This window comes from Opisthocomus hoazin, chromosome 2 (genome assembly GCF_030867145.1).
Source record: "Opisthocomus hoazin isolate bOpiHoa1 chromosome 2, bOpiHoa1.hap1, whole genome shotgun sequence".
NCBI lineage: Eukaryota > Metazoa > Chordata > Aves > Opisthocomiformes > Opisthocomidae > Opisthocomus > Opisthocomus hoazin.
The window spans coordinates 40,547,264-40,673,564 of record NC_134415.1 but is presented as its reverse complement, the minus strand read 5'-3'; the positions used below and the strand labels follow the sequence as shown (position 1 = coordinate 40,673,564).

The 126,301-nt window shown below is 45.8% G+C and overlaps 1 protein-coding gene and 1 long non-coding RNA gene across 6 annotated transcripts; one reads left to right on the top strand and one right to left on the bottom strand.

Annotated features, from left to right (window-relative positions):
* Positions 1–17,047: 17,047 nt before the first annotated feature.
* SPRED2 (sprouty related EVH1 domain containing 2) lies at positions 17,048–83,218 on the bottom strand. 2 transcript variants are annotated; one of them, XM_075413314.1, is made up of 6 exons: positions 83,070–83,218; positions 45,064–45,241; positions 43,560–43,728; positions 40,661–40,725; positions 20,915–21,064; positions 17,048–20,494 (listed from the first exon to the last, which is right to left on the bottom strand). In XM_075413314.1, the coding sequence occupies exons 1-6, from the start codon at positions 83,114–83,116 to the stop codon at positions 19,844–19,846; spliced, it is 1,260 nt and encodes a 419-aa protein (XP_075269429.1). In that variant the 5' UTR covers positions 83,117–83,218; the 3' UTR covers positions 17,048–19,843. The 2 variants fall into 2 exon arrangements, with proteins under 2 accessions (XP_075269429.1, XP_075269430.1); XM_075413315.1 differs by lacking the exon at positions 83,070–83,218 and adding an exon at positions 55,407–55,504.
* Positions 82,648–91,509, top strand: LOC142360499 (uncharacterized). Of its 4 annotated transcripts, XR_012763101.1 has the most exons (3): positions 82,930–83,077; positions 84,824–84,956; positions 85,466–91,509. It is a non-coding gene; the product is annotated as an uncharacterized LOC142360499 (long non-coding RNA). The 4 variants fall into 4 exon arrangements; XR_012763099.1 differs by lacking the exon at positions 82,930–83,077 and adding an exon at positions 82,648–82,828 and having other exon boundaries at positions 84,824–91,509; XR_012763098.1 differs by having other exon boundaries at positions 84,824–91,509.
* The last annotated feature ends 34,792 nt before the right edge of the window (positions 91,510–126,301 follow it).

The window sequence follows — 126,301 nt, the reverse complement described above, 5'->3', positions numbered from 1 at the left end:
GCCAGCTGGTGCGGCGAATTCCAGCCTTCATCCCCTCTAAACCTCTGCTCAGCTGCAGCTCCCTTACAACAGGAGGCCTTTGGCACATGAGCTTTTTTTCCAGTTAAAATACGAGTTCCTGGGGTACCTAAATGTCTGCAGTGAGTCAAATGCAGCTCTGCTGAGACCTTGACAGCACTGAGCAGCTATGCGCTGTGTCCATGTCTAAACCACAACAGGCCTCACCAGCAACGCGTTCTCCATCAAGCTCGCCTGCGGAGCCAGGCTGGAAGATGTGTGCGCAAGAAGTTTTTGGATCAGGTCTCACACAAGAAACAGCTGTGGGAGGAAGTGGGCCCAGTAGTCAGACCACATTCTCTATTAATATTCATTTATGCATAAATACTAACACAATCATAGATGACTAAAGGAATGGACCTAAATACCTCCAGGAAGAGACACTTCTGTGCTCTGGACAAATGATTTAGAGGCTGCTGAAAGGAAACCAAAACCCTCTTCCTCTATTTCATGAGAAGGGCCTCTCTTGCAAAGAGTTCCTGCCTGTGCATCCTGACAAGAGGAGACCTCTTATAACACAGGATTAAGCACCTAAATGGCTTCAAGGGGCCACAGCAGTGTCTTCAGCCTCTCCTGTTTGCCAGGTTTTGGCAGCTCCTTGCACACAACTGACCAGCTCCTGGGGATCCTCTGCACACCAGCATGAAACGGGGTACCTAACAGCCCCTAGCACTGGCAGCTCCCCCAGGATGCAGGAGAGCCACATCCTTGCATAGATTCAAGTCTCCAACTGCTCCGTAGCTCCTGCAGGAGAGCAATGATCCTCTCCTCCTGAAGCACAGGGGAACTAAGCAGGTCTCGGACATAAACGTACGTTGCAGAAGGCTCACATACAGGAGCAAAGCAGGCTGTATCTGTAGTTAGGTGGATATGTTTGAGGAGGCGTATTTGTAGTTCAGTTATAAAAGGAGAAAAGGGGTGCCAAACAGAATCAGAGTGGAGTTAAATACATATTTTTAATTTTTAATGTGGTTAATCGGAAGCCCTGAAATCACATCTCTTGAAGGTGGCAGAATTAAGCACGGTATCATCCCAAAGAATGACAGAGATCTAGAGGCCCAAACTGACAGCAGCAAGTCAAGTCATCAGGTCCTGGCAAGACAAAAATGGAACAAGGAAAATAAACTCAAAAAAAGAAGAACAAACGGAATGAGAGAGACATAGAGGGAGAAAGAGGGACAACAGAGAGGACCAGGGTAGGTGGGAGGAAGGAAGGCAGGCAATGAGATGGATACCACTGGCTTACTATCCATGGTTACAGAGTCAAGACTGCTGTCACAGACACATTGGGTGGCCCTTGCTGGTGACCAGGTAATCAAGCATAGCTTGAGGATGCCCTTTAGAGGACATGGTCTGTCCCCCCATGGCTTGTGCAACGTGACAACAGTCAGTGTGCAAACTTGTGATACTTTTTTGCTGTTCAGAGCAGAGCTGGTGCTCTGGCTCTGGCCAGACTCCTTCTGCAGTCAATGAAATAAGGCCGGGATAGGGTAAGAGAGATGTTGAATATTGCCCTAGGGGTCCAAGGAAAATTTTTACTTGTTCTAGCACTGCATTTTTATTTAAAGTACTTGATGCATCAAGGATTACACCCTACTGGAACCAGCTATTTCACAGGGAGCACAGCAAAGAAGGAGGTCTGGGTTTGCCTGAAAGAGATAGCTTCACTTTGAAGGGCATAGCCTAGAAAAGTGAGCAAGCAGGAGGAGACATAAAAACCTTTCTCCCCAAGGTTTGCTCAAGTTCCCTGCTCATGCCAGAGACGTTATTAAAAGGGTAAGGAGTGTAAATCCACTAACACCGGGAATCTATTTTCTTTCAAACCAAATCCCTCCGTGAATCACTGTGAAGAAGCAAACACACAAGACCAAATCCAAAAACCATGTCTCTGCCTCCTTAAGAGCCTCAGATAGGTGGTAAGCATCACCTTACACTGATAGTCCATCTGACTTCCAATATCTGCACGCACAAGACAATACTTGCCAACTTCAAGGGAGATATTCATGTGCACAACAGGCAGGATGAAGCCTTAAAACCACTAGTAGTTACACTTTTACTGCCAGAAGCAACATTTTAATCTAAGTATTGGCTCCTGACAGAGGCTGTATTCTGAGGCGCTCCAACATCTTTGCTCCATCTGAATAATTGCAAATGCCTGTCTTTAATCTATTTTCAAGAATTGTTTGGTTTGGTTTCTTTTTTTTTTAAGTACAAAAGAAAATGTTTCTGTGTATACATTCATGGCAACAGAGCTACACAGAGACATAAACTAATGGAAGGTCCATATGTCGAGAGAATATCATATGTAATGAGAACTGCTGCATTTTTGTAAAATGTAATGGGACAGATACGCAGCAGCTGTGGGTTACTCAAGAAGCAGCTAATTTAGCAAGCTGAATTCAAGGATATTTCCCAGATCTCCCAAACAATGAATAGCAGTGTTGTTTAAGATTACCATTATGCCTTACATCCTCCTTTGACTGGAAGCAGGGGGAGGAAGCCTCTATCTGTGCTTCTGGGGCAGAAGTACATGATTAGTGCTGAGCTATCATAGGAAGCCCCAGGGGAGCAAGGGGGTCTGGACTTGAAGGAAGGAAGGAAATTGTGTAGGATAAACAAAAAAGAGCCTCAGGAAAGCAGTCGAGATGGGCAAGACTTGGCGAAAAATAGAAAGAAAAAGGAAATGCTGAAGGGATCTATTTGAGTTCTAGCTAATATTAAACTTTAAAACAAAGACACCCTCTTCTAAAACAGCACTAGAAATTCAGCCGGTTCATATTTCTATACATTTAGGTTTGTTGTAAGGGGAGGTGTTAGTCATTTTAAATATACAAAGAGCACACTTTTTAAGGCTTGATTACTCTTGGATTTTACTTTTCCAGTGATTTTACTCTCCCTCCTCCCCCCCAAAAAAAGGAAGATACAGAGAACCTGGATGTAGCAGATGCAATCACAGCTCCATTTCACCATTCATTACTAGATTTGCTGAGAAGACAGGGCTAATGTGATCTGTTCTCCCAAGGCAGCCAGTTTGCCAGCAGCCCAGGAACCCCACAACCAGCCCAGAGCGCCACAAACTCATTGCAGCTGTGGCTGCCCTGGCCCACAGCACAGCCCACTAGCCCCAGCTGCCCTGAATTCCCACTGCAGCTCGAGCCAAGTGCCTTGTATTGGAAAGGTAGATACACCAGGGGGCCCATCCCAGGATCTGCTAATTCATATGTTAAAATAGATTAATACCTCCGGCTTCCAGAAAAAAAAAAAAAAAGAAGAGGAAAAATTAAAAATGGGTCTAGTTCTAAGTCTGGCTCCCTACAAAATCTCCAAACTCTTTATTTTTGTTGAGGAAGGTCTCTGTGGTGATAGTGCCAGTGCTGCCAAGAGCAAACTGCTGCAGTTTGCAGCCACCCTTCTGCAGCTGGGAGGCAGAGGGGGAGGATAGGGACTGGCTAATCTGGAATCCAAATTTGTTGCAGGTTTCGCACACGTAAACAAAAGCGGCGAGACCACGCAGACGGTCTGGGGCCTTTTTACACCAGCTCAAAGAAGATTTGTCAAGCATAACACAAAACAATACTCCCCCTGCAAAAAAAACACTCTCCCTCAGCAATTTAAGAGATTACCTGAATGAACAGAGTTTGCAAACGATTTTCAGATATAGTTACTTGGTAGTAGTAACCAAAAAGGAGATTGTTGCATTAAGACAGATTGCATTTATCTGATTCCTGGATCATGATGTTAGAATTTCCTCTTGCTGTACTGTTGAGATAACTGAAGCCTCTATCTCCCTATTAAAAAAAAAGAGCTTGATTTCCACATAAACCGAATGGGTTTACAAAAGAGAAGTACCAGGAAAATCCACCCCTCCTGGACAAGCTCTTCTCTCTGCTCTGCTGGTGGAAATCGGGAGTAAATGCCTGAAGTTCTGAGACCTGCTGTGCGCTCCTGGGGGTAGAGCAGTGCAGAGGCTCTTGCTTCGCTGACAGAGTCTTTGCCACAAGCCTGACTTAGAACTTCATTATAGCAACAGACAAGCCAAACCTTTTGCTTAGTTATACAGAGAAGGGATCGCTCCTTCTGTTGAAATCAATGTTAAAACCACTGAGTGGCTTACGTAATATAGCACCGGGCCTCCAAAGTGTTTTATGGCAGGGCACATCTGGACTCAGCAAAAGGCTATCTTGGGCCAAGGACTTTGCACTTTTCTGTATATGATCTACACGTGCAAGTCTGGGCTGTGATTCTGCTCCTTGAGTCACACCTGAAGTGATATAACAGCTAAAAGAAATAATAACTGAACTACCTCAAATAATTACATTTTAAAATGGAAATTTTTTTCTTCTTAAAACTTCTTGAACTGACCATTTCTGTATAATGATAAACAAATGCCACTCTGCTCTCATATCAGAACAAGGTTCCCAGAGCAGTTCATTCGTTTGCACAAGGACAAAAGCACAGCCCCTCGGCAAGAGGAGCCTGAATTTATTCTGGAGTCCACAGGAAACAGCTGTTGGTTTCAACCCAGCCTCTCCTTTATCTCTTTTATTGTTTATTCATGTCTCAGCTGATACTAGCCACTGTGAGCAGGTCAGAACCCTGCACTCCAAAAACCTCTTCAGAAGCTAATGGAACTCAGCCCAGTACCAGTAGGATGGAGGAGCTGGCTTTTACATTATTCATTTCCCAGGTGGTGACAGAGGTAAACTCCTGACTTCATTAGCTAATAGTGTAGACAAGAGACAGGCCTTCACCCCGGATTTTTGCAGAGGGGGCCAAACATTCAGTGAGTTTCATGAAGGGAACCAAATGCAACAAGCCAAAAGCAGAGCATGCCTTTGGACATTTCTCCACTTCTCTGAGTTTGTTGACAGTTGCTTTGTACTGCAAAGGACGTTTAGTCCCCCTCTCTTCTGTAATGATATAGTGAGCAGGATTATGATCAAAAACCTGCAAATGTTTATCTGTAAAGACTGTGCTGTGGTGTCACAGCATGCAGAAGTGATCCAGAGCCCAGATAGACTGGGGATATTTCTACAGAGAAGCTGGGAAAAGGGACAGAGCAGTGACCCCAACAGGTATTTCCTGGAGATTTGCTACCAGGCAGGGGGAAAGATGGCAGTAATGAGTCTGGTGTGAAGAACAGGAAGATGGAAGGCAGGGCTCCCATGTCCTCCTTCTAACTGCCTTCATTTGTCTCTGTTTCCCAGCCAAAATGTGGGTGTAATTGTTCAGGCATAGCATGAAGTTTTAAAGAGTCACAGTTGATACGGCATTGCGGGAAGACAGCATGATGTCAGCAAGAAGTGAGTTGTTTTCCTCAGCAGTGGAAGAATTAGTGAGCTAGATATCCAGGGATGTCAGGACTTTAGTCCAAATTGGAAAGAGCGTTTGAGCTCACCAGATTGGCAAGGGACAGAGGGACAACACTACGTCTCCCCTTGCAGAAAGGCTTGTTGATTTTCCTGAGCCAGGAACCATTGAGAGCTGTACATATTACTCACACTCCTTAAAGCGTTGCAAAACCCAAAGCAGCGTCCCCATGGAGGGAGAAGCAAGATGAGTTTGCCACGGCGAACGGGAGAGGAGAGGTGAATGCCTGCTCATAGAGCAGACCTCTTTTCATTTAACAGCAGATGACAGCGTCACTTATTTTCACAGACAGCTATTTAACAGTAAACATAAGGAAGCATCATGAACAGAGAACAGCAGACAAGGCATAAATTACACAGCTAACTAAAGAATATGGTTCCTACTCTACTTTAAAAGGCAGGCCAGATGTCTTCAGATACAGTTGACTGTCAGTCGGTGTGGCGAAACCCTTTCAAGGCCAGCTAACTGAAGTCACAATGTGCGCTTGATTCGCTTGGCTGAACGGGGATATTCCTGGGCTGTGAGCAGAACTACACGCAACTGAAAATACGGTGGGAATGAGTCAGTTCCTTGGAGCTTGCGTGGGAGGCAAAGACAGAACTGTGGGTGGCTTCAAAGTGTTAAACAGCCTTTTAAATTCAGGCCCAGTTTCTCAGAGGAATAAGGAAACAGAGATATTCACCCAGTCTGGATTTAGTTCCGTGCCTTGGCTCAGCCTTGAGAAAATTACTCTCTGATAGCAACAGCCACTTCCCAGGCATGCAGGTCCACTTGCTCCCAAGCCAGTTCAACTTCAGATGTAATTCTGTGGAGTTTAACAGCAACCCAGTGCACCCCTCACCCATAGCAAGGCAGCAGCATCTGGCCCTTCTCTCCTGACATCAGCAGGCTGCCTCCAAGGCAAGGCAGAGCCTCACCAGCTCCAGGTCAGCTGTCTGTCTGTCCATCTCTGCTCCTTGCATCTCACCCCATTTGTTTGAGCTGCCTGGGACAATAACTCTGCCAACACAGGCATCTCGGGTACCCACTCCCTGCCTTGACAGAGAGCTGCTTCAGCCTTTCAAGCTCTGCATTCGCAGGGAGTTTTCCTGCCCCGCAGTCTATCATTCCACCTCTGGCGCCAAGAGCTCTGGGATGCGGTCCTACCTGCAACCGGTCTGTGCCTGTGGGGGAAAGGGGATCCTGTGGGTTAAACTACGTGGCGCACTGGAAATTCAGGCCCCAGCCAGTTACCTCCTGCCAACTGTTTGCCATTCAGCCCCATTCTACTATAGTGCAACCAGAGTCCGGTCAGCTCTAAAGAGGATTTATTGCTTTTACTGGATCAGGCTCACCCCTCCATTCAAGTGGATTAATGTGGGTTAGTTCTAACGTAGCCCCACACAGCATTAGCCAAGTCAACATAAAGTTCCCTACTGCCGGCAATGTTGTTGTTTTTTTCCTGTCACAATGAATTTTTAATGGTCTTTATGTGCAAAAGCAGCTTTGCTTAGGCTCCTGCTTTCCAACTTAGATGATTTGGCATGTGAAGAATGCAATGAATATTTAAACCTGTAGTTTGGCATAGTCTGCACAGAGCAGCTAGAAACCTAGCCCTGGTCTTTTGGGGAATGGCCAGCAACTATGCAAAACCCCCAGCCTGGAGAAACAGCACAGGGAGTTTGTGAGGATACATCAATCTTCAGTGCTCAACCAAAATCACTCTAACCCTATCATTCCTTAGATTCTTTTAATTAACCTCAGGATTCATATGGAGGAGTTGTACGCGGGTGGAGCTGTGGGTTATTTGATAGATGACTCAGATCACTCTGCTGGTCGTATTTTATTCACATGAGAGTAACTGCTGAAGGCTGTTGTTTACTACTGGGACCAGAGTCCCCATCCCAGCAGACAATGTGCAACCATGTGGTAACAATCTCTGCCTGGAAGATCTTACAATCAAACCAGATTAGACAAAAGGGTCAAAAAAGAAGGGACCCCTCTTTTGCCCTCATCTTACAGATGGGTGAACTGAGGGCTTACACACACATTCAGGCAGCCACCAATTAAGAGTTTACTGTAACCCCTTTGTACGCAATTTAGCCCACAGCAAAATCAAGGCAAATCGACTTAGCTTTATCGGCTGTAAAAGGGCACCCAGTTCAGGAGCCATCACAAGAAAACCTCCATCATCTGCCTGAACACACAAGGATAGATGCTGGAATTCAGCCAAGACAACACGGCTTTCATCTTTTACATGAAAGGGGGCTCCCTTTGACATTTTGAGGCCCACTTTTTAAAGAGCTGTTAGGCAAACTTCAGCTCACATGAGCTTGAACAATATGGAGACATGTACAAGCAAAACCTCCAAAGTAAGAAACATTTCTGTATGCTGGACCCCATTCTGCAAAGCTGTATGCAGGAACGGTCCCATTGACTGTGGCTGAACAACTCCAACAGGTATCAGTTTGCAACTGCCAGCCATAAAGGACCACAGCTGAAAGACATTTATTTCTGGCATCAATGTCCCCTGAGCCATGGTTTCGGTTTAGATAGCAGCACGGAAAGATGCACATTTCTTCAGAAATCGCTGTTGCTCTCTATCTCAGTCTGGCTTCCTGGAAATCCCAGGATCTAAATATTGGCAATTCTGTGCTATTTAATTTGTGAAGACATCAGGTCTCCTGTAGCCAGTAGCTGTCTTCACCCGCGATCATATTTCGGAGGCTCCATAAGCTGGTATGTCATTATCTCAGTGTGCTAATTGATTAAGTCTGGCCTACATACAGTCAGCTGGACTATTCCATTTGGGTTCTTATTCTTAGCAAGACCCAGACATTTTAAGCCTTTTGAAGCCCAGGAATCTCTCTCATCATGCAAGCAGAAGTCCAAGGAAATCTCTTGGAATCCTTGACTTTCCAGCTACAATAATTTAATTTCATAGATGGAAAGGTACTCATATTGATGCACAAGCAAGTGAGAAAAAAAAAACAAAGAGGAAAGCAGACTTCAATCTGGCAACAACAAGAAAAAAAAGCAAATCATCCACCTACAGCCCTTCAAAGATACAGGCAACACTCAGCTGAATTAACAAATTGTGAAGCAGACCCTTTAGCAGCTAGAGCCAGACTGAAAAAAACCAGGGCATTACTTGACACATTTCTTTGCCCTGATTGGGAAAACATGTCACTTCCCTCCTAGATATCACTGGTATATGTTAAAACAAGTATTCCACAAGTGATGAAAACAGCAGTGCTTGGTTTCCAAAGGATGTGTCTGAGCTTCACTGGCTATTTAAGAGAGCGGTATGGTGTGAAAGTGAAGTTGCCCTTGTGGGGTAGATGTTTAGTGTCCAGTAGGGCATGATGGCCAGCTGAGTTTATCCATAGGTAGGGCATTCGTAACATGGCTTTTCCTACATTGTTTTCCCATTGTCTAATCAGGGATGAGCTCAGCAATGGTACTAACAGCTCTCTGTTTTACCCATCTGCCTATTTTTATGAAGCCCATAGGAAATTGATTTCTTCAAGACCTCAGTTTGGTTTTCACTGGGCTTGTAGCTCAAGAACCATTACAGGAGTAGGACAAGCAGAAGATTAATGGTGCAAATTCAAATCTGCTAGAAACCATGCCAAAGTTGAATTTGTGTGTGTGTTTTTATTGCAAGCTGTGATTAAATTCAGTGAGGCACAGAGCCTTAGGACCCACATCTTAAAAAACCCATACCTACCATTTTCGGTGAGCTGTGGCCTGATTTCCAGAGATGTTGATCATCTGTAGTTCATGTTGAAGCAATCAACAATTGCTAAATAATCAAATTAGAATTCTCTAATTAGGATCCAAACATCAACCAATGAGTTTCTGCATCAGAGCCACTAAGTTTCTACCATTTGGCTGAATTGCTCACCTGGCCAGGTCTTGTTTTAAGCAAAGCTGGTCTTTCACTTGTGTTGCTTGTGACTAAGACTGAATACATGACCCTTAAACAGATTGTGATGGCAACTCAGGCTGCAGAATTCTTCTGTATTTCTTTATAGGGGATGGGAAAAGGCATAGAAGAGCTTTGCACAAAGAAATTAACATGAAGAGGCATTTTGGTATTGTTGCATGTATTAGCCAGCTGTCAATAATTAGTCTTCTAACTCTGTATTTTGGAGGTGATTATCACCGAAGCCAGTGGGAAGTTTACCATTGGCCTCAGTGGGGCCAGTGTTTTACACCTATACAGCTAGGAAATCTTACGGTTTTCAGGAAGAAATTAAGACATTCAACACCTCTCAGAGCAAAGCCACTTGTACTTAAGAGCCTAATACAGAATTTACACCTTCATCTCAGACACCCAGTTCATCCTAGTTTATATTCGCAGCTACAGCACAGCCATCTTTCTTTGAAAGTATCTGAATCCCAGAAAATAAATACTGTAAATCCAGCTCAATATCAGCAATCTGACAAACAACAAAATAAATTCGCTGTCTTTTCACTACCTGCCTCATATTCTCAATCTGTATTGTGTCTTTTGACACACAGGAGGCTTCAGAGAAACTGTACAACAGTAAGAACAGAATATCATCCCAACAATAAGAAAATTAAAGTTAAAGGATCCACGAAAGGGGATTAAAAACACTTGCCAAGAGAAGGATTTGGAGGAGGAGACACTGTCTTTTGCAAAATGGTTGCTATAAGGCTGCGGCTTCTGATCATCATCACATTTGCAGGGCTATCTGTATAAAAAACTGGCTGGGAAAAAGCCTGAAACTATCTCTTCAGCACTAGAAAAATCTCCAGAGAAAATGGTAGAAAGGTTGTTATGGTATTCCAGAGAAATCAAATACATTTCAAATAAAAATTTGTTAGGCTTAATAATAAACTCATATCACTGTTCTACTCAATTGGATTTTTTTTTAAGAGGCACATAAACTTTCCTGTTTGAGGGGATAAATCAATGACAAATTGTCTGATGCTGGGAAGAAATTTCCTCTGCTAGCAGATGATTCCAATACAGAGTTTCTTGTATTCTTTCCCTTTGAAGTATCTGGTACAGGCTGCGGTTAGAGACAGGATATCAGCCTGACGAACCCAAAAGATATTTGCTTGTAGCTGAAAGTTCAGATGGTCACAAACAGCAGTTGTTCTGGTTAAAAAAAAGTATCACGCATTTGCTGTAAGTTCAAAAGCTCTCTGCTCAGCACCTGGATTTTCTGCTCTTCTGGCCACATCTTTACAACCACTTCCTTCAGGAACTGGCCATAAAATGTGCTCTGATGGTGACAGCTCTTAAAACATTATGTATGCGAGTGAGTTTGAAAACACAGTTCCTTCAGGAGTGCTTCTTCGTTACAGGGTCTTTTTCTCATGTATGTCAGTACATAGGCACCCTTTTAGCCTTTTAATCTTTGATTGGAAATTCCAGCTAATATCAGAAAGAATTGCTGCCAGCTCAAAACCCTGCAAGCTCTCAAAAAGGAGTGCAAGGTGGCTGAGGGAAAGTCCCTGTCAAATTGTCACTTTTTAAGTCAAAACTGCTTACTCCTCCTAGATACATTTTTTTCTTTTGCATGTTGGTTTGTGAAGGTCCAAGTGAATTGAAAGAACCTGGAAATTGGGAGCAGGAAAAAAGGTGATGAGCTAAGGTGCTAAGGTTAAAACCCGTGATCCTGGGGTCCCACAAAGCCCTTCCTCGGCTGTCAGCAGGATGCTCTCGCTCCTCACTCATCAATTTGTAACTTTGCAGGAGCAGAAAGCGGCTCCCATTTCAAATACAGTCTTTAAAGACAGAACTGGGGAGCTGATGCACTGTGTAGGACAAGAAATCCGTTTTTATTGACTTAGGCTGTCATTGCACCTAGTTTCCCTTAGGAGAATGGGGGCAGGAGAAGCCTATGGAAATTTCACCCAGGGAGTTGCCAGGTGAGGGGGTGCTTTGGGTGCCAAACCTTGGGATACTGGCATCCAAATCCTGCAGATTCCAGGAGACAAACCCTGGCTTCACTTAAGCATATGGGATTTTTGCTGCTGACTTCAGTAGAGTCAGGATTTTACCCCAGGGAACGCAGGAATGCAATCTCTTGTCATTGAACGGTGTGTTCTTCACCAGTTTTCTCCTACCTGATGATGGTAGGAGTCCATTTGTTAAAAGTCTAGGGAAGCACAAATGCAGCAAATAGCCTTGCATCTGTGATGGGTGCTAGAGTTTTGAAATTAAATGAATATAGTATTTTTTGCTGCCTCTCTGGCACATTACAGCCCTTTGAATCTCTCTGCAAAGACGGGGAAGTGTAAGGACTTTGCTCACCCAGCAGGCTGCTCCAGGCCTGTGGCACTTCTGGCAACACGTGGAAGGACAACTATGTCTCAGCCCTACAGCAGACGGCAGAAACCATATCTAAACTGTGCTAGTGGCATCATTGCAAAGGCTGCCTTGCTCCGGCCAAACGGTTTGCACCAAACCTCTCCATTTCAGGCAGATGAATGAATGCACAGGCTTTCCTGCTCACCAAAATGCCCATGATTTCCTCACAGCCCAGTCACCGGCCGCGGAGAAACAGAGCCACTGACCGTTCAGCACAGGCCCCTCAAGTCACAGCAAAGCAGATAACTCCTCTGAGCACAACACATCTCTCTGCTTCATCCTATTGCTATTTTGCTTTCTGGTTTGGGAGCCATCCCTTTTCTGTGGCTGTCTCAACCACTTAATGGGGTTCTGGGGTTTTCCCCAAGACGAAGACGTTCACTGAGGTCTATTCACTAAGCGAACAGAGAAATCCTGCAGCAATACCCAATACTTGGGGCCACTGCACAGAAAACCCCATTCATTGTTGCCAAGCCACCAGGGTCAGCCACACAGCTGGAGTTTTACTTGTGTATTTATTTATTTAAAGGGTAACTATTGCTTGGTTTTTCAGGTCATGTTGGTAATTTCAGATTTCTGCTCTGAAAGGATATGTGCACACACACAGATGTATATATATGTGTATATACATTTCCTGCTTGGCAGCCTGAGCCGCAGTGTTGGTCTGAACGCTCCTCTCAGAGGCACAGACCATCTGCCCTTCCTGGCAGAAATACATGGAAACTGCTCAGGGTACTTCAGCTTGAACATCAGGCCCTGTACCAATACATTACTGTGATACCGGAAGTTTCATTCTAGGTGACCCTCAAAAAAACCCCAAACTGTATTTCTACTCATGTGTCATATCTGGGACGAACTATGTATCTTGCATCTGCATTCAGTCCTAGCTTCCACTCTGTCTTTTTTAGCTGCTCTGAGTTTTCCGAAACAAATTTCTTGGGATTTGAATTTTGCAATGTTCAGACTCAAGAACAAAACCAGCAGAGCGCTGCTTCTTTTAGCTGTTCACATCAAAAAGCTCTCTGTTTTAAGTGTGTCCAGTACTTTTACAAAATGTGGTTGAAAGTTATACTTTCTAACCTGGCTTTTATCATTGTTCTCAGGAAGCTGTAAAGAGTAAGCACCTTTAAAGTGAAATCACTTGAGTTCAATAGTTCTGGAATTGAGCTTTTAAGGTTGGAAATGGCCCTCAAGGGCACAAGGACGTTAATGTTTCAAATTTTAGAAGTGTCTGAGCTTTAGTTTCTGAATCAGGTCAGAGCTAAACATAATCTGAGTACCGGAAATCTCAGATTAGAAGATAGGGTACATTTGGGAACATACCAGACTTTGTACTTCAAGACCAAGGATCTCACTGTTGGCACTACGTTCTCTATCTCTATTCTTTTTTTGGTAAGATTAAAATCTTACATCAAGAGCTTAAACAGTTAATAAGCTAACATTGGCACAACACTGAAAGAGAGAAATTGAGTGTGAAAATCAGAAAAATGCTTGCTCAAAGTGGTAAGCCTGATACTAGTCCTGTCAGTTCCCTTAAAACAGATGTTGGCCAATTCTGCAGCTCATCGTGTCACAACCTTAGAAAATGCAGAAACCAAAATGTCAGTTCATATTACACTGTCTATATAATTAAGAATAATTAAGAATTCTAGATAAGAATTAAGTTTAAGGCTGTGTATGACTTTATAACATCTTAGCCATCCCAAACTGTACGTTAATTCTAGCTCCCTCATGCAATGATACGTATTCTTAAGATCAGTGACTCCTTAGGTCATTACACAACTTGTATTAAGTCTGGAAATGACTTGTACTCTCCTTGCCACCTCAGCCTACGCATCAGTGCACAGAGCTGTGATTGCGCACACAAAGAGCTGGGGTGTGTTACAGTTCTCAGACACATTTCTCCTTACAACCACCCAGAGTGCTGCTGTGAGATCCTGTCTCACATGACGTTAGGCAGCAGGCTTGAAATCCAGCAGAAGCCAAACCGAAGTCTGTTAACTCTTCCTAAATGAATTTCCAACTGGGGAATGGGGGAATGAGATGAATGGCATCAGATGGTTGCACATGAGTGCAGGAAAGCAACTAAAAGTATTTGTAAAGATCTAAGTACACCACCCCAAAAATACACACATACTTTCCACCATTTAAATATCTTGTCTCTGGGTGGAAGCCAAACATTTTTCTATTTATTTCCATGTATGCCACCACGATACGAAGGAATTTCATTGCCTAATTCAAAATGTTAACAGAATACCAGAAGGCTGAACATCCTAGAATAGGACACAGTGTTAGGAGGATGTTAATTCATCTAGCATCGTGTGCTGAAGAAAGGAGAGCGTTTCTGGTTGCTAGTGCTGCAAGCTCGCTCTCAAAGGATTTGTGAAAAAGGCTGAATTTGCTCTGTATAGGAAGCTAAGTTCTGCCTTCGATAAGCATTGCAAACATGCAATGATACCTCTTGTTTCCAGGCATCCTGACGGCTACTTCCGATTTGCATTTCTAAGTGGAATTACCAGAGAAATGAGATTTACAAATTCCTTCCTGATTGGACCGACTGGTTTGGTTTGTGCTCCATGCAGCAAGGCTCCTGTAGCAGCCCAAACTTCCCAGATAATCTTCAGACAGAGTGACAGGACAGCAGACCTTTGATGAAGATGGTGGTGGACTTGTGCTTAGGATACTTGTGCCACAAATTCCCCACGTGACATCACCTAAGTCATTCAAACTCTCGGACTTGCTCATTTTCACAACAGGGATAGTTCAGATTTGCCTATTTAAACTACAGCTCTCTGAGCAGAGTGAGAAAAACTTTTTTTTACTGAGTGACTAAAGGAGGCCAGGTGAACCCTCCTCATGCAAAAATTCTGTCCCTTGAAGGCAATGCTGGGCAGCTGCAGTCACTCCTAAGAAATGGTTTAGCAGGCATGGTGGTGTTGGGCTGACGGTTGGACTTGATGATCTTTGAGGTCTTTTCCAACCTTAATGATTCTATGATTCTATGCTTGACACTGCTAATGTGGTGCCTTGCAAGAAAACAGAGCTGTTGTAGCTGGAGAGACCCACACTGCTTATATGTTGCAGTTGCCCTCCATTCCTCCTGCAATTCCTGACCTGATACTGCTTTTATGCAGAAAGTTTTTTGGAAGTACTTGCAGGTTTCCTGAGTAAGCACAGGCAAGAAATTCCTCTCCTTGCCCTCTGTCTTTTCAGTTTCACAGGCTACAAGGAGAAATGTTCGCATAGGTGGGACTGCTGTGATAACATATTTGCCTGAACCCAAGGATGCCTCCCTAGGAGCAAGGCCTGCGGGTGAACTGGGTCGGCACTTCTCCTGCTGCCAAAGTAGGGAAAGGAGAGGCCGGGAGAGCCATTCTGACCCAGGCGATGGCAGCAGCACATCTGATGTTAAGTCTCTTGCTATAAAATGGCAAGCTGCATTTATCAGCACCTAAAACTCAGCCTGGGTGAAAGCACATTATTCTAAAATGCTATTTGTATTATGTTTACAGTGAAACAGATTTTTTTTTAAAGCCATAAAATATTCAACCTTGTTTCATATGGTTGCAAGAGTACAAAATCTGTGTCCTCTCCAAACTTGGCCTCCTTAATTGCATCTTGCCAAGAGAACAGTACCTGTCCCAGATGATCAGCAGCAGTAGGCCTGGGACGTCCGCATCGACTAGGGTGCAGAAGGCTGATTGCCTTTCATGCTGCCTTGTATCTGCTGGTGTTTGCATTTCTCATGGATCCAGGGTCCAAACGTACCATTTACTGGTTCAGTTTAGAAATCTCCAGGCATAAACAACCCTTGTGATTCACAGATGAAAGGAAGAAGACATTGTAGGCTGCAAGAAGATATATGGCTTAGCCAGGCCTTCTGCGGGAGAAGCAGAATTGAAATGGCCAGGGAACAGCACGGAAGTCTTCCTGCCATAATTAGTCAAGAGAGTATGATGAACCAAAAGCAACAGGCCATTGGAGTCCCTTTGCCCTCGGCTTAGCTGCAGATGGAGCCAACACCAATGCAGACCAAAGTATTTTGTCTGCACCAAGAGTCCTCCTGAAGCCACCACCTCACTCACAGTGCATTTGCTTCTCATGAGGCCTGCAAAGTCTTTCAAAAAAAAAAAATCGTAACAAATACACACTCGTACCATAAACAGACATCTATGTTTATACGAGCACATAGTATTTCCAGAAATACATGAATACAAATATAAATCAATAGAAAGCCAACATGGACTCAGGATCTCAGCAAAGCTGTGACAAATTAAACCATGGAGGTTATTTATGCAACTGGCGCGTCACCTCGTGTGCCGGGTGGGTGGCAGCCGATGCAGAGCACTGCCTTTGCAGTGAGCAACGCTTTCATCCAAGAAGGACGTGTACAGTTTGGCTCTACGTGTGCTCTTCGCCTCCCCTCTTACACGCCCCTCAATGTTGTGTTATTACCTTGGTTGTGTTATCACTTACCTGCAGAAAAATAAAACTGGGCTTTTCAGGAGTGTATAGTGTTGGCCTGAGTAGCGCCCACTGGAAATAACTGTAAAAATTCAGATATACTCACTGTTTTTCCTCTGGTTTCCTCAGTCGATCGGCCACAGCCTGGTGTCCTTTTTAACTGGGTTATTCCTCTTCCATCTTCCATGTTAAACCTCTCCGAGTGGGGATGGCAGTGCCAGCTGCCGCAGGCATCTCTCCTCAGTGGTGGCAGCTGGCCAGCCCTGCAAACTCCCAGCGCGCGGCCTCAAAAAGCAAGTGGCCCTCGCTCGGCAGCCATGTCTGCCCGCCTCACTCTCTGCTCTCCCCTCTTCTTTGGGGCTGCTCTGCTTGGGTGAAACAAGGTAAAAGAAAAATGACCCCGTGGCTTATTTAGCCCAGCCCAAAGCAGCGCATGGGATTAAGGTCTAGGGAGAAGGGAGAGCAGGAGGGGCATCCTGGCCGCTGTCATGGCCACCAGGGCCTCCTGGGGCGCCGACCCACCAGGCCTGGCCGTCCCGGGGGCATCATCCCCCAAAACACATGAAACATCTGAAAACCACCTAAAAAACACTGGAAAAAACATCTGCCTTCATGCTCCCCACAGCATTTGGGTGAGGATGGCTGTGCCCAAGGCCAGCAGCATTCGTCACTGAAAAAAATCCATTGATTTTCCCTCATAAACCCTGACGTCTTGGGAAGGTGGCTCCAGCGATGGCCCGGTGTTTCCCAGCACATTTTCATTTTGAACTCATTTTCCAGTCAGCCAAATAACAATAAACGGTGTCATTTTGATATGATGTATTTGTATTTACATGGTACATTTTAAAGCAATAGCTACACTGATCATACATATTAGAAACAATAAAAAAAGAAGTTAAGAACTAAAATGTACATCATACACTTGTATATATATTTTTTTTTACACAGAGGTAAAAAGGCTTATAAAAATCAATACAACAGGGTTTTAACTTTTAGTATATAGATACAATAATGATGAGGCTTCAGGCACTTTAATTTGTTAACGTGAGCGATAGCTTGGAAAAAAACAAACAAAAAACCTTTCTACAACAGAAAAAAAAAATTGGTTAATGTTTTGTTACCACAGATACAAAAATAAAATCTGAGTAATTTCTCTCAAATGATTGATGTCAGTATTGCAAAGCTGACTGGGAGAACGCTACACACTGTTCAGCAGCAGTGTGGAAATTAAGGAGAAATATTTACAAAAAAACACCCATTTCTATCATTGTGCCCTTACACCACTGCCTTCACAAACCAAATAACACACGCAGCAAAATCTACAAGTATTACAAAAACTCAAGAGAAGAGGGAGGAAGGAAGAGGGGAAGAAAAAAAATAAAAAAAAAAAGAGGGATTTTTTTTAAAAAAACTTTTATTTCCAGACATACAGAAAGGCTTGGAGTATGTCTACTTTACTTAAATAAATAGGGACACTTCAAGACCAGACAAAAATCTGTAAGATCTTTTTGTAGTGTTGTGCTTTATAGAGAGAAGATCTTACAGATGTTTGTTTTCATGAAACAACTTTGAAAACAGAAATAAAAGGAAAAGGTTGTTCCAATAACTTTTTTTTTTTGAGGCTGGCTTGATGTTTACTAGACACCATTGAGAGATTTGTCAACTGCTATTAGGCACAAAATATTTATATTTCATTCAGCAAATCCAGACACATCACCCAGAGTGTAACACTCCATCCCTTTTCCACTATCATTCTTTTTTTTTCCCCAACTGAAAAAATCCCCAGCAACTGCTACGAATTAAGCCTATCAAACTCTATACTGTATAAGCACATTGCATACTTAATTCATGGTTGACTAAAAAGCTGTGATTAACTCTCAGAGGAACCGTTGGGACATTCCACCAAGAAAGAATGGCAAGCGTTCCTTTTACATTTGGCAAATTAATAATAAAAAAAAAAATTCCTCTCTTTTAAGACTGATGTCAATGTGCAATAGAGGGAGGGAAAGGACATGCGCCCACTGGCAATTTACTGCAGAAAGAAATTATGGCAGGAACAGCAGTGCCAGCTTTGACAAGCCAATCCCTAGCTGCCTCAAAGTATTCAGATTGTACTATGCTAGTTAGAGCTCACTGCACTAAATCATTTTTTTTTTATTTTTAATAAAAATTATTTGGCTATTCCTTGTAATATATTAGAAAAATACTCTTTTTCCAAGCTAATTACAAGCCTTGTACACAAGACAACATGACATTTAAAAAAAAATTAAAGTAATCTTATCTTGCTGTATGCACCTTACGTATCCACCTGATAAATCTGGGTGGTGAACTGGGGAGGGGAAAGCCAGGGAGACGCTTCGGTCTGGCTCCTGCAAAGACTCACACGCTTCATCCTACCCACAGACTCACGGAAACGCCGGTTGCACGCGCAATACGTCCGTCGAGACATGTGTAAGCATCTGGAGGATTGGGACCGCAGGTCAGGAAATGGAAGTGGTGGTTAACATCCTGGCTTCTGATTTGAAATACTTGTTTAGAATGCTAAATGTAGTTTCTACTGTGGACACGTTATGTTCTCACGCTCATGTATTATACAGAAAACAAACAAACAAATACGATTATCCATATGATCCACCACTTAATGCAGCATTTCCCCAGAATTGCCATAATAGTGCTTTTGGTGTTGCATTGTTAGTAATTCTTTGCATAACAACAATTTTCCTCATCTGGAACCTTAGTGTTTTATTCACAGATCATTACATGGCTAGCTAATGAAGAAGTTCCCTTCTTTTGGGCAAAACTCCGAAAACACAGTTTTATTTTTCCAATGTTATTTAGGGAAAAAAGAAAACCCTAAAATTTAAGTTTCCCTTTCAAGTAGTGGTCTGAAATGATTACAGGTAAGGAGAACTACCAGATTCTCAATGGTTATGTGACTATGGTAACTGAGCCTTGCTTTCTGTTCACAGAGCTTTACAAACAGAGAAATAATTTAAGATGTTTGCTGAAGGAAATGACGATGGACTCTAGAAGAGAAATTGCAGCTTAGAATGCTATTTTGGCTTTGGAAAACAGAACAAAAAACCCAAAGAAAACCAGTGACAGAAATACTGTGTTGTGGTACAAGTTTGTTACTAGCACACCTTCTATACACACACAAGAACTTGACGGCAAGTTAAAATATTTTCCAAGTGAGATTTCATTCACTCCACCACCCCGTTTCTAGAAATGCCAAAGCTTGCCAACACGCTGATGGTACCGCACAAGCGGAGGCAAGACGGACACAACCTGGAGATGTTCTACAATCCACCACCATTTAAAGCAGTTCTTTTCTCAAACTCATTTTAACTGAAAAAAAAAATATATAAACATGTACAAGACAGTCTGTTTTGATTACAGATTAATAATACAAAAGTCTATGCTGTAGGTTAGTTAGTTAGAACACTTGATGAGCAAATCAATGCAGTGTGAGCCCCAGACGACCAAATGTAAAGTGATCCGAACTGGTGGTTTCTGGATGCTGTCGGGCACAGTGGCTGCATCAAAATGAGTGATCTCAATGCTCCGAAACCAACGTGTTCCTTGAACTACAGGAAAAACGTAACACTTTGAATGCATCTGTAGTCATCCAGCAGCTTTGTGTTTTCCACCACAGCACCTGCACATGACCCCACAGTGGTAACAAGCCCGAAGCGGCAAGTAACAGCACATACATGGAGCAATGAACGACAAGGCGATAAGGGCCATCCACCGGAGGCAAAACATTTCATCACTGGTGTCGCATGAGCAAGGATCTGTATAGTCTCCTTCTGGATCGGACATACAGTGATAGAGCATAGTGTCTGCACACCACATACAGCTCACTCGATGGATGCAAGTCTTGACGCGGTCTGGAGCATCCTGGCATTGACCCCGTTTGTTCTCCTCGTGGTTGAACATGTCTCTGCAGTACACGCACCGCGACCTCTCACCATCTTCCTTCCGCCTGGGCTTGAACTTGACAGGTTGAGTCTTTATCACAGCACCCTTGAAATCTTCACCCAGGTCAAAGTCCGAGTTGTCTACGTAAGGATAAGTGTATTCATGTTTTGAGGCCTCGCTTTTGGCAAAACGTACGTAGGAGTCCATGTCATCAGGATCAAAGTTCTTCCCTCGCGCTGGGGCATGGCGGTAGTCCTCATATCCAGTCATCCAAATCTTTTCCCGAGGATTGATGCGCACTATCTCCTCGTCATCGTCGGGAAAGTTGACGTGCCGGTAGGATCGCGGTACTGACTGTGGAAGCAGAAATGGAGATGAAGAGGGAGAAAAGATAAATAAGCTCACTTTGCTATCAGCAATCACTGTCTCCTTGCTTAGTGAAAAGCCGTTGTTTAAGAATTTCGTCTTTCCTTCTTTGTACGCCCTTCACTGTGACCCATCACAGAGTTTCAGCCTTTGGCTCAGGAATGAGGACAGCTGTCACAGACCTACAATGCTCTGTGTGCGCATGGTGCAACGTAACGTATTAAATCACAGTGTAACGCCCCCCTTCTTTTTTTGATAATTGGAAGCCATTTAAAGCTAACTGAGAAGGAAAGGGGGGAAAAGGGGGGGTGGGGTGGTTCTCTCAGGGATGCAGGGGGAAAACCAAACATCAGTCTTGGCTATGGCAGACACAGCCCTTTAGGTGGCAACACTGGGAAGAAACCTTACTTGTTCTAGATGGTAGTGGTCAGAGCTATAATGGTCGTGAAGGTGTCCACGAGTGCAAATTCTTCGATGTTCGCAGGATCCAGGAGAAGCCAGAGTTCGCACAGGCTGTTCCCTTTTTTGAGAGGAGTTAGAGGAGCTATCTGTAGCATTCTGTTTTAAATGGAAAGGGGGAGGGGGGAAATCGTCATACATTCAGCTGTTACTGCATGCGGTATTAAAAGAGATGTTTTGCCACTCACTGACTTTGCACACACCTGCAATATTGGCAACACCTGACAGCAGGCAGCTTAGTAAGATTTCACCTAAAACACTTGGAAGAGGCAGATCTGTTGCCAGGCCATAAAAGCTGTCTCCACACACATGGAAAAATAGTATGCCATAGCCTACCCGTGACATATTCACCAACACCACTTGTGTTCGCTTGGCATGTTATTTGTTATACTAGGCACTGTGGGATGATGAGTGGTGACGCTAGAAGCTACCTCTGAAGAGCAAAGTTAAACTCTGTGAATTGACGCAGTCATGTAAGTTCTGTGGGCAGACTCAGACAGAACATCTGTGTGCCTGGGCTGTACCCCACTAGTTACCCAGGCTACAAAAATACTGGCAATTCTATTAACCCACACGTGTCCCATGAAGCCAAAAACTCCTCTACACGTTCTTCTCCACTCACCAAATTCCAGTTCATCACAGGCTACTTGAATAATGAGCCTTCCTTTAAAAAATTTAGGTTGTTTTTTTCTTGTTTTGTCACTAATCTCTAATGTGCAAGGAATGTCACTTGCATTTTTGCATATTCCTGGCTCACGGTGAGGACTTTCTTTGGGTTAATTAGTTACATCATTACACAACAATGATCATGAAAGGGTGAAATATCACGCAACATCACGCTGTTGCCAATACCCGCAGCTTCTTAATATACGTATTTCTCCTCCTGGAGAAATACACAGTGGGGTACCAGTCTTAGCCATCCTCTCTCCATAGCCCTGCCTTGGTTAAAACAATTTCCATACAATATCTAGACATTCAGCATTTTGCCCATTAATTCTTTTCATAGATTGATTGGGCTTTTTTGTATTACCATGAGTATCAGAAGACAGCTGTTAAATGCACTAACAGATCAGGAGCAGGAAAAGAGCCTCCACGCACAATGATCAGAAGAACTGTAACATTGCACGTGCCTAAAATATTGGTGCTTTGAAGTAAGAAAAATCTCCACCCCTCCCCAACCAACAAGCTGTGCTGCGGCTACGATGAGTCCAAGGGAAAGGTTTCCATTTGCCACAACAGTTAGCTACAGACACAACCTCAAGAGCAGAGAAAAGTCGCATCATCAGTGGGAGAAGACTGGTTTTACCTGAAAAACCTTCTCTCCTTGTCAAGAATGCACTATCTAAATATTATTTTCCAATGAATTGCACTAGACACATGTCTCCTACTCCAAGAATACAAGAACGCTCATTGTAGACACTTGTTTATTCTGAAAACAACGCTCTGCAAGACTGTCTAAAGGTGAGCACACCTTAAAGCATTACAACACAAACCAGATGTTGATCCTCTGTAACCGGTACAGCACTTAAGAGCACTGAACTCCCAGCTTCGCTGAAAGCAAATATACAGATCTGTTTGCAGTGTGATGTAAAGCCAGGCTGGGTTATCTGAGAGGTACAACAAGCAGGATGAGTTCTGAATGGCTGACCCACCCGTTAGGAACAGACTTTTAATGTATGTGTTTGTTTTGGTTGGATTTTTTTAAACAAGTATCTAGAAGCAGAACAACTCTTAAGATAGTTAACACCACCTGAAAAATGTAACTGCACTGATATTCTGGCTTTTTAAGAAGTGGCTTCATCAGCCCAGTCTTCATAACTTATTAGACAAAGGCACTTCAAATCTGGGGTCTAAACCCATCAAGGCTAATTCTTGTGCCTATAACTTTAGGTCCTACAATGTCTAGCACATTTCGGGGACATTTCAAAACAAAATGAGCAGCTTCTACAAGCAAGTACTTCATAACAACATTAAGCTTCCAACCTATATGGAACAACTGAGCAGAGTTAGGATTTAGTTATAACAGCCGCCTCATACGAGCACCTTTTTGCAGTGCTGTAAGCGGTGCAGACCCAGATGCCGAGCTGCAATTTAAGCTTCTTAGAACAACAACAGAAAGGCACACACCCCATAGTCTGGGCAGCCTCAGCCTGCAGCGTGCTCTCAAAGTTAAACTTTGACTGGCACGAACCAAAAGGGAGGCAGGGCCTTAACACGGTGCCGTGCCAGCCAGCAGGACCCTTCACCTTCACAGGACCCACGGCCGAGCCCTGCTGGGACAAGCCTTTTGTGGATACGCTCCGAAAACATCTTGGGTGCTCCTGGTCAAAATAACAAAGCTTGGGAAAATCACCCAGCTGGAGGGGGGTTGCACATAGTGGCCTGCAACCCCCTCACCATCCTAGATGAAAATAAAAATCCCAAAGTGGATGTAAGTGCCAGATAATCCCAGCGGGGCAGCTGGGAGCTATAACCAGCCCTCCAAGCAGCGCCTTATCTGCTGCCTCTCAGGGAAGGCAGTATTTCTGTAACAGGCAATTGGAAAAGAAGCTGTAGTGATTTTTATCTTGCCCGATCCTTATCTACCCTTGCTTTCCTCCACACCTTGTTCTCCTTCAGACCTGGCAGGGCAACCGAGCCTCTTCGCATGTGTTGACATGGCTACAAAACCTGTTTGCAGCATACCACAGAGGCTGCAGCTCTGGCCTCCGCTTTCACCTTATTAAAAATTGCTGCATTTCCACGTTCAATGTCCTCAGATTAGAGGGGCAGTCTGCCAACACAAACACTTACTCTAAGCGCCCAGAAAGGGAGAAAGCAAGCTATCCAAGACTAGGTCTCTGCTCACTTGTCCATATAAAAGTTCACGCTGCCTCTTGGTTGGTGATGCTGAAGGCAACTAACTGGTGGACAAGCACAGCGTCTGCAGGGTTACCATTGGCTGGGACAAGCACTATCGCTTTCCAGTAGGGTCCTTCATCAAGGCTTCAAACTTCTGTAGGAGAAGAGAAGGCTCTCAACACAGGAACAAATGGTCTGAAGATTGAGAAAAAGCGGTAGGAAATACTGCCCCCCCCTCCCCCAAGCAGAAGGTCACCAATGAACCCTACATGTCTATACCTTTGCTGGTGAGCATACTCATCAATGACCTGAAGAGGAGGTGAACAGCAAGATGACAGTTTTCTGATGCAACTTCACTATTCAAGAGGGTAAAAATGAAAGCTGACCCTGAAAACTTGCTTAAGAATCTCATAATGTTGAGAGACTGGATGTTAAAAAAAAAATTATTACCTCTAAAGTGCAAAGTGACAGAAACACCTCGATGACATGTACAATGATGCACTGAGCCAGCTACGGCTGCTCAGGAAAGAGGTCTTTGGGTTAAAACACGCAGCCTTGTGACAGTGTCAGCTTGGTGGCTTAGCAACAGATGACAAAAAAAAAAAAAAGTAGTGGCAATAAAGACCATCATCAAGGCATTGCATGTTATCTGCTGTGCTTCCCCAATCTGTCTGCGGTTCTGGCCTCCCCTCCACGCTGTATCAATAAGGTAATTCCACCATGGCAAGCTCACAGAGCAATGGTCAGGACAATCAAAGACATGAGACAGCTTCTCAAGAGCAGCTGACTAAACTGCCTGGATCTCTCCAGCCTGGAAAAGAGGTGACGGAAGGGACCAAAAAGACTGGAATGGAAGAAGTAGTCTACAGAATAATGAGTCCCATGGAGAATTAATGTAGGACATAATTATTCTTCTGGTATCCTTCAGAAGAGAAGGGTGCATAGCATTCACTAGAACAGGCTCACGTAAGGTTCAGATAGAAGCAGGTACTTCTGACAGAGCCCATAGTTAAAACATGGTTCAAGAAGCCAAACGGAAACCCTCAGAAGAAAGCGACTGAGTATCAAAGACATGGTGCTCAGGCCCTCAAAAGCCTGTTGTCCTCTCAGTACCACTTCACTGGGACTGAACCTGGACTTGGTGACTGGTGAAACTCAGGCAGGTTCTCAAAGAAAAGGCACTCTCATCTTCAGCCAAGTGCCACTACAAACAAATGATGGCAAGACTGTCCGTGATGGAAGCAGGGAACAACTTCTGTCCCCCATGACAATACTGGGTCTTGGCTGGGTTTTTCTACGACCAGCAGAGCACTGAAAATTTCGGGGAGGATAGTGGGAGGGGGGAGACACGAGAGGTTTGCTGCTGGTCACCCAAATACAACACACTCAGCTACAGGAATACACCTAAAATGGATGTGGTCTCCAGAGCCAGGCTATTTCGCCCATGGAAAAACATGTCCCAAACCATCGAGCCACCGGTCTATTAGAGAAACACTGTCTTCGTCTAAAGCCTGTTGAAACCAATCCAGCTCCAGTATTTGTTTTTGAGGGGAAAGTATGGAAAACATGGCCAGTAGCCACATAAGAGAAATGAAAGTTGTTGGAACAGGGAGTCCGGTAAGAAACTCTGTTTCAACACGCCCTCAAATGCTCAACTAGAGAAATTTGTGCTGCACGTACCAGAGCTTTGCGATTGCGATGGTGGTCATGAAGTCTTGTGGTTTTGCTGCTTGGATAACAAAATCATTAATCATGACCATAGTAGTAATTTTATAGAAGCTGTGCAACCCATTTCCTTTTGCAAGTGAGCTGTACATAGCTGAGTGAGCACACGTACCGCATGTTTGATATGGCTGCTTTGAGAAACACCACCAGGGTTCTACAAGCAAATGACTGCACTGTGATCATTTTACAAAAACAAAATTGTCCCCATTTCCCCCTCAGACTTTCAGAAGTGACTCATTAAATTAAAAAACTCTAGTAATTAGTAAAGAAGATTATGTTAATCATTAACTGCAGTTTACTTCTCATTGAAATGGATTTGTTACACAAGAATGGCCAGCTAATCAGATGCCTAAGTAATATTCCGAGATAAGCGCCTGTCATAAAAACCGATGAGAAAAAGAAGGCTTCTCTTGCTCCTGAACCGGACTGATCACCTTGCCTTTAATGGCTTTACAGAATAGGTTCGCCCCGTGTGATGCAACATCCAAGGATGACTATAAAAAAGACGAAAGATTTCATCTCAAAATTATGAATAAACACAATCTGCGGCAGCTTGTCGGAAACTGGTTGCCAGAGGGAAATTATCGAGCCCTGTCACTGGTAACTTTCAGAAGTGCTCTCAGCCAGCTAAAGCATTTGCAAGCTTGCTGTCAAAAATAATTGTGGGTCAAGCAAGACAAGATGTTTTTTCTTCCCTCTAGGATTTTAGTGATTACATGAGGTGGAGAAGACAAGAGAGAACAGAAGGATCATGATGTTGAACAAGTAGTTTTGCAAATAATGGTCCTAAAGCAATCAAAAACCCGTGCCACCCTGACCTTTGAAAAGCACAATGCCTCTACGAGCCGACCTGCTCTCCATGGCCGCACACTGCTTTGCTCATCGCCCACCACCGTGCAAGCCCGCTCACTGCATCACCTGTATCCGAGGCAGACTGCTGACACGCAGCATGGCAATGCAAAGCTTGGTGGGAGCTCAAGGTCTCATCTTTAACAAAGCAGCCTTCTGCAACAGCCAAACCTCCTTGCAGCAGCTCCTGTGTTCGCTTTGGGAAGCCCGGAAATGTTAAAGAGGAGACCACCGCCATCTTGTCATCTAAAGACATCCCCACCACTGTCCCCAGGACGAGAAACCCATCTCTGTCACCAGTTCACAGCTTGAGGATAAGCCTGGAAAAATGACAGCCAGCAAGCTGCATCCTCCCCCCAGCTGTAGCCCAGCTACCTCCGGCTGAGACCCACGCGATGAGCTCCCCGCAGGCAGCCAGAGCCCTTTGTTTGTGTGCTCTGCCCAGGTGCGATCCCTCGGGAGCCCCGGCACAAGCCAGCTCTTCTTCGCTTGGCCCTTTTCATTCGCTGGAATAAGGGAAAACACAGCTGTGCTATCAATACGGAAACAAAAAATGATAAAGTCGACGAAACGGTACAGCAAGCGAGCAGTACTGAGCTAAGCGCCAATCTGAAGTTTATCTGCAGAGCCTCTGCTGTTTATGAACTTCACAAAGAGGAAGTCTGAGAGTTATTTCGGATGCACGGCAAAGAAACTTCCATCTTTCCAAAGAAATTAAGATAAAATACAGCCTCCCAGAACTCCCTCAGCTTAATCTTGCCAGAACAAGTTCTTCCTTTCCCCTACAGATCTGGTTTTTTTAAAGCCTAAGAAGATATAGCAATTTCGCAGAGTGTGGAAGAGCAAAAATCCTAATTTTTGCCTCAAAATGCCTTTTCCTCTCTATTAGAGAAAATTAGAAAAGGAAACAGCTGGCATTTTCCATCCACTTCTAAGTGTGCCCCGTGTACTCAGGACAGCCCACTTCTAAGGGGGCTTAGATTATTTCAGTACTAAGAAAAAGGTTCAGCGTGAAAAGCCTTCTAAGATTTGAGACTCCTGTCTCCTGAGCACAAGCTTTTCAGTTCTCATGGCATAATCAAGCCATGGAAGAAAATGCTTTCGTTAAATTTCTGTTTGTTTCCCATCACTGAAGACAAGACAGAAATTGTATTGAAGAAAATCGCTTCCACGCGTTTTTGAAACTTTGTGACACTCTCATCCACTGAGGACTGTGGAAGGAGAATCTAGTTCTGTTCCCTAACAGAGAGCCTGAAGGAAAAGCTTCATGTTACGTCATATTCCAGTACAGTTCAAAGACAAACTGGCTGTACACAACCATTACAACAAGCACGGATTCAGACTTCTCTAAACCAGAACAGGACTATAATTTCTCAAATGGTTGGACTGTTTCCTAGTCACCACTTAGACAAATACCAATATAAAGTGCAGAAAGCTACCTAGTATTACTGCTACCTTTTTTATTTTTCAGTTTTGTGTTTATAGCTTTTAGCGCCAGAAAGATGCTGGTGGCTGTACTGTCTCAAGTCAGCAAAACTTAAGGAACATTTACAAGCATTCGGTGCACAAGACCATCTCCATTAAGCTAATGCTAAACCCGATTCTGGCATCATTGGTCAGTTCTGCATGGACCACAGATGTGGCTTAAGGGCTCACTCTGAGGAGTACAAAGAATACATGAGAATCAGACACAGTTAGATGATATGGCAAACACTCAGATGTGCTACAGAGGAAACCTCAGTGAGATTTTCCTGTTTCACTACTTCCCAGTGATACAAGCCGTCAGACACACCTCTGCAAAATCAGGCATCTGAACGGGTACAAAGAGAAATGCCTGCAAAAGTCAGGAGGACTGAAGTAAGACAGTACCCCATTTTGCTGAGACTCAGCCCAGGACCAACGGCTGTGAGCAGGCCCACATATTTCTTTCTCATATGACACCCCTCGCCTTGCCCTTACTGCACCATCAGACTAGACCACTGCCTCCACGGAAGGAAAAGTCCCTGCATCAGGTACTTAGAAGGGGAAAATACCCCAAACCACAAGCCCCGGGGCTTGCTCCCCAGGCAGCACAGCAATCCCACGGTACGGAGGTGAGAGTGGGGTGGTTCTGCCTACCCACAAGCCACTCGTGTCCTCATCAATATGAAGAATCTTTCCTTACCAGGACTCCGATGTTTCCTTCTTCATTCCTGTAACTCCTCCCTGCTGCGGCCTGATTGGATTTCTCCATGCTGAGACGAGCTACATCGTTTGAAGTGGGATGTTTTTACCTAAACCTGGGAACTGTTTAAACCAGCCAATTACTTAAAACCATCTAGGGAGAAAGGCAGGCTTTTCTTTTTTGCATGAAGGGCTCTGTTAATCTGTTTATGCCTAGGAAATGACATCTCAGTGCGGACCAAGCATTGTTGGGATGATCAGCTGCTCAATATTTGTGTTCATACAGCTCTGCGAAGATTAGCAAAGCCTCCCTCCTCTAACAAGTAATATTAGCCATGTTACCACAGCTGTCCTCTGCTAAGGCCATGAGAGACGGCCACTGAGGTCCGTACCACCGTGGGGAGGTGATGGTCCCTGCTTCTCCCTCCTGCCGGTCCCATCACCTGCTCTGTGCACGTGCTTGAGTAAAGCACCACAGGAATCCAGCCCCAAATCATTTTTGTATCAACTCTCTGAACACCCGCAGAGGCTTGTGCCCTGATGGCACAGGGGGTTCTCCAGGGGAAGCGGGGAGCAGAGACGGAGGGGTCTGGAGAGGGAGGTGGGGGCCAGCTCCTCTCTGAAGTCTTCCGTCTTTGACCCACCTCTCATCAGCATACGTGCAATTAAACTGGAAAGTGCTAGCTCCTAATTTTGAAGTGCTAACAGGGAACCTCGCGCATCCAGTGCTGCTGGAAAGCCTTCCTTTCGGAAGACCGGTAGGGATGCTGGCGAATAAAGGAGCGAAGCTCAGCCGGAGTGTGTTAAACGCTGGATGTGCACAGCGGATGGCAAGAGCCTGCGCTGCTGCTGAATGCAGCCGGGAACAGATGGCTCCACATAACTCACCACTGAATCTCAGCTCTTCTACACAGACATTTCCAAGGGCGGGGGGGAAGAAAATAGGATTGGGAGGGGAAGAAAAATGCTAATGAAAATTAGATTAGCTAAACTAAAAGAATCGGTGCACCTAATCCATCATTGATGTCTTTGCTACGTACAAATTCAACACTTCAGTCTCTAAATTCAGTGGCACGCTCCTCCTATATAACACACCAGGTTACAAACAGAGGGGAAAAAACAGTTAAATACAAACTTCCCACAACACACCGATTATGATATTTTAAGAACTCAGTTAGGGGTCATTTATTCACACAGTTATGAGCATCCACGTTATTTTAGCTGGAATTCATCACCAAAATAGAATCCAACAGCTGATGCAAACTTTTAAAATACCCTCTTCACATGCACTGCAAATATGTCAGGCTCTGCTTAAAAATGCAATGGTACTTATTTACTTCTGCCTTTCCTTCTCCTTTTGCAGACAGGCCCAGAGACAGATGAACTGCTTCCTATAATCACTTCTGATTTAATTTACGTAAAATATATACGAGATACATGGCGAGCAGACCCTTAGCAAAACACATTAGGCAGGTGAGGGAAGGAAACAGGGCTATTTAGATGCAGTCGTTTATAATGCATTTCTGTGCTGGGCAGAGGTCCATTTTGTGCTCCCCGGACTCATGTAAGCTGTTGTTCACCCTCAGTTACTAACAAACATGTGCCTGGGGGCAGAGGGAACACCATCCTGCAGTATTTCGCCAGTCAGAAGGTTGTGGGTTTTTTTTTTTCTTTAAAGGGGTGAAAGGGGGAGCCTGCCACTTTAAAGCAAAGTCATTCTTGAAGCCTCATGTAAAAGCACATTTCATTGTTTAGCTTTACCAAACTCCTCCTTTTCCTTTCCAAACTCTCCAAAGAGAGAAGCCCCAAACAAAAAAACCCACACCATTTGAGAGGATGCAACCAAATTATGGTTAGATAGCAAAACTCGGGCACGCACTCCAAGCGGACCGAACTCTTCGTGTTTCGTTTTTTGTTTTCCTACTTGTTACACGAGACAACACATTCAAACCAGATTTGCCAGTGTCTAAAGCGCATGTGGAAATTACAGGTTCCCTCACAAAGAGCAGAGCAACATCGTCATTTGCCCCGTGGTTCCGAATCTGCCCCCTTCGTATCAGCACCAAGACAGACGCTCCAGCTCAGCACCGGGAGCCAAATGCTTTCCCCCCTCTAAATCATGCAGAGACCCTGGGATGCTGGGGCCGAGCACGGCTCTGCCTGCTCGTTCCACACCCGCATCCCTCCAGCCTCACCAGCGCCGCTGGGTTATGTGCCAGGCGGCCATTCCCTAATCCCTTCTGCCGCGGTGCGGGAAGTTGTCAATCATCGCCCTGTCCCTCGGCCAAGGCTGCCTGTTTCCAACTGTGTCCACACCGCGTGTGGGGGCCACTCTGCCTGTCACCTTCAGAGGCGGTACCCAGGGCCGGGCGAGACATGCCGAATCCGGCTGGTCTTCCCGGTGCCTCCTACCACAAGCGCCCCGGGACAAAGCGTTTTGTTTGACCACAGCAGCAGGAGAGACTGCAGCTTACAAACACAGCTGCTTGCTGAAAGCGACTTCCTTAGGCTGTATATTAAAATAATAGAAAAGGCCATTTTCTGCCTTTGCAAAATTTTCAAGCACCTCGCATCTGAAAAAGGACATTACACTTCAAAGGCTAAGTGCACAGCCCAGATTAAAGGAGGAACCTAATGGAAAACTATAGCAGTATCAACTATGTATTTTCAAGGTAAGAGCACAACATTTGGCCGTAACACACCCCCATCGACACCGCCTCAGCTATCCTGTCATCTCCTTCTTGTCTCAATCAAAGGATGGATTTGGCAGTGGCAACATGAAGGAGGAAAATGCCATAAATACTAAGCCAGGCTCCGCCACAACAAGAACCACCTCACTTGTACCACTGGCACCGCCACAAGCACAGCAAGTGTCTGCAGTGAAGCTGTCTTGCAGAAGGTGGTGTATCCACACCTGGGGGTACATGACGAATTTCAGACAGCATGATGAATATTAGCAGGGTGCCTGAGGTTTTTCGCTGCCCTCTTAGTCGATCGCTCTTACAGCTTCCCTTGAGCCAGCACTTCTGCTTCTCCAGCCCTACAGCGAGCTGGCTCGAGGAGCTAAACCACTGGAAAACTATTCACTTTCTTTTATAGGACTCGTTTTTGGTTCACTTCCCCAGGCTGGCTAAGCGCAGGGTCAGCCATGCTGGTAAAAGGGGGACAGCAGGAGCCCCTCTCCGCTCCGCTGGCTCTCAACAGCGCCGAGGCTGAGGATGCATCAGTCAAGTCACATCCCTCGGCTGTAGTTTCAGACACGGCGCTAAAATAACCCCTGCAACTCCATTCCTGCTCCCTCACGCTGGCTCTGTTCTTGGCATGGCTGGACTGCAAAAGCAAGGTGGGGGGAACAGAGCTGGCGGGAAGTAATTTACTTTTCACAGGCGTCTTGCCTCAAATCAGGTCCCCCTTACATAATGCTGAAGAAATGCCTGGGGAACCACAGCTGAACAAAAGCAAGGCCAAAACGAGAAGGCCACAAATCCAGCCCGTGAAGCTCCATTGACAAGCTGAGGTACGCAAAACTGCTGCACTGCAAACACAGAAAAGACAAGCCATACTTGCAAACGCTCCTCCGGGCTGAGGGCAAGGGATCAGAGCTATGCAAGGGAAACAGCAAGGGCCACAGTGACTGCTTTCGGAGAGGACCAGCAAAGCCCACCTTCAGCAAGGGGCTCCAGGGATGGCTTTGTCAGCAGCCAGCAATTCAGGCTCCAACTCTGGACACTCACCCCCCTGCAGCCCCTCCTTTATCTGGGCTGCTGCTGTTGCCTGCAGGGCCATGCACTAAGTCCAACTAGTAAGCTGCTCCAGGTTGAAAACTAATCCTTTAAAAAATGTAAAAAAAGAAAAAAAGTATCTTCCCCCTCCATTTTACTGTGTGTTAAGAAACAGCAATTTCATCCTGGCTATGTTTTGTTTCTGACACGTTTGTGCCTTAAGCACATAAATGCACTAAAGCATTCAGCTCCAGATGAATTAAAAGCGAACATGCTCATAAACAGCTTCACACTTTAACTCATCACATAGTTTAAGTACATTATTACACAGTCAAATTGTTTTTTTGGAAGACAAACACACAGCTAGCTGATTGCAAGTGTGAAATGGTGCTACAACACACTCAGATCATTAATTCATCAGCTAGAAACTGCAGCTAGGAAGGCACCAGTCAATTCACCTTTGGACAAGGAATCCTACAGGCATGTTTGCTGGTGACTCTTCTTATCCCAAAGCCTCAGGTGACTGCACATTACAAGAAAACAGGTGTTCAGTAATCTGAAGAGTACTGAAATAAATGCAAGTCTGGTTATACATAATAAAATAATTAATAGAGTATAAAACCGAAAGAGCTGGCACACTAAAATATGCCACCACATCATAATTTTAGCATAGCAGAAGGGGAAAGTGGGTATTAAAAAAAGGAAAGCAACAAAAAAAAACCTGACAAAAATCTCCTTTGAACTGCTGGGGCAAAAAAAGCCACTACTTAACTGGTACACAAATTACAACACTTCCAAGTTCTGGTGAGATACAGCTACAAGAAACTTTCATCACAGCAGAAGATCAAATTTCAGTTTCCTGCAGGATACATCCCAATCCCAGTGCAGGACCAACTGTGTTTGTATGTGAGAACGGTACAGAGCCAGAAAATACACTACAAAAATGGTCTTGAGAGGAAGAATTGTGACTGGAGACACTGCTTACCCTCGGCAAAGTAGCTTAACACATTGCAGTCACTGCTATGATTAGCTACATAAAAAACACATTACAGCAGAACTTGGAATATCTGATAGGAGTACAGATATTTTCTGCTTTTGTTATACAGATATTTTCTGCTATTTGTTACTGAACAACAGATGCTCCTCGCCTTGTCTTCGCACAGCTACCCCAAACACCCCAAGCTCTTGGGAGGGTGATGCTCGTAGGAAAGGACTGCTTCCTGCATTTGGGCTGCTAACGCGGAAAACAACAACAACAAAAAAATCACATCCTTTCTCTCAGGTCTGGTTTTGTGACAGCAAACACTTTTCTGCCTCCTCCACAAAGTGCACGCAGGCGCCGGTGACCAACCGAATTTCCGACCACATTCCCCTCACCTCCCCGCCAGCACTGTGGTGACTGCTGGACCCTCTGGAAGTGCTGCAGCACTGGCTGGGTGATCCTGTCCTTGTCAGGGACTCGGCAGTGTGAAGATCATGTGTGGTAAAACAACCAGACTGATAGTTTGGTTTAAAAAAGGAAAAAAAAAAAAAAAAAAGGTTTTATTGTTTTAAAACCTTAAACCAAAATAGTGCCAAAGCAACTGAAGTTCAGTGCATTTGGGAATTGTGTTAAACTGCATATTCCTGATCTCTAGCAAGAAAAGCCTGCTTTACCCACCACAGACTGACCCAAAAGCAAAAAATGATATGATAAATACAATAAAGAAATACATAAGCTGTGCAAGACCTCTACTTCCCCCTCCTTTCTTTTAAAGAAAGCAAACAAAGCTTCAAATCTACTCCACAGTTCTGTCTCCTATCCGTTTCCCTTAGCTCTTCACTTGATTTACATCTCACGAATCTGTTATATACAGGTAAGAATAAATAGATTCTATGTACTGCGTACCTCCATACCAGAGTCATTTTCATATTTCCTTCAGTCCAGACAACAGGCTGCGAATGAGCAAGGACGATCTACAGGCTGAAGCAGATAGTTATTGCCCCTACAGTTCTGAAGGACTTGAAAAGAGCATCTGCCACCCCAGATCACAGCAGCGATACCTCCATCTCTGCTACAATGGTATTAAATTATCAGAGTGAGTATAGCTTGCTTATATTGGGAGAAAGAGTAAGAAAAAAAATGGGTTAATTACCAGCATCACTTAAAAGAAACAGGAGATCCTGAAGGAAAAAGAGAAACACAACACTACAAAAAAGCCTGACAGCTAGAGAAAAACTTTCCACTTGACTTTCCCTACTGAAAAATTTCTGGGAGCATCAGTATCCATTCCCACCGAGTGACATGAATTTGTTGTGGGCAAAGTTAACCTGAAGAAAGGCAGGAAAAAAAATGGAACAAAAAGAAGCTAGCCTTAAAATAGCTGGATATTCAGGACTTTTCCACTGTTTTAGTGGCATCTCTCGTGCCTCCTGACCCCGGCATAAAAACAGGAAGAATTCCACCTAGAAGCTGATACACTCTGGTATTAATGGGAGGAAATAAAAAACAAACTATAGATAAACCAAGGCCTTCAGACTCCAGGACTACCTTGGTAGTCAGTCTGCTGGAACAAATCACGGCAGATTTCACAGCACTGAAGTGCGAAGAATGAAAGCCGTATTCAGACATGACAAGCGATTGCTAAGTTGGTGTTGCGCTGACTGTTCAAGTGTAGGACGGGGATGCCTGGAGCACTGTGTATAACTTGAGAGACCCGACTATAAAAAGTATGAGTAAATCTTAGTCCGGTTCATTGCTCAAAGCCAGGAAAAGCTTTTTTTTGGGTTTTTTTTGGGTTTTTTTTTGGACGTAGGGATTTGAAACTGCTGGTTGCTGTGTGCGTATTTATCTCTTCCTGGCATGCACTTTTTAAAATTTTAAAACCTGCATTAGAACAGCTGTGGTTTACAACGCAAGCCCAAAATCCAGACATCAGAGGATGTGGCTGGCAGCAGTGAACCCTTCAGCTGTACATGCACACCACAGCTGGCTACTGAGCAGGAAGAATAGCATAGGTAAGGCCATCTAGTCCTATTGCTGTGATTATCCTCTGATCACCTTGCTCAGGCTCACAGAGCAAACAAGGTGGATTCACTCGGCTGACAACCTAAGCATCACACCCCACCACCCCCATACAGATCTCTGCTCCTCCAAAAGGCATTCTTCCTTTCTGTTACTCTAGCTTAGCCTTAAGAAAAAGGAAAATGCAGGCTCTTGTGGCTCCTCAATCCCTAAGTGCAACTCGTGAAAGACATAAATCTTGCAACTCAGTGCTGCTCTACTCTCAGCAACATCATTTTCCATGGAGGGGTGGGACAAAAGATGCTCCAGCATTAAAAGAACTTACAAATATATTCCAAAGGAATTGGCCTGGGTTTCTACACATCTACTTTAAAGAAAAAGAGCTACAGTCATTCTTTAACAGAACCATCTGAACGTGAAACGACCAAGCCAGCAAGAAAAATTAGATTTAGTGTTTATCTAACTAACATAAATCTTATAAATTTTAATAGTGAGGCTGTAACACACTTGAGGCCCACATGGGAGATGAAAGTAGGGAAAAGGTTTCATGGAAAGGCAGCAGGGAGAAATCTGTTTTTTTAATTAAGAAGCCAGAGGAGATGCAAGGAGGACTGTAACGTTAACATCTGCCACAATCTGCACCGCTACGGCGGAGAGTGGGTAACCGTGTCTCTCAAACGACTGTCAGAAGCATCCAAGCCACATGACAAACTTCCTAACTCAAACATCCTCGAGCACAGGAGTACACGTTCATGCTGAGAAAAAGGCACGAGGGGCACAGGATCACTCCACACTCACAACTTCGTGGTGAAAACATGAGTCTGAAGACTTTCGCTGGAAGCCCGAGAAGAAGAGTGGTGCTGGTGGTGGCAGCAAGATGTTGTCCACATTACCTTAGTGAAGCAGGCAAATATTTTCCCCATCTTGTAGTTGGGGAACAAGGTAAACAAGCTTTAAGCCAGGAGTCAGCAAGAGAAGCAATGGATCGACTGTGGATGTCTTGAAACGCAACCCTGTAGCTCAGCCATGCACCTCTAAATCATGCCTGCTCTACCTGCAAAATTCTGCACGTCTCATTTTGAACAAAACCAAGTGGTTGTTTTTTTTTAAATTACTATTGACTACATGAAACAGCTATTGATTGTAACATGCATATCAAACCTGGTAAGGCTGAGTTTCGTTGTTTTCTCCTTTACGTCCCTGTTAACCCAGAAGGAGACTGCAGTCATTTTTAGGTTCACAAACCGGAACTGACAACAGAGCTGTTGCTCCTCCTGCCAGTGGGTGTCTTTTCTTTAGCACTAAAACAGGCACAAGGCCGCGGATTTAGCTGAAAAACATGAGCAGCGTTTCAGCTGAACTGGTCATAAGGTTTCAGAACTAACACCTCTGCTTTTTCAGACGGGTTGCTAAAAGAGACCATTTCAAGCACTCTGCAGACTCTGGAAGCCATTGACCTTTCTTTCCTTGGACTCAATTCACATCTTTCCCTTCGTGGTCATATGGGATTACTATCTGTAATTGAAAGTAAAAGTGTAGATTAAGGAAAAAAATTTGCACAAGAACTCAATTATATGGCAAATTCTGTGGCTGAGGAAATACAGAATACATCCAGTCCTTATTAAATGTTATTTCTGAAATGAATGTTAATTAAAGAAGGTTGAAGATGCAGGCTGGATGGATGAAGACAAACAGAACAATCTCAGACCATTGCAATGACAATGCTTCCCCCAACGGAGACAGAACGGATGGCTAGTCTTACTCAGATTGCATCTCTTGAGAGGACGATTTATAATGTATAAGACAGGAGAAATTTATTTGCTAACATATGGAAAACATTTATGGGCTCTGCTGAGGATCTGGAATTAAAGAAACACAACTACATATTGTTAAAACTTCTAAATGGAGATTGCGATTTAGAAATAAGCATTTTTCCCCTCAAGTCAGTGACATTTACTTCTATATACTTTTGCCTTCTGCCCTGCCAGGTATGAATTTCAGAACAGGGGTTTGTATGGATTTGTCTAGTTGCTGCAGGTCTAATCCACGGGAAAATTATTAGATGGCAAAGTCCTGTTTTTAAAGATATACCCCATGCTTCAGAATGGTACATCGGGAGCATATGCTGCAGGGATGGAGCAAGGTACTGCTGCCCAAGTCATGGTCTTGGGAGGCGATAAGGCTACTGACACCAGTGATGCTTCCCAAGCAAATGCTCATGCAGCCACAGCTGCAGATAATTCACTCCTTTAAAAAAAAAACACCACGCCTCTGGTACAAGAAAATGATCCTCCATTAAGCCACACAAGATCTTAGCCTGAGGGAGAGCTCTACCTCCAGGGCAAACCTTCTCTTCCCCATGAAAATAACTTGCTGGATGCCCAGAAGGGTTGAATGCTGGCTAACGAACAAACGAAAGAGAAGATGTACTACTTGCTCACACAAAAATATGCAGTCATCATCCCATTGAGCAATATTGAAGCTAACGGGATCAGGGACAGTATAAAAGCCCTGTGTCAATCAATATCCAACAGCCATATGAGGGGCAGTGCTTACATGTAATGAGCGTGGTTGTTTTAAAGCCGGTACCATTTCTCTGGTACAAACATCAGTGCTGACGTGCAAGATAAAGCTGGAGTGGCCATCTGTACAGCAGCATAAGAAAGGTGAAGTTTTGGACCGCCGTGGTTGAACAGACTGAAACACCTTCAAGGAGGGCGGGGACCTCTGGCCGAATATTTGAGGCAGCAGCGCAGCAGCGACGGCTGGGATTTTCAGAGACGGGTAAATGACTGATTAAATGACTCAATCATGCAGATGCTTTTGAAAATTCTGCCGCACGCAGTTAAGTTTATTCATGCATGTGTGGGAGAGGGGGAGGACTGTGAAGATTTTAATAACTACCTTAGGAAATAAAAAAGAACAAATGTACTTTCTCTTTAAAACAGAGGAAAAAAAAAACAAACCCAAACCTGAAAAATCCACTGGTGTGGCCAGGGGAAATAGTTTACAGGAAAGTTGTAAAGAAGTTTTGTGTCCAAAGATGACCAAATGGACTATGATACACAAGTCAAAAAGAAGTGCAAAGAAAGAATGAAACAGAAGGGTAAAAATTTCTTCCAGTTTAAAACCCCTCCACACTTCAGTCTTACTTCTGGCTCATGCAGACTTCATACTCCACCATCACCTACCAGGATGCCCAGATAAATGTGAAGTTGAGAACCTCAAAGACTGTAGGGAAAGGACAGACTTCATCCTGGGAAAGTAGGGAAGAAATATCTGGGAAAAAGACGTTCCTAAAGCCTGATTTTTGGAGTACGACACCACACTCGCCCTGATGTGACAGCCTGACCAACAGCACCACATGAGCCACCATCATCAGCAAAGGCCCTCTCGCTACTCTGGAGATCACGCAACAACCAGAGCGAGCTGCCAGGCAGAGCACATCTCCCGTGTGAACATCCCCCTGATCCCAACCAGGTGCCACCCGCAGCTGAGGTTTCTCTCCTTGCTAATGCTATTGAGTAGCTTGCCCCTCCTTCTCTGCTGAGCATCCTGCCCATAAATACCTGCACAGCAGGGGGCTATCTGTCACCTCCCTGGGGTCAAGCAGAGGGGAAGATGTCTTGCAGTTTTGGCTCTTCACTTTGAATGCAGGAGTTTGAGTGATTTGGATGCAGCTGGAGCACCATCCATCCAGCTTTCCCAATGTAAAGCAACACCAACTTAAAGGCAACAATTTCTTTCTCTTGGTAAAAAGCACCTTACAAGTTTAAAAATCAACACTCCACCACACGATCGAGATTGTGGAGAAATACAGGAGCACTCTCAGGTCCTTAAACATCAGCCAGCTGGGATTTTAGCAAAAATATCCTTTCCTATTTCCACAGGCTACTTTTCATTGCTTTAACACTCAGTATTTCCATGTCTAACCCAGCAAGAGCTGGCACAAGCCCGCCCAAGGCATGTTTTGATGGTCATCTCCTTTCTGATGAGCACAGAAGAACCGCATGAAGTCCAGTGTGATCATCCATCCCCAGCAGAGCACAGCTCACCTGGTGAATTTGGGGACAAACCAGCACAAAGCTGTAAACAGCTCTGGCTCCAGCAGTGCCTCCCCCCATCCCAGCGCCTATAAATCACTTCTGGCAGGTAGTTGGGAAGCAGCTGCTAATGATAGTTTTGCTGCGGAGTGCAGGAAGTCACCTTTTAACCCTGCCTGCTGTTGTTTGTCTCCCGGAGCGGTGACAAAAGGACAGATGCAGACAACATGCCAGCCGTCAGGAGGATCTGGTCAAAACACGGCAGGGAACCTGCCCTGGTCCCATACTGGTGAAACATCACCCTCAAAAACACCTTTCGGCTTCGGGTGCTTCCCAGTGCCCGTTTTCAGACAGTTTGGTGCTAGTCCACAGTCTTCCCTCATTCACCCTGAAGAAGCAGGGAAGCATCCCAAAGACTTTAATAGAGTTTGCTGCTGCTGCTGCATTGAGGAGATCCCACCTTCGACCTTCCTGGCATCGAGTCCCTACCTGCGCCACGGAACAAAAAGGGCATTTATGATATAACTAATGCACATACGGGGGGCTGCTGGCAGGGGTTTGCAATCAGAGCTGAGCAAATAAATTTAACAAAGTATTCATCGTGAGCATCTTGTTTTCAGCCCATGGAATATCCATAATGGGATTACAATTTCATTCTACGATTTTTTGTTTCCTCTTATAAAGTATGCAAGTGTAGTGGGGACAGCAGCTGCTTCTGTTTCAGGAAAGCTCCAAAATACATTTTAGACACTACCACAAATTAAACAGGAGCAACTCACTCTCATTTAAGTCACCACTGGTTAGGTAGACGGCATGTTACTGTGCCTTCCTCCAGCTAAAAAACACTTGTTTGAACTCTCTACATTTCATGCATAAGTGAAACACTTTCAAAGTTGGTTTTTATTAACAATTGCAATTCAAAATAGATCTTACTTCCTTGAGTATGCGCCCGAGTAGCAGCCATCTACTTAGTTTGTGGGAAGCTTCTCAAGGACAGAGAGAGAGGTATTAAGAGGTGTCTGCTCCACTCCGACCAAGCCATAGGAAATTTGAGCTATTATTCGCTCACTTCCAGCTGTGACAACATCTGCTCTGCCATGCTTTTCACATGGCAATGGGACGCCAACAGAAACCCAAGGCTTTACCTTCTTGAGAGGATATACGTCCAACAAATAAAACATGCTGGCTCTACTTTCTTGAGAGGATATGCTTCCATCAAATAAAACACACTGGCCAACCACAATGACGGCTGGAAGCCAACCCCAAGGCATAAAAAGAAAAACTCCTTCCAATCTGACCATGTAAACCTCAGTGTAAAGGAGAATGACCTCGGGTGAGATGTACTTACAGTGAAGACATCATCATCGCCAACCTCGGCCTCGTTGTGAAGTGTTGACGAGGAAGTTGTAGACCCTAGGGACAAAAAAAAACCACAACAGTTTTTTAAACACATGGCATCCTTGTGCAACTATTTTTTTATTAGGCTGGTAAACATTTGGATTCTCACAACTTTGTATGTTGTAGATGTGTAAAAGAGCATCTCAAATTATGGAAGAAAAACCCATCTACTGGTAGCTGGGTTGGAAAGGTAAAATCTAGAAATGTTTCTTGATATGCAACTGCATGGCTGCCAATGCCAATTAACTATGTTAAAAATAGCAGTTAACATTTCCAATTACAGAAGGCTTTCATTTCTTAAGAATGGTAAAGCTATGTACTAATCAGTGCTTGAGACCAGATCCTCAGCTGTCAAGAAACCATATGAGAGTTATTCTTCACGTATTCACTAAACCTGGGGAGAAAAGCACTTTTTAATTTAAAAAAATAAACCTCACTTTACAATGAAGAGTTAGATTGAGTTTTTTTCTTTTTCTGATTTCGGAAGTTGTTATATATTGTAAAGGTCTTCTCTGTTATCAGCTGTTTCTCAGAGAAGCACCTTGCCTCACATAAGCAAAGTATTTGAAAGGAGCTGAAATATGTAAAAGCATAGACAAGTGCAAAATACCGGGGTGTAGTTCTCATTAATTACATGGCAAATGTCTGGAAAAGTAAGAAATCCTATTAAAAAAATCTTTCCTCCAACCTCTTCCCCCAGCCCCTGGGTGTCACCCCCGCCGGAGATGCTTGAGAGCCTGGTCAGCACCCAATATTGCAGAAGGGCAGCGGGAAGGGTGGCACACGCCATCGCCAGACCTGGCAGTAAATTTATGCTGTGGCTAAAGGCGATGACCCCTCTCCCTACCCCCGGCCAAGGACCCTGGACCTCCTTCCCGGCTGGCTTCACCCCCCATGAGGCTGCCAAGGAGAGTGGGTGCAGCAAGATGCTCTGATGGGGGGAGAAACCCCTAGCCAAAAGCATTCTTTTTTTACGTAAGCCCACTGCTACACTGAATCTGGGCCACAACACATCCCTAACTAGAATAGCCAAATGGTTTGTACCACCTTCATTCTGGAAATTTTTTAAAATAAGGTGATTTATATAATGTTATCTGCACCAGCCTTGGCTGCTCTCAGTTGCATCATCATGGAGATGTGCAGAGCTAAGTGCAAAAGCCCACTTAAAACATTAAGTAATATGAAAACATTCGTGCCATTTGCTACATTAGCTTTAGAAATAAAAAAATCCAGACACTCTACAGAGCTGCACAGGATTACTGTACTTGTGCACAAAATTTCTATACTTCTGATGCAACAGGGAACAAGCTATTTGTTAAACTTTAATAATAATGATTCTAATAAAGCATTGACTTCATAAAGTGAAGCTTCAAATGCATGTAGTTTGTTGTGCTTAATATTACCTGCTAAATTTGATCAACTACATGAACAAAAAATGCAGAATAAATGAAATCCACTGCCCGACGCTTTGTGTGCACAAGCCAGTTATTGTTTTTCATTCAGAAAGCCTTATTTGGAAGTTAAAGAGAACACATTCACGAGGATCAGTCTGTGCTGTTAATGGGATAAATATAGATTTGCCGATTTTGAAGTATCTGAGATACAGCAGAACTTGATTTTAAATACTTCCACTGTAAAATGGATCAGAAAGAGCAGAACAGGAGTTGCCACGTACTGGCATCTCCAAAATACTACTCAATATAGCTGAGTTATCATCTCCTTGAAACTCTGCACAATCCCATGCCACCCACATAAAACATCACTTTTATGACTCAAAATGCTTCCCAGTTTTAACAAGCAAGTAAGAAGAAAGTGGAAGGCCTAGCTGTAACTTCTTCACTTTAATGGCACATGAAAAAGCAAATTAATAACTAGTTGAGAAGATCCTTCCTCTAACGGATGAGGTATTTACCAGGAAAGAGCCCTGGGAGATGAATTCTCTCCCAGTATATACCATTTCCATGCTAAATCAAGGATAGGGCATCCAGAGCGTTAAGATGTCTTATGGAACTAATGTCCTAAAAAAGAATACATATCTGTACATATATCTGAGCAAGTGTCCTCAAAAAATAATACCATCTGTATACAAAAATATCTCGGTCACGTCGGGTGAGAAGAAGAAAGGCTTTGGACCACTAAGTCCCCACATAAAGTAGCATGATTAAAAAAAATCAAGCAAAAAACCCCATGAAGAATCAAATTTCACTAAAATAAAATACTATTGAATTATAGCTGTATTATGATTGCCTGACTGCAATGAAATGTGAAAAGGAAAAATTTATGACAACTTCAAAGCACAGGCAATTCAAACACATTTTTTAAAGAATTAAAAAAAAAAACCCGAACACAAGAAAGTCTTCAAGAACTACCATTCAACTAAGAGGACACAGACAAAACTAATTACTGCAAAAAAAAAAAAACAAACCAAAACAAAGTTTTATTCAACTCCAGGCAGGAATTCTTACTATGATTTAACAAAGACTCGGTAAGATGAGCCTGGGCTGTCTGAGTCGCCATCACCAGCGTGAAACCCAAGCCTACCAAAAAAAGTAGTAATAACAGGCTTGATGATAATTAAGGGGGGGAAGTCTGGACAGACCACGCTAGATAGGATTGGAAAATACTTGGACTGAAATTCCTTATCTCCTTAAGGGATGAGAAAACGGAGTTCTTAAAAGCTGAGGTTTGCTCAACGCATGGTAAGTACCAGCTGCACTTGGACACATGCACAAGAGATGTCCAAGCCCAAGAACTGATTCTGAACCCCTCCCTCTTCCCAGCTCCATGACTCAAACCCTCTTCCCCACTCTTTCAAGGGTCGAAGTGGCTGTTGCCACACGCCGGGGTACCTTCGATGAGGTCCTCGATGGCTTTCCTCACTCCTCTGTCGAAGGCTCGAGCATCGGCGGGGCTTTGAAAAGTGAGCCCAAACTTTCTGTTGTCGACTTTCCAGTGGTGGAAGGTTGGGTTTGCCTTCGTGTACACCAGGTCCTTCTTCACAAAGCACTCCAGCACCACCTGGGAGGGCGCGAGCCCCAAAAGAGGAGCGAAGTCACTTTTCCCACCCCAAGGACACAGCCAGCACCATCTCAGCCCAGACCCAAAAGCAAGCCAAGTCACGCCTTGTGTAGATGAACATCCTTCCCTACCCAAACACTGTAATTGTTCTCATAACCACTGCACATTCATCTTTTGCTTGTGCTTTGAGAATGTGCTTGCTCCCTACCCCAGGAGCCTGTTTCGGACCCGGACCCAGGCCCAGGCCCAGCGTGGCACAGGGTACAGCTAATGTGGGCTCAGGTGGAAGGAGAACCTCATCCCTCAGTAATTTTGCTCTGTGGAAATTTTATTTGTCAGTAGATTTAGGAGGTGCTGTAGAACCTCCCTCACCTTCTTCTCCTCGCTCACCCCCAGCCAGGCACTCAGCTGAAGCGTAGCTGTGCCAAAAAACATCTCTAGGGTGATGCTCAGGGAGAACAGAAATGGCTTGTAAGTCTTACAGCGTCCCCCCAGACCATAAGCATAACTCCCAAATAGTGTCAAAAAAAGCATCCGATGCAAAATACTATTGCAAAAGACAAGACATACTTGAAACATCTTTAAAACGCCAGTCTTTTTGAAAGCAAGATCATTTCCGACTCAAAAAATGCTTTTTTTTTTTTTTTTTGCTGAAACACCGAGTTCGCAGAGCCTGTGCAGGGAGTGTCATTTTTAAGCTAGCCCATCTCTTTATAGGAGGGAATTTCAGAAGAATCAAATACATAGAAACAAGACAACAAACTATAACATCTAAAACAGACCCTGGAAACAGGGAAAAGGCTTTATTAATTTGATTTGTGCGGGGAAAGAAGAGAGCTCCTTTTTAGATAAACTGCCACCAGGAGAAACCAAGTGCATCGATTCATAAGAGACAACTTGTCTTCATATTCTCACTCTGCTCGTTGAAACCTTGAACGGCACACAGCATAAATAATTCATGGCCATTTTAAAGGCTTGCACTGCATTACTCAGTGCAATGTGACTGGCTTCATGGATTCTTTACACTTCAATTCACTTCTCACTTACCCCTGCTAGGTCTCAGAAAAAAAACACAGGCCCTTTTTCAATCACCAAAGCAGGTTTTTGCACATGGATGTTGGAAATTTACCTGCTCCTTCTAGGTGGCGGCATGCCAACCTAGACAGCAAAAGATGGCAATTCTAGATGAGGATGGGTTTGTTTTGTCCAATCTGGTACTATTCGCAAGCATCTGCTTTTTATGTTTAAAAAAAACTTGCACAAGAATACAATAGCAATAGATTTGGGATTACTCTCATAATAAGAACAGACAAAAGTTGAATTAGGGTCTATTACCAGTTTGTCTTTCTGCCTTTCACCATGGATTAGAAATCCACTTCTTCCATTGCCCTCTGGGTACGTGACCTTGCAGACGCCAACTCTACTGAGACCGCCTCCTTCTTGTGGCAACCATCCCCCACTGGAGTCATCTCGGGTCATAACCACAGCTTTGACTCGCACAATATAGCTGTCACTGCAATGGTAACAAAACAAAAACAAAACCTTTTGTGAGCATCACACAGTCTCATCAGAACTTTTTTCTTGAGGGCGGTATTTAGACAGCACTGGTCTGGCCCCAGCACAGAGTTTCTGCCCAGGATGGAAGTCCACCGCTGTGACAGATGGTCCTGACCACTTAAGCCACCATAGGAAAGAGACCCATCAAACAGCAAGGAATGAGCGCACTGGGTTTCCAGATGTCAACAAACAGATCTAACAATCCATGGTCTGGGACTCTCTTTCCCTTGTGCAGCTGGGGACAGGGACCAAGTGAGCAGGGTGAGTCAGGCAGCACCCCAAGACCACCACCCACAGTGGATGCATTGGGGCATCAGGTCTCCAAAGTGTTGGAGGAACATATGGAGCTCAAATAACTCACGAACAAAGTGTTTTAAGGCTTTTGTGATCAAATTAGCGAAGTGGGCTTTGGAAGACAACACTCAAATGCCTCCACAATTGGGACAGCCTTATGGGAAAATAGCCGCAGTGTGGCTCCAGCTGGTACCTCAGACGAAAGGAGACTGGAACCATCTCAGCTCAGGTCATCAGAGCCACACCACATCCCTAAAACAGCTCCACCAGCATTTCAAGGGGCTTTCAAAGGCGGCACTTTATAACCTCACAAGAAGCTATTTTGGAAGCACCTGAGAAATGTGGGGATAATCTAGGTGTCCATTGCAAGGGGTCAAAAGAGCCCCCCACAGAGGGAGGCTCTGCTCCCTCAGGCCTCCTCCTGTACCCTTTCCACAGATCAGCTGCTCTAGCATATGCTGGGGACATCACCACGGAGGGGGTTATTTGGGAGCAGAAAGGCCGCTACAGGATGTAGCCATGCACCTCACATGGGACATGCAACAGACTCCAAGCTAAAACGGGTTGTCTCCACCCCACATCTGCTGAGAAATACCCAAATTAGCTTTTCCGTCCTCATGGTGCTGCTGAGTCCTGGCTCGGTGCAACCCATCACTCGCTGGATGTTGAGTAACCCAGTGACTGTTCAGGAACAGTGACAGGGCGGTCACCACGGCATGATTAGATGCCAACCAACACAACCATGGCACCGTCAGCTTCAGAGGTGCCGAGACACCCACCAGTGCCCACACTAGTGATGCAGGGCACTCAAACCTGGGCAAAATTGGGAACATCCACAGGGACTAAGAAAAAGGACATGCAAAAAAAGTTGCCCAGGAATTGTCCATCTCCGGGCCACCAGGTGAGCTCACCAGAAGGAGGAAGCTCAATCCACAGAGGACTCCAGGAGGAGGCCTTTCAAAATGACAGGTGTCATCCTTAAGGGAAAGAAATCCCTCCTTGCGGAAAGGTCTGTATCTGGAATTTTTCCCAGCACCTGTTACAACAAGACAAGAGAACAGGCCCTTTCTACCCAAAATGACAAGGAGGGGTAGCTTTCTTCATCCTGACACCCAGTAAAACTGCCTCTTGTTTTCAGACATTATTTTTGCACCACTTTTGTAATCCAAGTGCTAATACTTGAAGTCTGAATTCCCCTTTCCCTAACATGACCAGATTTTATTTGATACCTAAGCAAGCAGCCTCTTGGATACTACTTAAAGGCAGTTTTAAGGACAGACCAAAGGAGGCAGCGAGCATTTTCTGGGCAGAGGCACTTGGGACCAGCTAAGCTCTTCTGCAGCTAGACAGATCACGCAAAAAACCGCTGCAATTCTCCCTTCACCGGCTTTATTTTATGGATACACCAACTTTCTCACTGGACATACACAATGAAGCCGGTACACAGATGCTGAAGGTTCATCCCCTATTGCTCTGAGGACTCTGCACTGGCCGATAAAAAGCTTTTCAGCATACTCGGATACGCGGCCCGTACAACAGCTGACACATGCAAGGCGTTCCCAGAACTGAGAAACAACATTTTTAAGACTATTTTTGCTTGAGTCCTTGAAGCAGCATCCTTGTACAGGAAACGGGGCAAGTGCATCTATAAACAGATCCAGTTACCTTTCTGTTTTCTAATAAAAACCCATTTCTAGATTTTACCAGTGGCAACTTTCATCTCTCGGCTTCCTGATACTCAGAATTAAGCAAAATACATCAGTCAATTTCCTGCTGTGCAAAAATTGAGCTGCTTCCATGCAAGACAATTTTTGTTTTCTTCGCTTTGCCTTTCCCATACGATCTATAAGGATTAGCAATTAACAGATAAAGGAAAAAGAAAGCCAACTATACATACACTTCTGTATAGTTCTCCTGTTCCCCAAAGATCCCTTCTGGACTAATTTTTAACTCTTCTCACTTCTGGGGAACTCCCATTAAATTTCAAGGTCTCTTCTGAAGTTGGAGCCACTCAATACAACCCTCCTTCCCATCCTCCCACAAAAATCATCCACACAAACTGCTGCTTCTCCTGCCACATTTGAAAACTGCCACTGGCAAAACAGCTTCCTGTGGGATTTACCGTTCACTTTTACAGCAGCAGCCAGAGCCTTCGGCTGTCCCAAAAGTAATGCCATCGTCACAATACTTTGCTGGAGGAATTGTCCATTCAAAGGAAAATTAGGAAAGCAGCAGCTACTCAGTACTTTGTGATTTCTACCAATTACATGTGCATTTCCATCACCTCTTAGTGATTTTTCTAGGCTCATAATCACATGTGAATACTAGTGGATGCCTACATGTTAAATTCAGGTCCCCTGACTACTATCCCTGCCCATTATAACCACGATCCAGTGCGGCACAGAGCCATACAGTTTTAATTTTCATATGTGTTGATACCGTGACCTATGGTTCCTACAATCTTTGCCACCAAGGCCACTGATTTCACCCACGTGCTCCACAGCTCTGCAACTAGACGCCATGCCTATGAGGGCAAAAGACTGGTGCTTCGTTAACTCAAACTGCTGGTTCTACCTTTGAGTGGCATTTTTTGGAAGTCATCATCCTCATGAAGGGATGCCTTGTGCACGCAGTTCAGACTCTTGGAGGTCGGTGAGAAGATGGATGGGATTTGGACCAGGGCTTGGCAGTTGGCATCTGCCTACATCCAAGATGCTACTGTGACGTCTGGTGGTCAGCAACTGGTCAAGAGGGTGAGGAAACAAGCTGGAATAGCAGTTTTCTGACCCAAACAGAGCAATCTGGTAATTTGCTTTAACGGAAAGTGGATGAACTGACGGTGGAGAATGATTTGCTGACTTTTCAAGAATATGTGGCGGAGGATGAACTTCAAGGAACCAGAGTGCAAAGTGAAGGACACTTACTCCTTTCCTCATTACTCACTGCATTTGTCTGTCATCCCCAAACACCCAGGAGAACACCATATAAACTGTATTTCTCCCGACCTGAAGAGCTACCTTCTTAAATATACCAAGCCAGAAAAGCTAGTTTCTGTTCCCTTACCACGGCAAGACGACCTCTGCTCCCCTATTAGAAAAGGACCTTGTCCAGCAGAAGGGTTCACCTTTGGCAAGGTACGCAGAGCTCTGGTTCCATTAACGCAGTTCTTTGGCACACTGTCCTGCATGATCAAAAGTCACCGGTGACGTCCCCATCCCCACTCCCACGAGACTCCATCCACAAGCACATGTTTCCCAACACACAACCTGCGCTAAGGGGGAAAGGAGGGGAAGGGGGGAAGAGGAGGAAAGGGAAACAGAAAGGGAAAGTGGAAGGAGGAAGAGGAGGAAAGAAAGGTATCTAAGGCTTCTTTGGGCTTGACATCTTGGTTTAGTCACTGGACTAGGACTCTGAAGTTGCACATTGAGTTTTCAAGGCTACACACCGCTTCCTTCAGTTTTGTATGTCAAAATCTTGCCTGGTGTTTCCATCCACAAGCCTAGAATAGGAAATGCTTCTTTCCCTCATGCCAGTGTTGATAAATACTTGGGAGGTACTCAAATATTTCAGGTCCTTATAAGGACCTTGCTTCCTTAGTGTAAAAGCTGTTTATTTTCTCGCTATTTCATTTTACGTGACTGCACTGAGGCTCTGGCTGGCTGCAAGTGCTCAAAATCCTCCGGAGCAAAGGAGTAATTTGCAAATCCCACGTGCACATCACCACTGAAATCTTGGTGTATCGAAGCAGCCAAAGAACCATGTTCAAGTCATCCACCTGCGCTTTTATCATGGCAATTATGCAATTTGACTATTCCAGGAGAAATGGTTAATGAGATATGTGAAAATATTTGGTCCGTTCCCATTAATGAGATACTGATTGCCACTGAGATTAGATAACTCAAAACTTTCTTACAGTTAAAAATGAAACAGCTAAAAAAAAACCCTGCAGCAGCCTTAGTTCCTCTTATTTTATTGGCTTCTTAAACTTTAAGACCGCTCTAATTGTCGGGTTTATGGCCTACGCGCTACACGTTCCATGCAAACTATTCTTAATTATGCTCTTAAATGGAATACTTTGCTATCTTAACCCTACAGATTTGTCTTCAACAGCTTAAAAGCTTCGGAGGAAAGTATCTGCAGGGATTACCCAGCTGCATGGCAGCCGGCCAGCGTGTTCCAGGGTTGCTTCAGGTTGTTCGCCCGCCCCACCCAGAGCAAAAAACCATAATGAACTTGGAAAGTAAAGGTAGAGCAGAAAACCACGTGCTGTTTTTATTGGAAGGAAAGGAGATTTAAAAATTATAGCTCATGGGTGTGTGCATATATATATTAAAAAATACTAAAAAAAAGAGTGTATGCATAATTGTTACTCTGAAGGATGAGAATTTTCCTAAACAACAAGTGATTGTATGATTACATTTGTGTCAATTGACCCACAGTTGCATTACCTGTAGCCTAACTTTTACAAAGCATTTGTGTCTAAGAGACAGGTGATGTTTAAGGCGGATAAAAAAGTGTTCTCCTCCAGCAAGCACGAACGACATTGTAAAACGCAGCCGACACCATCGCGTGCTCTCTGACATGAGCCACATCACTTACAGCAACCGCACCACAGCAAAACCAGTAGGGGACAAAGCCCTGAGCCTTGCTGTACAGCTGCAATCCCACATTCAAGACTGAACAGCAAATAATTCCTTTGTTAGTTAAGGCTTTAATTTTGACAGTGTCTTTGTAAAAGGGGGGTCAAAGTACGCAGCTCCCATCCACCAGCCGCTCTTCTTTTCCTCTGTGCTTCAAACGCAGCAACTGCAAATACCATCTGACATGTCTTGCAGCTAAAAATCCCAAGGTGGGGCCAAGGGGGTAAGCAGTCCAACCCACCGCATTTACTACTTTCTTTTGAATCATGTTTAGCATCTAAAACACTTCCCAGACACGTTCCATCATTCAGTAATATTTTTTCCTCTAGCCAGGCTAGTTGATCAAAATATAAACTTGCAAACTTCCCTACTAACGCAGCCATACGGCACTTCAGTGGTTTTCTCCCTTCTTGACTCTGTAGCTTACAAGGCCAGGAGAGATTCAGGTCTCAGACAGAAAGGTAACTGCATGTAATGGGTTTCAAAATTACAGACTGCATCAACATTCCCAGCTCCCAGGTTTCAGGGAAGAGCCAAAAGGACAGCAGGAGGCTGAGAATGCAACAGCGGCAGAGGTCAGGCTGTTCAGCTGAACTGAACCGCAGACACCTGGTGCTTAAACACCGTTTAAAATATTTGGATCCACGCAAATTTATGATTACAGGGACATAACCTGTATTTGGCTGAGCTGAAGGTATTTCACAGTGCTCTTACTTTGACCTCCATCCCTGCTCCAGCAACTCCAACAGCTGGAGTTAAAGCCATCCAGTTCTGCCCAGGTGATTGCTGGAAATTACACTGCAAGGATCCTCTCTGGAGTTCATCCCACAGCCAGAAAGTGGCAGCATTTTGACGGAAGTCATAAAAAACTGGTATTTTTGGAGTTCTGCTTTCTTGATCTGATGCTTGGTCCATGAGCCTTCTAGCAAGGGTGAAATATCTGCAGATTATAACCAGCGTTTTCTTCTTCAAAAGCCCACCTTATCACTTTGTTAGAAAGAAAGTTTCTGAGGGCACGGAGCCACAGCAAAATAAAGTTGATATTTTGATACCCATTAGACTTCCAGCAGGTTTGAAGCTTTTTCACTAAATATCAGCAAGAAAAAAAAAAAAAGCCACCTGTACCACTCTGATCAGACCGAAGATTACAGTGGAGCCTGTATAACACCATGGCAAACCTCCCAAAAGTTTTCCTTGCCCTCATCTCTGCATCACACCAGGAACACAGAACCACCATACTTGTAACCCATCTCTAGCACAGCAGATTTGCAAGCTATATTTTTCTGTCTTTCAAACATAATACTGGCAGAATAAAACGGGGTTCTGGGAAATTTGGTTTCCACCTGGTCAGAGTAAATACAGTTCAATCTCCACAGACCTTGCTCCAGCGATGCTGGCCGAGTCCTGCAGTACATCTGTCCATGTATCTGTCCATACTTCAACCAGTATTAACCTTACAAGCTCAGTTTCAGGACATTTCTCTCTCTCTCTCTCTTTTCAACAAAATGACTAAACTCTGTTGGCATTCAGCATTTCCTTCCAGCTTCCCTCTGAAAACGGAAAGGAGTTTTGTCTTCCAACTCACCAGTTCACACCTGGCTACTGAGCTGCATTCGGCAGCACATCTTCAGCTTGTACATGGACCATTGCACGAAGAAGAAAAGGACAACCCCCATTATGTTACCTCCAAGAACACCGTTAGCTGCAGCAGCGCAGTGGGTAGAAGAGGAAAATCCTGCCCCAAAGGCAGCATTCGTGCAGGATTTGGAGATGACCGCCGGTAAATTATAGACATGCACAGTCCTACCTGTGCATAAAGCACCCCAGAGGAATCGTCTTGTGCAAAGGTTATTCAATGCTGGGGGCTTTCCTCCTGGCTGAGTACTGCCCCAAATCCTCTGTGCAGTCAAAAACCTCAACCCAGCAGTGCGATCGCTCCAACGGACTGTGAGAGTCCTGCACACGGCAGGGACGCTCGAAGGCTTGAGTGCCTTCAACCCTCAAAAGCTTGACTTCCTATACACCACTTGGCCTCACGCAAGCAACACATCTCTGGGAGGCTGAAGCAAACCCAAGATACCACTTTTTGATTTTGTTTTTCATTCCTCGATGCCTTTCTCGGTCTACAGCAGCCCCACAGGCAGAATAAAGAGGGGCTAGGCTCTCTGTGGCCGGGCTAGGCCCCTTCCCCAGCAGGCCCGGGTTGGCTTCCAGTGCTGCAGCCCATCTGAAAAGCCTCAGTAAGAAAGATTAATAACAATTTTGTTTGTTTTCTTTCTCAGAAGGAAAAGGACTTCTCAAAAAATAACCAAGACACCTGCAACAATCCAGCCGCCCGCCTCCACATCTCCCTTAAACGCCGAGGCAAGGACGAACAAAAGAACCCTTTCACCAAAACGTTTGTTAAACATTTAAGGCTGATTTTGCTGAGTTTACAAGACACAGCTCTATCCTAACTTGCTCAAATGGGATTTCATAACCCTGTAATTATTTCAGATCCTTCCAGAGAGTACATGGAAAACTCTTTTTTAAAATATATATTTTTTAATATATATACAAAAATAAACACACATATTACATTTAATGCAGACAGGAAAATTTTCTTTTATATATATATTAATCACCTGTATATATATAAAACGTCCCTGGTTTATGTATATTTTTATTTTTTTTAAATGACACTCACAAAAGCATCAGCTGTCACTGTGAGAGTAACTCTCGCAGTGCATTTTTACAATGCAATGTTGCAGCTAATTTGGATGCACCAAACTAGGGGACACGAGCAACTTTGTGCTGCAGACTGGGGGCTCTTGGCCCTTGCTCCTTACGGATCTGGTGTTAAGAACCAGCACAGTCTGGCGCAGGCAGGGTAACACGACTGCTATTCCCACAGCCATAGGGTTGGGTGTTTCAGCCCTGCATGGGCTAAACCCATTTTTTCGGCCAGCATAACCTCTGCTCCTGTGCCAGGCTTGCCCAGCGACCCCCACAAAGTGCTGTACATGTGGGCAAAACCCCAAACGAATGGGCAAGTGGCTTTTTAGAGGAAAAAAGCAGCCTTGCAAACATGCCAATGGGCAAGAGACGTTCCACTGATGAAGCTCAAGTGGACAGATTTTAAGGGCTATCCCCAGAAATTAGCTTACTATGTAAACAATATTGAATTAAAATGAAAGTCTAACTGCATCAGGGGCAGATTCATTTACTACTCACAGCTGCATTGAAGCATCTGTGTAACATATTGTTGAAACTGTGTCAGAGCTATGGAAACCCACAGCAAACCTTGCTACAAAAACACCCCCAAAGTTGGTTGTTTTCTTTTTCATTCTTCCAGAAAGACAGCTGCAACACCACTGGGATGCACACTAATGACAAAATTTTTAATGAGCAACCTTTTAATGAAAACTCTTAAAAAAAAAAAAAAAAATCACAGTGAACCTCCGTCTCAGTGGGGAATTGAGTTACCTAAGGACCTGCCTCCTCACAGCTTTGCCTGGTGGCTGCTTTGTCAATGATCACAAACCACAGGTTTATTAAAAAAAGACTCTTCTTCAAATTTGTTTAATGGATCAATTTTGCAATAAATTGTTCTAGCTGCACACGATGGTATGACTTGGAAAGTTGTAAGGAGCAGCAAAATAAAAAAAAAATCAGTTTAGTAACATAATGCATGTGAACAATTTGCTCTGCAGCTCATCAAGCTGGCATGCAGTACAGGCAAGAGTTGCACACTCGACTCCTACTATTTTCGTGCAAGGGTACAAAATATTAACAGATTTCAAGGAAAGCTAATTAGTATTATCATTTACTGTAATGGGAAAGGAAGTTGTTACTGCATGACAGATGGTATTTGTTTTATATCACATGCAAGATAAGTAAAAGCACATGAAAGCTTAGCCAGCCAAACAGGTAGTTGCACGAGATCTGCATCCTGAATTATTCCCCCTTCTCCCCCCCAAAAAAGCCACAGCCAATTTCTGCCTTCATTTTCTTCTAACATACACTGACCATAAACTCTGATACTGTTATCCTATGTTAGCTAATGACCGGTGATATTTAGCAAATATTAGAAATAAAACTAACAAGCACAGCAACTGTAGTCCAGCTTTAGTTTTATCGTCTTCCTTGTTTTGTAAAATGAAACTAGAGATTTGATACCAGTCACCAGAAGTTACACAGGAATGTAATGGAGAAAGCTATTAAATTCACATGACAGTATGACCCTCTTCCCTATCCAATGAGTTTCTGCTGTCATGCTGTAGACCGCCGTGATGCCCACGCTGCCACCAAACGCGCTGGCCAGACAAGGTACATCCCATCACTCCCGTATAACATCACGTTTTGCAGATTAAGTGCTACCCGTCCTAACGCAGCCGTACTATAGCGCCAGTCAAAATAATGCAAGGCGTTCTGCAGAATCAATGATACTGTGGAACTTAAAAATAATTATGTATGCACACATACACACATACATAGTATTACTGAAAAATTCAAAGTTTACACAGAAAAGGAAAAAACCAGAAATTGCTCACCCTAAGCAATTTGCATTTTTCCCCATTCTCCTCCATTTTGATGAGTGCAGAATGCAACTGTGTTTATCCCCCTATAAACATCCTTCGTGACACGTATGATACAACTACAAAGGGTAGACAATTTTTTGCAAATACATATATATAAAAAAAAAATACGTGACTCAATTCGAGCTGAATCTATATCAGAGAAGAGGGAAGGGAGTAAGCAGCCTAAGTGTGGTCTAAATCTAAAGGGTTTTTATCTTTTGCCAGGCAGGCATATTTAAAATAAAATAAATAAAAGACGACAACCTTAACTACTTCAAAACCAGCACGCACACTGATTTTGCCTTCCACCTCTCTTTAACCTCCCTAGCCCATACAGTGTCCGTGGAGAGGGACATCAAGGGACGCAGCTTCCCAGGCAGCATCTATTCTCCCCTGGGTATTTAAGAGAGAGTGCAACATTGAACCATTACTTCTGAAAAACATGTATATGTAACCAGAAAAGAAAGCCTGTGCTTCACAGAAGTTGTTATACATATTCACTGATAAATTGTACGCTGATTTAGAAAATATTCAGAAGGGCTGCGGGGGCAGATGGGGGGAGGTGGAGGGGAAAAAAACAAGAGTAAAAAAATACAAAATCATACACAGCAAGAGCACATGCACATACCTGCCGGGGGATGCCATTTCCTCTACATTTTACACCCGGATCGCTCCATTTTACTGTCATTGCCACTACCAGCCGACCGACCGGCGCTGGCTGCCCCGAGTCCCAGCTGGCTGCCGCCGAGCGAGCGCCCGGCTTCCCCCCGTGCGTGATTCAGTCTCCTTGAGGGATGTGCTGCATTGTACCCGGTGAGTCATCCCAGAGGTATTCTGCGTATGACAGCCCCGGCCGGACCATTACTCATTCGCAACATCCTCCCGGCCGGAGAGCACAAGCACACGCATCGACCAAAGATCCTTGCATCCCCACCCTGGTTATAGGCTGGAAAAAAAATAAAATAATTATGATACAGCCGCCATAAACTAATAATGAGGGCGTTTAGCAGTGACTGACAGAGCAAAGGCGCTGTCAAGAGGTTGCACCGGACCAGCAGGCGCGTCACCCGCTCACCCAGGATGGCAAACAGGTCCAAAGTTGAAAGTGGGCGTCACCTCCTCCGGTCACCTCAGCTGCACTGTATTCCCCAAAAGCTGCTATCGCAAAGCTGGGACCAAGAGTTCAAACAACTCAACAGGCTTGGGGGAAGCGCTCAACCTCCTGATGTGCCCGTCTCCATCACAGCTTTTAAGACTATTTTAAAGACTTCGTATTTCCTACAAGCTGGTATTTATAAATACATAGGTCCTTGTATACCATACCTTTGCAGGCAGCCCATGCAACCGAAACACCAACACAGCAACATCCCTACGCACGAGCTTCATTTCGGCAGTTGGTCTCCAGCACTCCCTTGCTGCTCAAAAACTTTCATAACCGCTTTAACTCTTTGCTCAGCCAGTGTTGTGTGTCATTCCCCCCCCCCCCCCAAGTTCCATGATCACCCCTAAATGCCCTCTCATTTTTTTTCAAGCAGAAATGTTGCTCAAGAACTGCCTCGGCACCAATGACAAGAATAAAAATTGTGACACTGGGGCTCTGAAAGCAGCTTCTAAAAATACTTGCCCAGTTTCTGAACTAATCCATGCTGATGATTAGGCAGAAGGGGGGAAGAAAGCTAATTTAAGTGTTTCCAGGCTCAGCTGTTTCTGCCTTCCTTAAATCCAAACTGGTTTAACCTCAGTTTGGGGCAAAAATCACTTTTTCCCAGGATGGAGAACTGTGGCTGAGGTGATGCTGGCTTAAAGCATCCTTTAGGAAAGCTGCATCCCCACTTCACAGACATAACCACCTAAAACCACACACATTCTTGAAAGCTTTGAGCTTGGACCATGGAAACACAGAGCCCAAGACCACCAAGGCTTGAACCCAGTTCCAGTGCAAAGACACCAGGCTGCAAGGAGGATGCTGAGGACATCCCGAGTTGCCAGGATAGAAGCGTTTCTTCGCTGCTTCTCTCCAGCACTCAGGGAGCACGTGTGCAGGCGTAGCTGCAGGCACCTAGTTGCAGCTTAGCTGGATTTTGTCACAGCAATGGAATCAAGGTACAGTCCAAAGCCTTGCTGAAGGCAACAGTCAGCATCTTAAGTTTGTTACAGCGGGATGAAGAGACAACTGTGTTTACCCTATTTCAACAGACAATGTAAAAAGTTCCTTTCTTTAATCGCCAAAGTGTACTCCGTTTTGGTAGAAGTACATTTGTGACCACTTGGTAACTCATTAGCCAGTCAGAGCACCACGCTACCCAAGTAATTAAAAAAAAAGAGTTGTTTGGGTTTTTATTACATTTTCATTGCACATCCCCGGTCCACAACTTGTCTAACCCAGATGCGTCAGGATTTGCTGCCTTGCTTTCCTCTTCCAGCTCTGCAGCAGCACTGCTGTTCCCCTCAAACGCTTAACACAGCGCCCACCAGCTTTGTCCTCAGCTGTCTCCAGCAAGAAGTCAGCACACAAGTCCAAAGCAACGTCATCCAGAAAAAAATCAAATAAAGATGCCTGGCCCTTTTTGCTGCAAGCCCGGTTTCTAAAGTTTTTCTCCCTGAGGGACAGGGGAAGATGAAATTAGCCTCCCAGTGTAAGGCAAAACTATCGTTGAATAAACTGTGTTGTAATCGTGTTTTTGAAACAACAGCTTGAGTGGTTACATCTCCCCAAAGCTTCCCTGTTTTCTTGCCCTGCCACTGCTCCACAGACCAGCCTGCCACTGGTCCTCTCGGAAACCTAAAGCACAGCACGCGGTGAGACTCGGGACTGAGCACCGACACCAGGCAGCTTACGGAGAAGCAGCATTAGCAAACGTGATTCCAGCATTATGTATCAAAAGATGGGTTAATGCGGAAAAGCCATCGCACCGTAAAGCGAACACAATTTCGCAGCTGCCGCAGGGTCGCTCTCAGCTCACGTGGCTGGGTTGAGCCATGACTTGGGCATTTTCTGCAAAGCCGCCTGTTCGCTGGCATGCCGGGATCAGGGGCAGGTAGGGAGAAACTCTCTGTGCGTGAAAATGCAAGACACCAAAATGCTCTCTGCTATAAATGTTACAGTACACTTAACCCACACGGATGTAAATAAAGCCCTGGCCTTCTGTCTACACCAAGAAGCTGCTGCATCAGTCAAGCAGAAGTAGAACCACCACCTAATTCAGTTGGCTTCAAGCCCTGTTCCCAAGGTTTTTCTCCAAAGGAAAGCAGATATCAAGTCACCGGATAGTCGTGAGCATCAACTGAATCACTGGTTGGGTTCTCACTTCTGCAGATGTTCTTTAAACTTAAGGCTAAGCTAACAAGCCTCAGCTCCAAGGTTGGCAACGCTGCTGCACTTTTAAAAAAATTTTTCTTTTTCCCCTTAAATACTGCCCTGTCCAGTACATCTTAGCACACTCACCCCTACTAGCTTGGTGCTACAGTGAAACACCTTCCAATGCTGTGCATTTCCTAGCTCAGACTGGTGAGCAGCTGCTCTAAAACATGAACATTTTCCCCAGTTTCCACCAGGATGCATGCTGCTACAGGGTTTTGCTATTAGAAATCTAAAGTAAACACTGCAACTGGAGAGCCAACAAGGCGGTGGATCTGCTTTCCGCTGCCTGCTAGCCAACTAAAACCACGGTTCAAAGAGCCGAGACTGTGGCTGAAGCAGGAAGAGCCCATTTTCACTGGAGCTGCTGGAGTATTTGTGATTAACAGAATGAAATTCAGTCACCTTGTTAATGCCAGTTGTATTAATGGGCTGAACTTCTGCAGCACAACATTAACACAGCACACAGGGCTAAGCCATGGCAGCTTGTGAACCAGGCAAAAAGATGTTTCAGCACGTGATTTTAGTAGAAGCGTACGCTGCCGAGTATCTGCAGCCCCGGGGCCGTATAGAACACTCTGAAACTTGTAATGTCTCGTGGAAACACCAGGCAAACTACCTTAGGTGTAGCATTCAAGCCTTGCTGTAGCCATACTGCCTAAACATTGCTTCCTGCACCTTGTGAGGGGTAAAGAAGGTTGTTTTTCTCCATTTTTGTTTTAATTTTTTTGTTTTAATTAAAAAAAAAACAACCAAACCAAAGACTTTATAGACATGGTCAGGGCAGCTTATTGTCTGGCACTTCAGATACACCCATTCCATTCATGCTGTCCTTGTTGCCCACACAGTTTTCTCGAACGCAGAGTTCATTCAAGTTGTGTTGCACGCAAGAGCGAGCAGTACAGCAGAAATAGGACCTCCCTTCCTACCACTACCACGCTTGCCCTATTTTCCATGAAACTGAGGTAAGGCTCTCCCATGCTGCACACCTGTGCCAGCACAAAAGCAAGGTATTATTAAAAGCACAGCTGAACAATGCTTCAGCAGTTGAGGAGCCTGCTGGGAGATAGGTGGTCCACAAAAGCCCATGCAGGAGCACTTCTGGTCACAGCACAGCTCGATTCTGCTTATGCATTTCTCAGTGTAGACTTCACCCAGATGTTAAGCACCACTGAGCATGATGCTTTCCTAACAAATACACACTTCGAGTACTCCAGTAAAACTGAGGAAAGAGGAAAGCTGCAGTATTTAATCTCTCGTAGACACCATCTGATCCAAAACAGAGATGATCCATCCCTTTTTCTTACTGCAGTTGGCTCTGGCAAGCTGCAAGCCACCAACTCAGTGGGTGCATCTTGCCATTAACGCCGGGCAGCAATTGCTCTGCAGCCCGGGGCCCAGACTGGGAGGCCATCGTCCCACCTGGACTAGTGCAGGCATCCCTTTGGCACCAGATCATTACATATACTACAATCCCAGGTCCTAGCGAAGGCAGAACCTATTTATAAATTACAGAGATGCTAAATGAGCATGGAAAGGTGGAGACAGCATTTCTCGGCTATTTCAAACTGTGCAAACCAAGGCAACTCTTTATACATCGGTTTAAACAGCCCATCCCAGGTGACTGGCAGCTTGCAACAACCATTCTTCTTTTCTGGGTGTTTTAAAGCTTAGGCCTTGGACAGATACATCGTTCTCATAGATGAATGGACCTTTGCACATATGCACGACAATAAAAACAGACCCCAGCACAGATGGGCATTTCAGAGCACGCAGAAAGGTTCTGGGTAGAGGCCATGTGGATTTAATTTTCCTGCAGGCAGATCAAAGGAAAGGCGCTGAGAGCATCTTGCTCTACTCCAAACAAACATCCCTGACCAGAAAAGAGGTTACACAAATGACATGCACCGAGCTCCTCCGCAGCGGAAAAGCCTCGTGTGCTTTTCTTCTAATTAAACCCTTCCTCCATAGCTCCTAAATGATAATTGGACAAGCAGCTGTAACACACACCAGGAAATCCAACCCTGTACTTTGCTTTACTTGTGTAACACGGACTTGATCATTACAGGGCAGGCTGAGAATTTTGATTTTCTTGATAAAAAACTGTTAAAACAAAAACCTACGAAAACCCCAAGACCTTCCTCCTTCCTTTTTTTTGTGCTTAACTACTTAGTTCAAAGGAGAGGTGCTTCTGACATCCTGCCTCTCCACAGTTTGCATCTGAATTTGTGTTTTTCTTGCACCAGTATCAGTATCTCCTAGACTGGACAGAAGGCAGAGCTCAACTGCTTCTTTCAAGTTGTCCGTCCAAAGAGCTCCTTGCCTCTGTGAGCCAAGATCAATCACTGCCACGAGTGGATTCATACTGCTGACCCCCTGAGAAAACCGACTGCCCACAACACAGGTTGAAGAGCTGGACTTGGCTGATTGTTCCCAAATCAAACTTCCGTTTCATTTCAGCTTTAATCTAGACTGCTTAGTCTAACACAGACGCTTTACTGCAGTTTATCTGCAAAAGACCTCAAGTGATGAAGAATCCGTAACATCCCTAATAAGAACATATCATATTTTTTTAAGTGTGAAACTTCTTGTAACTTCTAACCACTACATCTTTGCTTTCCCTTTCTGCAGAATGAAGATATTTCCCATGCAAGTACTCTCACACAACTATGTGAACCCCAGATCATGCATATCCCATTTCTTCTTTTTCCCCAATTTCTTCTTTCTAGTTTTCAAATAATCCTTGCTGCTTCTTCTGAGGGCTGTCACTATCTTTTGCAAAGCCCTCATGCCAGGACTCAATACTTCATGCTAAATTCAGCTGCAAAGGCAGCCAGATACAGCAGACCAAGAGGCAAGCACCATGATACGATAACCTTTATCCACCTACATCTCTAAATCCACTGAAAGCTTCCATAAAACCGTGTTGACCAGCTCCAAGTTCATACACTTGAGCTGATGTGGACTGTGTCTCCTTTCCGCCAGCTCCCTGTTTTGCTTAAGCGAACCAGTTTAAATTTTCAAGATCACTCTGCTTCTCCTGTAAGTGTTTGTAAAATATTATCTTTGCCCTTAAAATCTACCTTGTCCAGCTCTTTGCAGTGCTCTTGGGAACAAATTGCTATTTTCTAGACTTAAAGGAAGATGGTTAATGCTTATGATTCTCGTTTTATTTTTAGTAGCGTGGGAATTATTTTATTGTTCATTTAGGATAGCGATCCTCACAGTCTGCCTCTTTCAGAGCACAGAAATGATACGGGGCGGGTTTCCCCTCCTGCACAGAGTACGCCTGCCCTGTAATGAGACACCTGGCACTAACTATTGCACACTACATTATGATTTAAATCCTACAGCGACCAGAGATTGCTCACCAATACCTTCGGTTTCCTCCAGCCAACTGTGCGCATCTCCCAAGCTCTACTTTGTTCTCCCTGCAGCCAGCTTTCCTGTTTACATGTCTGCCGTCGCTTCCCTTGCAATGGCAAAGGGCTTTGGAAAAAGCAAAAACAAGCAAGTGTTTCCTCAAGCTGCAGGCAGTTGCGTGCCTCTCTTCCTACCACCGTCCTTCACCCCGTCACAGAAGTGTCACTTGCATTTAATGGCTTGCATTTCCTGCGCTCCGTTTTAATAGGCAGATCTTTCTAATGCTAGAAGATATGGTGGTGTGAAGTACCCGCTGAATGTATCAGCCTCAAGAGTGATTTTGTTCGCCTTCGGCAGAGGAATCAATCAGGGGAGATCACCTCGGGGTCATCCTATATTCTCATTCTGACAAGTAAGGGCGAGTTGTTCGACACGCTGCACGTTTGTGTTTTAATGCCAATTCCTTCCAAAAAGGTTAAGTTTTGGGTACATCTGCCTAAGGACAGCTGGAGTCCTCTGGTATATCTGAAGCCTACGATGGTCTTTCGTCTTTGCAGCAAAGATGGTGAAGGAGCTTCTCATCCTCTTCCTCAGGGTTTGTGGTGCACTCAGTATCAGCTGGGAGCTGCAATCTCAAAGCTTCTGGGTTTATTTATCAGGGAATACCAGAACATCAATGCCCCACATGAGACCAAAAAAAATGCCAAGCTTAGAAAATACCTAGTAACAGCTCATTCAAGCCTATTCATTTAACAGGCCACAACACTCTTTAGAAACATCAAAAAATGAATACCGAAGAAAATTTGTCTTCTACTTGCTGAAGATCTGTGAGAAGAAAGCAATTACCACCTCTCTTTGGGCAAAGCCCTGTCTATACCCACCGTCTATTGCCCACCTCCAATAAGTTATTAAGGTGACATCTAGGAGGGAGGAATAAGATACACCCCAAATTTTTTTCCCCAACTTCCCACTTGCTTTTCACTGTTTCAAGCTGCGTTACGACCACTTTATGCACGTTCAGTGGATGATAATAGAACCGCAAGTGCTTATCTCAATCCAAAAAGGCTTTTTTTGTTTTTTTCTCGTCCCCTTACACTCAGATTTAACTAGGGTTTTAATTCTTGTTTAACAAGGACGCAAAAATTGACAGGAGGTGCACGGTTATCGTTTGATGCCCCATCTGCAGCCTTGGTTTTCTTTCTCCTTCAGGTGGTTTCATCCAGTTCTGACTCTGCCCCTATGTCCACTAATACCTTGGAGGAGGAGAAACTGTAGAAAGGAAGAGCCTTGGTCTGCAGACGGGTCTCTGCTGCCTTCATGCAAAGAAAGGGCAGCTCCACGCCCAGCACTCCAGTGGGATGTTTTGGCTCCTAGACAAGACGGCAGCAGAAGTCCAAGGTGTCAAGATTGCCCTGCAAGGCCTTGTTGTCCGCTAGAAATTAATATTCAGAGAAAACAGAGGTGGTGTTTTGGTGTGCTAAGGGAGAGAAATACACACGTGTTGCCCAAAAGCAAGATGAATACGAGGTTTGCTAAACAATTCGCACTGCGATGGGAAATCACAAGTTGTCAAGTTGTCTGGAAAAAACAAAACAAACAAAAAAATACCCCCCCAAGCCTTTCTGAGTCTGATCAAGTGCTATTTCCAATATCAATGTGCAAGGTGGGGCAAGGGGCACTCCAAAGGTTACGCCTTGAAGGACTCGCAAGCTGCTTCTTCGTCCAGGGATGCATTTTTATTAATGTTGGCACCATGATGAGGCAGGTGCCCAGCTCGCGTTTCCTCCACGATGGGGACAGCCCTGGAGAAACCCCCAGGCACTTGCTGTGGAGACGCTGCGGATATCAATGCCATTCAGCGCGTGCTGTGGAAACCCGAGGCGGTGCCAGCACAAGCGTGGAGTTATGGATGGTGCAACAGACCCAGATTCAGCAGATTCAGCGATGGAGACAGATGATGACACCTCTATCCAAAACAGAAAGCTGAGGTGCAAAGTCAGCTACTCGCCCCAATCCAGCGCTCTCCCTTGGAGATGCACGGACGACGCATACTATCAGTTCTGAGGTAGAAGGGAGAAACTGCGTCCTCGCTTCAGCCTGTCCAGATGTGCTCGGGCTGTAATGAGTCCATGGAGAATTTGGGAGTTCAATCATGCATGCATGTGTGTTTTAGGAGGAATATATTTAAATGCACGTATTCAATGCACCTATTTAGAAACTGAGTTGAGATTAGCTAAAAGTAATGAAAGTTAGCAGTGTAGTGGCTGAAAATATTGCCTTCATCCCTTCACAACAATGCAACGCAAGTGTTGGACATGCAAAACAGGCGCTCTTCTGTTGACTAATGGCCAACACTTCTCCTGCATTCATCTTCCTGCTAATAAATTAGGTCAAATCTGTGGCAGTCTTGAAACAAGCTCTAGATGTAGCAGCATCTCTCCTCAAGGAGTCTAGGTAACACTTGGACAGGAGACTTGCAGATGCACTTACAACCAAATAAATGAAGTTTAGCTGAAACAATGCTTTGCCAAAACCAACACAAAGACAGCGACCTCTGGAATTTGGGGCTACTTGCAGATGTCCTAAAGGATGCCATCGACTAAGTCATACAAAAGGTACTTTAACCCCTGGCAGTGACTCATCTAGATATTTTTTCTAGCAAAAACCCTTATTACTGAGAGAGTTTCCTACTATTTGCAGGAAAATTCAGAAGAGAACAAGGAGATACTAATTTGTTAAAGAGACAGATAAACATGTACAGGAAATACTTCTATAAAGGTCCTGATCCTCTGAAGATTAATAATCTACAGCGCTGGAGACACAGCCATGACACTGAGGAAATAAGCGAACTATAAAAACAGGAAGAAGTGGAAGTTTATTTTTTTTACGTTATTTTGAGGGAATATTTGTTTTTCTGAAGCTTAAGATACCAGCAAAAGCCTCCATCTGCAGGTTACACTATTCTCTATACAAAAGCAGCTGCAGAGAATTTCCTCATCCAGGTCCCCAGAGCTGTCAGCCCAGGGAGGCTATCCTGCACATTACGGATTAGCTGCCTCCCTAGCCAACATTGTTGTTCGTTTTTCACCTCATTTAAAGCCATTACAAGTTACTGAAAGGGTTGTCACTGCGCGGACAATGTCCTGTAGGTGATACCAATAAATCAAGTTGTTTTGCTGTTGCATTTCCCCCCACAGCCACAGGACAAAGGCGCTCCCTCCAGATACATATTTCGGTATATTGACTGTAATACTCAATATTAAGGTAGTACATTTTGGAAATAAAGGGGTTTGCCACAAACAGAAACTATCAAGAAAAGCAGTTTGGGACTCTCCTGCCCTGGTTTTTGTTCAGATGAAAATAAAACTACCACCGCCGTGAATTAGAGTCCCTCTAAGGATGCAGTGGGGATGTGCTGAGGCCAACCACAGCTTCTGCAGTGACTTGGAGGCACAGCTATTTTTGGACCATCGCAAGTCACCAAAGCTGAACAGACACCATTGCTTTGTCTGAAGGCACTAACCTTTTCTTCCATCTCAGAAATGTCTTGTGTTGGTTCATGGTGGCATCACAGGGAGCCCTCGGACTCGTATCACATCTTATATACAAGTTATCTTACTTAAGTGAACCAGGTTGAGCCACAGCACTGCCCAGGGGTCTTCTGCTAGGTGAGGAAAGTAGGGGACAGGGACACCACATCAATCTGTCCTCATCCGGGAACTTTTTGAAGCAACTTCTCTACCTCCTTCTTGCAAAAGCCTGCAAAAATTTCAAATTGTTCCCATTGCAGCCAATGCTACACCGACGTATCAAATGCCCCTCTAAGAGCTGAATTAAGCTCACATCCGTCTGCAGAATTCCCAGAGCATGGAAAGCCGTAACTACAGAAATGGAGCTTAACTGCAGAAAAGGTTTGTTTAAATATTTATGCTTCTGAAATGCTCTTGTCACTTTGCTCTTTAGTACCATATACTGTTGAATTATTTTTGTCCACCCTACGTGATCCCTTTGAACTAGGGCATTCATTGCTCAGGAAATTTAACTATAATTTCCACATTAGTTAGCAGATGATAGTTAACTACAGTGGACAATGATCTATACCAAAAAAATCAAGTGCAGTACTACCAACCTAGCTCCCCACTTGGATTTGACCTCTAGCACAACTGCACTGAGAAAGTAGATGTTGTTTGTATGCCTACTGCATGGAACATTTGTATAGATATATAAATATCTATATATTGTATACAGATAAATATTAACTACCTATCTGTAAATATTAAGCATTTTCTATTTCTCTGACACACAATATACCAAGCCACATGTTTTCTGTTTTTTTACGTATCAATTAGGACAGCAACCAGCTATAACACCAGCATGGTCAATTAAACCGCAGTAAAATCAGAGAAGCAAGGATCTGACTCTGAAACCATTTAAAATTTCAGTTCACACAAATTATTCCTGCCTAGAGAAATGCCGATGCTCCGACAGTGGCATAGAGTGCACTGACACACTCCCTCATGACGAGGGATAAGCAAAAGTCTGTGCTCAAAAGCCCACCTGAACCAGCCAAGCTAGCTAGTGGGTACCTGCCTTATGCCAATTCACACTCACTTTTCAAGTGATTACTTACATTAAAATCCTGCCAAATGGCTGCACATTCAAGTAGCCCAGCTGTTAATCTTCTCTAATTTTCGGTTTTGTCTCCCATGTGTGTTAGCATACCAGGGTTTTGCACGACTGTTTTACACCACCTTATAGCTCCTCGTGTTAACTGATAGTAATTAAATAACTCACATCAATTACAAGCAGAAACTGGAACAATAACAACAGACACAGACAGAGCCCTTGAGCACCGGCTTCCAGGAAATCACTATCAAGAGCGTTGTTAAAGTTCACGCTCTCCGACTAATTAAGTATTTGAGGCAGCAGTGAGAAGCTGCACCCATATACGGCGCTCAACAAGGCTCCTCATGCTTTGCATCCAGAAATGTCATTTCAACCCTGAAATGACACCCAGATATTCTGGCTTCACCCCTTTGTTCTTTGCTTTAGCTAAAGATGAAGGAAAAAGCTACCAGCAAAAACTGGACAACACTTCCACAAAATTAACAAACTTTTGACTCCTGCTATTAAGGCAGTTTGCCAAGTGTGAGCCAACTAGCAAAATACAACAGCCTATTTTTCTCCATCATCTGTCAATATTCAAGTGATACTTTTCAGAAGTCATAGATTGGCTCTTGAAGTCCTTTTCTTCAAAGCAGACAAAAAAGCATGAAGTAACAAAAAAGCACAATAAAACGATGGGTGCCTTGTCCAAAGCAGCCTTCCAAGCTTTGGTGACCCTGGTTACAGAGCACACTGTGTACAAGGACAGCTGTAAGCCAGCTGATGCTGAAAGCGTCAGACATCTCATCTTCTGGGGCATCTCATGGCTTCTCGGCTTTGGGCAGCCCCGATTCCACATGATTTTTTTGCCTTATCTATTGAATCAACTAGTGTTTGAGGTCCGTGGTTACTTCAGCAAGTCAGAGATGCATGCCAATGACATCGGAAATAAATTTAAAAATAACAATAAAAAAATCAAGCAGCTTTAAAGATTTCCATGGCACTTTGACTGTGGACTCTCCTGCTAACCAAGGTAGCAACAGGGAAGGCTGTGCTCTGGTGCCAGGGACCCCAGACGCCCATCGTGCCTATGATGGCCAGCTGTTGCCGGTATGGAGGACGGTACGGGAACTACTCCAAAAATCCCACTCCTGGAGAGCGCTCAGGACTTCCTCGTGACCCTCTGCCAAGCAAGCGGCATCGCGAGCTCAAAGCAGCTCCTCGCTTGCTTTCCTGAAACGGTGCTGTGAAATGGGCACAGACAGCTCTTATGAACCCAGAGGTGCCCATGCTGTTTCCAAATAGCAGATTTTATTGACTTTAACCTGCTAACAGCTGGCAACGCAATAACCCACAACCACAGGCTGCTGAAGGTGCTACATCCCACTTGGATTTGCAAAGCTAAAATTAAGTTTTTCCTTTGATATGGAGTAATTTTTGCTCTGTGCCCCAATGCTTGTTTGGGCAGGCTTTCTATTCACCTGGGGCAAGCATGCTCTTCAAGCGTAATTAGGCCATATCCCAGGCTAAAGAATTTAATAGTTATTTGAAACATCGTGCCAACCTACGGTGTGCTCTGCATGTCTCTCATGCCTCGCATGGTGGAAGTCCAAGGGTGGGAGGGCAGCTTGGAGCAGGGAGAAGGTTTAATTTTAGCCAAAAGCAAGAACACGTTCAGCACACTGCCTAGCTAAAGAAGAAAAATCCACTCTGCCACAATCCTGCTCCATGACATGGGCAGACTAATTCATGCATATCCATAACGCAGAGGAACACTAAATGGCAAAAAGCATTCACAAAACTACAGCTACAGCCATAGACAACATAAGCCAAGACCGCTGTGCTACAGAACATGGGGAGAAAGCCTGAACAATGCTTGACACCACAAAAACCTTGACGCTACCATGAATGTCTGCATCAACACGCTGAGGGAGCCCTTTAGTCACAGCTGAAGGTATAGCCTTGCAGAGCCTGCTGGCCACGCTTAGGCACGAGGCTCTATCTGAAAGCACCTCCTGGTCACCAAACTGACAGGAAATACCTTCTTACATAAACAGGTTTCTTGCAAGCTTACATATCCCCCTTGCCAGGTCATCGTGTGTTTTTGTATTAAAAAAACCCCACAAAGACCAATCTCAGAAAGACTTTTTCCATGTCTGCCTGCACACATTTGATGGGAGGGAAGACAGTAACCATCTTCTGACCTTTACAACACGGCACCCTTGACAAAATTAAGGCTATCCTGCAGAGGGAAGTTACCACGCACAGAAGCAAATATCTTCCTTAAGCACAAAAGAGGTTAGCACATTTAGCATTTTAATTAGATCATGAATGACAAAGCCACATTCCTGCAAGAGAAGTTCCTGTATTTGAGAGGTTCCGAAATAAAATGAATATACAGGGTCCGGATTTTAGCCTTTTTTAGGTATTTCCTTCCCATATTGAAGGGCTACAGTTTTCAAAAGTTAAATATAAAATAGCAAGAACGTGCACAAGCTGTGAATATGCACAACCCTTTCAACTGCTTTTATTCAATTAAGCAAAGAAACTCTTGCACAGCAGCATTCACATTCCCTGCAACGCAGCACCTTCCAACTAGTCACATTTTCCCCTCTCCAGTCTTAGGTTTTCTCTGGGTTTTAAAAATTTACCTTTGCTGTCAAGGGAGTTTGTAAATCCTCTTTATGAATTACACAGCAAGCGATGCCTGAACCAGGTGCTCAACCAGGCACATTGCTATTGGAGCCATCCATGGAAAACTCTGCTTGGTTTTCCACCACCTCGCCAACCTAGGGAGCTGCAGGGGGCAGCTCAGGCAGCTTATATGCAGGACCTTCCTGGACCTTATGAGACCTCTAAACAAAGGACTTTAAACTTCTGGAGGTTTTTTCTGTCCAGAATTTGAAGCTGAACATCAAGTCAGCAACACATCCCAATGTATTACTTCCTTTCATTGATGAAGACTTCTCATTTTCTCTTGTCTTGAAATGCATGACATGGTAGGAAACATTACCTACGGACTGAGGAAAACTTTTCTGTACTTGTTGAAAGAGATCTCGAGCACAGCTTTAGGCACCGGACGGTTTTCTCCTAACACAACACCACTTCTGTAAAACGCGGCACGGTTCCCTTTATCGTTTGCTTTGCACCGTGGACTTCCACGCCACGTGCCTTTCCTCAACAACCACAGCCATCTGTCATGCTTCAGTCGCCTCTCCCTGGCTATTTACTTAAGACTGGGTAGGGCCAGGAATTCCTTCGCGTAACAGAGTGTACAAATGCGCTTTTATATGGTACATTTCGACACTTGAGAGTGCTCTCAAGGAGTTTCCCTTTTCTATCCCAAAGAGCCGGTTTTACTCAGAAGTTCAGGGAGCAGCAGAAGTTTCGTGCTGACAAAAGTCACATGCAGAAGTAGAGGAAAGCGGCTGAGCATTTACTCCTTCCACCTAAGGAAATCACAGCTTGTCCAGGTCTCTTTAGATGACATCACATCCTTCTGGCATGTCAAGTGCACCACTCAGTTTGATGTCATCTGCAAACTTGCTGAGGGCGCGCTCCATCACGCTATGTCATTGGTGAAAATATTGAATAGCACTGGTCCCAGTATAGACCCCTGAGGGACACACCACTTATCACCAATCTCCATTTGGACATCGAGCCGCTGACCACTACCCTTTGGATGTGACCATCCAACCAATTCCTTTTCCACTGAACAGTACACCCATCAAGTCCATATTTCCCCAATTTAGAGAGAAGGATGTTGCGTGGGACCATGTCAAAGGCTTTACAGAAGTCCAGATAGATGACATCCGTTGCTTTTCCCTTGTCCACTGATGTAGTCACACCAGCATAGAAAGCCACTAGGTTGGTCAGACAGGACTTGCCTTCGGTGAAGCCATGCTGGCTGTCTCGAATAAGTTCACCTCTACCGGTCTAAGAAAAAAATACAGTCACTACCTTCACGTGTCCCATGTAGCAAAGGGTGACCCAACTGGCCCAGGTTCACTTCACGGCAGTTTATAAAACCACAAACTTGAATGAAGCAGTACAAAAAACATTAGTCCTTTTCTGCTGACCTATCACAAATTAAGTCAACAAATATCTCTGCCTTCCCATCCTTTCCTCCTCTCCTCACCGCTCCCATTACATGCAGGGATGTTTACTTCCATATACACCGCAAAAAAATCCAGTACTAACCACACTCAAAAGCAATGTTGGTAGCTGTTCACCAAGTATTTTTTAATGCATTCCAATATTTGGACTGTCACTTTCACAAAAAGATCAGAGAGGATATGAAGGATCTCTTTGACGCTCAGTTCACAGCTGAAGCCTAGCTAATGTTAACCATCCGAAGAGTTCCCTGCAACCACCAGCAGCAGTTTTCAGCTAGATCCCTGTAAGTCCACTGAATGAGTCCTTTACAGCATTAATTGCAACAAATAACATAGGTCATATATTGTCTCCCACTGTTCCACAGGCTACTGGTCAGAGACAACAGATCCAGAAGCCCCTCGCAAAGCAGCTGCATTTTTCCACCCTTGCTTACAGGGCAGGGGTTGGACAAACATGGCATCGGGCTGCTTTAAACATCTATACCACCAGTAGGTAGCCAGGGCTCACCACCAGGGACCCAAGGTGGATGATCATCTGGAGAAGGTCCAACTGGGGATGCTCATTTCTAGTCCCACCTCTACCATTCGTACCCCAAGCACAGAAACCAGAGCAACGTTCTCCTTCTTAGAACACATATAGGGAAGTACTACCTGAAGTCGAGTATTTTCAGAAGGGTACCAGACTCATGTATAACAACAAGATGGTAAATGGTCTTAAGAAAAATTATAGCACCCATTCCTGCAGCAGAGAGGAAGCAGAAGAGGGAAACAGTCTAGTTATATTTGATTTTTTTTTCTTGATACAAAGTTTGCACAAAAGGTATGCGTTTTACTGAAATCTCAAAATTTAAGTGCTGGAAGAACGGACACATTTTCCTCTGCATCACCTTATCCCAAATCAACACACAAACCTTAGATACATTCGTAATCCAAAGAGAAATGATTTGCAGAAGCACCTAGTGATTTTATCGCTTAAATCGCTGCAGAACTTCTGAGTGCATTTTGCCCAACAGACGCAAAAAACAAGCAGCAAGTGCTCTCCTGCTCGTTGCTATTCCCTTTTGGTTTTGTTTCCTTAAGTCAGCGCTGAGAAATCAAATTAAGCTTCCGACTCTCAACTCCTATAATCGCATGAATTACGTGGCACTGACTCCAGAAGTTTATATATTTTCTTTTTAAAACATGAATGGGAAAGCATACACAAACACCCTTCTTTCTCCATCCCTTCCTTCCCATAAGGAGGAGTGTTTGTTTTTTTATTCCCCCTTATGAAAGGCTGGGGAAGCTATTCCACCAATACTCTGATAAAGGTAGCCCACACTTCCTTAGACATACAGTAAAGGGAAGGAGGAAAAAAACCGAAAGCTGCTAGAAATATTTTTTAATCGCTTTTGTACAGAAAGGCAAGTTATGTCAACAAATTAACCCAGTTTACAATTCACCTACTGCTTTATTGAAGAAGAAAATATAGAGGTACATGGATGTAGCAGCACTAAGCGCCACAAAATTTTGGCACTCCATAGCAAAACCCTTGCGTCCAAGATAAAAATGCTTCAGATGGGGCTTTGTGTTTCAATTTCTAGATCTTTATTATCACCATTTCTAAAATAATCAATGAGGCTGCTAGCTCTAGGGAACAGTCTTTTTGTTGCTTATAGGGGTTTGACATGGGCGGGGGGGGGGGGGGGGGGGGGGGGGGGAGCTTTTCTACATGCCCAGGAAATTTATTTTAGGGATCTTGTTTAAAGGCGTGCATGCAGAACCAAACCAAATGAGTGGTTGGCGGCAGACTTTGTTAAGCCGTAATTTTTTTCATTCATATGCTGTAATTTCGCAGGGCTCCTTAACCTCTCGCTGGGGGAGGGCTGGCACGGCACGGCTGAGGTCAACAAGCGTACCAGCTGCTAGCTCCACACCCAAAAACCAGGATACCTCAGCTGGATCTTGGCCTCTGGGTACACAAGCATTTCTGGGACCTAATAATAAAACTGGGAGAGAAGCAAGAAGATTTGTAATGTGCAAACACAGGAGAGAAGTTGGGTAAATACATCACCGTACTGCAAGCACACATATTTTAACACGATCCAGCCCAGCACCATGCAAGACAGCCAAGGCGATCCCAGGACGAAGAAATGCTTTTGCAGTTCGATCCAAGGCATTAAAAAAATATAAGCCTGTTTCTGCCTCCCCTTTATTTGCTGCCTATTAATCATTTCTACACACACCACATACATATAAGCACAACTTTTGGGTGGGGGAAGACACCCTCCCAAACCCCCAGCACACATCAAGTCAAATGGATAAAATCACCCACTCTCCTCCTGCCTCTGCCCATCTGCACCAAGCTGTGCACCTCTGCATTTGGAAGGATTTTAACAAAAGTGGTCACCTGCCCAGGTGAACTGACCTGGGAAGGTTTATGACTTCTCTGTAAGGGTGAGGGAGACACAAACTTTTTAATAACTGATAAAACCATGGACAGACCTGACAAACAGCTCAAAAAAGTTTATATTTATCATATAACTTGTTTTAGGAACTACTGTAAAAAGGCGCATCGCTGACCTGATAAGATCTTCCAAGCTAGTAGAGTTTATGTACACATAGACATAGGGTGAAAGGGTTCATTCGGGCTTTAAGGTTCTTCCTGTAGGATGCAGTGTTTATAAAGGGTATTTCTAGAACTTCCTGGCTGCATTTGTGAGGCCATGCTCTCCGTACGCCTCCAGCTCCTCTCCGCACCAGCCTGCCTGTCTGCAACAGCTATACCCAGCGCCGTAGAAATATGGAGGCTGTAGATGCTTCACAAGAAGTCCCGCATGTTCAGGAGGACCAAGCTCCAAGTCACTAAGGTGGACAGGATACAGGAAAATTACAGGTTGTCTTTATGTGTTTTTTCCTAGAAAAATCTGCAAGTTATCCTTTTCTATATGACACATAACACTGTTTGGTTTTTGAGTTTAGTCCCCTTTCTCCCCCTCTCCTATCATTCCCCTTTCAATTTTTTATTTTATTTATTGTTTTTAACCAAGCTAGCTAAGTCTCTACATTTCACCTCCTTCGGACAACAAGCAGAAGCTCCTCTCCAGCATTGCTTAATAACTTCCCAGGCATTCAACATTTGGGCTCTCACGCAGCATTATAATACTGCAAATGCAAAATACTTGCAGATAAATAAAAAACAGGAAATTATTCTCTTAAGCATCTCTAGTGGTTTAATTGTACTGCAGCCTTTTATTCACGTTTTTAAACACAGAAAACAAGCTCTGCACTAAGTTCTTCCTCAAATTCAACTAAACATCTGATGCCTTTTTAAAAATACAAGGTCACTGAAGCAACGCAAGTATCAGAACTACTATTTCACAAAACTCTGTACCATTTCCCAGCCTTTCTATCTTTACAGCCACCAAACTGAATACACCCAGCAACAACATGTAAAGCAACCATGGGCTGCAACCAGCTTAACACCTCCAATGCCAAGTTCCAGTCAAGGATGAATTATGTCGGCAGCGCTATAAATCTCCAGTGATAAAGTTTTTGCTGTAATTTCACCAGTATTTAAAAAAAAGTGCAAGCACGCTCTGCTGAAGTATCAGTGGCTTTTCTGTAATTCATACACACACGCTTGAAATACATGGGGTGTAACAAGCTCTGAAATACAGGGATTTACGCTGCGGTCTAACAAGGTGGCTGTACCCTGGCTCTCTATGCCCACCGAGGTGGCAGAGGTGTTGATAAAAGTTAAAAAATAAAAATAAAAACTAAAAAAAAACCCCCAAAAAACCCAAAACAGTGCTAAGGAATCAGGCACCTTGGGTTTTAGGAAATGTGATCAAATAAGGCGGCTGCATTGCCAAAACCGCAGAGAAGATGGCAGAAGGCAGGTCTAGCCCCCACTTTCAGCAACATGCTGACCCACGTAGCTCTTCAATGGCCAACCTGGCAGCAGAGGAGGATGAATTTTTCCACTCGCCGGCATTGTGAAGACCCACTGCATTGGGCATTTAATGCAAAATTAGGCGTTCATCTCCCCACCGTGCCACTGGACTGCTGTCCTCGCACCCCCACCCATGCAGGACGGACGAACGACGGAGATGCAGAGGGCCAAGCTCTACAGGAACCATGCTATTGAACAAAAATGAAGTTAAACAGCTGAAAAAACTCCGAGCGTGCTTTGAATTAGCCTGGGTGATACTTTCTGATCTTTACGTGATCTTAAGAACCAGACTGTTTGTAAATAACCTGCGACCCCAGACCCAGAAGCCCTGCAGCAGCAGCCGAGTCCGCTCTCCAGCTCTGCTGCTGCCTTCCAGCAGCTCTTTATGACACCCCTTTGATTTCTGGAAAACAAAACGCTCTCCAGGACTAACACCTCGATGCTTTTTCTCTTCTGAGCCCTCAGCGATCTTACAGAGGCCCCACGAACCACCATCGTGGCAGCACCCTCCTGGTGCCCGATCCCCGAGGTGGGACGATGGGCTGCAGAGAGGAGCGGGACGCATGCGGGGAGCGGGACGCGTGCAGGGGAGCTGCTCGGGCTGCCGCTCGCTGCCAGGGCACAAGCCCAGCCCTTCACCCTCCCCGTGCCTCATCTCGCCCCAACTCGAAGCAAAGCACACGCTTCCCTATATGCTGCAACCTGAAGCATTAAGTAACCTTATATCAGCTTGGGGGCATACCTTTCCACTCGTAAAACCACATAAACAGCCAACTTCGCCTTCCCAGCGCTGAAAAACCCAGACGGGAGTGTTTGGACATGTCAGCAGAAGAAATGCAGCGAGCGGAGCTGAGCGCACGGCTTCCAGCGAGCGCAAGCGTGCGATGGGAGGGAGGCGAGCACCATGGGTATCTTTTTGGGCAGCACCCCCTTCACCACGGGGACTTGCTGAAGGTGCTACAGGTGAGAAGTCATTTTGGCTGCACAAAAATGAGGGTTGCCCATATCTAAAGGGATGAACCCCCCCCCACCTAGAAACAGATATACACAAGGCTATGGGAGAGCCTTCTTTCACCTCATGCTCCCCCCCAAAACTGCCTTCCACCACCAGTATGCGAATTAATAAACAAATAAAAAGCATAAATGGTCTGGAGACTCAAAAAGAAAAAAAAAAAAATTACACAGACATGCTTTAGCTCAGATGCTAATTGCTGCCAGTGACATCAACTAATCCTAAGCACAGACTTAATTCCTATAAAACCACACCATTTAAGAAACATTGTCCTTCCGCAGGCGAGCGGAAGACGAGGAAGGAGCTGGGAGGCGAGACTGTGGTGCTGCAACAGGCTCCAGTGTTCAGGGAAGAAGCTTTGTGATTTCCCACAGCATTTTGTAACTCTGACTGCTGTACAAACACCTTCAGTGTATTTCAGCTATTGCAAAGGAAATTAATCTTGCTCCTAACTACTCACTGGACAGGCAAGCAATGCTGAACATTCTAACGTACAGTGCAGGGGTGGAAGCTGCCTAGTCTTCAGACCCACATTTAACTAGCAAAAAAAAGTAATGGGACTGTCCAAACAAGACGTATGTATAATGCAATTTAAAAATAATCTAAGCGTTTCCAGACCTCCCCAGGACTTGAGCGCATGTGCAGAACATGCTCCTGTCCTTGCACAGCAGTGCAGGTCCTTACAAGCAGAGAGACGCGTTTCCCATTCGCTAGATCAAAAGACACGATCAGGCTTTACCATCCATCTCCCAGCGCCATCAGTGCGAGTCCCACAAAGAGCAACGGCAGAGGTGTAACAGCGACCAACTCAACTTTCCTATTAAAAAAAGGTGGGGAAGTGGTTGCTCTCAACAAGAGACACACGTTTTTGTTCCTAGAGAGAGAAGTACACAGGTAAAATGAAAGGCCATTTAACACAAGCGCAGACAAAAAAAAATCCACTGATTTGTTCAGGTAGTTCACTAAAGATGCTATTTTTGGCTTGCATTTTGCCTAGTTTCTGCAGCACCTCGGACAAAAAGCACTAGCTAGCAAGAAACGAGCTCCACCACCATGGCAGCCTTCAGGCCACAAAACGCTTATCTCCTTGCCAGGCACTGCTGTCAAAGTCCAAGCACTTTGTGCAGGTGAGCAACTCCGCAATCTCACTTTTGAAAACACTACAGATGGGGAAACTAATTTTGTTAGAAAGCCTTGTAACCGCTACTCTCCACGCTTGCCAGTAAGAAGTTTCCTTCCTCCCTGGAACAGCCATCAGCTATCGGGCTCAGCTGACAGACTCAAGATCTCTCCTCCGATTACAGCACACGCAGGAGTTGAGAATAAAGGGGAAGAAAAGAAAAAAAGGAAAACCCAAAACATAGTCCTTGAAGTGCAAGCTACAAGCAAAGAAAGTCCAAGAACCTAAGAACAAGCAGACTGGAGACAAAAATAATAATTTGGGTTAAATCTCACTTAGACCTACTGCAACAGGTAGAACCTGCTGGCTGTTGGCAGAAAGGTCTTTAACAGCCTCGAAAGCATACTTTGTAATGCTGCTTTTGATAAAACACAGCTAACTTTTAAGGCGAGGCATCTACTTCTATTGCATGAAGCAGACAGCGTTTTGCTCCAATGGCTACATCAGGCGCACGTTACGGGAGATCACCACCTCCTAATGCTAGGGAGAAATGTTTTCGAGCGGGGTTTGGTTTGCCGCAGGAGTTGTGGCGATGGCAGAAGTCCCGTGTCCAGACAAGAGCAACGTGTGAAAGAGTAGAAATAAAACAAGCAAGAGGCAAAAAGAAGCAAAACCCAAGAGTGCAGGGGAAAGGAAACGAAAGAGCACAAAACAAGAAGCGAAACGGAGAAAGTGGGCAGGAGAGCGCAGAAACGCAGCAGAAGGAGGGAACAGCCCCACACTGGCTCCGCACAGAGAGCTGCTCCAGCCTGGGACAGAGGCAAAGCTACGCCTCTCGTGCCAGAGAGCCTGCTTCCCTGGGTGCGACGGGTACAGGGCAGGGCACGGAGGAACCACCGGTGGCTTTGCTAGAGGAGGGACAGCGACGAGACGGAGCAAAGACATCCTCCTGGACGTAAAAGAGATGATCTTCCTCTGCCCACGCAACACCTGACTTGAAGCTGGAGTAGGAAAAGAGGTAAGAGCATCGCTATATTTGCAATACCAATGCCAACGGCCACATCGACACGATAAAACTCCCCAAAACGCCAGCACCAGCAGGCAGAAGCGCAATATTCGGGCACCGCTTTGCTATTCTTGCTGTGTTAGCAGGGCTCGCCCCCTCGCCCCAGCTCCATTTCTGCAAGCCAGCACCCTCGATTCACTGAGCAGAAGGCACCAGCAGACGGCCCACCTTGCCACGCGAGGAAACAAAGCACCAGAAACTACACGGGCAAACCCAACCTTTGCTCCGAAAAGCTGATGCAAAACCAAAGGTGAGGGTTAGGCACAAAGGGAAGGCATCAAGCAGGCGGCTGGCGCAGCCCGGCTCCATTTCTCTGCAGCTTCAGAGGGTCAGGTTTTCGGTACTGAGCAAGCACCAGAAAAATAAATGATTAATGGAAATTTGACAAGGCAAGGGGGTGGGCGTGGGTAGGGAAGAGGGAAGGAAGGAAGGAAGGAAAACTCACAAAATCTTGGCAGAAACCCAACAGGTAAGAAAATAAAATATTAAAAAAAGCACATTAGGAACCATCAACTGAGCTTACCCAGAGCCAAGGTGAGAAGAAAGGGTCAGCATAAGCAAGGTGTTGGGAGATGCTGCACTGCTCTTCTTGCTAGCAGGCTTGAAGAATACCTGTCTCACCAGTGCTGGGATTTATGTGACAACAGCTTCTAGCTTGCTTTTGCTAGTCCACAGAAATGGGGACCACTGTGGCTCGCATCTGCTGTCAATCAACTCCACAGTCTATTTGTGTGTTTTTTAGTCAAATGACCTTTTTTTATTTTATTTCTTTTTAAACTTCTGCACTGCTTCAGAAGCCTAAGTCCTCCAAAAATCAAACGCTCCACTTAGCAGACAGAGCATGTATCAAAACCACAGTCTCCAGAGCTGTACTTTTAGTTTTGCTGGTATCTGTGCCCTCTCTACTCCTGCAAGCTCTTGAGAGAAGGATTACCTTCTACTGTTAAAAAGAGGAAAAACAAAATACAAAAGGAAAAATAAAACAAAATACAACTTTCAAGTAATTTGCTCCAGGGAGTAGTTCCTATGGCCAAAGCCGGTCCTAGCAGCAGAGAAAGCAAGAGGTGCACCTTCACCAACGTGTCACAAGATCTCAACTTCTGCAGAAACAGGACGCTGCCATTCAACGGGCCGGACCAACACGCAACATCGCTTGTGTCGGGATGTGGCCGACTGCCCGCACCTTCTCAGTACTCGTCCAAGCACATCTCTCCTAGGTTTAACACCTCTGGAGATCATTTATTCTTATTCTGCTGGAGGGAAGGAAATTTAATTTATCTATTCTTCGAGCATGCCAGGGTGTGCAAGAAAGCAAAAGGAGGGATTGAAACCAATAGTTAAGTTGTGTCTCATTCCTGAGCTCCTATTTTCCAGCCTGGTCCAGAAGAAGAAGGACAATTACCATCATCTCCCTGCGGTTCGGTGGCCGACAGGAAACAATTTTGTGGTTTAAATCCAGCTACCAGCGAACCGAGGCCGCGTTAAGAGCGAGCCTCGCCGCACGGCGTACTTTTGTTTGCAGCCTCGGGATTTAATTAAACGGGCAGATAAAGCCTGCCTTTTAACCCACGCTCGAGGGTGCGCCCCAGCGAGATAAAAACAGGCTGCAGAAACAGGTCGAAGATGATCCCATTGCTGGTGCGGCATCTGCGCCACGCTTGAACACCGTCCCACCACGCTTCTTGCTGAGAGGAGCTGTGCTATAAAACCCTCACTTCCTGGCCCAGAGGTGGGTTTTTTAGGTTTTTCCTCTTCCATACAGGATCGGAGTTCTGCAGCCACAGCGCGGACTGACATGCTGAGAAATTCAAGTCCGGCTCCCTCCTGCTTCCCACAGGTGTCTCCTCCAGTTGTCTGACCAAACCGTCTCCAAATGTCTTCCATGTACAGCTCCTTTCCAAGTAATTTCCAAGAGACAAGTAGAAGGGGTAAATCCCTTTTTTTCATCCTTCATCCAGCAGAGCTATTATTCCCTTATAAACAGCAACTTCTCCCAGTAACCTAACAAGGCAGCTACTTACACGTTGTATTTTAAATAGCCGTGTTTTCAGGCCAAGAAACGGACAGCTCTATTTTGGCAATCCTTCATTTCCTGTCCTATTTGCGAGCAATAATGTCATGACACACAGCGTGTCCCATGCCTTCCTCCCCGGATTAAGCTCGCAGAAAAAAAAAAAAAAAATCTAGCTGAATGAGCTGCTTATGACAGTTACAGAAAAGTCATCAGTTTTGGGCAAAAGCACGGTGAAAATGAAGAAAAAAAAATGAAAGGAATTATTTTTTCAGTGTAAAGGGCAAACTGCAACATTGACAGACTCAGTATTCAAAGCAAGCATCGCTGGCCCCTGCTCAGCAGTGGAGGGACATGGGATATTGGGACCAGCGAAAGAACAAACGAGCATGAGTCAAGTTTAATTTTCTTTGCCTGGAACGGGAAAAATGCATCACCCCAAAGCATCGGTGCAATCTCACGCCGCATTTCGCTGCCCTGGACAACACCACAGCAACCCCCTACACCACCAGAGACATATCCCACTTAACCCAGCTCGTTAAGGACCTCAGGGGGGACCGGTCCCGCTTGCAAACGCTCGGCACGCGCGCTCCGGGCTGGCTGGAATAACTCAGCGTCGGGGACACCCCGGGGACGCAGCCGCTGCCTGGCTCGGGCAGGGCGTCGCGGCTCCATCCCAAGCAGCGAAAGGCTGCGGACCAACACTTCCTCGTTCTCTGACCTTTTCCATTTAATTACTTCCTGTGACTTTCTTGGAACCGTGCATCGGAACGAGCAGGCGGCAGCCTCCGGGCGAAACCAAACGGCTTTTAAGGCTTCAGCTCCATCCTCCCACTCACGAGTGGAAAGACGCCAGCAGCCCACCCGGGGAGATGACGGCTGCGGAGAGGGTCACGGCTCGCGGCGGGGCAGCTGCCCCTCGCCCGGGCACAGGCAGCGCTGCCCGAAATCCTCCCACCACTCACGCTCAGCGCCGCAGCTTCGTGCCTCCGATTTATTACCGGGCATCCCCATTTCCCCCCGCCCCGCAACACGCAAAGGAGAAGAGCAGGGGTGATGGGGGGGGAGAGCAGAATTGAAGGCTGAGACGCAGAAAGAGGCGCTCGCTTTGCAATGACAAACTGACCTCTAAGTATCGATCTGAAATGGTGCAGTCATGAAGGGACCAATGAGTTTCCAGCATCCCAAGCCCTATTATTTCCCTCCTCGGTTTTATAAATTGTTTCAAAACTCAGAATCTTATGGAGCTGCTCTCAATCAACTAAAAAAAAAAAGGCCAAAAATGGGGGGGGAAAATCCTCATAATTTACTTAAAGAGGGTTATTTTAAAACGCATCCTGACAGTGGTCCTTTTTTTGTAATCTGGCTGCTAACATTTGCTCACAGTGCACTCAGTGAAATGAGAATAGCTATGCAAATTAAAGCCAGATATCTAGGGCAAATAGCACACTATACTACCATTGTTCTGACAGCTTGAGAAAACTTATCAGTAGGGCCTGTCCTTATTTCTTTTAACACCATATATATTGGGGAAAAAAAAAAAAAAATTAAATCACTTCACCCACCACTGAAATGAAAAACAACCCATGAGTCACCAGCTTCAGCGATGCTATCAATCAATGCAAGGCTGGAAGCAACGAGCTTACGGAGGAAACCATGGCTCACCCAAAACATCTCGCCGTGCCCTGCAAGGCGACGGCCTGGACTAAACCATGACAAGCCGAACTGCAGCCTCCAAAACGGCTGCTCGGGATATGCACGGGGGCAAGGACCGCCGTGCATCATTTACCCTGAAAGCCAACACATCCAGCCGCCAAGAAAACAGCCAACGCTGGCCCGGGAAGTGGGTTGGGTACCAGCCCCCCATGGACACCGGCACTCCTCATCTCCCAGGGACCGAAGCACAACATTGCTGGGCTGACCGATGACCCCAGGAGAGGCGGTGGGACCAGAGAGCCTCCCTCCCCAGCCCAGGTAGGATGCGCATGAAACCCATCAGCCGAAGCCTCCCTTGGCGTGGCAACACGTGGCAACACAGCGGCACGTGGAGGAAGAATTTACTCCAAAACAAACTGCAGCCTACAATTAAGGAAAAAAAAAAAAAACCAAACCCCAACCCCAACCATCAGAGCCAAGCGCTCGGTGTTTTACACCGACACTCACCTCCGCACCAAGCCCTGCAGGAAAACGCGTTCGGAGCAACACCTTCGTGCAAGATGAAGGCCGGCGAGCGCCAGCTTTCGTCCACTCAATCTGTTTAGGGTCGCCTCTATGCTCTCAAACCCAGAGACAGGGACCCACCTCTGCTCCTCTTGTCCAATTTGTGAAACGAAACCAAAAAAAACCAAACCAAGAACCGGCAGGTTTTTATTGGAAACGAGTCGGCCACATTTTTCCAGCCTGCCAGGTCATGGCAATCCACAGGAGAGAAACTCAACTTTTTTTTTTTTTTTTGGAAGAACCATACCAACTTCAAAATAACCACAATTTCAGAAGCTATATGTAAACATGTATTTATAGTCCCTTCATTAAGAAGCACCAAAATAACAACTCCTCTTAACACACGCATTGCAGGCAGAAGCCATTTCCTTCACCACTCGCATTTCCCCAGCAAATCACCTCAAAATAAGTTTGGCGTTACGAAGGTGTAAGCGCAGCACATGCCACCAATTACGATTATTTTTTTTTTTTCCAGACTCCAAAAACCGAGCCGAAAAGTTGCGCAATTCCGACGCCGCTTTACAAGCCCTGAGAGAAGTCATTTTAAAGCGCGGTACATCCTATGGCGCTTGGCACGAAACCAGTCCTGCACGCCAGTGAGTCATTTTTCTTGACTGTCAAAGCCCAGAAGGAGATGGCCAGCAACAACGCTCGGGCCAGCGCGGCTTGTAAAAGCCCTTCCTGTAATTTCGCTGCAATAGCTTTTAAATTTTATTTCGGGGAAGAAAAATTTTTTTAAAAAAGGGTGAAAAAAAAAAAGCACCGCCGGGCATTTTTAAAGGCTTGGGGTGGGCTCTCGGGGGGGGGGGTGTGATTTGCGGGGGTGCAGCAGGCACCGCAGCCCCCCGGGACGGGGGTTGGGGGGGGGGGGTGGTTGGTGAATGGGGAGGCCGCCGGTGACCGGATTTATGAATGCGGCGTCATGTGACGGCGGCGGCGGCCGCCCTCCTATTCACAAAACGGCGGCGGCCGGGGCGGGGATCCGAGATGTCCCCGTCCCCGTGTGTGTGTGTCCCCCCCGGCACTTCCCGATCCGCCCCTCCCCCATCCGCGGGGGTGCGGGGCGGGGGAAGAGAAGCGCCCCGCCGCGCCGACACCCCCCCCCCCCTCGCAGGGCGCCCCGACCCCCCCAGCGGGGGCGGGGAGAGGTGGCGGCGGGGGGTGTCCGGGGGTGCGCCCCCACCCACCCCCCCCCCGCACCCCGGCGTCCCCGCGCCTCCTGGGGGTTTTTATGAATGAAAAGGCGGTATGCAAATGAGCGCGGCTCGGGGGGGAGCGCGAAATGGCGGATGCGCGGGCGGGCAGCGCGCACACGTACGCGCGTGTCCGTGTCCCTCTGTCCGCCGGCGGTCTGCGTGTCTGTGTGTGCGGGGGGTGGAGGTGGGGGGGGTGAGGGGCGAGGGATCCGCACCGGCTCCCGCCGGGGCAACAAAGGGCGGCCCCCCCCACCCGGCCGCCCGCCCGCCGCCCCCGCCCGGCCCGCTCACTCGTCAGGGTAGGCTTCCTCGGTCATCTTCTCCCCGTCTAGGCTCATCCCTCGCCGCGGGCGGCCGGGCTGCGCCTCCGCATCTTCCTGCGCTTCACATGGCGGGGGAGGCCGCGCCGCGGCGGGCCGGGGCTGGCGGCTGGCGGCCGCGCCGGGCCCGACGGCGCGGGAGCGCGGGCGGCGGCGGGGGGGGGGGGGGGGGGGGGAAGGGGTGGGAAGGGGGCGGGGGGCTACGGCCGCGCTCGTCGCCGGGCGGCGGCAGCCGGGGGAGGAGGAGGAGGAGGAGGAGGAGGGGAGGCGGCGGTCAGCGCGCCACGGGGGCGCGGCGGGGCGCGGCGGCGGCGGCGGCGGCGCGGGGTCCGGGCCCGGGGGAGCGGCGCAGCGCCCGGGGGCAGGCGGCGGCTCCGGGCCAGCCCCATGGCCGCGCTCACGCCATGGCGGGGCGCCGCGGGCGACGGCGGCGGAACGGGGCGGGGGGGGGCAGAGGGGAGCGCTGGCAGGAAGCGGCGGCGCTGCCGAGCGGCCGCCGGGAGCGGGCAGGGCAGCGCCGGACCCGGGCGGGAGGGACGGTCGGAGGGAGGGAGCGGCGGCGGCGAGCAAGGAGGGGACGCGCCTGCCGGTGGCGCCTCCCCCGCGGCGGCGCGGCCCGCCCCGGCCCAGCCCACCGAGCCCCCGCAGCGCAGCGCAGCGCAGGGCCCGGGGTGCGGCCGCCGCCGCGCTCGGCGCCGCCCCCCGCGCCGCAGCCCCCGCGCCCCGCCCGCCGCTCGGCTCGGCTGGGCTCTGGGCTCACCTCAGCAGCCCCGCTCAGCCCTGTTCAGCCCGACCTGGTGAGGCCCGGCTCGGCCCGACCCAGCCCAACTCAGTCCCGCCAGGCCCAGCTCGCCGCAGCCTGGCCTTGCCCGCCCCGCCCGGCCCGGCTCGGCTCGGCTGGGCTCGGCCCCAGCAGCCTGGCTCGGTGTGGTGGCTGACGAGGCCCGGCGCGGTGTGCGCAGCGAGGGGCCGGGCGGCCCGTTGGCGGGCGAGGGGCGTGGGGAGGCAGCGGTGCCCCCACGGAGCTGCGTCCCGAGGGGACAGGACGGGGCTCCTCGGCCCCTTCGGCCGGGTTTCTCACCTCCCTGGGGTTCTGCTCGCCCCGACTGGCCCTCTGCCAGAGCTCGGATGAGCCCGCGGAGCCGTGCTAAGCAATGGCGTGGGGTGAGCGCAGGCTTTGTAGGTCAATCTAAATGCTTTTTGCTGCCATGAACGGTGCCGTGACCGTAAAATCTCTCCCAACTTGTGGTGTGTTCACAGCTACGCCCTGACATCTTCTCCTGCCCTGGAAACTTGCTTGGTCCCCAGAGGAGGGGGTCACAGGAGCTGGCCTTTGAACAGAAAGTTTGGCCCATGAAGTTGAGCAACTAGCAGTGCGTTTAGGCTTTGCTTTCTCCACCAGGTCCTCTGCAGCTGGGCAATTCTGGGAGAAAGAATCTGTCTGTCCCACCCAAACACATCACCTTGCCCTTCCGGCCTCTGCAGGCCCCTCAGCTGCAGCTTCTCTTTCCCAGGGCAGGGAGGGAGACGTCCCGTCTCCGCTCTCACTGCGTAGGGATACTCAGACCGGCGCGGCTGCGATCCCTAAGGAAGCCGCTTACCGATTTATCTTTCAAGTCCATTCTATGGGATTTGGTCTTGAGGGGTCCTTCGGATTTTGTGGTGGAAATTGTGTTTCTGCTCTGTTGGGTTGCAGTTTCTAAGTGCTGTAATTTTTCTTTTCAGGAACAGAAGTGGAAACTTGGAGAAAAATCTGTGGACTGCTAGTAATGCGATGGAGGCAAGAGCTGATGAAAGCTTCGAGGTCTTCTTTGAGGGAAGTTAACCCCAGGGAGAAGCAGCACGTCCTCTGGAGACGGTACTAGAATCGGTGGCTTTGGTGGGGTTACAATATTATAGTCACGCACTTGTCATTGCCTGAGGTTCGGCCGTAACACCAGATACGGTGTGAGACCGCAAGCCCGCTCCCCTGCCCTCAGCAGCCTGTGGCATGCCCCGTCGGGCAGCAGTGCTGCCCCTCTCCCCACCCCTTCCTTCCTCTGCGAAGCCCGGTTTGACACCCCCTCGGCTGTGCTAAGGCATCCCCCCGTCGCAGAGTTACACCGCCGGATCTGCTGAATGGTCCCAGCTAATAATACGCCCCGATACCTCTTTATTTTGGAAAGTTATTCAAGGATGCAGCTTCCAGAATGGCATGATAAACATCTTGGCAAAGCCAAGCTGGCAGCGAAAGGAAGCATCAGGGCAGGAGTGAGCGGTTGGGGGCAAGGAAACGGCAGGAACGTCTTCAGCTGCTGTACCATAAAAGACCAGATGTAATGATCTGACACACTTCCACCCATCCTGTGTCTGTCTTTTTTACCCCAGACGATTGCACAGACGGCTAATTAAAATCTCTCATGCCGAAAGTCTCCGTGGTCAGCAGGAGCATCAATGCGCGTGAAGTGGGGAGCGTGGCATTTACCACTTGGCTGCTACAGAACCAGAAGAAGGGGAGACTTACGGCCACGTGAAAAACCCAGGGCGCGATCATGTAATTAAAAGGCCATTATAATGCATACACCGCTGAGGAGGACTGGGCATTAATCACTGTCTGATTAATGCCTGAGAGTCTGACTGTATGATCTGGATGTATTTTTATGTCCTTGTGTTGTATACGCTTATATTGGCCCCAATGGTGAGAAGCAAACGTGTCTGAGGCTTGGAAACCGAAGCTGTACTCGATCTCGTCTTGTGAGTCATTTCCTGTGGATTTGCAAGATCTCGCAGTCGATCTCTGCTTTCACTGTCCTGCTAATTCGGAGGCTGCTAAGCTATTTATTCTCCCAATGATTTCTCTCACTGCACAGACCTCTTGCTATTACTTTCGTACTGATAAATTTTGAATTTTATCTTTCTAATATTCAGGTTGCCGAGCCGGTTCTTGCGAGTAGCGCTTTCAAGATGACTGACTTTTCTGAATGAAAAGGCTCTCAGAGGTGCGATTTCTGTTTGTGCATTGTGCTGTTTGTGTACAGAGCTTCTGCTTACACACAGAATAGCGCTTCCCTGTGATGCCATCGTCACGGTACCTAGAATTAATTAGCCACTGGTGGCAGAGCTTCAAGGCAGTAGCTTCTGCATTCTAAAGATTTGTGTGCTATGACTCCTCTGCTTTTTACATTCAAAAGGAACGTTTATTTTGCAGCGTAATATTTCAGTCATTGCAGAGAACCAGGTATATGGACCTGGCTTCTGCTTGGACTGAAGATGGACTTCCCCAAAGTGCTGTTACACCTTTAGCTGGCACTGTTTTGGGGGTGAGAAGCACTGGAATTTGAAGCGGCAGAGTTAAGGGTGGCATTTACCTGCAGGCTTGCAAACCTAGCCTGCTCCCTTCACCCACTCTTGCTTTGAAAGCCCATACCTTTGGGCTGAAATCTTCCACACCGTTGATTTAGAAACCTAAATATGAATGTCAGTACCTTGTTGACTGTGCTAGTTTCAGTGACTTTTCCACTGACTCACACGGTGACTTTGAATGAGTGAGGAGTAGAAGTCAGCAGTCCTGAATCACACCATCCTCCAGACAATTACCCCCTCCCCGATAATTCCTTCGAGCAGGAATCACATTTTGAAAGCAACGGTTACATCCGTGTTTTCCCCATTAGAATCGCTCAGAATATAAGAGCTGCAGAAACGATCTGCAACATTTGCAGTCAGCTTGAAAGCTTTCAGAGTTGACACGTTTTGGGAGGTCACAAAGTTTGGAAATGCAAAGTTTTTTTTCAGCAGAAGTGGGATTTCAGCGTGTGGTTTGGAGAATTGTCGGGAGGAGGATTTTGGGCACCTGCCAGGGGAAGAGGAGGTGGTGGAGGGCTCCTCGCAGTCCTCCCGGGATGTCCTTTTGAAGGGCGGTAAGACCAGAGCAGGAGAGCAGAAAGGGACCTTCACTGCCAGATGGGCTGCTTTGCCCAAGATCTGACTATCCCACTGTTTCCTCCGTTTCTTGGTTTTTGTAACCGTGTGTTTTACTAAGACAGAAAATGGCAAGAAAGCTTATGCCATCTCTTTGCTACTGCTTGCATGTCCCTCTGTAAAACTTCGAGATGCTGGGTCTGGTGGCCGGGGGAAAGAATGGGAAGGGAGGAATGGGGAAGGAGACTAGAGATCTCCAAAACAACTCAGTGCTCACCGGTTCAAATAAAATAAATGTCTGGTTAGAGGAGCAGCTCAGTGCTTTCAGCTGAAAGCAGAGGTAGAGCAGGAGCTCAGCCCTTGCTGGACACCACGGGACCCACCTGGGCAGCAGCAATGCCCCGACGGCCAGGAAGGCACTGACCAGTGCTTGCAGTCAGCCATGAGTTACAAGTACGAGACAAACCTGGTTGCATTCATAGTTGTATTCACGAAAGCATGTGCTGTCCTTCACCCTCTCCCAAAGTAAAAGAAAGGTTTATTGAAATGAAGGGATTGTGAGGAAAAGAGGGCTTTTCAAAACCCTTGCTTTCCTACTGGGCGCTCTGATGTCCTCTTAATATTCAGCAGTAAGTGATTTATAGCCCTCCTGACGTGATGGTTTGGTGTTTCCTTTGTGTGCATTAACTTCCTTTTGATTTAAAGGGATGATAACAAACCCAAATTGTAATCTCACAAGCACATGACACATTGTCTCTGCGGTGCAGATAGCAGGAAAATGCTCTGATCTTGAGTTCAGCGCTTCAGCCTCCCCCCGACTGCCTGGATCTCACCCTGATGACAAGGTGGCATTAGCATGTTTAGTGAGACAGCAACGTTGGCGGGCGTGATTCCTTCAGACGTAGTGATGCAATGACGTTTTTTGGGAGTCCCACTAGAACTGAGCCCCCATCATGGCCTCAACAAGAGATGGGCGCACAGCTGCTGCTTGAACTTCTTGCATACCTTTTGCTACTGAATGCTTGGAAGGAAAAACTGCCACAAAGCCTTCACGTATCGCCATTGGCTCCCCAGCAGTGCTTTGGTTCCCAGCTCATAGTATGGCCTGGCCATCGGGTCAAAAAATAAGTGCGCAGGAACTCTGCCAGTGTCATGGATGCACTGGCAACCTCGGGATTAGTCCTAAAGCTGGGCTACTTTTGGTGTGAGGGAAGGGGTGCTCTCCTCTCAAGCTGCCTTTCCACCCTTGAGAGGTTTCTGCATTTAGGATACAGCTGTTTCCAGGGCCTCATGGGAGCTGAATAAACAAATGCCAAATAATCTGTTTTGATTCGGGGAGCACAAAAGTGGATGGATCTGGGGAAAACATCGGAGCTGTGCACACTTTTCCTTCCCCTCCTTGGGGATTATTTGAATTAGGCTTGAACCCATAAGTGTATTTTAAGAAAGTTGCCTTCTGACCCAAATGTCACTCGATAACCAGTGTTCCTCCCTTTCTCGCAGAGCTGATGGGAGACCATCCCATCTGAACACCCATGTCTCCTTTATTGCAGAGCTCTTTGGTCGGCCTCAGCAGGTGACAGGATGAACTGTTGACTGCTTACTTTGGCGAAACCAGTTTTCGTGGCTTGACCTGCTTTTCTCACCTAGCATCTTGCTGTGAGTAAGAGGGTCCTAATTTAGCATCTGAGCAGTTACAATCGCAGGTTTACCCAGCCCAGGCCCAGCCGTGGCAGAAACCCCCAGACAGATGTGGATCATGAAAGGCTTCTGGCGTTAAATTAAGCTTTTGAAATACGGAAATGAGGACATGGCTGGGTCATGCGTTTAGTGACATATGGTACGCGGGGGAAACGAGTGGAATGAGTGATGTATGTACCCTGCCCGTATCCTCCTTAACTGAGCCCTCGGCTTCGGGGCTGCTCAGTGACACTGGCCCACGCAGTCCTTTACAGACACTTGACAATATTTAATTTCAAAGGGTAGCCGTCCACCCTCTTCTCCAGGCAGATATATTCCCTTGTGTCAACGTCCTCTTAACAACTCCAGCTAGGCAAATATAGCACATGGCTTATGAGTGTTCTGGAAGGACTCAGAGATGGAGAGTTGGAGCTAAAAAAAGTTCATGGTTAACCCCATGCACCACTGGATAGCTTTGCCAGGGAGAAGTCGCAGCAGAAGATGAAGAAGCTGGGAGGAGACTTAATGGTCCTGCAGAGAACACCACCTTAGACAGCCATCCTCCAAGACGCTTGCGTTGCTGTTCCCAAGGATTCCCATGGAAAATAATCATACGCTCCTTTTATGTCCTTGTAATCACAAACATATTATGCTTCCCTGCCCACTTCTAAGGAGAAAAGTAATTAGTCACCCCACACAAATCTTTTGGGACTGTACATACACTGCAGTACATATTCCAGCTCTGTCTACAAGGGAATGAAGATGCACAGTTCTGCTCGGTGCATGGTTATTAACAGATGATGCCATTTGCAGAAACTGGGTGCAAGGCCTTTCATGTGCTTACTGCCAGCCACGTCTCCAGCAGCATTTGCTGCCAGGGTTAACGAAGCCTAGAAATGCAAGCCCAGGTTATGAGAGCTTCACGCCTGCAAAGCTAAAAGCATGGGCTTGTCTCCCCAGAGCTCGCAGCCTGCTCACAAAACTCCCTTGTTTTAGATAGAAGCCTCTTCAGTCTCTTAGTGGAAAAAAAAAAGGGCTGGTTATTGCTGGGTGCATGTTCTGACCTTAAAAGCTGACAGTAAAAACAATCCAAGATATGGGGCATACTGAAGTGGCAGCTGAAGGGCTTTTTTTTGTTCATTCTACAGTTAATGCCATCGCACTAAAATTGCAAGCGGGGAGGAGTGAGGGTTAATTTAAGGTTTATTGTGACAAAGAAGAATTATTTGGAAAACAGCAAATGGAAGGCATTCTGGAAAATAAGCTTTTGTTTTCATAGTCAGGAGTACTTGACTTGTGTTGTGGGGACTGTGAAGGAAACCTCCTAGATCCATGGCAGGTAAACATTTGCCTTTGATTCTGTTTTCCTCTTCGAGTCTATAAACCCCAGCATTTAGACTTAAATGGATGTGCTGAAAGCTGTGTTTAGGAAGAGAATTTCATCCCCTCCTGCACATACTTTTAACATGTGATAATTGTTTAACTGCAGCTTTACAAAATATGTCTGGAGGGGTGGTTTGTATGGCAGGAGTTACCTGGCGCTGATGATAATTGCCTGATTTGGCCCCACTGAAGGCAGTGACAGCAGGATCAGAAGAGCCTCAGTGGCTTACAGCAAATTCCTCCCTCCTGATTTCACACATTGGAGAGGTCTCATTGACAACATGGGGAACACACGTGTATGCTAGGACCATGCATGGCTTCCGTGTCATGTGTTCAATGTGGGCATGAATCTCCTCGTTTCAGAAAGGTTTTCAATTGGACTACATTTCTGGGGGAACAAAGAACAAGATCCTCAACAGTATCCAGACCCCTAGCTTCTTGTAAGTCCCCAACCCGGCAGCACTCTCTGGCATTTTAAGCATTTTATCACGTCTTTTTTTTTTTTTTCAAACAGGGAGCTAGAGAGTTATGAAGAAGAGATTTTGATGATTGATGATATCTTTTCTAGTGCCATCGGTTTTGTTTTCACCAGACCTATCACAGAGTCTGGGATCTTCCTTTATTTTTCGCTTTCTGCTTCTTTCACCAGATCTGTTCCTCCCATACAATGTAGTCCAAAACTCATCACAGGGTGATGGAATTACCCTAACCACATGGCCCGTATACATTGCCTTGCATATAGGTGCTGCTCCTCATACTAAAACCATTGCCACACTACCAGTATTTAATTTATTACCACATAAAATGTTCTGGATAATTGTGACATTGAAAAGCTGCTTATAAATCGGTTCGTGCTCAGCTCTAAAGAGATTTGGGTCTTCTCTTTGATGTTTCTGGGTCGAAGGAAGTAACAAATGTGAAAGCCCTCCTTACAAGACTTGATCAAAGGCCTGGGAGATGGCAGTCTGAGTTTTGGCCCTTATCCTCTCTCGGGGTCGCAGGCAAACCAGGATAAGTCTTTGTTTTCTTGAAAGAAAGACGGATGGCTGTCTTGCTTTAAAATCCTGGGAGGGTGCAAAGCAGAGGTGATTTTCACCTTGCTGTAGCAAGTCAAGGTCAACTCTGTCTCTCTGCAGATGGACTTTGCCTCTGCTAGTGGCGGGAGGAGCAAGGCACCCTTTGAGAAAGGGCACCAGAGCCTGCTGCCTTCTGCTTGCTGAAGAATACTAACAGTGGCAAGGACTTTGTGCCACTGCTGTACAGCTGTCACCCAAAATTGTGGCCAGAGCTCTACTTGACCGTAAAATCTGCTACATCAGAAAGCGGTGGAAGCTTTGCAGTAACTTACTTTGCTACACAGAATTACCCCCAAAGGGGCTTTGACCTTTTAACAATGGCACTTCATTATATAGAATTTTCTCATCCTCGTTTTCCAAGGGGGGGGGGATAATCACTGAGGAACATGAGATCTTGAAAAAAGATAATCACCCAGGTAGTAAATGATATAATGTGACTTTTGATATGCATCTGTGTAATCATGTCTGGTCTTATACACTAATTTTCATTAGTATCCTTCACAGTCATTTGTAATGGTGGAGAAGAGTGTTGGTCTTCCCTTACAGCAAAAGAAATCACAGCCTGAGGAGATATGCAGGTGTCAGGGGGAGAACTCAGACTCAGGAGCACTTGGGAGTCATCTAGGACAGGAAAACGACATCCACTTCAGCTTAATTCCCCGTGCTTATTTACGTGTGTCTAATTGCATGGCTGTAAGTGGTATTTAAATCACCTAGGCCCCTCTGTTCCCCTGTAATTTACTATCAGCAAGTACAGAAATAAATTCTAACATGTTTGTGAGACATACCAGAATTACTCTGAACTTATTAGAATTTTGGAGTAAAGTTAAATGCTTCAAGACTAAATATCACACTGCTTATTCTCTTCTCATAGTTTGTATCAGCATGGATTGAAATGAAATGCTGCTGTGAAGCTGCCCCATCAAACTGAAGGTGGTTGTAATTGTTTGCCTGGTGTGACCCGAGTAAAAGTGCTCCAGTGCGCTTTTCCACCCCAAGAAAATTCTTTAAGCCCTGATTTCCAAGTTTGAAAATAGCTCTCTACAGATTAAACATATTTTTCACCCTCCAGAGAAGTGTTTTCAGCTACAAATACTTTCTTCTGCCTAAACAAGAGTCCTTTCCTTTGCACTTGTGCCAACATGTAACTTGGATAAAGAATTAAACTTAGATTCTTCGTTAGAATGCTTCCCCTGACTTTTTTCTTTTTTTAATAACGACTGTAAGACATATGCTGTCTCTCTTCTGAATTTTAATCTTTCTAATGAAGGTGTGTTTGAAGAAGGCACGCCCTTCAGCAAATGTTTTGTGGTATCATATTTGTGCCTTTAGTGTTGAGGACCAGCTGCCTTTTAAATGCACTTTTCAGGGTCTTACATCACAGAGGCCTAAATTAAAACACACTTACCATAAAGGGGTGCAGCATATGCATTCATCCTGGAAATTGCGCTGCGACATGAAAGATATCCAAACACTATATGTAATTTTGAAGATGAGCAAGGCTTGGCCTTTCAGATGTCCCACGCGAGGGAAGCACCCACATCCCGCAAAATTGCAAGCTTCTGAATCATGGAAGTCAGATCATAAAGCCTCTAATTCCCACTGGTTTCAAGACGTGTGCGACTGTGAAAATTGAGCCCACCGCTGAATCAGGGGTGGCCGACTGCCTGGAGGATGCGAGCCTCTGCAGCAACCCCTGCGGCTGGGCACCCGACGACTCAGGGAGCTGCAGAGCTCAGGGACGGGGTAACTCTCCCTTTCTGCCTCCCAGCTCCTCCTCCACGTGGATTTCAGGCTCAGGGGTCAGAATCTGGTGGCTCTCTGCGGTGTGCAGGTTTTGCTTAGTGGTTTGCAGGCTGAGAAGGGCTGGACATGCCCCGTGTTAAGAATTATTTGTTTAGCTCTAGGTGTCTTTCTCTTCATTCAGACTACTGGAGAAAAATTTTCCCCTCCAGTATGATCGTATAGACCAGGAGTAAAACTGCTGGTGCTGTTATTTTGGATATATATACCATGGTGAGACCAGGAGCTAGGCTTTAACATAGCTCCCTGAAGGTACGCAGCTATGGAAACCTTGCCACAGGCTGTGCATCCCTGCAGAACCAGAGTTCTCCTTTCTGAGTTAGTATGGGATGGATGCCAAATTTGTTCTCCACCTCCACGGCTCCCAGGAGCCGAACGGGTAGCTTCAGAGAGCCATCGGCTCCGTCAGCCTGTGGGTAGACAGAGGGAGCCCCCGAACTCCAGCCAGAGTGAGACTTCCTCCTCTGCCTCTGTTTGATGGCAGTCTGTACGTGTAACTCACTGTTGGGGGGAAAGATTTTGCAATCTGTTTCAAGTATCAGACATTGGCAATCCCTCTCCTAGAGCGTGGCGGTTGGAGAGTATCCCGGCCTAATTTAGGAGATGCAGTGCTCTCCCTTGTCTAGACATTGCAGTAAACGTTATTCCGCTGCCTGTGGGGTTACCGGGCTTGACACAAATGTGCTAGCCAAGCTCAAAAGGAAGAGGAAATATGGGAATATTCACCACCAGAAGACACTGCCTCCCTTGACATTTTCATCTGCGAAACAATGGCTCACAGACATTTTTGAACTGGAAGGTGTTGTTGACCTTTTTCCTTTTCCTCTTTTGACTTTTGTTTCCTGTAGGACAGTCTCTGGAATTACTTAACATTGTCATCGAGTCCGAGGGATTCCCCTCCCTGTCTTCTTCCAGTTGCGCTACATCTCCCAAGTTCCCTGCGATGTGAAATTGCTGAGGGAAGATATTTCTGTTTAAACTGGAAGCCAGGAGCACAAGAGCTGCTCCTCCCAAAGGAAATGTTGTTCTTCTTTTTACTTCCATGTCCTCAAATAAATCTTAAATCTTTGTTCTGTACCATGGTAGGTCCACTTGGGACTTCCCAGTTTCCTATAAAATCTGATTTACTCTCTTGCTGAGTCCATGGAGCCAGATACTAAATCCATCTTATGGAAAAAAAAAAAAGAACAATAAAACCCTAAGTGAAATATTTTGCTGAAAAATGTCACAGTGTAATGATTTTTGAAACAAAAGCCTAAGAAATATTTTTTGCTTTTCTAAACTAGTTGAAAAAATGCATGCATATACCCCTTTGGTTGGAGTGGTGCTGGGAAAGTCTGATACGTCATATGCAGTGCCCGCTTCAGCGAAAGGAGAGCCGGCTTTGTCTTTTTATGTGTATTTGTATGTCTTTGTGACAAATGTAGGGTCTGTCTTGGGAAGTTTTGGTGTGATGTCGAGGAGAAGGCAGCTTTCAACCTTTGGAAAGGTTGAAATCTGGCTGCCTGCCCTCGGGTGCCCCTAAACTCTGTAACCTCAGTCAAACTGTGGAGGCTCTGCACCCCACTTCTCTCTGACTCAGGGCAACCAGATGCTCAAGGCTTGGGTCCACCTTGGCATCGTTACAAGCATCTTTTGGGTACTGTTTTGTCCTGGTTTTCTTTTCTGGATATGTTTTTTCTCCCAACAGCCCTTCTTAATATGCAATGAACTCACCTTATTCCATGCCAAGAAGACAGGATTCTCCCACACAGGAGACATGTGCCTGAGCCATCTCACCACCCTCCCCAACTCCTCCTCCCTTCACTGCTCCTTTCTCCCTTCAGAGTCATCACTCAAATAAGCACCTCGTGACTTCGGTGCGTTTATGCCGCTGCTCTCCCAGATCTCGAGGGATAAATTCCCTGTCGATCCCACACAGAGGGATCATTCTTGTGTGTGCAGTGTCTTTAGGGTGCAGCATGCAGGATCTCGATGCAGGATTCCCCGGCTGAAACTCAGACACCACGTTCCCCTCCGTCATGTGAAAATGAAAGCGAGCTTGGCCACAGCAAAACCACAGAGCAGCAGTGGAGCCTTGTGTGTTTGGGTAGACAGTGTAAGGCACCCAAAGCTTTCCTTCAGATTTTCAGGGGGTGCAAAGCGCATGGATGTGTCCATCAGTGGGACCTCCAGAAGGACAAAATGTCACTGGGATCCCCACTACAAAGAGCTGCCCTGAGGTCGGTGTCACAGGATTTCCGCAAGCGTGTGCTTATCTTCTAGACAGATCTCCTGGGGAGGAAAAGTCAGACACACACACAGGTACAGTGAGCACAGCTGTCTGTTGTGGGGCTGTAAGGAACCGCCGGAAACCCGCGGAGGAAGGTGCAAAAAAAAAAGTGAAAAAGGGAAAGGGAGGGGAGGGAAGAAGCTGTTTTTCTAAAAGCTTGGTTGCCCTTGCAAGCAGAGTAACATCCCAAAAGCGACACACGTGTTAGAGGTTTACAACCTTCCTGTATTCTGTAGATGCCGAAATAGAGGGGTAGAAACTTCGCTGCACAAGGGTGCAGTGAGTTTTCAGGAGAGTGCTTGCTGTGCTGATAAAGCTCATTTCTGCTCCGGAATCGGGGAAACTGAGCCATGGAAGCAAATGGACTTGCCAAAGCCACACAATAAGCATGACAGATTTAGAAAGAAGATTAAATATGAACAGGTTCCCTGTACCCTGCCTGCTTCACGCACTCGTGCAAAGACTGTATCTGCATTGAGTGTTTTAGATGCTCCTGAAATTCCTGAGTGAGACAGGTTGGATAATACCAACTCACGTCTTATGTAGAAGTTAAGATGGAGTAAAAACAAGGCACCTGAGGGTTTGGTTTGCCCTGAAGGAGCAGAGCTTTGTTGCTCTCTCTGTGTTTGCCCACGGACTGCATGGCAGGGAGGCACAAAGCAGAGAATATGCCCTCTGGAAAGACCTGGGAAAATGATAGCTGCCTCAGTTCAGGAACTGAGCTGGAAAACTGAGAGAAAAAGAACTAGATTGGGTCAAAGTGAAAGAAATGGCTGTTTAGCCTTTTTTTCTTTTTTGTTTGGGGGAAATAAGAAAAAACCCAACGTGTTATTTTGGGTCAACCCGAATTGCATTTTCAATGTAATGTTTTGTTTTGAGGTTAGTTACCCCTCACTTCTTACACTTTCTTTTATTTCAGGTCTCTTTTGAGTGGAAAACACCACTTCAAAATAGCAACCAAAGGGTTGTATTTAAGAGGCATTGAAATAAAATGCTGTGGCATTTTCAAAACATACTGTTTCTTTCAAGAAATGTAGATATGTATGTCCTTTCCCCCTATATTTTGGGTACAGTTGAAAATGTTTGCCATGTTTCATTCATTCTGGAAGCTCCAAAATTGCATGGTTTGGGTTTGGTTTTTTTTTCTAGACATTTGCTGGGGTCTTTTTTGCCTCATTCAAGTCCTGCTGAGCAATTGCTTCTACAGAAACAAGAAAAGGGAGGCGTATAACCTGGGGAACAGGGGCTCACAGCTCGTGTTGCAACTCTGAAAATCCTTGCAACTCCTGGTTGTGCCTTCAGGGCACAGGACAAGGCTCACAACAGCATCTGGGGCAGAGCCTAGGCTATGGCTGAAGGCAAGAGCATTACCACTGCCCTCTTATTCCCCGGCAAAGATATTGAAGAAGCAGCAGGGAGGAAAGAGTTGAGGCAACAGGAGACGGATGTGTGCAGCTTTACAGTGCTTGGTTTTAAACAGCTATGCCACTGGACGGTTGGTTTTCCAACAACCAGATTGCCAGCACCAGCCTTTCATCCCAATAAACTCCAGGTTTTCTTTGTTTGCTGTCAGGTCGTACAGAGGTAGGTGTGCAGGGTCATGCAAGAGGCATCGGGGGCTAGTTTTATTAGTATGCACCCCATCCCCTCTGTGGCTTTGCAGAGCTTGCTCTTTCTGTGGGTTTGCCCTGTTGGGACTAGGGTGCAGAGGTGCACTCGGAGCTACCTCCCCGCTCAAGCCGGGGGCTTGCTTGCTCACCAGCAGGCAGGCTAGGGACGTATAGAGGAGCAAAAAGCCTTGTGCTCACTCCAGATAAGAGAGGTGATGCTGATAGGCATGAGAGAAACATCCCAAGCAACTGACTGAAGCAGAAATGTGGTTTGCAGCTCTAGTGTTTGCCCGACTTGTTGGCACTCTGGGGCAGGGGCAGGCGGGAGCTGGTCCAGCAAGACTGCAGCTGCACTACAATGTCCAGCAGACAGTCAAATCCTAGATCTTCTCTTTCCAGCCATAACATCTAATGTGAAGGCAGCAGCCCTTTAAAACCAGATCTATGGTAACTGGCAGCTTAGGTGACGGGCAGTTCCTTCCAGACCAACAAATAATGCTGTGTGCTCCAACTAGCAGGGGACAGAAATTCTGAATTCAAGCCATCTTAAGTTAGCAAACTCTTTTTCTGATTTTCCCGGAGCTGGCCAGCTGTGGCCTTCTGTGGTTGCTCCAGCATGCAATGTTTTGTAATGAAGTGGTGGGGTCTCAGCAGGCCTTGTTCTGTCACTGGAACAATGGAGCATGGACTTTCTTTATATCCTGAAGGGCATCAAATAATAAGAACACAAAAAGTTGTCCAGCTGTGCTTGAGCTGGAATAGTTTTCTCTTTTCATTTTTCCAGTCAGCCTTAGTAGACAGCGCGGCTGCCTAATTCACTTATCTTCCAAGGAGGATACTTAAAAAGTAAATAGAAAACTGGATTTAAGAAGTAGCACGTGTGTAGCATGAAGAAGTAAGACTTACCCCTGCTGGAGCAACCTTCATTTTGTTGGGATTATATTTGGGAAGAATTTGGTCTGCTGCTTGGCAGCTCTGTGTACAAGCTGAACGGTGGCATCGTCAGCAGTTGTTATTAACGTCTAGAAGTAATTCCTAACCTTAGTCACCTCAGGTGATTTATGCTTGAAAAGATCACATAGCCTGGTAAATTTGGGAAGGATAAGTAAAGGGATACCAACCCAAACTGCCTTCTGTCTGGCAACCACCAGGGTTACTCAGGTTACTTGGCAGTGCTGGGCTATTCACTACTTTGGTTTAACCCCTTGCAAAGACCATGCAGAGGTGAAGAATTATGGGCAAAACCCGCTGGCTGATCCCCTGGCTTGGAGGAGTGCCTGGAGTTGGCTGTCATGGCTTGCTGGGGCTCAGGGTGTTGTGGAGAAGGAAGCCAAAGCACCGGACAGGCCCCTCCCTGGCCTGCAGGAGATGTTCCTGTGAAGGTGCAGGCAGATGTTGGCTGCTTGCAGCCTGTCTCCCGCTGCTTGTCACAGCAAGGTGAAAAGGAGCCTGATGATCAGCTTAAAGACGAGATTTTGCAGGGAGCAGCTCAAGGGACCTGCAGGGACGGTGGCGGTAGGAGTCTCTCGGCCAGCACAGCTGCGGCCGGAGGAGGACGTGTGTCTCCACCCGCACCTTCCCGCTGGGAAGGGACCCCTGGGAAGCAAAGCCCATCTCAGCAGGGACCTGGGGAAATACGTGGCAACAAAATGATTCCCCGGCACCCACTGAAGCGCATCGAGCAGGCTGCGTGGGGAACGGCTCATGTGTTAAGCCCATCATACTTGCAATCAGATTTTTTGTTGTTGTTGTTGTTGAAACCACTACAGAGAGCAGCACGTTTCCAGGAGCATGGCTCCAGCAAGCATAATTCCCTGTGGCTTCCTGCCGGCTTGGGGAGGATTTGTGTCTGAGGATGCTTTACCTCTTCCGTGCCAGCTCGACTGGAGCCATGTCTCAAGATGGTTCTTTGATATCCTGTACAAAGGATTGTTCCTCATGGCGTTTATGTCATGAAATAATATGTTTCTGCAAAATTTAATCTGATTAAAATACAAAGAATTAGGATGGGGGACTGGATACATGCAAAGTAGTATTTAGGTATCTGTTTCTTTTGTTAATATATAGGTCTGCCAGTCCTACAAAAACTCCAGCACGCACTTAATGTTCCCAGTGGCTAATCCCATGAAAGTCTACTCCCAGCACACAGTCAAGCACACACGTACATCTGTATAAGACACGGACTACATGGCCCTAATACTGATGTGCTGACTTAGGGTTGTTTTGTTGTGAATGTTTGCATGTCTGGAGCGTCTCATCAGACTCAAGGATGCACAAACCCTCACTGTCTGGATCTACAAGGCACTAAGTAGGACTTGGAAAACGGAGGGCTGGCAGGGAAAGGCAAGATGTTACATTTAACGATAGGAAATAATGGTAGGAGCCAGGCACAGGATCATTAAATAATGGCTTTCGTTGTCCATTATTTACTTCAGCTTTCCTTCTGCTTCTGTGAAATGCTGGCTCCTGCGCCGTCTGTCTCGCAGTGGCACATTTGCCATCACTTTTTTCAAATGGACATTTTGTTTAATATTTAGAAAGCAGGCCTAAAACATACACAAGTATCAGTGTTAGGCAGAGGGAGAGAAAGCTGAGAGCTAATGCAGTATATGCACATAGTAAGGCATGCGCCTTATCTTTCAGTAAAATTGCTGAATTACTATCAGTGCCACAACAGCATTCTCAATTACTGTAACAACTTACAGCCTTTGATATAAGACCACCAGAATTTTTGTCTGCAATCTGATAAAAAGCCAACTGTACCAAAGCAGCAAAGAGATTAAAAGCAAAACAAACAATTAAAGGAAACGGGGAAAAAAAACCCCAACAAATGAAAAATTACAGGCTAGAATTTGAATTATATGATGCATTTTATATTGAAAGCTCTCAGCTTTACAGTGCTGTCTTGAATGCAGATCTGCTGCCCGTGTGAGACTGGAGTGACTTACACCAGTGTGTAAGTACTGCTGTGCAATTATGAGATCTCTAGCGCATCTGTGATTGTGAATCCTTCCTTCCTGCAAGGCCTCCATAGACGTGGATACGTGGGGAGAAGTGCTGGGTTTGGCTTTCAATTTAACCTGAAGCAAAAGTCAGCTTGAGGCTGCCAGATTGTGCCTGGTTTCAGATGAAACCCCTGTGAAAGTAGTGAGTTGAGTATGGTTTCCACTCAAAACCATAAATCGGTCTTGATTTGCTTGAACCTTTGCCCATTTCCCCCCCCCCCCCCCCCCAAATTTGGCCTGTGTTCTAGGTTTGTAACAAAACCTAAAACAAACATCACTGAGTTTCAGGTTTAGTTGTGAAAGTTTAACACAGAAACCATTTTCCTCCAGGGGAAAGGGGGGATGCTGGCCTGTGCGTGAAGGCTGAGGTTTGTTTTTTATTCTTTTTCAGAATGACAGTGACAGTTTGTAATTTCTACCTTGAAAGCAGCTGGAGAAGAGGCTTTGGCTCAACTTATGATGTGAAGGACAGAACGGAGGAAGGTGACCATCACGTCCCTGCTTGGATCTCCAGCCTCATTTTCCTATCGCTGTTAGCAACGGGGAGCACATTAGCGCAGAGAAGCCCCGCAGTCTCGCTGCTATGCCATTTAACTCAGAATCAGGGTCAGCATTTGATAGCGTGGAAGCCAAAGATAGCAGGAGGACAGATTTTTGCCTGGCACATGGTAAGATCAGCAACTGGGAACCATGCCACCACAAGAGAAGGAGCTGTAAGAAATTGCAGCTTCCAGCTCATGCTGAATTCCTGTCTCCCCAGGAGTGAGGCTTGTCATGCAAGGAAGCAAGATACCATCCATTAATTGCTGGCCGCATTTTGTCTTTCTGTGAGATAGGAGCTTCCGATTCCTCTTGTGTTTCTCCCAGCAAGCTGAGCCTCACATTTCAGAAAGAAAGTCCAAGCTGGCGTGCTACCCTTGCTCTGGTCTGCATCGCAGGGAAACCAGGGCTCCAGCTTTTTCCCATTAGCCTAGTGCTCCATGTGCCATGTCATGCACTGTGAAACAGAGAGGGTTTTTTTTTTATTTTAAACAAGATTACTACTGTGCACAAGGTCAAAGACTGCAGGAGTAACTGTTTGCCATGCTAAAACGTTGCTGCTGTCTCTGATGAGCACAGATACGCTGTGTGGTCCTTAGAGTTGTTGACCTAGAGGTGTGAATGCTAACACCAGACCCCTCTTGGTGTGCCTGGCTGTAATCACAGGAAGCTCATTCATTACTCAGGTCCTGAAGATAGGGAAGTCTTGGTAATCAGTTTGGATGGGAGGGGTTAATTAATAGTTTCCTTTTACACTTGTTGATAGAGCAATTCATTCTGTCATGAGAAAATTTGGAAGTGGGGGGGAGTTTCAGTAAACTGTGAGCAAAACCTGAGATTTCAATCAGACGTTATGGTCCAGCTTTGCTGCTGCTTTTCTCTTTAATCTTACTTCCCCTGTCTCTTCACAACAGGGCCGTTTTCAGGGCTAAGCCACGCTTCCCAGAGCCATCCTTTTGAGATAAGTGGGACGGTAGATAACTTTTCATCCAGGGAACGGCCTGTGAAACTAAAGAAGTGCATCTGCTGTCCCCATTCAGGGGACTGGATGAGATCCTGGAGAAAAATGCCCAAGGCCGTACAGCTACTATTATCTCCAGCCACCAGCAGCAAAAGCAGATGAGAGACCTCCTACAGAAAGCAGGAAAGGAGTGTCCCGGGCAGTTGGGACAAATCCTTTCTGCCTCCGCCTGGCCTGTTGGGCACTGCTGAGCCCTCCTGACTCGCTGGATGATCTGAAATAACACTCCTTTGGCTGCTGCCCTGGGCTAGCTTCATGGGACTGGGGAAGTAGTGCCCATCTCCAGCAGTCTGTGTCCATCTTCTGGCAGTGCCTGACTCTTGAAGGGATATTTTAGCCTCTCTAGAGGCAGCTGGTGAAATAATGTTGAGCACAGAATTGGAAAATCAGGAGAACTCAAGCTGGGGCTGGGTTTTTTGCTACACCAGGCTTTAAACTGCTAATTCTAACAACAACATTTCAAAACATAGTCCAATAATACCACCATGTGTTTTAGGGACATTGCTATCACGGTGGTTTTAGATGCTCGTCTAGGTCCTACAAATTTTGGTGGGGTGTGTACCCAAGGGACCTCCACGCTACTTCATAACATTGAGGTCTGAAACCAGAGATCATTAGCAAAATGTTATGTGTCAAATCCATTTAAACATCCTACATCATTTAGAGACAGCAGTTGTCACAGGAAATCAACAGTCCCTTTGCATTAGAAAAACTTGCCGCTTAGTTTGCCTAATTGCTTACCTGTCTGCTGCAATCACAGAATCACAGAATCACAGAATAGTAGGGGTTGGAAGGGACCTCTGTGGGTCATCTAGTCCAACCCCCCCGCCGAAGCAGGGTCACCTACAGTAGGCTGCACAGGACCTTGTCCAGGCGGGTCTTGAATATCTCCAGAGAGGGAGACTCCACAACCTCCCTGGGCAGCCTGTTCCAGTGCTCCGTCACCCTCAGAGAGAAGAAGTTCCTCCTCATCTTCAGACGGAACTTCCTGTGCCTCAGTTTGTGCCCATTACCCCTTGTCCTGTCACTGGGCACCACTGAAAAGAGCTTGGCCCCATCCTCCTGACACCCACCCTTCAGATATTTGTAGGCATTTATAAGGTCCCCTCGCAGCCTTCTCTTCTTCAGGCTGAACAAGCCCAGTTCCCTCAACCTCTCCTCGTAGTGGAGATGCTCCAGTCCCCTCACCATCCTTGTAGCCCTCCGCTGGACTCTCTCCAGTAGCTCTTCATCCTTCTTGAACTGGGGAGCCCAGAACTGGACACAGAACTCCAGATGAGGCCTCACCAGGGCAGTGTAGAGGGGAAGGAGAACCTTCCCTTGTCCTGCTGGCCACACTCTTCTTGATGCACCCCAGGATCCCATTGGCCTTCTTGGCAGCCAGGGCACACTGCTGGCTCATAGTTAACCTGTCGTCCACCAGGACACCCAGGTCCCTCTCCGCAGAGCTGCTCTCCAGCAGGTCCACCCCAAGCCTGTACTGGTGCATGAGGTTGTTCCTCCCCAGGTTCAGGACCCTGCACTTGCCCTTGTTGAACCTCATCAGGTTCCTCTCTGCCCAGCTCTCCAGCCTATCCAGGTCACGCTGAATGGCAGCACAGCCTTCTGGTGTATCTACCACACCTCCCAGTTTGGTGTCATCAGCAAACTTGCTGAGGGTACATTCTAACTCTTCATCCAGGTCGTTGATGAAGAAGTTAAACAAGACTGGGCCCAGTACTGACCCCTGAGGGACACCACTTGTCACCAGCCTCCAACTAGACTCAGCGCCGCTGATGACAACCCTCTGAGTTCTGCCATTCAGCCAGTTCTCTATCCACTTCACCGACCACTCATCCAGCCCACACTTCCTCAGCTTCCCCAGGAGGATATCATGGGAGACTGTGTCGAAAGCCTTGCTGAAGTCAAGGTAGATAACATCCACAGCTCTCCCTTCGTCTACCCAGCCAGTCATGTCATCGTAGAAAGCTATCAGATTGGTCAGGCATGATTTCCCCTTGGTGAATCCATGCTGACTACTCCTGATAACCTTCTTTTCTTCCACTTGCTTGATGATGGCCTCCAGGATAAGCTGCTCCATCACCTTTCCCGGGATGGAGGTGAGGCTGACCGGCCTGTAGTTCCCTGGGTCCTCCTTCTTGCCCTTTTTGAAGATTGGAGTGACATTGGCCTTTCTCCAGTCCTCGGGCACCTCTCCTGTCCTCCAGGACCTCTCAAAGATGATGGAGAGTGGCTCAGCAATGACATCCGCCAGCTCCCTCAGCACTCGTGGGTGCATTCCATCGGGGCCCATGGATTTGTGGACGTCCAGATCGCTTAAGCGATCCCTCACACAGTCCTCCTCGACCAAGGGAAAGTCGTGCTCTTTGTAGGCTTCTTCTCTTACCTCCGGGGCCTGGGATTCCTGAGGGCCAGTCTTAGCACTGAAGACTGAAGCAAAGAAGGCATTCATTAGCTCTGCCTTCTCCGCATCCTCCGTCACCAGGACACCCGCCTCATTCAACAGCGGCCCCACGTTGTCCCTAGCCTTCCTTTTGCTGCTGATGTAGTTGAAGAAGCCCTTCTTGTTGTTTTTGACATCCCTTGCCAGCTTCAATTCCAGGTGAGCCTTGGCCTTCCTCGTCGCATCCCTGCATGCTCTCACTACTCATTGTGCTAAGTACATACCTTTTTAAAGCTCCTTACGGGTGGCTATTTGGTAGGGTGGGACTGGATGTTATTTAAATTAGAACAGGGGGGAAAAAAAAAAAGCAATTAGTGTTTCCTGAGATCACAAAATCACCTTTCAGTTGCACCAGTAGGAGATAAAGCTTGTTAGTTAATTGGAAGGGCTGAAACCCCAAGGCACCAGATGCCATTGCATTTAGAGGCTGCAAAAGACAGAACTGTGCGCTACAGGAGTTTTTAGTCTGCCGGGATTGCATGAGTGTGGCTGCACTTTCCATTTACAAACTGCAGCTATTATTGTTTTTATTAAGTTAGTACAGGTGTGAAATGGTCTTTTTTGGACCTTTTCTCCTCGAAGCACTAGTGCTGCTGTATCTGTATTGAGGTAGCAAAAATGTTATATGCTCCCAACCCAGCTGTGCACCACGTTAGTTTATGGAGCTGACAAAGGGATTTTAAGTTAATCCAGCTGATTTGGGAGTGCTCTGATACAGAGCTGACCTCTAGCTTCATGCTGATGACAGGCAGCAGAGAGTGGTCCCATCAAATGAACTTGGTACTTATGTGTCTTTAAGCTGATGTAAGTGCTCCTTCTCACTCAGGTTGTATTGGTACGATGCTTTGGATATTTATAGTTAAAGCTGTCAGTGGGCAAAACACCGCCCTGGGGTTGCAGAGACCTTGCCAAATCAGGTAGTACCAGCTGGACTGATCTTGGAGAGAACTGACGAAATGTTGGCTATGTAAATGCCTGTTGATTGGGCGTTGGTAACCCCGCTGCTTGCCAGGACCTATTGCTGTAAGGCAGTAGCCGCAGCTGCTCCTTTGTCAGTCAGTGGCCAAAATCTGTATTGATTGTGCCAAAGCATTTGGTTTCTGCTCTTGCTCTGGTTCCTCTTGTCTTGAGTGTTTAGCTTCTCTTCTTCAGCTTCTGGCTTCTCTCTGCCTTGTATTCCAGAGTGCTGGTGCCTATCAGTGCAAGCAGCGGTCTTGTCAGCAGTTCACGTATGGAGGCTGTGATACGGGCACATAGGAGTGGGGAGGATTTCCCTGCTTTGCCTGGGTGGGTTATGGGGCCTTTCAGTCTGCTGGGGAGCACCATGACCAGAAGAGTTTTTGAGAGCTGCCATCCTGGGAAGCTCAGGTTCTAAAGATAGACCTTACTCTGGCAATACAATGCTCTGCCCATGGGATTCTGGCCCTGAAATGAAGTGATTCTTTGCTGCTGTAATTGGACCTAGGCAACATTATTACTGACAAAATGATGTAGTTCAACCTTCCCTATCTCCTCATAGCACTGTAATCCAAATCACTGTGTTGGTAAAACAAATGGCCAAGTTACAGAAGAGGGCTTGAGGTGACATAATGACAGATTGCTGCTAGAAGAAGGGAGCATATCCCCCCTTTCCCTGTCTGACTCCTTTCTGCCCTTAACCATGACTTTTCTGCTTCCCCTTTGTGCCAGTCTTCAGCCTGTTTGGGATACTTCAGTTGAATGCACTGAACCAGAATCTTGAAAAATGAAACCTAAAGTGAGAAGGTAAAAACCCTAAATGCACACACACAAAAAAAGGAGATGTTTTTGATCACACTGTCAGCAGAGGGTGGAGTCCACCACATGGGAAGGGAAGGGACAGAACACGGAGTGAAAAAGAGAGCTGCAGTGAGGATGGAAATGGGATAAGGAAGAAAAGTGAAAGGAAGGAGAAAGAACATAGCAATGAGCTGTTATCTAAGCCCATCTATTCAGTGGAACTTCACCTTCTTCCTGTAGCCCAAGTCTTAAGGTATGAGACTTGTCTTCTGCTTTGCATCTGTGGCAGAGACCTTTGCCATTTGTCTACACATGGGTCTGGCAGCATGAACAACAGCCACAGCAGCCGCCTGCTTGCAGGAACGTGGGATGCACATGACGAATCAGGCCCCCTTGCTCCAGACACCGTGATTAAGCTGTCAGCCTCAGCTTACCGCGTGCTGCTGCTGGACACATTTGTGCACAAAGACCTGGGAAGAAGCAGGGAGTTAAGCTCTGAGGCAGGGAGGAAATGAGCTGAAATGAATGTAAGAAGCACTGTTTTCAGGCTGCAAGACATGTAATAACTAACCTGAACAAAAGCTCTCTATCCCAGCAAGGTGTTAATTATATGCCTTGTCTTTCTGGATATGTGTGAACAGGGTCTCTTTGCCCACTGGGAACAATAGGTGTAATTATTATTTAGTTGGAAAGAGAGGAAGCCCAGCTGCCTTTAATGCACAGGATCAAATGAAGGCCAATAAAGTGTATGCACACGTGGCCTGCACTCTGTGGCTTAGTGTAACCTGCAGAGTTTGCCAGTGTAATTCTAGGGTGTGGAGAGAAATCAACTCCCCCACTGCTGGCAAGGCACTGGTGTAGACAGAGCTATGCTGACAGATGAGTGTTTCTGACAGTTTAGCGTGTCTGGGTATGTAGGTGGCGTTGCCGTAGGCTGAAATTCCCTTTGGTGGCACAGGCCATGTCTCTGCTTAGGGGGTTCAACCCCTGCCGCTCCACAGCAGCAGCTTTCACAGGATAGGCAAGGACAATTACACTTTTTTTGCTGTTGTTGTTGTTGCTGCAAGATATTTCCTGGTCTGGGACAATGTTTTTCATGCACTAGTTTGCTGATGTTCCAGACGTGTTACTGGGTACAGCACATGTTTATAACAGTTGAGCTCTGTGTTTCAGTCTCTGGCTAAGGAGTGCTGTAGGGGAATAAAACCTCTGAGACTGAAGCAGGAAAGTATTTATGCCAGAAACTGATGCAGAACTGCTCAGCTCTGCTACAGGGAGGCAGGGACCTGCATCATGAGGACCTTGTAGAGGTAAAGGACAACCCACTCAAGCCTGTGTATATGACACCTTCTCTCCTACTGTTCCAGAGCTAAATTAGAAGATAAATCTCAAAAGTCGTCATAAGACTATCCAGGTGGGGACCGATACCACTCTGCCTCCAGCAGTATCTGTGCAATTCTCCCTGTGTAGGACATCCCCTATGCAGATCAGTCCCGTGGCACAAAGCTAGCCAGCTCTGCTCCCTGCAACAAACCCTAGATGCGGCTCACCACCTCTTCAGCACACTCTTGTTACACTGTACTTGTCCAGCCTGCTCATTTGCTCCTTCACTTTGGGAACCAGAGGATTTTCCCTCTCCTGGCTGAGCACACAAAGTGTGGACCATTATGTCAACATCCATGCTGGCTCCGATTGCAAGAGTTGACTGTCATCAAGCATCAGTGTCACCGGGGAGCTTTCTGCTAGGTATGGTCCAGACAACTGCTTGGACCAGTCTTGTTAATGACTTATGCGCAGCTGTAGAAGAACATGGAAACCTCCTCTGCCAGAATGCTAGAGGAATTTCTAGGTTTAACCCTCCATGGAGTATCCTAGGCTTTGAATGCAAATAAAAAGGCATCTTCTGGTAAATGAGATTAATTTTGTTAGGAGAGAAAATGTAAGAAAGTTAGCATTAAATTTGTTCGCAAGTACAGTAAGTGTTGGTTGGAAAAAAGCATAGAGACCATCTTATGTATAGCTTAAACCCTGGCTAACCGAAATCTGAGAGTGCAAACATAGAGCACAGATCTTTCTGCTACCTCCTCAAAGCGTAAGGACCGGGCAAAGAGGTGCTTTGATGAAAGTTTCTTTCCCACTACTAAATGCATGCTTTTCCTGAAGAGGTGCCATGTGTAAAGAAGGAATCACGCTAAAGGCATAATTTTGTTTTCCAAGTCAATGTTTCATTTGCCTCCTCTTAGCATATACATTTCTTTGCTTATGGTCTTGGCATGGCTGTACATATTTTCTATTCTCTTCAGGGGTGGTTTGCTTTGTTGTCATAGCAATGCCTTCTAACTCCTGCGCTCACCAGTTTCTTTTCAGGTTCCTGCAGGCTGCAACCAGTCCCTTATTGTGATGATCACGTTTCCTAGCAGCTTTTAATGTCTCTTTTGTATCTCCTAACTATAGGCACATTCAGTAGCACGATTCCAAAGAATTCTGGCCCAAACAGGTTTTCAGCCTGAAGTTAAAAAAAGAAAAAAGGCAATAATATTGTTTGTATCTGTTTGGGGTTTTCATTGTTCTGCTGATAATCTAATATCACAACATTTTTATTCATTCATCTTCCTAGCGTTTCTTGGACACGAGCTATAATTGCCTTGGTGATTTGGCTATTGGAGATGAGGTGCACCAGGCTCATCAATGTTGCCTGAGGACTGTTTTTCCCTAGGTCGTGATCACAGTGGCAATGTGAGGCTGGGACCAGGCTAGCCCGAACAAAATTGTCACCTTTTCCTGTGCAGTCTCGCTCTAGAGCTTTCCTTCCGCAAAGCTCCACTTTTAGAGGTTCATCGTCTCTCCTTGTGTCCAGCTCCACCTTGCACAGCTGGTGAGGCAAAGCTCTTCAGCTGTTCACTGCTAAGCCAGCCAAGAAAGAGTTAAAGCTACAGGAGTGAGGGAAGCTAGACTGATTTCTTAAACTCCCTCCCCTCATCCAGGGCACTCTTTTAGTACGAAGTAGACCATCCCAGCCATAGGATACTGCTGGACATAGGCAAAGTGGGGTGGGGTAAGAACTCAACTTTGCACTCAGCCTTTGGGCCCAGCTTTGCTATGGGCTTCCCTGTCCTGGAACAAGTCAGTCCCTCCACCCCACATGTCAATGCACCCAGGGCAAAAGGGAGAAAACACGTTTTCCACCTCATGCACCAGGGCAAAATCCTTCCAAGCCCATCTAGGCTCAGGTAACTCCATGGAAGAGATGATGACAGATCGACTTTGTCATTTCTGCTGTCTGTGGCAGATCACAGCAGGGAGAACTGTGGGTTTGACGGTACTGCTCAGAGGCTGCCCTGAACTAAGGCAGGGATGCTACATTGAGCAACGTACCCAGATTTAAGTTGAAGTCCGAGCTCCTTGTATTACACCTCCAGTGTGTTCTGCATCTGCTGGTCTTATATGTATACAGGAAATGCTTTCACAGGATGGGGTGATTCTACCATCTTCCACTGCACAGCTCTCCGTCATTTTGTTGATGCAAACCGTGTATCTGAGAGGATACATGAGGCTTGCAAAGTAGCGAGCCGAAGGAGCCGTACACTATATGCTCACCCCCAAATTTTTTCTTGAGACAGATTATTACAGGCTTGCATTCCGCCCTTACCACACAAAACACAAATCACAGAACAGAGATGGCTCCTGCTCCAAAGAGCTTTGTTCATCACACAGTGGCTGTATGAGGTTGCTGGCTAATATTTTGTTGTTGTTGGAATTAGTTTCAATATGAATCAATACCATTTTTTTTTAGCGTGGTAGGCACACACGCTGTACAATTGAAAGCAATTTTAAAGGAACTTGCGCTTTAATAAAACTTCTCTTGGGTTTCAGTTCCAAAGTGACTATCAGGCAGGATCATTAGTTATTTGCTGTCTTTGTAAACATTACATTCAGTTTGGATTGTTGTTGTTGTTTTTTAAATCAAAGATGTTTGGGTTTTTTTTCTTTTTCCCCAAAGTAGGAATATTTATCTTCGAATCCTCCAACAGCTTTGGAATGCAGCCTCCACACAGGCTTTAATAGCAAAACCCACTTCTTCTGACTCAGGGACCATTTGATGAAATGTCTAGAGAAGCAAAAAGCAGCAACAAAAAAAGCTTTACACAGATGCTTCCCTGTGACTAACAGAACGTCCACCCAAAGTGGAGAGAGTACAAGTACGTTTGTCATATGTGGGTGTATTTTTCCCATACATTCATTTTTAAAGCTATGCAGTAGAGCACTACAAAATTATAGTTTTACAAATAGGCATTATTTGACCGTCACTGGGCTGAGCTGATGACTCACTCTGTGACCTCCATGCAAGTCATTTGATTTTCTTGTTCCTCAGTAAGACTAGCTGGGAAACAGGCTGAAAAAAAAAAAAAAAAGACAAACCCAGAAGACATTCCTGACAATATGTTCCCTACCTAAGCTTTGTGTGTCGACTGGAAACACAACATTGGAAATAAGAGCTTCACAGCTGTTGGCTTGATGTCTGTGCCCAGCCCTGTAGGAATTGTGGGTGGCCAATGTCTCTGAAAAGCATGCTCTAAATATGGGTTGTGGTGTCTGACCTATTCTAAAACATTAGCAGTAGAAGACTTGCAGTTAGCTGCCAATATCATTATAGCGTCCCATTGTCATTGTGGTGTGAGCTGGGTCTTTTAGCAATATAAATGTACCATCTCCAGATGCAGTTGGAAACATTAGCCTTGTAATACAGAGCTTACAGGCTTCAGCATGTTTCTAGCCATCTCTGTCCTCGTTGTTTACTTTCTGATACCAGGCTTCTCTTTGACCTGAAAGCTACATATTTGCACATAAACACCTTTTTAATGAAAATAGTCTCATTATGTCCAGAAAGCAGCATAGTTGTATAGGGTTTCCAGGGCCCAAACTATTAATTCATCCAACCCATGCAGTATTACCAGCATTTTGAACACTTCTTCACTGTTCAAAAGTTGTAGGGCAAATCTCGAAGTATTACCAGGTCGCTCTGGTTTTAAAGACCCCGTGTTTGCTAGCCAAATCTGGGTGCCTTTTCTGGCTTTTCTTTAAAGCAAATTTGTGTTATGTTTTTAAAGTCTACTTTGCAGAGGAAAGCAAGAACGAGAGAGTAACTGTCTTTAATGACACTGGGGACTGTATACAACCTCCTGGCTCCAGCAGCTGGGGCTTAAAGGGTGAGGCTTGGAAAGGCCTGTCTGTTTTGCCTCTGTCTTAGTTTTACATATGTTTCCAGTTTATTTTCCTGTTGCTATTCATTGCTTTTTTGTTTTGCTTTCACTACGCTTTTCTGTCAGTTTCCACCTAAAGGGTCTTGATCTATTTTGAGGAGGACACAGCACTTATCTTAAAAAGAAATCTCATTAACTTAATTTTGACTCCTTCTTTCTGGTTGCCAGTCACACGAACCCCTCCTTCCAACCTGCCATCTGGTGTAATTGCTACCTAGGAACACCAATGTTAAGCTTTCCATACAGACAGAGTGACTTACTAGGTGTCAACTGCGAAGCATCTATGCCATACCTTGAAGGCACAAGCTTGCTTCAGAGCTGACTCATGATGGACAGACCCAATCTACTGGATTTAAGTGCCACAGCCAAAGAAGTAATTGCGCTTCTTAGTCTCTATTGCCTGTCCATCAGGTGCTGGCATTTCTGCAGCAGGGTTGGAGAGTGGGGCTTGTTTCTCTCTGTCTTTAGGCCCAGTTCATGCTCTGTCATTTAGATTATGCATCTGATGAGGATAGGACAATGACACCAGGTGAGCAAAGCCAGTGTTTTCCTATGCAGCTGTCCTGCTAGCAGGATTATCTCGCTGGCCGCTGATGCTGTAGCTAACCTTGTCCTTGTCCACTGTGGTCAGCTGCCTGGGACAAGACAGGGATCCAGGATGTGGAATGGGTGAGACCTGCAAAAGGATCCTTGTGATGGACAAGCCTGCTGAGCAATGGAGCTTATGAAGCGACAGTGAACTCAGCCCCAGCAGGGTGACTCCTCTCTCTTCTGAGCGTGTAAGATGCTAAAGCTGAGTCACAGTCCCAGCTGTTTGGAAGGATGGGGGACTGGAATGAAATATAGCAACAATTAACAAAAGAGAAACGTACTGAATAAGAGCCTCCTCCATTTCATTTTCCTTATGGATGTTGTTGATTCATCACACTAGCAGTCCTGGTTCCCACTCAGGATGCAAAGGGCATAATATAGGTTGTCTGGAGGCAGCAGCTGTGGAAGATAAGCAATATTCCTGTTCAGTATTTTGTACAGGAAATCTTCTCGTACGTGTCCTACTCAAATTGCTTATGTAGAACAGCAAAATGTATCATGGGGAAAGAATCGTGCCGGTTTGGATTACTGTGCTATTTGGAGGTGGCTATTACTAAGTGGGTAGTACCAGTCACTGTGAGTAGTTGTTCTGGGAGCAGCTGATGCAGTGAAAGCTGCTTCCTATGCGTCTTTACCCCATGCCTCCACACACAACCCTAGAACTAAAGCTTCACCCAATGACTTGCCCAGCCCCGCACTACCTCCAGTTCCCCCCATCATATAACTCCCACCTGCTTTCCTGTACTACAGTGACAGCTAGCCAAGCAGAAGACACTTGCGGTGGGAAAGCTCAGGTAACCAACATATAGGTTGGCTGCTACGTGCATGCTGCTGGGTCACCCCATGGGCCAAGCGGGTGACTGTGGAACTACACGGTCCTTCCTAAAACAAGGACATTCATTGGGGTATCTCTTCTCAGCCCAGTGCTGATTTTCATTAAGCTCGGTGAGGTTGCAAAGATTTTATTTTCCTACCTCTCTGCCAAATTTAGCTGGAATTGGCCAACAGGTTTAAAAGCATTTGAATGGCGGAGGGGGGTGGGAAAGGAGAGGAAAACAGACAGCAGGATCACATAAGCCTCATTTCATTAGGAAGCCAGGCTAAAAAAAAGAGTTTACCTTCTAGCTATTAACATTTTTGGATTTGTGTTGAATAATTTGCTATACAAAGAGAGCTGGTTTTTATCTGGACCAGTTAATAAACAGGTGTCATCACTGGATATGTTTGAATGATTATTTTTCTGTTACCTGTGTGAGTGAAAGGAAGAATGAAAAAATATTGATGCTGATATATTTGGAAGGGGAAAGTGGAGGAGTAGAAGAGATTATGAGCAAACAGAGGGGGCAATGCTGATCATATACAGTTAAAATAATTTTTACCATGGTAACAAAAAATAACTTCCCCTAGAATGCACTTGAATCTACAGAACCAATGTAAGCAACAATAGCAATGAAGTGTGTCTTGTTTAGAACATAACTCATGGTAGCTTCAGTGAAATTATTAATGAAGTATGATATTTTCCTCTTAAAAATCACTTTTTGAAAATGGAAGCAGTTAACCTCTTTTAATCTTCACTTGCAATGGTTGCCAGCAAAATCTGATCCAGTGAGTCAATTAGAAAGGATCCTCCTGTGTGCCAGGTTTAATTATCTCCTCATTGTGCATTGAATAGCTATGTAACTATTCTCTCTAATTTCCAGCACAATTTCGGATTGTTAAATCGTCTTTTCCAGACGTATCAAAACAAACATTGGATCTTACAAAGCCAGTACCATTGAGTCCTGTCTTTTACTAATGAGCACGGTCTTGAAAAGGAAGGGGGATGCTTGGATTTAGATGCAGTCTTAGGGAAAACTTTCGCCCCAGGAGTTAGGGTTTGCTGGTGAATACAATTATACGTAAGCAGAAATTTTGCTTGGTTCTTGTGTGGAAGAAGCTCCGTATGAAAAAAAGAGTGAGTCTAAACCCTAGAGTCTGTGTCTTACTACTCTAAGCCAGCTGCCTGAAAGGAAATGGTCAAAACCTTGTCAATCGTTAAGAAAGAATTTGTTTTCCAGATGTTCATAATAACCCTGTGAATATTAAAAAAAAGGGAAATCTGACTCCTTACTGAGGACCGGGGCTTGCCACTCCTGTTTCATTGACATCAGCAGGACTCCTTGTGTCAGAGAGGGCAAATATTTTCTGAGAGCAGATTCCTGTTCTGAACTGTCCGACGTCATTTATGTACACGCCATCATTATAGGATTGCTCAGAGGCTGCTGCGGGTGACCTCTTTCTTCCTGTCTCCCCCTCACATGTGCATGAGCCTCTCGGACTCAGACCGGGGTACGTGGTCTGGCCTGGATCTAGATGCTATGTATGGCAGGGATAGGAAGCCTCCTCTAGGATCACAAAAATATCTTTAGTGCAAGGGTAGTGGTATTTTTGAAAAGGGTCATTCAGCTTGGGAAGCCACTGGAGAGTGACAGCTCAGGAGGACATTCATTCTCTTCTCCGTCTGGTTGGACCTACGGAAAGATAATACCCCTGTCACTTTGATGGAGTTGTCCGTCTAGCATCTGCTACGGGCTTCAAGGAAAATCTGCTGGCTGAGCTCAGCCCACCAATTCAGACTGTTTGAAGCAGCCTGTCTGATTGTGCCTGAAGTGGATTAGGCAGCACTTAGATAAGGTGATCCCACCTACAGAGATGGGAAGGTGGTAACCCTCTAGCAGGCAGGAGCTGACAAGTAAGTGTGAGGTGGATACACCTTCAGCAGAGCAGCTGTTTGCATCCTGGCCAGGTCTCTTAGTCCTAACTTGTAACTGCCTTCCAGGAGTCAACAAAACAGGAGCTGAGGCTGCTGCGCCTTGCAAGAGACCCATTTTAGGATCAAGTTCATAGAATCATAGAATGGTAAGGGTTGGAAGGAACCTTCAAGATCATCTGGTTCCAACCTCCTGCCATGGGCAGGGACACCTTCCACTAGACCAGGTTGCTGAGAGCTCCATCCAGCCTGGCCTTGAACACTTCCAGGGAGGGGGCATCCACAGCTTCTCTGGGCAACCTGTTCCAGTGCCTCACCACCCTCATGGTGCAGAATTTCTTCCTAATATCTAATTTAAATCTGCCCTCTTTTAGCATTTAGTCATTTTTGGAGGGTTGCTTGGTCCAGATGGGGGGATTTAGTAAAGATGGTAGCTTTACCCTAACACCGAGTCCCTGTAAGACGCTGCTGCACGCTCCTAGCAGCAGGAAACGGCAGCATCCTCCCAGACTGCTGGAGCAGGGGGTTTCTCACTCCTCAGGAGACACAGTGAAAAGTAAGTTGGGCAGTGGTGTCACAGGAGGCAAGCAGAATGAACTGGGCATGGAACGGAGGAGTTATATGCTTACAAATATCTTAAGGGTGGGTGTTAAGAGGATGGTGCCAGACTCTTTTCAGTGGTGCCCAGCGACAGCACTAGGGGCAGCGGGCACAAACTGAAGCACAGGAAGTTCCGTCTGAACATGAGGAAGAACTTCTTCCCTCTGAGGGTGATGGAGCACTGGAAGAGGCTGCCCAGGGAGGTTGTGGAGTCTCCTTCTCTGGAGATATTCAAGACCCGCCTGGACAAGGTCCTGTGCAGCCTGCTCTAGGTGACCCTGCTTGGGCAGGCGGGTTGGACTAGATGACCCACAGAGGTCCCTTCTAGCCCCTGCCATTCTGTGATTCTGTGATTTGTACAGCAGAGGCGTGAGGGCCCTGAAGAGCCTCCCATGCCCTGGGCGCAGAGAGGGCAGCTGGTTTGAAGGAGGAGGCAGCCTGCGCCCCAGGAGACCCTCTTGGTCCCCAGACCAAGTGCTGGAACTCCCTCTCTTCCAGCGAGCGCGACCGAGGGCCTGGATCTGCGCGGGGGACGCCAGGAGAGAGGCGGCAGACCTGCCGGCCGGAGGACCCACGAAAGCCCTCTCACTCCCGGCCTCGGAAGGGCGCGGCGGGGCGGCTCCGCGACATGGCGGCCGCTCGCCCGGCGGCTCATTTCCCCGCCAGCCCGGCGCCGCTGCCGCCAGGTGGGGAGGCCGGCAGGTCTCGGGCGGCTCCGGCGAGCCACCACCCCGTCCGCCTTCCCCCACCTTCCCGCCGGCGCGGTGGCGAGGCCGGGCGTGCAGGGGTCCCCGGCCGCCCCGCCGGCTCCGGCCCCAGCCCCGGCCCTGCCTGAGGGGACGGCGACATCTTGTGGCGGAGGCGCGCGGCGCGGCCGTCGGGGCAGCACTGACACGGGGCCCCTCACGGCGAGGGTCGGCGGCGGAGGGGGGGCCTGTCGCCCTGCCTCCCGTCGTTGTCCGTCATGGCGCCGGCTTCTGCCTCCTCTCGAAGCGTTTTCTGCGGTGGCTCCCCGCTCTGCCTGGCCGGAGGAGGTAATCCTGAGCCGCTGGTGGAAATGGTTTCCTCAGCCGCGTCAGCCCTGCCTGGAGGGCGGCTGCGCTGGAGGTGAGGCCCTCTGCTCCGGCCTGCAGGAGAGGCCCGGGCAGCTGGTGTGTGTCACTGCGGCTTGTGCTGGGCCTGCGACGTGGTTTAATGTTGCTGAAGATGGATGTACCTGTAAAGGGAATGGGAGTGGGAATCTGGCTGGGGTTGGCACAGCAGCATGGGTCTGCAGAATGACACCCTCGAGCAGGAGCTCTGACCTGTTCTCGTTCCTCTTGTGATGCAGCGGGAGACAAGGAAGCGGTGGCAAACTAATGAGTGACTGCAATGAGGCTCCTGTTAGGGAGGGAGAAGCAGCGCTCTGAAGTTACTTGATTTGGGGCAAGTTGTTCAAAGCCTTTCCTACACAAGGTCGTTTCACTCTAGTATGAAGTTGCACGAGCTTTTCTTCATGCAGAAGTGGGTCCCTGTTGCATCTTAGTTACTTTAGTTGCATGAGGAAGAATGATTTGTGGCACGCTGTCCTCTGATGTTGTTATATCCCATCAGGTTTCCACATGGGTTCTGATGAAACCGCAATGTGAGGGCCCACGAGTGAACAGATTAGTTATCAGCTGCTGTTCCAGTCCTCCTTGTGGTAGAGGTAAGGCTGAGGGAAGCTGGCAGTGGATTGGGGTTTGGGAAACCTTGTTTATATTCCTCTTTCTGCTACTGAATGATGAAAGGACCTTGGATAAATCATATCACCTTGTAAGGCCTTGGTTTCCCATCTGTAATGTTAATAGCCATCCACTACAAAGCACTTCAAGACCTTTCAAATAGAATAATAGGATTTCTCGTTACAGAATTGTTTCACAGCCTAAGAAGCCTTATTTTTTTAATAACTGTTTCTGATTGGTTCTTTAATAATGTTACTAGATAAATTAATTAATTTTCAAAGATGACGGCTTTTTTTTCCGATGTTGAGATAGCAACACGTATTTTCTTTCAGGGGAGAGGGTGGTTTGTATGGTTTTACTATTCTGTATATTTTTGGTTTACTAAGATGGATAAATAAGCAGATGGCTCATTCTGATACAAGATTGCAGTCAGAGTTTTACAGGCTATGAATTAATCCTGCACATAAATATTTTAAACATTTTTGCTTTTTTCCTGTGTATGTGGAAATAGCTGCTTTATAAATAGTCTTTATATCAGATTCCATCTCCATTCCAAATAACACTACTTCCTGTGAAATATTATCACTTGCCTTCCTCATCTATATATTGGTGTATAATAAAATGCATGCCTAAGGAGAGAGATCTGTCCTGCGCAGGTGCTGTAAGCACTAGTACTTCCCACTGAAAACAGTAGGAGCAAGGCTGTTGGTCCTGGGCAGCTTGTGCTAGCTGACCCCACATGAACAGGGGCATTGGACAAGATGACTTCCATAGGTCCCTTCTAACCTCAACCATTACGTGATTCTGTGACAACTCTGCCAAGTCAGGCCATGGATTTGCCTGGCTTTTCCACACCAGGTCTGAGAATATTAGTCTGGGAAAACAGGGCTATCTTTTCTGCTCTACCCAGGCATGTTACACTCAGGGGAATTTGAGAATACCTGTTGACTGACAGGATGCAAGTCACAAGCTTTGCTCCTGTCTTCGTCCCCAAAAGAGGCATACAGGCACAAAAGCACTTGACACAAGCGCAGAGGTCATGCAGGTCATTCGGCTTGTCTAATCCTCAGGTACCAGAAGGAAGTCACTGCAGTAGAACAGATTCATTTGCCGTAGAAGGATCAAGGAGATGGGATGTGATGAAGTTCCCCAAGTAAGGAATAGCGTCGGAATGATGGCAGGAATTTTCTTCTTGTTCCATCATCTGTGGAATGTAACTTGCTGACACATCCTCCACAGTAGCAATGGGACTTATATCTTTGAGTCCCTGCACATTGCGCCCTTCTTTCCTGTATCTCCGTCTCACACTTTAATGACTCAGTCCCCAGTTCACTCCTGTTTTGTGAGAGAGAGTGCTGGTTATCCTGATCTGTAACCTGCCCTTACTCCAGCTTGACAGGTGGGTGCAGTTAGATCCCTGATCTTTAAGGAGACCTGCTCCTTGCTGAGCATGTCATAGTTTTAATAAAGTGATTTTCAGGGGGACTATTTTTGTATTGTGATCGTCACCCTGTGACACAAGTCCAGCCAGGAACACGCCCTTGTCCTCTGAGGCCCCATAGAAGAAAGAAAGACGCAGAGGTGGCCACAGAGGCATGCTCGCTGTAACAGAAAAAATCCAAAGCTGCTGATTCCTAGAAGGGATCGCAGCTGCCCCAAGGGAATGCATCTTCACATAACATGGAATTAGTCTGCGGAACTCATTGCATTTGGATCAAAACTCAGCAAGAGACAGAGAGAAGAAACCCTCTTTGTCTGCCTAATTAAGACAACTAGTTTCATAAACCAGTAGCATAATATGCTAAATGTGTTTTTTTGAAAAAGATACAAAACCTGATGGAATCAAGGTGAAGATCAAATGCAAGGATGGAGAACAGATTATTGTTGATCTCTAGCATCCTGTATCTCTCTCCGAGGTGACTACTGCTGTCTCCTTCCTGAGCTGGAACTGGATAAGATTCAGTAAGAAAGTTCCTAGGTGGAACTGAGGGTTGTTCAGATGTCTGCATAGAAGGAGCTGGTAACATCAGTCAATATACATTTCTCAATTGTAATTGCTAATTATTAGCAGTGTCAACAGAGTAATCGAAGAATTAATGGGCTTGGGGATGGACTCTTACCTTTTGGATAGCTTTCTTTAGCAACATAGTGCAGCTTCTGGTCAGATCATGGTTGAGTGGAGAGACTGTCTGCTAGCTGTGGAGCATTTTGCTTTCCCGTCTGAAATTTTGCATAGCTAGGCAATGACAGACAGCTACCATGAATGACTGCCGAAACCAGGAGCCAGCAACTGCCTCGTTTGCACTGAGGTGAAACCTGCTCTAGAAGCACTGTTGCCATCATTTGCACTTTTGGTAGGGAGATAATAGCGGGGAAGACTTTCCACTCTCTTTGCTTGTGAGGGGTTTTGCTGTTACCCTCCATGAGATTATGAATGATCCAGTCTGTTGGTCTTTTAGTCCCTTCTATATCCTATGTTAGTGGGAATTTCCAGGGACCTCACAACTTCAGAAAGATGCTCTTTTCTCCCCTTTATAGAGTATGGGATGAGTTTCCTTAATTGTTCCCAGTCAGTCCGTCTCATTCTTCTTGGGGGTTCTGGATCTATTCCCTTGACAGCTTCTTGCCAGACTGCTGTTTCTGAGAATGCTCCGCCTTCCTTGGGCTGTAGTCTTTTATTCCAGCCACTGCTAATCAGTACACACATAGCTGCAGAACATGAAGTAGCTGTTCAACGCATTAACTCCTTGGTGGCTGGGTAGGTATGGGGCTTGAACTCAGCATTCTGCTCCTCAAAGCATACGAAACTATGAAACTTTCTATTTTATTCTGGGTGGTCTCTCTGGAAAGGAAGCACTTTGCTAAAGACTAAAAGAAAACCTGATTTTAAGGAATTGCTTGAGGAAAATTAGTTCCCATAGGAGAGAACAGCACAAAATTTCACTCTCTAGTCTTAGCTGGTGAGTTATTTTTGGGAAAAATTAATTGACTACATGAATAATCATATATAGCATAGCAGAGCAAAAATGGCAGTCCTGCACATGGCCATTCTTTGTTCTGCTTCATATGTTTTTTTCTTCTTTGTGCTTAACAGGAAAACTTGAGCAAATCGCACAGGTATGGCAGGGGTTAGCTTCATCAGCTAGTGAATTTCGATGGAAAAGGTTTTAAGAAATATGATTCCCTAATTTCCCATGTGGAGGTGTATGTAGCTGCATGCTCCCCTCCATATTCCACTGCAACTATCTCATCCGAAACCCTAGAGCGTCACCACAGTGGAGGAAGATCTTCAGCTATTTCACACTAGCATAGCTACATCAAGATTGATTTATGGCTTTTGAGGATAAGGGCCATGGTGCTGGTAATCTGCATCTTGGTTTATGCATTTAATTATTATGAAGGCTTTTGGAAGCCATCCTTAGGTCCCTTAGGTATTTCAGTGTGATCATAATTTTCTTCCCAGTGCAATTGTATATCTTCATGTTGTTTCTTTTCCTCTTGCCTTTTGGTTTTCTAAGTGATCTGAAAGTTCCACTGCCAAAAAGAACAAGAAAGATGAGGCCTATTTTCCCCATTCTTTGATCTGTAATAAATTGGAGCCAGCAAATTGTATCTGCTAGCAGTTCTTGTGTGTATCATATCTCTCAGGAAACCACACTGCATTTAAGGAGAAAAGTATGTTGAAAGTAGCCTTTCATTGTCTGTATTTGATCAGAGAATGTATGGCCTAAAATTTGTTTATATTTTAGTAAAAACAAATCAGTGGCTTTTCAGATTGCAAAATGAAAGACAGATAATACAGAGAATAATAGGAAGAAAACACATGACCTGTTTTTGTTACTCTGTGTGTGTGTGTGTATATGTTCATAGACAGAACTGACAAGATGATACTGGTCCAGATTGACGTGTGACTGTTAAGGCGGAAACAGGTAGCCTTCTTTCAACAAGGGGAAAAACAAAGACAAATTCCACAAAATCTGGTACTGTGGGAAGAAGTCATTTTCAGGATACGGAGACTTTGGGGTGGTAACATCTGGTGGTTAGGCACGGTGAAAAATTCACGAGAGATACAGCAGAAAGTCATGTATAAGTGGATTTCTGTATCTTTGGCCAGTTGTCTACAACTGACTCTGTAGCAATGTGCATATAGGGAAGAAGAAAGATTGGACCCTGGAGAGGATACTCTGTGTATATATATGTATTTATATACACATGCACGCATGTGCACACACACACATATGTACAGTTATCCACATACAAATGGATTGAGCGCATACATGTTATGAAAGTAAGTTTGCCTTCTCAAATTGCTAAAAAAGCAGCATGCTACCATAACTGTAAGTTTGAAAAACACTCAAACAGCTTTGAATGTCTTGGGCCAGGATTGGTAAAAGATGCCTGAAGAGCAGTGAGAGCTGGATTTCAGAAGTGCCTGTGTGTGTAATCCCCAAATTTTATTTGCCTACGTATCTTGGTTATTAAAAAGAGTGCTGGGTACCTACATCCTTTGGGCTGTAGGAAATAACTGTGTTTTCCCCTGTTCCATAAAATCTGCCATTGAATTCAGGTGCAACGAGCAGCAGAGGAGGCCTTGTACTGTTCAGTACCTGTGCTGGGATGTTTTGTTCTTCTTTGTGCTTAACAGGAAAAGTTGAGCAAATCTCACAGGAATGGCAGAGACCAGCTGGCCGTGACTGACTGTTGTGGTCGGTCTTGCCAACTCTCCGTGTGAATTCAGGAAAGACAACAGCCGTGTTGGCCCTAGAGCTGAAGGATGGCACAAAAATCATTCTGGAAGAGCTACGACCTCTATGAGCTTTCAGTTCCTTACTGCTTCCCTACCCAAGGAACTTGCTGTTTCTGCTTATGTGAGACTTTTAACTTTAGGAGAAATAATCCTGTGTAGCTTGGCAACAGCTTAGGCTTCCCCTGAGGTCTCAGTTATACAAGACCCTGTTGCCTCATGCACAGGATTGACTGTGCTTGTGTAGGAGTGTTAGGGCTTGAGTATTCTCTAGGTTGCGGTCACTAGATGGCAACATGATCACACACAGAGGCAGGTTTCCCATTCCCTTTCTTGGAAGACATGCTCTCTGTGAAAGGACTGAGAGGACCGGAAGATTGCATTCGACTTCCTTGATGCCTCAAAGCTTTCTAAGATGGCAGTCAGTGAATACGGCCTGGTAGAAGATGTGCTATGTCTGTGCCAGCATCTGCAAGTTACTTCGTATTGCCAAATTCTTAGTGTGTTTAAAAGGTCCCATCATCTGCCTTTCCAGATTTCTAGTGAAAAGAAACTGAAGGCAAATAATTTTTTTTGGTGGTGGTTCTCAGTACAATATAGTTAAAACACAGTTTTCACCTTTCTGTTTGAGCATATGCATGTCTGTGTGAACATGAGTGCATTTGTACAACAATTTTTATCTTGTACCCAACTATTTAGAAGAGCAGTCTCTCTGGGCCTCAAGACAAATAGATTCAAGTCTTCCTGTAGGCTATTGATACTATGTTGCTGAGTTCTAGCTTAGCTCAGTGGGAAGGTGGACAGCAACCCTGGCACATCTTATTTCACCTGCAGGTCAGCGTTTCTGCCAGAGTCGGGGCATTCTTTTTGCTGGAAGAGCTGCACAGTCTCAGATCCTGCAAAGTGGATGTTATGGGTTAGCAATGGCCATTGCTGATGGTGGAAATATGTAATCCACAGACTGACACAAAACTGCCATCTCAATTATGCAAAGGTTTCTGTAACAACTAACAATTTTCATCTGCATTAGTCTTGTTCCTGTCCTTCCCCAAGCCATGGGGTCAGAATGTTTAACAACTGCGATGTTCAGTGATAATGAAATTAATACGTTGATGTTCCTGAGATAACTCATGTCTTTATACAACATTATTTATTTGGCTGAAAGCATTGATTGGTGCCTCTGCTTTAAGATGTGTCAGAATAGTTATCCATTTTTCAGAGTACTACATACCTGTTAAACACTCTTAGACATGTCACTGCTTTCCAAAAGAATCAGCAAGGGAAGGAACATTCATTAGCTGTGTATTTACAGTAAGTGAATCACAAAATATTGGAAGGCTCTGGACATTTGTGTGCCAGCTGACTTGGGAACCTTTGGTGGCTAAGCCTTTCAGAGTGATTAAGATTGATGGGAAATGATTTCAGGGGCAGGCCTCCTGTCTGAGTCTGTTATCAGCTGTAGAAGCAATATCTTCCAAAGTTGAATTAGTCACCAAGTACAGATACGCTCTCTGTGCCGATACCCTGCCATCAGCCTGCAGTGTTTTGGAAAGAAACATGTCACCCATATTGTGCAAGGGAATACACTGTTTTATCTCTGCTACATTCTTTGCCTGAGATTTTTCTGCAACTTCAGTGCAGACGAAAGACATTCTTGGTTGCCTGGCCTGCAGTGGGAAATGTAGGTACAAAACAGTTATTGCTTTCAAACTTACACAGGAGTATTATTCCAGGTATATGAGAAATCCTACACTTAACAAGCCAGGTTGGCTTCTCTTTCACAGCTGCACGTTAGCTTCTCATTCAGCCAAGTACTTCTTTCTGTGTCTAATTAAAAGCATCTGCGTACATTCTCTTGAAACCATGTCCTTAAGCATTTGGTCCTTAAAGACCTGTGAAATTGAATCAGTTTGGTTGGAAGTCATTTTATATTGCAGATCATTTGTTTCATGGGTTACTGTGATGAGGTCACGAGAACCTACTTAGGAGCTGAAGGGATCTGATGGAGGCAATACATCTGTTTTAATATGCTCCACCAGTGGGCCACAGCTGAGAAAGGCCAGGACAAACCAGCTACCTAGACGAAGACTGCTGCCTGAGCTAGTGGCAGTGAGTGAATTTCTATTGTTATTCCTGGTGACGCCATTTTGAGCTACTGATGTGCACAAACATTTCCTGATGCACTGACCTTAACCAAAGACATCATTTGCAGGGGATAGATCCCCAGCCATGTCACTCACTCACCTTCCAGCAATACATTCATCCTCAGCTGATGCTTCTTCCATAGTGACTGAGAAACATAAGGAAGCATAAAGGCATGTGAAAATATAAAGTGTATCTTCCTCCTCCTAGGAGGACATCTTACATTAGGGAGAATTCATTCAAAGACTGTATCTTCTCTTATTCTCCTGAGCAGTGTCCCTGGAAATTGTTTCATTTATATGTATGTTTCAAAAATATGCCAGCCATTCTTTGGGAGGAAGAACTACCACCTGTAATCCAGCTGCTATAGCTAGTCAATGTGCTGTTATTGCCTGTTCAAGTTAATTGATCTTTTTTTCTAACATCTTCACTCTCAGTCACCTTATTCTTGACTCCAGCTAATGATAATAAGAATTAGTAATGGAGAAATGAGCTCTTTACTCCTCATACTTTCCTGTGCCTCCCAGGTACAATAGTCACTTGGTAAATCAGTTGGAACCTTGTGCAGGAGGGCAGAGTTAAAACCTGAGCCACAAGTCTCTATTTTTATTTTACTTTATTTATTTAACATTTCATTATAGTCCCTTAGGGATATGTGCCTGATAGAAAGCGTAAATGCATGGAGCCAAATACTCCTTGGAGGGCTCTGTTCTGCACGAGGTGTTCAACAGCTGCATGACCACAATATCTGGCTGGAGTAATCCCAATGCAATAAATGAATTACCTGGATGGTGTAAATAAGAGCAGAATCTAGCCCCAAGGCTACTTGCAGTTATTTTGATTTTTATTGCTGGCCAACAGATGAATTTTTTTTTTTCCCAGTAGCCTGCCAGTAAAATGCACTGTTGTTATGATTCTGATATTTTCCTATCTTAATTAATTAAAATTGTTATGAAAATTCAATGGTCATTCAGACAATGCCAAGGTATTAGGGAAGCCTTTTTACCTCAACTGTTGTCAGCGCTGTCCAAGGTATGTGCTACAAGTGGGATAAAGTGTGGTCTCGTTTAAATCTCAAATTTAAAAAGCTTGCCTGATGCTCCAGGTAATAATAATAATAATAATAAAATCATGGCTATTTATTTATCTCATGGAAGGGTCTCAGAATTCATCACGTGTGCTGGTCAGACCTCTTTCAAAAGGAAATAGTAATGCATCGTCTGCATTTGCTAATGCATCTCTCTTTAGCTGGATTCAAAGCCCGAAAATGATTCTCAGCTGTAAGGATGTGTCTCTGTGACACAAACTCAATCTTTCTGGGTGTTACATTTATTAGAGGAATTGCTTAGTAGACTACAAGAATGACTGCAGGAGCTTTTCCAAAGTAACTTAGGGGAAAATCTTCAGTATTTTCTGTATTTATTCAGAAGAACACAAGTGAACACAGAAAAACATTGTGTTTTGTCATTCTCTTATGCTGTTCGGTACATGCAGTGTACAGTGTGAAGGAGGTATACATGTATTTTAAAGCTGAATGTTGCAGGAGTATTTTACCAGGAATAGTTTAGCTTTTGCTCATGCTTTTGGTGATATGAAAGCAAAGGAACATCCTGGCCCCAAATGGGCTTATTTGAAAAATGTCAACAGGAGAAAACCGGGCCCTAGGTTTCAGCTAGCTGTTCTTAACCTGTACTTCAGTGTTTGCATGCTTATGTGTCTTTCCATTAAACTAGCAGGGATGCTCCAAGGTAAGCTAAATTCAAAATGCCGAGGATTCTTGTATGTTTTTGCTAAGTCTGCGTTTCATGGATAATAAGGTTTCCTCTGGCTTTCATTTTTGGCTGTGAAGGTGCTTCACCCAAAAGGGAGCCCTGCGAGTACTGTGTGGAAATCAGCTTCAGAGCTTATCGGTGCTGGGCACTTCAGACAGGCTTTTCATGTGCGAGGAGCTGATCTGCTTATGGCCTACAGAGCTACTCCTGACTTACTGTGCTAATGTAAGAAGGGCACAAGTTTGGTGCTAATAGTCAGCCGGGAGGATGCTAAAGCTGCTTGCCTCAGTTTCTCCATTGGGAACACGACAATTTCTCTGTCATGCAGAGGCTATGTGAAGTTGTTCAGCATGTGTAAAGCAGTGTGGGAAGGCACATTCCCACCCTCATCAGGCAGAGGAGCATTAGAAGGCGCTCAGTCAGCCTACGAGTCCTGTGCAGCATGAGGAGGCTGGGCTATAAAAAGGTACTCAGTTGGAGTGGAGTGGCAGAGCTGTGCCCTTGTGGGAAGGAGGGTTCTGGAGACAGGGCCCTGCATTTGAGGTGCAGCAGTTCCTGAGGTTACCAGGCAGCAGAAGCTGCTCTCTGAAGGGTGAGTGATCTATTGTTAACTCCACTGGCTGTGTTGGGAGCTGATGAGGATGGGCTTGGTGGTGGGCAGGGGGTGTGTGAGGAGGAATCAGTGCAGGTTATCCCCGCAGGTGCTCCAGGTGAAGCTGTGGTGCTCCTTGGGCAGATGAAGCTATGTGCAGATTGTTGTTAGGGTTCTCTGAGTGGCTGTCTGGGTTGTGGGTTATACCTGGGCTATGGGTGTGGGGTGACCTGAGCTTGCTCTACGCAGAGACGTAGGGTGTGTTGGCTCAGATGCAGGAGTAAGTGAGAATAGTTATATGTCTTTCAGGAGTAGCCTGATGCCAAAGTGGTGGCATTGCTGTTAAGCAGCTCTTGAGCAGTTAGCTGATAGATCTGGGTGCCTCCAGAAGTGGGAGCACAGACAGAGACAGCTTGCCCCTGTGTCAGTGGGGCTGAAAAGTCTGATTCAGCATTGACTGTACTGGACCTGATTTGTGTCTATGTACTGTCACTGTACTTGAGCTATTGCAGCCCCACCTGCACCATGCATCGTAAATGATTCTGGTAGTTGGCTTGGGAC

Excerpts from the sequence above, each read along its gene's own strand:
- SPRED2 (XM_075413314.1), bottom strand. The coding sequence starts at position 83,116 with ATGAGCCTAGACGGGGAGAAGATGACCGAGGAAGCCTACCCTGACGA. Across the intron at positions 45,242-83,069 it reads GAGGAAGCCTACCCTGACGA|TGACAGCTATATTGTGCGAG; the intron begins GTGAGCGGGCCG and ends TTACCATTGCAG. Across the intron at positions 20,495-20,914 it reads ACCACTACCATCTAGAACAA|TCAGTACCGCGATCCTACCG; the intron begins GTAAGGTTTCTT and ends CTGCTTCCACAG.